Here is a 144,179-nt window from a genome sequence, read left to right on the forward strand (position 1 = left end):
CTTGTGGATAGAGTTCAACCCCTTCACGTTACACGAGAAGACCTTCAGAGCCATGAGGAGGACATAAATTTTACAGCAAATGAAATCTTAATAGTAAACAACAGCATGTCTAACCAAAGTAGATTAATCGGTAATACCTTTGTACTTTTCTCAATTGTCATATAGACAGTGAGCAAATATATATTAACAAAATAAACAGAGAATGTTAGACATATATTCAGGCCAAAAAAGGGCCTAGGTTTGAAAAGAAAAAAAGAAAAAGAAAAAATATGAACTACAAAAAGTAATCCAAAAGGTAATAAAGAAAAAACATTTTGTAAGCCTGAAGATGAAAAAATCTTCAGGGGGCCTTGGCTATCAGCCATAGACCTGTAGAGGGGCATTCCGGTCAGCAACACGGACGGAGCGGTACCTGCTCCCTCTAAAAGGAAAAGAAAATTAGGTATGGAAACTTTAAACTTTGGATTCTGGGGGAAAAAAAAGGGGAGTGGGTGAGGACCATCTCGACCGGGGAGTTGAAGTCCACAGACTGGATCAGTTGCCGTTAAACTAGGTCATCAAGAGCAGGATTGGGGAGGTCTCTCTCTGCGGACACCATGGTGCTGTCATCAACAAACCCTCGGAGTACCGAGGAAAATGGTAGGAACAAAAAAGGGAAAATATTGAGGAGCTTCTCCTCATTGAGTGGGAAGAGTTCAGGTAGGCATTCTAGCCGAAGCAGGACGTTGAGGGGTGGAAAGGTTTCTTTGACGTCTCCGACGAACTGGGGTCCAGATCTCTGTAAGTGGTTGAAGAGGGGCGGGAATCATATTTAAAGGTGGTGGAGGGAGTTCTTCTTCAGGTATAGGCGGCAGTCCCAAATTGCGGACAAAGGCCTCACATTCGTGTAGGGCTCGCATCGAGTATTGGGTACCATCTCTCGAGGCCGAGAGGCGAAAAGGGAAACCCCACCTGTAGGCAACTTGGTGATGTTGGAGATGCATGGTTACTGGCCGTAATTCACGTCTTTTGGCGAGAGTGATGGGTGATAAGTCGCTAAAAATTTGAAGTTTAGCACCTTTATATTCAATGCGATTTTTATTTCGTGTGGCCATTGTGAGGGCCTCCTTGCTTTCATAATAGTGGAAGCGAGCTATTACAGTGGCTTGCGAAAGTATTCGGCCCCCTTGAACTTTTCAACCTTTTGCCACATTTCAGGCTTCAAACATAAAGATATAAATCTTTTATTTTTTGTGAAGAATCACCAACAAGTGGGACACAATTGTGAAGTGGAACGAAATCTTTTGGATTTTTTAAACTTTTTTAACTAATAAAAAAATGAAAAGTGGGGCGTGCAAAATTATTCGGCCCCCTTGCGTTAATACTTTGTAGAGCCACCTTTTGCTGCGATTACAGCTGCAAGTCGCTTGGGCTATGTCTCTATCAGTTTTGCACATCAAGAGACTGAAATTCTTGCCCATTCTTCCTTGCAAAACAGTTCGAGCTCAGTGAGGTTGAATGGAGAGTGTTTGTGAACAGCAGTTTTCAGCTCTTTCCACAGATTCTCGATTGGATTCAGGTCTGGACTTTGACTTGGCCATTCTAACACCTGGATACGTTTATTTGTGAACCATTCCTTTGTAGATTTTGCTGTATGTTTGGGATCATTGTCTTGTTGGAAGATAAATCTCCGTCCCAGTTTCAGGTCTTTTGCAGACTCCAACAGGTTTTCATCCAGAATGGTCCTGTATTTGGCTGCATCCATCTTCCCCTCAATTTTAACCATCTTCCCTGTCCCTGTTGAAGAAAAGCAGGCCCAAACCATGATGCTGCCACCACCATGTTTGACAGTGGGGATGGTGTGTTGAGTGTGATGAGCTGTGTTGCTTTTACGTCAAACATATCGTTTTGCATTGTGGCCAAAAAGTTTGATTTTGGTTTCATCGGACCAGAGCACCTTCTTCCACATGTTTGGTGTGTCTCCCAGGTGGCTTGTGGCAAACTTTAGACAAGAATTTTTATGGATATCTTTGAGAAATGGCTTTCTTCTTGCCACTCTTCCATAAAGGCCAGATTTGTGCAGTGTACGACTGATTGTTGTCCTATGGACAGACTCTCCCACCTCAGCTGTAGTTCTCTGCAGTTCATCCAGAGTGATCATGGGCCTCTTGGCTGCATCTCTGATCAGTCTTCTCCTTGTCTGAGCTGAAAGTTTAGAGGGACAGCCAGGTCTTGGTAGATTTGCAGTGGTCTGATACTCCTTCCATTTCAAAATGATCGCTTGCACAGTGCTCCTTGGGATGTTTAAAGCTTGGGAAATCTTTTTGTATCCAAATCTGGCTTTAAACTTCTCCACAACGGTATTACGGACCTGCCTGGTGTGTTCCTTGGTCTTCATGATGCTCCCTGCGCTTTCAACAGAACCCTGAGACTATCACAGAGCATGTGCATTTATACAGAGACTTGATTACACAGAGGTGGATTCTATTTATCACCATCAGTCATTTAGGACAACATTGGATCATTCAGAGATCCTCGCTGAACTTCTGGAGTGAGTTTGCTGCACTGAAAGTAAAGGGGCCGAATAATTTTGCACGCACCACTTTTCAGTTTTTTAATTGCTAAAAAAGTTTAAAATATCCAATAGATTTCGTTCCACTTCACAATTGTGTCCCACTTGTTGGTGATCCCTCACAAAAAATTAAAATTTTATATCTTTATGTTTGAAGCCTGAAATGTGGCAAAAGGTTGAAAAGTTCAAGGGGGCCGAATACTTTCGCAAGCCACTGTACGTCTCTCGGGTTGGTACCGGGGGGTGGTTTCGGAGCTAGGGACCTGTGGGCCCTATCTAGCCTCCAGTCGATATCTGGAATATGTGGAGCTATAGTGACAAATAGTCCTAGAAGATAGGGACGTATTTCTTTGTCAGGGACTGTTTCCGGAATTCCACGAATTCTCACATTTTGACGTCTCTCTCTGTTCTCCAGGTCTTCCTGCTGTAATTGGACCTGGAAAACATTTTGTTTATGTGTCGCATTATCTTCTTCAAGCACGTGTACGTATTTCACCAGTTCGTCAAACTTGGATTCTAAAGTGTCCGTTCGATCGCCCAATTGATCGATTTCCCCTCGGAGCTCCTGAGCCAGTTTCCCTACTGCTACTGTAAAGTTGCGGGTCAGGTCTTGTAGCAGGGTCTGTAGCTTTAAGTCCAGCACCGCAACTGTAACTGTAGCTGAGCTGTCTGGGTTTTTCTCTTGGGATGGGGGAACAGAACTAGAAATACCTGTGAACAATGCAGGATGATCAGCAAGGTGGTCCGCAGCGTGTTCTGCTGTTTCTCTGTAGTTGCTGTGTGAGGTCTCCCCTCTTTGTTGTTGTGCAGAGAGGGATGTCTCTTGAGTTAGGGGACCATGAGCAGAGAGGTCCGGTGTAATGTTTGCTGCATCTGTCGTTCGTTCCGCGGCGAGCGTTGCAGCCATCTGGCTAATTGAGGCCGGGGATTGCGGCCTATACAGGAACCGCTCCATGCTTTGAGCCGGCCGGGAGGTCGGAGGCGGAACAAACCCCTGGTATCCGTGCCGCTGGGATCCTATTTTCCCCATGAGGTGCCCGGGGTGTTCCGGGAGCTTTTACAGTGGATCCTGGGTCTGATGGAGCTAGCGTTGCTGAGCAGGGTCCGGGAATGGAAGGAGCGGGTCCGGAGCTAGACTCTCAAGCGTCCGCCATCATTGCCCGCCGCGCATGCGCCCCAAAAAGGTTTAGATTTTAAGTGGTTAAACTTCCTGCATATTCACACAGAAGTTTTATTCCTCTGATCTAAGAAGGAAGAGTTACAATGTTGTTAAAAACTTGGCAGACTGCCAGAGTGAGCAGAGAACTCTCTATACTTGTTACATGAAAGAATCTGGAAAAACTGCAATACAGATCGTCAGAGGGGGTGAATCGAGATCGCGATCTTTCAACGATTAATTGTGCAGCTCTAGCGTGGAGCGGGGGATATTAATAGATCAGTTTTAGAGAGATTTAGTTTAAGGAAGTGGTGCGACGTCCATGCTGATATGTCAGTTAATAAGTTAGGAAGGATGAGTTCCGGCGTGTTCGCAAGCTGCACGTGCCGAGCCCGCCAGGAAGTCGGCGCTGCGCTAATCACAAGCAGTGAGACATTTCCCGATGTGCGGCTGCAAAGATCAGGAAATGTCTCACTGCCTGTGATTAGCGCAGCGCCGACTTCCTGGCGGGCTCGGCACGTACAGCTTGCGAACACACTGGAGCTCATCCTTATAAGTTAGTAATGTGAGAGGAGACTGAAGGAGTGAGGTGAGGAGTAGACAGATAGATTTGGGTGTCATCAGCGTATAAGTGGTATTGGAAGCCGTGGGCGGTTATCAAGTGACCAAGGGAGGAGGTGTAGATAGAGAAGAGAAGGGGTACAAGAACAGAGCCTTGGGGGACCCCCACAGAAAGGGGCAATGGAGAGGAGGAGACAGAGTTGTAGGTGACACTGAAGGAGCGCTGTGATAAATAGGCAGAGAACCAGGATAGAGCAGAATCTCGGAGACCAAGGGAATGTAGTTTATTGAGAAGGAGCGGGTGGTCAACAGTATCAAAGGCCACAGAGAGGTCAAGTAGTAGGAGTATGGAGTACTGGCTGTTGGTTTTAGCAGTTAGTAAATCGTTAGTGAGTTTTAGTAAGGCAGTTTCCGTGGAGTGCTGCAAGCAAAAGCCAGACTGTAAGGGGTCAAGAAGGATATTTTCAATGAGGTAGGAGCTAAGACGGTTGTAGACTAAACATTCTAGAAGTTTAGAGGTGAATGGGAGTAATGAGATGGGTCTTAAGTTGTTCAGGTTGGTGGGGTCCAGTGAGGGCTTTTTAAAATATGGGAGTGATCTGCGCATGTTTTAGAGGGGAGGGGAAGATGCCACTAGAGAGGGAGAGATTGAAGATGTGAGTGAGGGAGCATAGGATTGAAGAAGAGGGTGACCGTAGTAGTTGTGAGGGAACAGGATCCAAGGGACAATTGGTTAGGTCACATGACTTTATATTCGTTCATTATTTTGCTTCATATGATGGTTTTCATAATTGAATGTCAGTTATCTCATGATTTGTAAACAAACTACCTGAGTACTGTCTGATCTTTCAGATATAGAGCATAGATATATATATATAATGTTTTTTACACATAGGAGGTCATTATATTGAGCATCTTTCTATATCTTATCGTGGTTTGTTCCACAGGTATCATTTTTTTATGTATATCATTAAACTGTTATAGACCGGGCGGGAAGGTGTTAAAAGTACCATGGGACATTATAAAGAAAATGTTTAAGTCACCATTTTATACCCTAGGGTCTCTACTCATATATATATATATATATATATATATATATATTTGGGGGTTATAAGTAATTTTCTATCAACAAAAACGGATTTAAACGTATAAACCAGAAAAGGCCTGGTCTTCAAGCGGTTGAAGCAGCCCACATATACTGTGTGTATTACTATTGCAGTGCTATTATGTCGTCACCTCTCCCTGAGACGTTGAAGCTGCTAGGAAACCAGGAGGACCTACAAATATAAAACAACCTGCACCCGGAAAGTGACAATGAGGGAACCGGAAGTGAGCTACCCTGGCGCAGACCGGAAACACCCAACAACCAGCCATTCCTCAGACACGCCTCCTCACCGCGACGTACGCTGGATCACGTGTCCCACACTGGGATGACGTCGCGCGTCCACGTCGCTGGCACACGACACCTGAGAAGGCGTGCAGTACCCGGTGAATCGCCCAGTGCAGACCAACCTATCTTACACTCCGCTGTGATTGGCTCGCTGGGGACAAGCCTCTCAGTTTGTGGGCGGGGAGGCAGCGCGCCGCTTTCCGCGATTGGCCCCTATGCTCGCCCTGGGCGTGTCTCTGGGTTAGGTTGTCACTGTCGTGTTGCCGGTTGCATCAGCTGCTGCATTTGCCGGGTTGCGGAGGAGGTCGGAGTGATCGGGATGTCAGAGAACGTGGTGGCACAGATGGAGAAGATGAGTGTCAGCAAGGTGGGTGATGGGGGGGAGTCACATGGCTCAGATCCCCCCCCCATTCATAGCACAGTGGGTGGTGTGTGTCCCCAATACTCACTTCCTGCTACTTCTCCAGTACAAGTCACATCAGTGTTGTCTGATTAGAGATCTGTGCTGATCCCATGTACATGAGTGGCTGGGGGGTGGTAAAAGCAGGGGTTTGAGCCACAGTATTACCCCCCCACCACCACCACCACCACCACCACCACCACCACCACCACTATCCAAACAGAGGCATGCAGCTGCCCATGCCAGAAAATGTGAGCTGCTGAACGAAGCCCATTCAAGTGAATGGGGCTGTGCCACGAATATGTGCAGCTCACACGGCGGTGGCGGCATTTTTAAGGTTAAAACAGATGTTGAGGAGGCAATATATCAAAATGCCCCTGAAAAGTGATTTACTGTGGATCACTTTTCAGAGGGGGGAGGCAAGGGCTAGCACACATATAAAGGAGCCCTTACTGATCACAGAATTGTTGATCATTACCTCCGCTTTGAGTCTGTTCTAAGCACCCACCACTTCTGTAAAATGTAAACTTATTTTATTGTCAGAGGGTCATGTCCCTGTGATCTTCACAATAACCGCTTCCGGACCGCCCCGCGTAAATATACTGCGGCAGGGCGGCCCTTCAGCGCAAAATCACGTACCTGTGCGTCATTTTTTCTTTCAGGTCGGGAGTACGCATGCGCCGCCGGGCGACCCACTTCTGTCTGCCGGGACCTGCCGATCGTTCCCGAGGCAGACAGAACTGTCTATGTAAACAAGGCAGATCGATGTTCTGTCAGAGGGGAAGATGGAGATCTTGTGTTTCTTCCAAGCAGGAACACGGATCTCTGTCTACCCCCCAGTTAAAGCACCCCCCCTCCCCCACACAGTTACAAAGCACTCCCTAGGAACACAATTACCCCCTTCGATCTCCCCCGATGTTAACCCCTTCCCTGCCAGTGTCATTAGTAAAGTGACAGTGCATTTTTTTTTTTTAGCACTGATCACTGTATTGGTGTCACTGTTTCCCAAAAAGTGAAATTCGCTGATCACCGCTATTACTATTAAAAAAATATCAATAAATGCATCTAAAACTGCGATGCGGTTCTGCCGTGATTGTCGCACTGCAACCCGCATCGCGTGAAGCTTGTCGCGCCCCCCCCCCCCCCCCCCAAACAAAATTCAGCTGCTTTTGGGGCGGCATGCTTCACGAGATGCGGGTTGCCGCAATTTGGAGCGCGATTTATCACGCGACAATCGCGGCAGAACCACACCGCAATTTTAGGCGCCACATTCAAATGAACGGCATCTCAAATGTGCCTCCTGCGATTTTTGTCATTCACACCTCAGCGCTTTGAAACCGCCGGAAGAATCGCGGCAAATCGTCGATTTAAAACACTGAGATGTGAATGCAGCCCAAAGCTGAACTCCAGGTATGGATTTTAAGTCTCAGCTACATGAATTCAAGGTTGGACCAATGAAAATATGCATATACTATACCTGTGGGAGTAGAGAATCGCCAGAGTAGTTGCCGCTACTACAGCGATTGTCACCTGTACATCGAGCGAGGGATTTCCTGTGTTTACTATGCAGCAGGACAATGGGACCTGGAAGACCGTGGGAGTCACAGAAACATTTTATTTGTCTCAATAAATACAAAGCATTCTCTGATTGGATGAAGTAGAGAGAGGGGCAATGACATTGCAGGGGTCTCAAACTGGCGGCCCTCCAGTTGTTGCAAAACTACAAGTCCCATGAGGCATTGCAAGGCTGACAGTTACAAGCATGACTCTCATAAGCAGAGGCATGATGGGACTTGTAGTTCCATAACAGCTGGAGGGCCGCCAGTTTGAGACCCCTGCTTCACCTCATCCAATCAGAAAAGGCCTGGTATTAATTGAGAAAAATGCAAGGTGTTCTGTAAATGGCGACAGTGCTGAGTGAGAGACCCCCCTGTGTTTACTATGCCCCAGGACAACGGGACCCAGAAGATAACGGTGATCCCTGTAGTAGCGGTGACTACTATGGCGATTCTCCACTTCAACGGGGATCCCACAGGTATGGTACACACATCCAAACTGGGCCAATGTAGCTATGCAATAAAATCCATACCTGTGTTCAGCTTTATTCTGTTCATTCAATTGTGGATCGCTACCTGTGTTGGAAGTCTGTTCTATGCACCTACTACTCTTTCAGTATAATAATGTGTTCTGCTGTTCTTCTCGAGCCCAGCTTTGTAGGAAATATCCTGCCCTCCTCAACCTCAGTCACACCCTTAACCACTTGCCCTCCGGAAGATTTACCCCCCATAGTGACCAGACCATTTTTTTGCGATACGACACTGCGTTACTTTAACCACTTAAGGACCGAGCCTCTTTTTGACACTTGTTAAAAAAGTTAAAATCATTTTTTTTTTTTGCTAGAAAATTACTTATAACCGCCAAACATTATAATTTTTTTTTTCAGACACCCTAGAGCAATGTTTCTCAACTCCAGTCCTCAAGGCGCCCCAACAGGTCATGTTTTCAGGATTTCCCTCAGATAAAACAGCTGTGGTAATTACTAAGGCAGTGAAACTGATCAAATCACCAGTGCAAAATAATGGAGAGCCTGAAAACATGACCTGTTGGGGCGCCTTGAGGACTGGAGTTGAGAAACACTGCCCTAGAGAATAAAATGGTGGGCGTTGCAATACTTTCTGTCACACCGTATTTGTGCAGCGGTCTTACAATCGCACTTTTTTGGGAAAAAATACACTCTTTTGAATTAAAAATTAAGGGCACAGTAAAGTTAGCCCAATTTTTTTTTTAATGTTGTGAAAGATGACGTTAGGCTGAGTAAATTGATACCCAACATGTCACGCTTCAAAATTGCGCCCGCTCGTGGAATGGCGACAAACTTTTACCCTTAAAAACCTCCATAGAAAAAGAAGAAATATCTTATGCCACCATAATCAACATCACCCTCTCGACAGTTACTTCAGTGTGATAATGGATTAGTCTAAACCCTCTCGCCGCGCATATGTTGTAAAGCATCAACAAGAGATTTTCTGTTATAGTCAATTCATTGTTACATTTGTCTCAATCGTAAGAATTTATGTCTGTTCCCCACTTCTTGTACAACTGTATGATGATACTGTTATACTGATTTATTTTTCTTTCAATAAAAATCTATTTTGGAAAAAAAAAAAAAAATCTCCATAGGCGACGTTTAAAAATGTCTACAGGTTAACAGTTTTGAGTTTGAGGAGGTCTAGGGCTAGAATTATTGCTCTCGCTCTATATACCTCACGTGTGTGGTTTGAACACCGTTTTCATATGCGGGCGCTTCTGAGAGCGAGCTGGTCTGGACGGGGCGCTTTAAATTTTTTTCTTTCTCATTTATTTTACTTTAAATTTTTTTTTATTTTTAAACTGTCTTTAAAAAAAAAACATTTTTGGGTCACTTTTATTCCTATTACAAGGAATGTAAACATCCCTTGTAATAGAAAAAAAGCATGACAGGACCTCTTAAATATGAGATCCGGAGTCAAAAAGACCTCAGATCTCATATTTACACTAAAATGCAATAAAAAAAAAAGTTCCTTTTAAGAGCTATGGGTGGAAGTGATGTTTGATGTCGCTTCCGCCCTCCCATGCAAAGGAGCCGAGCGGGGGACATCTTCCCCCTCAGTCGGCAGCCAGGCATCCCACGGGAAAGGACACAAGGACACGATCGTCTCTGCCGCTACCGACGACTGGAGCGTGACGGGAGGGGGGTGGGCACCTCTCACCGCCGCCGATAAAAAGTGATCTCGCGGTGAATCCGGCGTGGAGACAACTTTTAACCTAAAGAGAAACACAACATTCCCAAAAATACCGGGCTTATGGAAGCTATGTGCTGCCGTAACCCCAGTATTTAGTGTCAAAGTACCGGCGTACGGGTACGTCGTTTTGCGTGAAGTGGTTAACTGACAATTGCTCAGTCATGCGACGTTGCACCCAAATAAAATGTACCGTATATACTCGAGTATAAGTCGAATTTTTCAGCACTTTTTTTGTGCTGAAAGTGCCCCCCTCGACTTATACTCGAGTCAAGCACTTTTCTGCAGCAAAAAATTTCATTTTCCGAACCGATTTTGGGGCCCCCGTATCTCAGGGCCACTTGATGCTAGGAACCCCAAATTTGGTGTGCAAACCCAGTGGAAATGGTGCCACAAGATATCCAAAGCTGAAGTTCCTAGCACTAAGTGGCTCCGAGATAAGGGGCCCCAAAATCGGTTCAGAAAATGTCGTTCTCTGCTGCAGAAAAGTGCTTGACATTTTCTGAACTGACTTTGGGGCCCTGTTTCTCGGGGCCACTTGGAAATTTTATGCTGCTAGTTCCACTGGGTTTGCACACCAAATTTGGGGTTCTTAGCACTAAGTGGTCCCGAGATACGGGGCCCCAAATTCGGTCAACTGTGTCCATCTGCAGCAATGTCATTTCGGGACCCTTTGGGTTCAGAGACCCCAAATTTTTGCTGCAGCTAGGGGGCATCTAGGAACCCTTAACTACCGAGTTTGAAGTTCAGGGGACCTATGGCTGCAAATGGGCAGAGTGAGGCTGCAAATGGGCATTGTTGACCCTCTTTTCCACTTACAGTAGCTGCACATTTCTCGCCCTCGTCTTATACTCGGGTCACTAAGTTTTTCCCATTTTTTTTTTTTGTGGTAAATTAGGGCCTCGACTTATACTCGGAACGACTTATACTCGAGTATATACAGTATGTCCTTCTTCCCCCCACAAATAGAGCTTTCTTTTGGTGGTATTTGATCACCTCGATGGTTTTTATTTAACTGAAAAAGACCGACAATTTTGAAGAAGAAAAAAAAGTTTTTTTTTTTTACTTTCTGCTATAAAACATTTCCAATAAAATTTTTAAAAATAGAATTTCTTCATAAATTTAGGCCAATGTGTATTCTGCTATATATTTTTGGTAAAGTAAAATCCCAGTAAGCGTATATTGTTTGCTTTGCGCAAAAGTTATAGCGTCTACAAACTATGGGATATTTTTATGGTTTTTTTATTTATTTATTTTTTACTAGTAATGGCGGCGGACAAATCGGACACCTAACTGACACTTTTTGTGGACCAGTGACACTAATGCAGAAATCAGTGCTAAAAAATATGCACTGTCACTGTACTAATGACACTGGCTGGGAAAGGGGTTAACATCAGGGGCGATCAAAGGGCTAAGGGCCCTTTCACACTGGGGCGGCGGCAGTAAAACGCTGCTATTGTAAGCGGCGATTTACCGTCGGTACTCAGCTGCTAGCGGGGCAGTTTTACCCCCCGCTAGCGGCCGAGAAAGGGTTAAAAACCACCGCAAAGCGCCTCTGCAGAGACGATTTGCCGGCGGTATAGCCGCGCTGTCCCATTGATTTCAATGGGCAGGAGCGGTATATACTCCGCTCCTTCACCGCTCTGAAGATGCTGCTAGCAGGACTTTTTTTCCCGTCCTGCTAGCGCACTTCTCCAGTGTGAAAGTCCCGAGGGCTTTCACACTGGACGCAGCAGCGGCGGTTTCGGTTTGCAGTCGCTATTATTAGCGCAATAGCGCCTGCAAACCGCCCCACTGTGAAAGGGCCATATCTGTGTGCCTTGCCAGTGCTTGTGTATTGTGCGGGAGGTGCTTTTACTAGGGGAAGCCATCGATCCATGTCCCTGCTTTGCAGAAGACAGGATCAATGCATTCCCTACTGACAGAACGGCGATCTGCCTTGTTTACATAGGCAAATCGCCGTTCTGGTTCTCTGCCTAATGATCGGCGGGTGCCATCGAGTCTGCGGTACCCGCAGATCAGCTCCCGCTGTGTATAACCACAGTGGAAGCGGGTCTCCGGCGGTGCGCATGCATGCTCCAGACCTGGAAGTGCAGGATCACATGCTAGGTACGTAATCCTGCACAGCAGAGCCGCCTTACCGCTGTATACAGTCAGCAAGCAGTTAAAGTGTATGTTAACCTCTAGATCAGTGTTTCTCAACTCCAGTCCTTAAGGCACCCCAACAGGTCATGTTTTCAGGATTTCCCTCAGATGAAACTGTGGTAATTACTAAGTCAGTGAAACTGATCAAATCCCCTGTACAAAATAATGATAATAATCTCTCCAACAAATGCAAAAATATAAAAAGTAAATGTTCAGCCAGAAATCTTGTAAGGTGATAACTTCCTCTACTCTCTGCCTTCCACTGTTATCAGCATTGTTTCCCGGCTATCTCCATGGACTACAAAACACCTCCCCTGTTATTAAGAAGAGAGGAAGGTGTTCTGTAGTTCTAACACACTCCCTGTGCTAGGGTGACAACACATACATCCATACTGTTGTCACCCCAGGACAGGAAGTGACTTAATGACAGGATTACCAGGTAAAAAAAAAAGGAAAAAAGTGTGAAAAGAAAACAAATGCAGCCTTCACATCTAAGGACCTGTAAGCTGCAACAATATCAATTTAGATTTGCTTTAAATCCTCTGTTGACTGACTCATTATCTCTGCTGGAAGTTTTGTGTCCAGGTTTTGTGTTACACCCTAAATATAGAATGGGTGTAACATGAAACCAAATATAAAAGGTGGAGTAAGCTTTTAACATATTTAATAGTGACACTATATGCGTACTCACCACAAATGTAATGGCCCTGTCATTTATTTTTATGAAATTGTTTCTTACTGTGTTTTTCTCCTTGTAATGTCCTTTTTTGAGCTCCCAAACCTATCTGTTTCCCCCTCACTTCCGTTTGTTTGGAACGAGCAGTGCAAGTTAGTTGTGGTCATGTACGCTACAAAGTCCATTTTCCCATAGTCCATCTCAGGACCAAGCAAGGGAGGGTGATTATGTTCCTATATACAGTGTGACCATGAAGAGTAAACGTAGCCACCACCAACAGGAAGTCAGATCACAGCAACAAAGAGAAGGAATTTGGAGATTTGGAGAAGGCTGAGAGAAATAGATGGGTAACCCAGATGACAACATGGTCCTCAGGAATGACGTGTAACCCAGATGACAGCATGGTCCCCAGGAATGACGTGTAACCCAGATGACAACATGATCCTCAGGAATGACGTGTAACCCAGATGACAACATGATCCTCAGGAATGACGTGTAACCCAGATGACAACATGATCCTCAGGAATGACGGGTAACCCAGATGACGACATGGTCCCCAGGAATGACGGGTAACCCAGATGACGACATGGTCCCCAGGAATGACGGGTAACCCAGATGACGACATGGTCCCCAGGAATGACGGGTAACCCAGATGACGACATGGTCCCCAGGAATGACGGGTAACCCAGATGACGACATGGTCCCCAGGAATGACGGGTAACCCAGATGACGACATGGTCCCCAGGAATGACGGGAAACCCAGATGACGACATGGTCCCCAGGAATGACGGGTAACCCAGATGACGCCATGGTCCCCAGGAGCGACGTGTAACCCAGATGACAATATGGTCCTCAGAAGCGACGTGTAACCCAGATGACGACATGGTCCTCAGAAGCGACGTGTAACCCAGATGACGACATGGTCCCCAGAAGCGACGTGTAACCCAGATGACGACATGGTCCTCAGGTGTGATGGGTAACCCAGATGATGACATGATCAAAACATTTGTGCATTATTGGTTCAATATACGTCAATGGAGAAGCTGCAGAAAAGCATGTAGTGTGTTTTTTGCCGCAATTTTACTGTGATTTTTCTGCAATTTGCGTTAGTTTTTAATCTGCATAAAATATGCAAAACGCATCAATAAACGCATGTGCAAAAAACGCAAAATGCACTGCAGAAATGGATCAAAAGCAAACTGCATAGGTGTGAACCAAGCCTAAGCTAGCGATAATGATCTACTGGGGACACCGCCGATCCCCGCTGAGCAGTCAGATGACAGGTCCGTCGCTGCTCACTGTGCAGCGACGGACCTGTCAGAGCGCTTCTCTCCTGTATGGGGGATCGGATGATGATGGACCGTAGAGTCCGTTGTCATCTGATCCGAAAACGGATGGAAAAGTAGGGTTTTCCTCAGTTACACTTTTTCTGATCGGAGCAGCTCGGATGTCAGCGGACATGTCACCGCTGGCATCCGACGTTCCATAGACCTCCATGGAGTGTCCGTTCAGGTCCGCCTAAAAAACTGACAGGCGGACCTGAACGGACAGTCCGTGTGAAAGAGGCCTTACACTGCAGATTAGTAGAATCTGAAAACGGCTGATCTGAGGTCATTCACTTCCTGTTGCTTCAGTGAGGTTCTTGTTAGTTTTGTGTCACTATTTACTTTTTCGTCATTGTTCTTTCTGCTGTTTAATTTTCCCATTCACTTCTAACCTTTTTGTATGAAAGAATTTCATGTCATATTTTCATTGCACACCGGTGTTTACTTCTGTGCCGGGTTCAAAATGTCATTCTCCCTATAATTTTTTTCAGTACTGGTTTGTTTGCACCTACTTTGTGACTATGGCACAACACAGACAATTGTTTTTAGACATGCTTGAACCTGCCAGTCTTTGTAAACAATTACCCGTCAAAAAACAGAGAAAAATGTGAATCCCACCTAATTCCTATGTGTAGTACTCACTAACTATCTATCTATCTATCTATCTATCTATCTATCTATCTATCTATCTATCTATCTATCTATCTATCTAATGGGTGTAATCTAAATATATTATAGCAAAACCGAGGATTCTACACACCCAACTGAGTTAACTACATAATTTATTGCATCAGAAAACTATACAGAACATTGCTTGCACAAAAACCGGAACCCCCACAATCCCCAAAACCTCCCAACAGCACTTTTTCCCCCTAATGTTATCCTTAATACATCACCCTGTATGGGACAGAAATGCAGCACCTCTTGTAAACAAGCGAGGGGTGGGGGACGCAGTCCCTACAGGGAGCTAAGCCCACCCTCTCCAATACAAGCACCCCCCCTTAAAGACTGGCTCTAAGCCAACCTACCTGACATCCCCAAAGCCCGTTCCCTAAAAGGTGCAGTGATCCACCTTATAACCTCAATGGGCGTGTTGTACACTGCCCCGTAATGGAATGGGGATACAATGGCCAATGTGAACCCACAACCTGCTAAACTCACAGGGATATCTGCACTGTCATAGGTCACTCAGTCATGTGTGGAATATGGATGATCAAAAAAAATTAAATAAACACTCCGATATTCAATCGATATCAGTTCATCCGATGTCTGGCTGGTTAGAACTGGTAACACAGGTAGAAAATTCAACCATATAGGTGATCAGTCCCAACTGCTGCTGCCTAGAACAGGCTGTCCATGTGGGAATATGGAAGGAGAGATAGCTGTGATGTGGAGATATGTGAAGCACGGAAAAACTTCTGTATGAGGTGGCGCGGTGCAGATGCCTGTGCACCGCGCCAAGGAGACTGTCACAATTTCAAATGTGATGATGCATATCAGCATAGGAAGATTCCCGCAGCACGCAGGTAATTCTAATCTGTCACAAGTGTAACTAAGCTTCAGTGTAATAATCAATGTACTCACATTGGTCTTTCCCTTGTATCCCTACTCCAACACACACACACACACACACACACGCACACACACACACAGGTCTTTCCCCTGTATCCCTCCTCCGGCACACACATACTATATTGGTCTTTCCCCTGTATCCCTCCTTCAGGGCACACATTGGTCTTTCCCCTGTATCCCTCCTCCGGCACACACCTTGGTCTTTCCCTTGTATCCCTTTGCCGGCACACACATACACATATTGGTCTTTCCCCTGTATCCCTCCTCCAGCGCACATACATTGGTCTGTCCCTTGTATCCCTCCTCCGGCACACATATACACATATTGGTCTTTCCCTTGTATCCCTCCTCCAGCGCACACACACATTGTTCTTTCCCCTGTATCCCTCCTCTGGCACTCAGAAACTATATTGGTCTTTCCCCTGTATCCCTCCTCCGGCACACACATACTATATTGGTCTTTCCCCTGTATCCCTCCTCTGGCACACACATACTATATTGGTCTTTCCACTGTATCCCTCCTCCAGCGCACACATTGGTATTTCCCCTGTATCCCTCCTCCAGCGCACATACATTGGTCTGTCCCTTGTATCCCTCCTCCGGCACACATATACACATATTGGTCTTTCCCTTGTATCTCTCCTCCGGCGCACACACATTGGTCTTTCTCTTGTATCCCTCCTCCGGCACACACATACACATATTGGTCTTTCCCCTGTATCCCTCCTCCAGCGCACACATGGTCTTTCCCTTGTATCTCTCCTTCGGCGCACACACACACGTGTATCCCTCCTCCAGCGCGCACACACATTGGTCTTTCCCCTGTATCCCTACTCCAGCAAAAACACATTTGACATTTTCCCTTGTAACCCTCCTTCCACGCACACAGACGCACACAGGTCTTTTCCTTGTATCCCTCCTCCGACACACACACAAAATGGTCTTTCCCTTGTACCTTCCCCCACCCTACCCCCCCCCACCCCCCACTCTAGGGAACCTACTTACCAAAAATGAAGTGTGTGCTGGTGGCTGTTGTTTACAGTACAAATCCTCAGTCCTCTGCCCTCAGATATCCCCAGCAGCGATCTTTTGGTGCTGCAGAGGGTTCATATCAGTGACTGTGTCTGTAACAGGCACTAATCAAAAGATCTGAGTCTGCCCACCTTTTTCACCTCATGTTTTTTTTTCATCACATCTGTACTATAGGTTCCTACTGCAAAGCCTCTGTGATTGGAGGAGATACATCTTTCATTCATAAACCCATCCTCCAATCATAGAGCGCCCATTTTAGGAGTTATCAGCTCTGTTTATGGATGCAGAGGTTCTGTCACTCTCTCTTTTTTGGACTGGATAGGTGCTTGGCTCGCCCACAGTACAGCAGGTACCACTACTCCATCCTGGTAACTCCTGGTAGACATTTTGGTTAATCTTCGTGTAGAGTTCATTTGCTGTTAAAAGTCCAGAGTTGGTAAACTTTATAAAGTAGTGTAGGTTTCTTGGAATATACATATCCAAGTCAGCTCTAGCATCAATAACTTTGTATTCGTATTTTTTTACATTTTAGCCAAATCCAGAAGGAGGGAAACAGAAAGAAGGAGGCAAGAAGAAAGGCAAGGATGATGGAAGCCGGGCAGAGGTAAGATGTGCAGTTTTAATACTTTTTCACAAATATATTCTAGGTTTCTCCAGCTCGGGTTTAACCTCCAGAGAACAATCTCTCTGGGTGAACTGTCAGGAGTTTGTTAAAGCCCCCAGTCTGGGCCGTAACTATTTGTTTCTCCCACCCCTCTCTCCTACCATGTCTAACACATTTCTAAGATACTTTTTTCCCCCCTTACCTTGTCAAGCCAGATATACTCAACTAAATACCCTCTCTAGGTCCCTTGTCACTACCAGTTTTTGATGCGGGAGACCATGAATCCATGATCATGAAGACCATGAATCCAGCGATGAAATGGAGCCCAAGATTGCTGGTTCCCTATAGTCCCCCTGGTAACAAAAAGATTTTGACCCGAAGTAGTGAACAGAGAGGGTATGCCACATCCCATAATATGGAAAAACGAACAATTTGTTCCCCTAGGGTGGGATTTTTGAAGGCATTACCAAAAAGGATACATACTAATATAAAAAATATATTTTATTACAAAATACAAAAACATAGTGCAAAAAATACAAAAAATACACCAAGTGACATGTTAGAATAATACAAGAAAAATACATAAAAACAATTGCATCAAACAAAGAATAGGGCAAAGAATGTCACAAAAGACTGACAAAAAGCATGAGATGAGGTAGGTCTCACTAAACCGACACGTTTCGGAAAGTCCTTCGTCAAGGTTTGACAAGTGAGAGATATCATCCAATGCACGTGTTACAAAGAGATTCAAAGCAAATAATCAGCCCAACTGTGGTGTCCCAGGCCATATGCAAGTCTAGAGGATCCAATTATGAGTAGGTAACGTACTAATGGAGATTCATGTAAAGGGTATAGTTCCCCTAAATGCTGAAACACGTCACGCCCAAATCTAGGCGTAACGTCTGTGCGTGGGCTGGGGTCCACGAGAATCCTCGGACCTGATCGCTGGAGCCAAAGAGGACACCTACAAGGTGTAACATAGGAAAAGGGAGGAGGGCTCATAGAACACCATGCTGGCTATCAAACTGACACCAAAGAGGAAATTTTGGCAGTCAGGAGCCCAGCGTAGGTGCATCATCCTCCTCCGATCACGGAGTCCCCTAGTCCCCCTGGTATGACGTCAGTCCTCTTCTCAATCATGAGAGGACCCTGACGTTGGACATCCAGTAGGAACCAAGGAAAACCCAAGCAGGAAGTAAACGGGAAAGGAGCTGCGCTTAAGGAAATTCAAAAGGGCATTTAGATTAGGGATTTTTTTTGTTTTTTGTTGATCCAGCAGTCAGAGTGAGAGAGGAAGAAGGGATGAGCGGGGAATGGAATTTAAGAGAAAAAGGAAGGCACCCCTTGACAACGTCTCCTTCTCCAGACCTGGAGCAAGTATGTAGGTCAGGACTTCTGAGTTTCCTGGTCTGCATGCTCGGTCTGGGGTCAGTAATGTGATCAGCATTAAAGCCAGTGGGCCACAATAAATCTTCTTTTAGGTCTTGACGCCTTGAGCAGGATGACCTTACCAGAACCTGCGGACATCAATAACAGCTCCTATATTCCTGTCCTAACAGGTTCTCCCTTATCAAGACTGATAAACAACCTGGTCTGCTTCAAAGTCTGATTAATTCTATGGTTTATGTTAACTACCAGGCTAATCTGTCGCTTGTGGGCATTTGTCTTTTATCTTACTTTAAGCAAACCATTTTTATTCATTATTCATCATTATAAATGTATTTTTGCTGCTCATGAGTCTTGAGCTTTCCTACTCCTGTTTGTTTCATTATCAGGGCTGACAATCATCTGTTTATTTTACTGCTGCTAGAACAAAGTATTTTGTACTAGTCCAGTAAATATTGGCATAGACTGATTGTTGAGCCATGTCTTGCTGATTAATCGGTTGTTAGCCGCAGACCGCAGTTATTTCTGGATCTCCATAGAAATATTACTTCCCCATACAGTTGTACCCTAGTTGTAAACATGTCCCACAGAGGAATCGATTCACTTGCACAGGGCTGATAATTAAAGCGGCAGCAAAGCATTTCCTTCTTTCGTTCCTCAAGTGGAAACTTTTTGCTGTGGACAACGCCTCTGGCTTTACTTTTGTCTTCATTACTCTTCCCCATTGATTGTTACATTTCAATGTGTGATTTGTGAGCAAGTGTGTCAGTCTCCATAAAGAAGGCCAATTTATACTGACTTGTAGTTCAGTATAGCCCAGGTTTGTTTTGTAGATGCATTAGGGTGCCATTCGAAATTAATCAGCCACTGGACTTGGCTTGGTGGAGATACCAAATGAGTCCAGTGAATGTTGTAGTATGGTAGCTCTCTCTTGCCTGCCGAAGTCTTGACAGGGTCCATGAAGTAATGAGCCGTAGGGATCCAGCTATAGGATTTGTTCACATAGGTGTACTAAAGGCCTTGTTTGCCCGCACAGGATACCCCGGTGTTCCTTGCATCTGCGTCTAGGAAGTCCCATTCGTGTCAGTCGGGACACAGCGTCTTTACAGGCACAGCTACTGCTCCAATTTGACATCCTTGAGGGTGAGTGTCCCCAAACGCAAACAGTGTAAATTCGGGGATACGGCACCCGCATATGGGGGCAATGGCTGTGTTCCTGCACCTGCTGTATCTCAGTTGACATGAATGAGGTGTTCTTTGGTTTGTAAATTTTTTTTATTTTATTTTTTGGTTGAATTTAGTCACTAAATTTGATGAGTTGGATTGACTGATAATATCAGTACATGTGTAGATTAAGAGTTCCTTGAGGGGCCACTCTATCAAACCTAAGCTCCCGTTCGCACTGGTGCAACTTGTCATGCAATTTGTCAGTTTAACACCTTCCCGGCTGGCCTATAGCAGAATGATGGCCGGGCGGGGGCTCCATTGTCCTGATGGACTTCATATAACGCCATATGGGGACACACTGCATCTCTGATCACAGTAAAGAGCCTATAATGTAAGCTCTTTACCATGTGATCAGCTGTGTCCAATCGCAGTTGATCACAGTGTAAATAGGAAGTGCCGGTTATCGGCATTCCTCTACTCGCTGGCGGCCTGAGTAGAGGAGAGCCGATAAGTGTCTCTCCTGACAGGGGGAGTCTCCGCTGATAATCAGTGCATTGATTATCAGAGCAGCCCCATCAGCAATGCCTATCAGTGCTGCATATTAGTGCCTCCTCATTAGTGCAGCCTCATCAGCGCACATCGTTTAAAGTGGGGTTCCACCCAAAAAAAAAAAAAATAAAAATACAAAAAAAATTTGGATATTTTTTTTTTTAACTCCCCTCTAAATGCCTGTTGCTAGGTGGTCCCTCGTAGTCTGCCTCTTTCAGTGCCTGGGCTGGTGACATCACTTCCGTCTCGGCACAGGAAGGGCTCAGCTCTGCTCCCTCTCTCCTGTCAATCATCTGGGACCCATTACAGGTCCCAGGTGACTGAGCGGCCAATCGCGGCACCGCTCGCGCATGCGCAGTGGGTGCCAGGCTGTGAAGCCACAGCCCGGTGCCCACAGTTGCAATGCCGGCGCCGCCGAACAGAGGAGGAGACGAGCGGGGCTTCGATCCCCCACATCGCTGGACCCTGGGACAGGTAAGTGTCCAATTAAAAGTCAGCAGCTGCAGTATTTGTAGCTGCTGACTTTTAATTTTTTTTTTTTTTTGACTGGCCCTCCTCTTTAAGTAGACAAATTACTTATTTACAAAATTTTGTAACAGAAACTAAGAAACTTTTTTTTTTTTTTTCCCGTTTGTTTAGCAAAAATAAAAAAACGCATTGGTGACTAAATACCACCAAAAGAAAGCTGTTTGTAAAAAAAAAAAAAAAAAAAAAAAAATTCTTTGTTTCTGTTATAAAATGTTGTAAATAAGTAAGTTTTCTCCTCTACTAATGGGTGCTGATGAGGCTGCACTGATGAGGTTGCACTGATGGGCACTCATAGATGGCACTGATGGACACTGAAAGGCGGCACTGATGGGTACATGTGGGTGGCACTGATGGGTACATGTGGGTGGCACTGATGGGTACATGTGGGTGGCACTGATGGGTACATGTGGGTGGCACTGATGGGTACATGTGGGTGGCACTGATGGGTACATGTGGGTGGCACTGATGGGTACATGTGGGTGGCACTGATGGGTACATGTGGGTGGCACTGATGGGTACATGTGGGTGGCACTGATAGGCATCACTGATGGGTGGCACTGATAGGCATCATGTCTGGGCACTGAGTGGCATCTCTGGTGGCCATCCATGATCAGCATCCCTGGTGGTCCTGGGCGGGCATCTGCACGGGGGGGCTGCACTGATAATCACTCAGCACAGACCCCCCCCCCACGTCAGGAGAGCCACCAATCGGGAGATGCAAGTGAGGAAAAGCCGATACACGGCTTTTCCTGTTTACACTGTGATGAGCCGTGATTGGACACTGCTGATCACGTGGTAAAATACCTCAGTCAGAGGCTCTTTACCGAGATTGGTGATGTGGTTTGTCAGACTGACACACCACCAATCGCTGCGGGTGCGTGATCGTGGCTTATTCTGCTGGACGTCATATGACATCCAGTCAGGATAACTGAACCACCGCCTGGCCGTCATTTTGCTATAGGCCGGGTGGGAAGTGGTTAAAGGAGTTGTAAAGGCAGAAGGATTTTTATCCTAATACATTCTATGCATTAGGATAAAAAAATCCTTCTGTGTGTAGCAGCCTCCCCAAGCACTCCCTAATTACTTACCTGAGCCCCATCTCTCTCCAGCGATGTCCACGAGTGTCTTAGCTGTCCGTTACTCTCCTCCTGATTGGCTGTGACACAGCAGCGGCACCTTTGGCTCCCGGGGCTGTCAATCAAAGTCAGTTAGCCAATCAGGGAAGAGAGAGGTGGTGCCATGGCTCCGCGTCTGAATGGACACACAGAGCTGTGACTCGGCTCGGGTGTCCCCATAGGATGCTGCTTGCTGTGGGGGCACTGAACAGGAGAGAGGGGCCAGGAGCAACGGAGAGGGACCCCAGAAAAGGAGGATCCGGGCTGCTCTGTGCAAAACCAACTGCACAGAGGAGGTAAGTATGACATGTTTGTTATTTAAAAAAAAAAAAAAAAAACTTTACAATCACTTTAAGATCACCTACTCCTGAGCCATAGATTTAATTTTAATTTTTTCATGTAAATTTTTTTTTTTCAAAGGTACATAAGAGATGCAGTATATGTGCCATGAATACACATTTATAATCCATGATGTATAATATATACAGTGCTCAGCATAAATGCATACATCCTAGCATATTTGTCAAAGAAAACTTTGCTTTCAGAATCAACATTTTCTATGGGACACTATACTACAAAATATTCCCACAAATGCAATTGATTGCAACCAAGATTTGTTAATTTGCACACACAAAAAAAGTATTTTTCCTAATAAAGTCATTCAAGACCATGTTGCAAAAATGAATACACCCCAATGAAAGTCTTAGGCCCCTTTCACACGATCGGCCTGCAAAGATACGCCTGTCCGTTTTTCAGGCGGATCTGAGCGGGCTACCCATTGAGTTGTATGGGCAGGCAGATGGGATCGGATGAAAACGGACAGGTTGTCCGATTTTGTCCGATCTTCCCATAGATAACAGTGGGGCTCTGACAAGTCCGTCTCTGCACAGTGAGCAGAGGTAGACCTGTCATCCGCCTGTTAAAGCGGTTGTATACCTATATTTTAAACTTTTACCTACAGGTAAGCCTATAATAAGGCTTACCTGTAGGTAAAAAAATATCTCCTAAACCTGTATGGTTTAGGAGATATTCCCCTCGCAATGAGCCGCTGACTGCAGCGGCGCATGCGCACAGGGGATTCTCGGCTATAAGCCCGGCAGATGCCGGACTTTGCCGGAAAGAAGTCTCCCGCGCACATGCACGGTAGTGACGACATCACGGCTCTGGCCACTCACAGCGCCGGAGCCACGATACCCAAAAGACACGCCGAGGGGAAATGTCAACTTCCTCGGCGTGGACCGGGTGAGATGCCAGCACCTCGTTCTAAGGTAAGTATCTCATAATTAGCTAGTATGCGGTGCATACTAGCTCATTATGCCTTTTCCCTTACAGGTGTAGGGAAGGAAAAAAAAAGTCAGCGGATTTACTACCGCTTGAAGCGGGGATCAATGGAGCGAGATCCACCGCTGAGCGAAAACACCCCGTGTGAAAGGCACCTTAGGAGCAAAGCTAAATTTTCGACGACAAAATCCTAATTAACAAGAATTCAACTATAGGTGAGTCTAATTAGATGTCCAACAGACAGTTGATTATAAAAGGACTTAAAATAAAACCCCTTCCCATTTAGACCACTTTCACACTGAGGCAATTTTCAGGCGTTTTAGCGCTAGAAATAGCGCCTGTAAGGTGCCTGAAAACTGCCTCCCACTCATTAAAATGAGTGCTTTCAAACCCAGGCGGTGCGCTTGCGGGACGTTAGAAAAAGTCCTGCAAGCAGCATCTTTGGGGCGGTTTAGGAGCGCTGTATACAGCACTCCCAAAACGCCCCTGCCCATTGCAATGAATGGGCAGCGCTGATTTATTTATTTTTTTTCTACCCTTTTTTGGGGGGTTAAAAACGCCCCGCAAGCTGCCGAAAAGCGGCACTAAAATGCCACTTAAACATAAGTAAAGCGCTACTAAAACGAGCAGTGCTTTACCACTATTGGCCGGTGCTTTCAGTGTGAAAGCAGCCATAATGCTTTCAGCAATGGCACCACATGGAAGAGAAATGTCACAAGACCTGAGAAAGAGAAAATAATTTGTTTACACAAGAAAGATGAAGGTTACAAGAAGAACAGCAAAGCTTTACTTATCAGCCAGAATACTGTAGAAAAAGTGATACAAAGCACCTTGACAGGAGCGTCTTCTGATGAGGAGGGTTGGAGAAAATCGCCATGCAAGTTCACTGCAGTTAGCTAAAGAAGTAGAAAGCCAAACTGGGGTGATTGTTTCCTGTGACACAATACGGCATACACTGCAGAGGAATGGCATGCATGGGTGTCGTCCATGAAGAAAACCTATCCTAAAGCCCATGCACAAAAAAGCCAGCCTAGAATTTGCCAGGGCCCATGCTGAAAAAGAAGACTACTGGGACTCTGCACTCTGGAGTGATGAGACCAAGATAAATGTTTTGGGAAATGATGGCTTCAAAACTGTTTGGTGTCGCAAAGATGAGGTGTAGAAAGAAAAATGCATGGTGTCTACAGTGAAACATGGTGGTGGCAGTGTCCTTCTGTGGGGCTGCATGAGTGCTGCTGGTGTCGGGGAGCTGCTTTTCATTGATGGTATCATGAATTCACAGATGTACTACTCTAAATTGAAAGAGAAGATTCCACCATCACTCTGTGCCTTTTGTCGTCGTGCACTTTTACAACATGACAATGATCCAAAACATCTAAGGTTAGTGTTTCAGTGGCCAAGTATGTTTCCTGATCTGATCCCAATTGAACACCTATGGGGAGTTCTGAAGAGACAAGTTGAGCATCGCTCTCCATCCAGGCTCTAAAGGAGGTCATTCTTGAAGAATGGAAAAATAGAGATGTTGCAATATGTCGCCAACTTGTTCATTCCACGCATAGAAGACTTGGTGCTGTCCTTACAAATCATGGAGGTCATACAAATTACTAGATGTTGTAGTTTTTGTTGTGGGGTGTATTCATTTTTGCATCAATTAACTTGAGTAAAACTGAAGATTTGGTAATCTAAGTTATATTATTAACCTTACTTTCATGTAATGAGCTAAACAAATGTTCTATAAAACTCACTTTTGTGAAAATGTTGGAAATTATTCTTGGGTTCATTAAGATATTGATTAAAATCTTACTTTTCAAAAGGAGTGTACTCATTTATGCTGAGCGCTGTATATACTGTTGTCTTGGTCACACCACTGTGTTTGTGTCCCTCCCAAAGAAAACTGGCATGAAACAGTTGCACTCCGCCAATCACATCAGCAAAGAACAAAGCAAACAGTAACAAGGAAACGTACCATATCTCCTCTCCTCGCTCCAGTCCCAACCAAAATGGGTTGATAAAGTTTATCTTTTCACTCCAGGCACTGCCTCTGCCCATGAGATTATCATCCCGGGAGGAAGTTATTGTAGTTACCTCCTTACAATCCCTACTGCGGGGGTTACATTGCCAACTATCTTTTAGAACTATGTGAGCTATCCTGCATCATCTTTAAAATGTCTCTGAGTGCCTTTGAGTTTTCCTGTGGTGTACCATGCCGTGTATGTTCAAATAGTCATGATATCTCTCAACTGATCCTTAGTAGATTCTGTTACAATAAGTAAAATCTGAATATGCCCTAAAAATGACTTTACACATTTTAAGTTCCACCCAAAAGTGGAAGTTCCACTTGAAGGATTCCTAACCCCCTCACATGCAATATTTGTCAAGTCATTTTTTTTTTTTTGGGTGGGGGGGGGGGGGGGGTGGTACCTAGTTTTGACAGGTACCCAGCTCCCACTTGCGCCGCCTAGGAGTTCTGCTCCCCCCTCCTCCCTCCCTGCAATCTTCTGGGACATGTCGCGGGTCCCAGAAGATTGCCCTGCCATTAAGGAGGCGCAAGCTGTCACAGCCGGTTGCCCACACTAGTGATGCCGACACCGTGGAGAGGCGGGGGAGAGAACCGAGGCTTCGGGCGGCCGCATCGCTGGATCATGGGAGAGGGAGTGTGTGTTTATTAAAAGTCAGCAGCTCATAAACGGCTGGAACGGCTTTAATTGCTGTATAAATTGTCTATGAACATATTGTGGTGCATTAGTAATTTTGCCAGTAAAGTCAGTGTGATTTGGAGCCCCCGTTTTAAAATGCTCTTCTCCATCTCTACAAGAAATGTGTTTCCCTTTAAGTCATAGAAGTCTATTTATAAATATTTTCACACAAAAGACCCCCCGATGTTGAGGGCATGTTGCCTAGTATGTTTCAGGAGAGGGGGATGCAGGCTCTTTCCCCCTCCATCTCTGTCCTGGTATACATATCAGGGAGACCACATTCCATTTTTGTTCTTTGGCATGGAGTCCCTCTTTAAAATCCATTCCAGACCCGAAGGCCAGTATGGATTGTCTGGGCATCTCCATGCCATTTGTAAATATTTAACGATGGACTCTTTTGTTTACCCTTTGCTGTTAGCCGAGAATCATTACTGGTTGCTAAGCTGCCGGCGGGTGCCAGCATCCTAGCAACCAACATTCGTAAGCTTAAAAACCTGCTAGTCTCCTGCCCCTTCCAAACAACACATGTAGCATGAAAAACGTGTAAAAAAAAAAGACGTGCAATGTTGTACAACAAAGTTGCACTGAAAATTTGGATCATGTCGCAGCTACACTAGTGTGAACCTAGCCTTAAAGTTGTGGGAGTCTTATGTAAAAATGGACCCTATGGTGTTGCAGAATGTAAAATGGTTGATGAAGGTTGTTTATTTTGAATGATCCTTTTCCCATTAGATGAATCCATGGCCCCAGTACATCAACCAGAGACTTGAATTATACAACAAACTAAAAGCAGAGCATGACGCCCTTATGGCAGAGAGGGCTGCAAAAGACAGCAAGCCTATCAAGGTGACCTTACCGGATGGGAAGCAAGTGGATGCTGAGTCTTGGAAGACCACCCCATACCAAGTAGCTGCTGGCATCAGGTAAGAAGCATGCACCATTTTGTTTTTTATTGACTGACAGAACTTTCTCAGTTTTTACGAACTGTTTGACATAAGACTAGACTTGTAATATCCTAATATCCATATATAGCATTTGGCTTCAACCACTTTTTTGACACCTGTTGTTTACGAGTTAAAATCTTATTTTTCTAGCAATAAAAAAAAAAAAAAAAGATTTAGAACCCCTAAACATTATATATATTTTTTTCAGACACCCTAGAGAATAAAATGGGGATCGTTGCAATACTTTGTCACACCGTATTTGCGCAACAATCTTACAAACGCAATTTTTTTTGGAAAATAGGGGTTTCCCCGGGTCAGGGTCCCCCCCATTCGCTGGGGTATCCCCGGGTCAGGGCCCTCCCTTTCACTGGGGTTTCCCTGGTCAGGGTCCCCCTTTCACTGGGGTCCTCCCTTACACGGGGGTTTCCTTGGTCGGGATTCCCCCTTACACTGGGGTTTTCCCGGTCAGGGTCCCCACCTTACATTAGGGTTTCCCCGGTCAGGGTCACCCCTTTTTCTGGGGTTTCCCCAGTCCGGGTTCCCCCTTTACACCAGGTATTGTGAAAGATGATGATACGCTGAGTAAATTGATACCTGACGTGTCATGCTTTAAAATTGCGCCCGCTCGTGGAATGGCGACACACTTTGGCACTTAATAATCTCCATAGGCGACGTTTAAAAATTTCTATAGGTTACCAGTTTAGAGTTACAGAGGAGGTCCTGTGCTAGAATTATTGCTCTCACGCTAACGATCGACCGTTTGCATATGTGGGCACGACTTACGTATGTGGTCGCTTCTGCGTGCAAGCTCGGAGGGACAGGGGGCTTGAAATAATTTTTTTTTTCCCTTATTTTACTTCTTATTTTCTACTTTTACGTTGTCCTTTAAAAAAAAAACAAAAAAAACACAAAAACTTTGGATCACATTTATTCATGTTACAAGGAATGTGAACATCTCTTGTAATAGAAAAAAAGCATGACAGGACCCCTCTAATGTGAGATCTGGGGTCAAAAAGACTTCAGATCTCACATTTACACTTAAAAGCAATTTTTAAAAAAGTCTTTTTTTTTTTTTTTTTCCTCTATAAAGCCGTTGGGCGGAAGTGACGTTTGACGTCGCTGTCGTCATCCAATGGCATAGTGTCATTCCCTCACTCGACCTAGTGCCAAGCAGGGAAAAGCATCGGATCGTCTCCGCCCTTATCGATGGCTCCGGTAAGCAGCAGAGACGACCGGGACACGGCGGAAGGGGGGTGGGCACCTCTTCCGCCGCAGAAACCACTGTTACCTTAAAGCGGACCCCCCGGCGTTGAAGAAAAGTCCGGGGTTATGGCAGCTATCTCCTGCCATAACAACGGTATTTAACGTCAAAGGTCTAACTTATATCGACAGCAGGCGATCCGGAAGTGGTTAAATAGAATACAGTGGAACCTTGGATTACAAGCATAATCCGTTCCAGGAGAATGCTTGTAATCCAAAGCACTCGCATGTCAAAGCAAGTTTCCCCATAGTTGTCAATGAAAACGAAGATAATTCGTTCCGCATTGACTTCTATTACATGCAATACCGCATGTGGCCAGAGGTGGGGGGAGGAGGGGCGCCGGAGAGCCTCGGAAATACTCGGGGACAGCTCGGCCAGAGGTGGGGGGAGAACTCCAAAAGCCTTGGAAATACTCAGTTCGAGTGTTTCCGAGGCTTTCTGAGTTATTCTGGGTAGTTCCGGACGGCTCCGAACCGTTCCGAGTGTCCCCGGCGCCCCTGCACCTCTGGCCAAATGCTGTACTGCACACCCCATTTGCTTGAATTCTGCTTGTTTTGCGAGACAACACCCATAAACAGAATTTAAAAAAAAAAAAGGTTGCTCGTCTTTCAAAACGCTCGTTAACCGCGTTACTCGTAAACCAAGATTCCACTGTAATGGTTTCTTAAAGCGGAACTAAACCCAGTGATTTACCAGTTTCCCAAAACACTTACATTCAAGTAATGCCGTGAATGACAACAGTCACAACTGCTTGTTCTATCAACCGAACTGTCAACTCAATCAAAAGATTGTTGTATAAATGTAGGAGTCCCCCCTTACATCAAAGTCCCCTGTGAGAGTCCCGTCTCCTGGTCAGGGTACCCTTTATACAGGGGTTTCTTCGGTCAGGGTCTCCCCTTACAATGGGGCTTCCCCGGTCAGGGTTTCCCCTTACAACAGGAGCTTCCCTGGTCAGGGCCTCCCCTTTCACTGGGGCTTCCCCAGGTTAGGGCCCCCCCTTTCACCGGGGCTTCCCCGGGTTAGGGCCCCCCCTTTCACCGGGGCTTCCCCGGGTTAGGGCCCCCCCTTTCACCGGGGTTCCCCCGGGTCAGGCCCCCCCTTTCACCGAGTTCCCCCGGGTCAGGCCCCCCCTTTCACCGGGGTTCCCCCGGGTCAGGCCCCCCCCCTTTCACCGGGGTTCCCCCGGGTCAGGCCCCCCCCCTTTCACCGGGGTTCCCCCGGGTCAGGCCCCCCCTTTCACCGGGGTTCCCCCGGGTCAGGCCCCCCCTTTCACCGGGGTTCCCCCGGGTCAGGCCCCCCCTTTCACCGGGGTTCCCCCGGGTCAGGCCCCCCCTTTCACCGGGGTTCCCCCGGGTCAGGCCCCCCCTTTCACCGGGGTTCCCCCGGGTCAGGCCCCCCCCTTTCACCGGGGTTTCCTAAGCCAGGGTCCCCCCTTTCACCGGGGTTTCCTAAGCCAGGGTCCCCCCTTTCACCGGGGTTTCCTAAGCCAGGGTCCCCCCTTTCACTGGGGTTTCCTAAGCCAGGGTCCCCCCTTTCACTGGGGTTTCCTAAGCCAAGGTCCCCCCTTTCACTGGGGTTTCCTAAGCCAGGGTCCCCCCTTACACTGGAGTTTCCCCAGTTATGGTTTCCCCGGGCTGGCTCTCCCCTTATACTGGGGTTTCCCTGGTCAGTGCCCCCTTTCACTGGGGTCCCATCTTACATGGGGGGTTTCCAGGTTGGGATTCAGGAGGGTTTTCCCCAATCGGGGTCCCCCTTTACACGGGGGTTTCCCCGGTCGGGGTCCTTCTTTACACAGGGTTTCCCCGGTCGGGGTCCTTCTTTACACGGGGTTTCCCCGGTCGGGGTTCTCCTTTACACTGGGGTTTCCCCGGTCGGGGTCCCCCCTTTTACACTGGGGTTTCCCCGGTCGGGGTCCCCCCTTTTACACTGGGGTTTCCCCGGTCGGGGTCCCCCCTTTTACACTGGGGTTTCCCCGGTCGGGGTCCCCCCTTTTACACTGGGGTTTCCCCGGTCGGGGTCCCCCCTTTTACACTGGGGTTTCCCCGGTCGGGGTCTCCCTCTTTTCACTGGGGTTTCTCTGGTCAGGCCCTCCCCCCCCCCCCTTACGTGGGGGTTTCTCCAGTCGAGGTCCCCCCTTACACGGGATTTTCTCTGGTCAGGGTCCCCCCTTTCACTAGGGTCCCCTCTTACACGGGGGTTTTCCCTGGTCAGTGCCCCCCCCCCCACTTATACTGGGGTTTCCCCAGTCAGGGTGCCCCCTTTTACTGGGGTCCCACCTTTCACTGGGGTTTCCCCGGTCAGGGTCCCCCCTTTCACTGGGGTTTTCCCGGTCAGGGTCCCCCCTTTCACTGGGATTTCCCCGCTTGCGGTCCCCCCTTTCACTGGGGTTTCCCCGCTTGCGGTCCCCCCTTTCACTGGGGTTTCCCCGCTTGCAGTCCCCCCCTTACACTGGGGTTTCCCTCGGTCAGTGTCCCCTCTTAAACTGGGGTTTCCCTCGGTCAGTGTCCCCTCTTAAACTGGGGTTTCCCTTGGTCAGTGTCCCCTCTTAAACTGGGGTTTCCCTGGTCAGTGTCCCCTCTTACACTGGGATTTCCCTCGGTCAGTGTCCCCCCTTTCACCGGGGCTTCCCTGGTCATGGTCCCCCTCACTACCCACTTATACTGGGGTTTCCCCGGTCAGGGTCCCCCCTTTCACTGGGATTTCCCCGCTTGCGGTCCCCCCTTTCACTGGGGTTTCCCCGGTCAGGGTCCCCCCTTTCACTGGGATTTCCCCGCTTGCGGTCCCCCCTTTCACTGGGGTTTCCCTGCTTGCGGTCCCCCCTTTCACTGGGGTTTCCCCGCTTGCAGTCACCCCCTTACACTGGGGTTTCCCCGCTTGCAGTCACCCCCTCTTAAACTGGGGTTTCCCTCGGTCAGTGTCCCCTCTTAAACTGGGGTTTCCCTCGGTCAGTGTCCCCTCTTAAACTGGGGTTTCCCTCGGTCAGTGTCCCCTCTTAAACTGGGGTTTCCCTCGGTCAGTGTCCCCTCTTAAACTGGGGTTTCCCTCGGTCAGTGTCCCCTCTTACACTGGGATTTCCCTCGGTCAGTGTCCCCCCTTTCACCGGGGCTTCCCTGGTCATGGTCCCCCTCACCACCCACTTATACTGGGGTTTCCCCGGTCAGGGTGCCCCCTTTCACTGGGGTCCCCTCTTACATGGGGGGGTTTCCCCGGTTGGGGTCCTCCTTTACAGGGGGTTTCCCTGGTCGGGGTTCTCCTTTACACTGGGGTTTCCCAGGTCGGGGTCCCCTTCTTTTCACTTGGGTTTCCCCCGGTCGGGGTCCCCCCTTTACACTGGGGCTTCTCTGGTCAGGGCCCCCCCTTACGTGGGGGTTTCTCCGGTCAGGGTCCCCCCTTTCACAGGAGTCCCCTCTTACACGGAGGTTTCCCCGATCAGGGTCCCCCCTTACAATAAAGGTTTCCCCAGTCAGGGTCCCCCCCTTTCACTGGGGTTTCCCCGGTCAGGGTCCCCCCTTTCACTGGGGTTTCCCCGGTCAGGGTCCCCCCTTTCACTGGGGTTTCCCCGGTCAGGGTCCCCCATTTCACTGGGGTTTCCTCGGTCAGGGTTCCCCCTTTTCACTGGGGTTTCCCCGGTCAGGTTTCCCCCCTTTCACTGGGGTTTCCCGGTCAGGTTTCCCCTCTTTCACTGGGGTTTCTCCGGTCAGGTTTCCCCTCTTTCACTGGGGTTTCTCCGGTCAGGTTTCCCCTCTTTCACTGGGGTTTCTCCGGTCAGGTTTCCCCCCCTTTCACTGGGGTTTCCCGGTCAGGTTTCCCCCCCTTTCACTGGGGTTTCCCGGTCAGGTTTCCCCCCCTTTCACTGGGGTTTCCCGGTCAGGTTTCCCCCCTTTCACTGGGGTTTCCACCCTTTCACTGGGGTTTCCCGGTCAGGTTTCCCCCCTTTCACTGGGGTTTCCCGGTCAGGTTTCCCCCCTTTCACTGGGGTTTCCCGGTCAGGTTTCCCCCCTTTCACTGGGGTTTCCCGGTCAGGTTTCCCCCCTTTCACTGGGGTTTCCCGGTCAGGTTTCCCCCCTTTCACTGGGGCTTCCCTGGTCAGTGTCGTCGTCGTCCCCCCCCCCCACTTCTACTGGGGTTTCCCCAGTCAGGGTGCCCCCTTTTCACTGGGGTTTCCCCGGTCATGTTTCCCCCCTTTCACTGGGGTTTCCCCCTTACACCTGGTCAGTGTCCCCCCCCCCCACTTATACTGGGGTTTCCCCAGTCAGGGTGCCCCCTGTCACTGGGGTCCCCCCTTACACCGGGGCTTCCCTGGTCATGGTTCCCCCCACCCACATATTCTGGGGTTTACCCAGTCAGGGTGCCCCCTTTCACTGGGGTCCCCTCTTACACGGGTGTTTTCCCGTCGGGATTCAGTAGCGGTTTCCCTGATCAGGGTCCCCCCCTTACAAAAGGGTTTCCCCGGTCGGGGTCCCCCCTCTTTACACGGAGGTTTCCCCGGTCGGGGTCCCCCCTCTTTACCCGGTGGTTTCCCCGGTCGGGGTCCCCCTCTTTACATTGGGGTTTCCCCCAGTCGGGGTCCCCCTTTTTGCTGGGGTTTCCCCCGTTTGGGGTCCCCCCTTTCACTGGGGTTTCCCTGGTCGGGGTCCCCCTCTTTACACGGGGGTTTCCCTGGTCGGGGTCCCCCTCTTTACATGGGGGTTTCCCTGGTCGGGGTCCCCCTCTTTACATGGGGGTTTCCCTGGTCGGGGTCCCCCTCTTTACATGGGGGTTTCCCCAGTCAGGTTTCCCCCCCCTTCACTGGGGTTTCCCCAGTCAGGTTTCCCCCCCTTCACTGGGGTTTCCCCAGTCAGGCTTCCCCCCTTTCACTGGGGTTTCCCCGGTCAGGCTTCCCCCCTTTCACTGGGGTTTCCCCGGTCAGGTTTCCCCCCTTTCACTGGGGTTTCCCGGTCAGGTTTCCCCCCTTTCACTGGGGTTCCCCGGTCAGGTTTCCCCACTTTCACTGGGGTTTCCCTGGTCAGTGTCCCCCCCCCACACACACTTTTACTGGGGTTTCCCCAGTCAGGGTGCCCCCTTTCACTGGGGTCCCCTCTTACACGGGTGTTTTCCCGTCGGGATTCAGGAGGGGTTTCCCCGGTCGGGGTCCCCCCTCTTTACACGGAGGTTTCCCCGGTCGGGGTCCCCCCTTTTTTAAAAGGGGGTTTCCCCGGTCGGGGTCCCCCCTTTTTTAAAAGGGGGTTTCCCCGGTCGGGGTCCCCCCTTTTTAAAAGGGGGTTTCCCCGGTCGGGGTCCCCCCTCTTTACACGGGGGTTTCCCCGGTCGGGGTCCCCCTCTTTACATTGGGGTTTCCCCCAGTCGGGGTCCCCCCTTTCGCTGGGGTTTCCCCCGTTTGGGGTCCCCCCTTTTTGCTGGGGTTTCTCCTCGTTTGGGGTCCCCCCTTTCACTGGGGTTTCCCTGGTCTGGGTCCCCCTCTTTACACGGGGGTTTCCCTGGTCGGGGTCCCCCTCTTTACATGGGGGTTTCCCTGGTCGGGGTCCCCCTCTTTACATGGGGGTTTCCCTGGTCGGGGTCCCCCTCTTTACATGGGGGTTTCCCCAGTCAGGTTTCCCCCCCTTCACTGGGGTTTCCCCAGTCAGGCTTCCCCCCTTTCACTGGGGTTTCCCCGGTCAGGTTTCCCCCCTTTCACTGGGGTTTCCCCGGTCAGGTTTCCCCCCTTTCACTGGGGTTTCCCGGTCAGGTTTCCCCCCTTTCACTGGGGTTCCCCGGTCAGGTTTCCCCACTTTCACTGGGGTTTCCCTGGTCAGTGTCCCCCCCTCCCACTTTTACTGGGGTTTCCCCAGTCAGGGTGCCCCCTTTCACTGGGGTTTCCCCGGTTGCAATCCCCCCCTTACATTGGGATTTCCCTCGGTCAGTGTCCCCTCTTACACTGGGGTTTCCCTGGTCAGTGTCCCCTCTTACACGGGGGCTTTCCCGATCAGGGTCCCCCCTTTCACCGGGGCTTCCCTGGTCATGGTTCCCCCCACCCACTTATACTGGGGTTTACCCTTTCACTGGGGTCCCCTCTTACACGGGTGTTTCCCCGTCGGGATTCAGGAGGGGTTTCCCTGATCAGGGTCCCCCCCTTACAAAAGGGTTTCCCCGGTCGGGGTCCCCCCTCTTTATAAGGGGGTTTCCCCGGTCGGGGTCCCCCCTCTTTACACTGGGGTTTCCCCGGTTGGGGTCCCCCCTTTCGCTGGGGTTTCCCCCGGTTGGGGTCCCCCCTTTTTGCTGGGGTTTCCCCCGGTTGGGGTCCCCCCTTTTTTGCTGGGGTTTCCCCCGTTTGGGGTCCCCCTTTCACTGGGGTTTCCCTGGTCGGGGTCCCCCTCTTTACATGGGGGTTTCCCTGGTCGGGGTCCCCCTCTTTACACGGGGGTTTCCCTGGTCGGGGTCCCCCTCTTTACATGGGGGTTTCCCTGGTCGGGGTCCCCCTCTTTACATGGGGGTTTCCCTGGTCGGGGTCCCCCTCTTTACATGGGGGTTTCCCTGGTCGGGGTCCCCCTCTTTACACGGGGGTTTCCCTGGTCGGGGTCTCCCTCTGTACACGGGGGTTTCCATGGTCGGGGTCTCCCTCTTTACATGGGGGTTTCTCCGGTCGGGGACCCCCTCTTTGCACTGGGGTTTCCTCGGTCGGGGTCGCCCCTCTTTGCACTGGGGTTTCCCCGGTCGGGGTCCCCCCTTTCGCTGGGGTTTTTCCCGGTTGGGGCCCCCCCTTTCACTGGGGTCAACCCTTTACACTGGGGCTTCCCTGGTCGGGGTCCCCCCTTACACGGGGGTTTCCCCGGTCGGGGTCCCCCCTCTTTACATGGGGGTTTCCCCGGCCGAGGTCCCCCCTCTTTACACTGGGGTTTCCCTGGCCGTGGTCCCCCCTTTCGCTGGGGTTTTTCCCAGTCGGGACCCCCTCTTTGCACTGGGGTTTCCCCAGTCGGGGTCCCCTCTTTTACTGGGGTCTCTCCTTTACACTAGGTGCTTCCCTAGTCGGGCCCCCCCTTGGGGTCCCCCCTTACACGGGGGTTTCTCTGGTCAGGTTCCCCCTTTACACTTGGGTTTCTCCGGTTGGGTTCCCCTTTACACGGGGGTTTCTCTGGTCAGGGTCCCCCCTTATATGGAGGGTTTCTCTGGTCGGGGTCCTCCCTTACACGGGAGTTTCTCTGGTCGGGGTCCTCCCTTACACGGGAGTTTCTCTGGTCGGGGTCCCCCCTTACACGGGGGTTTCTCTGGTCGGGGTCACCCCTTACACGGGGGTTTCTCTGGTCGGGGTCCCCCCTTACACGGGGGTTTCTCCAGTCTGGGTCCCCCCTTACCCGGGGGTTTATCCGGTTGGTGTTCCCCCTTACACAGGATTTTCCCCCTGGTCGGGGTCCCCCCCCCCCTATACCCCAGTTTTCCCAGGGGTCTCTGGTCGGGGTCCCCCCCTTTACACCAGGGTTTCCCTGGTTAAGGTCCCTCCTTACCTTGGAGTCCCTATCATCATGGATGAAAACACAGGAGACATGGAGAAATCTGATCTAGAGACTGTGAGGGATGCGGAGAGTATGGAAGGTTGAAGTGGAGACCCTAGGCAACCTCTGTTGACCTGAATCCACAATCTGTGCTCATCGAGGATACATCACTGAACCCTAGCTGTGGGCGGCATAAAATCTTGTAGTGGGCCGGATATGGACCACGTGTCGTAGTTTGGAGATCCCTGCTATAAAAGATTGGAGAGATTAGTTTCACGTTAAGCCTGAGGCGCTTTGGTGAGTGGACCTTTGCACTTGCGTTTCCAGGTCTGCACAGCCATTATATCTATTACAAGGGGGTCCTACTTGTTAAATATTTCATTTGTTTTATTATGTTGAAAATATTAAGATAGAGATACCCTGTAAGAGTAGGAGTTAGATGAGAACAGTGCTGGGAACCTATATGCTGGAATCCCCAATAGATAAATGAAGCCAGTTGGTAACTGGGATAAGCAGAATCCAATTTAAAACTGAAATATTACTTTTTAGTGGACAAACCTTTTTAATGGATGATAAATATGCATATTGGAAAGCTGCAACGAGAGTCTTTTGCTGATTTCATGGTGATGTTGTATTCCAGTCAAGGTCTTGCCGATAACACAGTTGTCGCAAAGGTGAATAAAGTGGTTTGGGACCTGGATCGCCCTCTGGAAGAGGACTGCACATTGGAACTGCTGAAATTTGATGATGAAGAGGCCCAGGCGGTAAATATTTAATGATTTCTGCTAATTGATTAGGCAAATTCTTTCTGGTGCATAAACATATTGCTCTCTAGCAAAAAAAAAAAAAAACTGCTTAAAAAAAAAAACGACCATGTTACGATTGTGTGGGTCAGTAAAGCTTGACAAAAATGTAATTGGCAGATAAATTGGGTAGGCTGCGGGCTTAAAGTACCGTATATGTAAATCCTCATTTTATGAAAACAACATATTCAGTTTAAAAGAGAAATAAAAGGCAAAACCTTTACAGTGCTAGAAAAAGTATTCATACCCCTTGACATTTTCCACATTTTGTCATGTTACTACCAAATATGTAAATGTATTTTATTGGGATTTTATGTGATAGACCAACACAAAGTGACACATAATTGTGAAGTGGAAGGAAAATGATAAATGGTTTTCAAAACTTTTTACAAATAAATATGTGAAAAGTGTGGTGTACATTTGTATAGCGCCCCCCTGAGTCAATACTTTGTAGAACCACCTTTTGCTGTAATTTCAGCTGCGAGTCTTTTTGGGTACAGTGGATATAAAACACACCCCTGGTAAAATGTCAGGTTTCTGTGATGTACAAAAATGAGACAAAAATAAATCATTTCTGAACTTTTTCCACCTTCAATGTGACCTATAAATTGTACAACTCAGTTGAACAAAAAACTGAAATTTTTTAGGTGGAGGGAAGAAAAATTAAAAAAATAATATGGTTACATAAGTGTGCACACCCCTTAAACTTGTTGAAGCACCTTTTTGATTTTATTACAGCGCTCAGTCTTTTGGGGTATGAGTTTATCAGCATGGCACATCTTGACTTGGCAATATTTGCCCACTTTTATTTGCAAAAACACTCTAAATCTATCAGATTGCGAGGACATCTCCTGTGCACAGCCCTCTTCAGATCATTCCACAGATTTTCAATTGGTTTCAGGTCTGGGCTCTGTCTGGGCCATTCCAAAACTTTAATCTTATTCTGGTGAAGCCATTCCTTTGTTGATTCGGATGTATGCTTTGGGTCGTTGTCATGCTGAAAGATTAAGTTCCTCTTCATGTTCAGCTTTCTAGCAGAAGCTTGAAGGTTTTGTGCCAATATTGACTGGTATTTTGAACTGTTTTTGATTCCCTCTACCTTGACTAAGGCCCCTGTTCCAGCTGAAGAAAAACAGCCCCAAAGCATGATGCTGCCACCACCATGCTTCACGGTGGGTATGGTGATGTGCAGTGTTTTTGTGGCAAACATATCTTTTGTAATTATGGCCAAAAAGTTAAATCTTGGTTTCATCAGACCATAACACATCCCCCCACATGCTTTTGGGAGACCTCAGATGCGTTTTTGCAAAATTTAGCCAGGTTTGGATGTTTTTCTTGGTAAGAAAAGGCTTCCATCTTGTCACTCTACCTCATAGCCCAGACATATTAGGAATATGGGAGATTGATGTCACATGTACCACACAGCCAGTACTTGCCAGATATTCCTGCAGCTCCTTTAATGTTGCTGTAGGCCTCTTCGCAACCTCCCTGACCAGTTTTCTTCTCGTCTTTTTATCAATTTTGGAGGGACGTCCAGTTCTTGGTAATGTCACTGTTGTGCCATATTTTCTCGGCTTGATGATGACGGTCTTCACTGTGTTCCATGGTATATCTAATGCCTTGTAAATTCTTTTGTACCCTTCTCCTGACTGATACCTTTTAACAATGAGATCCCTCTGATGCTTTGGAAACTCTCTGCAGACTATGGCTTTTGCTGTAGGATGCGACTAAGAAAATGTCAGGAAAGACCTACTAGAACAGCTGAACTTTATTTGGAGTTAATCAGAGGCACTTTAAATGATGGCAGATGTGTACTGACTCCTATTTAACATGAGTTTGAATGCGATTGCTTAATTCTGAACACGGCTACATCCCCAGTTATAAGAGAGTGTGCACACTTATGCAACCACATTATTTTAGTTCTTTATTTTCACTCCCCCTCCTCCCCCCTAAAAGATTTAAGTTTGTTTTTCAATTGAAGTGTACAGTTTATAGGTCACATTAAAGGTGGAAAAAGTTCTGAAATGATTTATCTTTGTCTCATTTTTTAACATGACAGAATACTGACATTTTAACAGGGGGGTGTAGACTTTTTATATCCACTGTATGTGTCTACCAGCTTTGCACAAGAGGGACATTTTTGCCCATTTTTGTTTGCAAAATATTTCAAGCTCTGTCAGATTGGATGGAGAGCGTCTGTGAACAGCAATTTTCAAGTCTTGCCACAAATTCTCAATTAGATTTAGGTCTGGACTTTGACTGGGCCATTCTAACACATGAATATGCTTTGTTCTAAACCATTCCATTGTAGCTCTGGCTGTATATTTGGGGTCGTTGTCCTGCTGGGCGGTGAACCTCCGCCCCAGTCTCAGATCTTTTGGAGTTTCTAACAGGTTTTCTTCTAAGATTGCCCTGTATTTGGCTCCATCCATCTTCCCATCAACTCTGAACAGCTTCCCTGTCCCTGCTGAGGAAAAGCATCTCCACAACATGATGCTGCCACCACCATGTTTCACGGTGGGGATGGTGTGTTCAGGGTGATGTGCAGTGTTAGTTTTCCACCACACATAGCGTTTTTCTTTTAGCCCAAAAAGGTCGATTTTGGTCTCATCTGACCAGAGCACCTTCTTCCACATGTTTGCTGTGTCCCCCACATGGCTTCTCACAGACTGCAAACAGGACTTATGGCTTTCTTTCAACAATGGCTTTCTTCTTGCCACTCTTCCATAAAGGTCAGATTTGTGGAGTGCACGACTAATAGTTGTCCTGTGGACAGATTCTCCCACCTGAGCTGTAGATATCTGCAGCTCCTCCAGAGTTACCATGGGCCTCTTGGCTGCTTCTCTGATTAATGCTCTCCTTGCCCGGCCTGTCAGTTTAGGTGGACAGCCATGTCTTGGTGGGTTTGTAGTTGTGTAGTTTTTTTATTACCTAACCCTGCTTTAAACTTCACCACAACTTTATCCCTGACCTGTCTGGTGTGTTCATTGGTTTATATGATGATGTTTGTTCACTAAGGTTCTCTAACAAACCTCCTGAGGGCTTCACAGAACAGCTGTGTTTATACTGAGATTAAATTACACACAAGTGGACTCCATTTACTAATTAGGTGACTTCTGAAGACAATTGGTTCCACTAGATTTTAGTTAGGGGTATCGGAGAAAAGGGGGTTAAATACAAATGCACACCACACTTTTCAGATATTTTATTTGTAAAAAAATTTGAAAACCATTTATCATTTTCCTTCCACTCCACAATTATGTGCCACTTTGTGTTGGTCTATCACATAAAATCCCAATAAAATACATTCATGTTTTTGGTTGTAACATGAAAAAAATGGGAAAATTTCAAGGGGTATGAATACTTTTACAAAGCACTGTAAGTATACATATAAAAAACATAAATACTTTCTTTTTGCCTTTTTTTTAAGTGGTCACGTTCCTTCTGTTCTCAGCTGCATAAGGAGCTTAGTGAGCTAGGGGAGAAAAAACAGCAGTACACTGAATTTCCCAGTGATAGGCAGTGCAGGAAGGGGGGGGTGTTAGGACAAGTCTGATCATTGGAGGAGAGCACACTGAGTTCCTGGTATAGCTAGAGAACTGACCATGCTGTGCTTTCATGCTTAGTGTGGTCAGTTTTTAATAGAAAAGCAGAGGGACTAGCCGGATCACCAGGAATTTCACATAAAGGAAGCAGTACAAAGGGAACAGGATACTTTCTTATACAAGTACATGGTACAGCACATAGCAGGAGTATGAAATGTTGGGTTTACGTATTTAACAAGAAAACCAACAGATTTCTCCAGCCATCCTATACAACAACTTCCCCCGCTGATAGCCAGTGGTAGCAGCTGTCAGAATATCTGAAGAGTGGGCATATTTGATTGGATGCAGCTGCTGTTCGGCTTAAATAGTTTTGTCCAGCTCCTTTAACTTTTCAATCAAAGAATGTTTAGTGGGAGGGGCCAAATAGCAAAGCTGGTTTTTTAGGCGTTTGGCTAAAATTCACATAGTGTATGGCTAGCTTTGCAATAGGAACACACCTATTTCACTCCCTCACCTGTCAGGGATTGTCTGGCTTACTCAGGCTGGCCATAGGTGGCTTGGATTTTGTCCAGTTTGTGCTGAATCAGCCAAAATTTGTGGGTTGTGGGTGATCTTGAAGCACCACCTGGCTCAACAGAACTTAATTTAAAAATCAACTGAGTTGGGTGCAAAGTTATCGGCTGAACAGTGTCTGCATCCTATGTGATGCAGTCGCTGTTTGGGTATTCAGACAGCCACAGGGGCTGCAGTTACCTGAATATAATAGCTGGTAGTGGAGATTTCTCTATCCAATGTCCTTGGCCAGCGATTTTACCCTTCTCTCATTTAAGCTGGCCATACATGGATCGAAATTTGGCCAGTTCAGCAGGGATTGGGTGAATTAGAACCATGCGTAGCCACTGGGGTTGAACAGAAGTCATCAATTTCTGTTTAGCCACCCTGTTTGGTATTTTTTTCATTTGATAAGAGCTGTAGGCTAAAGCCTGCAGAGCTGATCTGTGTATTCTGATGGCAGGGAACTCTCAGTGGGCAGGATTCCCGCATCCACATCGAGTGCTTTGGATAGGGGGATTGGCTACCTTTTTATTTATTTTTATTTTTTTTATTCAACCTGCTGGTTAAATGAAAAACGGACCGAGGTGTGACCAGCTTTAGCCTGTGGGCTTGGAGAAAATCAAGTAGTGTGTAGTGACCTTTAGTCGCAGGCCAAGTATACAGGTGGTGCTTTTTTTTTTTTTTTTTATTATTATTTTTATTATTCAAGAATGCATTCTAAATTAGGTTTGTGTGCCCCCTGTATGGAATTTTCATTTGTAAAACAGATTTTATTATAAAGCATTTACAAATTACAATAAGGGTCCTTGCACACTGGGGCGGTTTGCAGGCGCTACTGCGCTAATAATAGCGCCTGCAAACCGACCCGAAAGTGCCGCTGCTTTCATTCCAGTGTGAAAGCCCCGAGGGCTTTCACACTGGAGCGATGCGCTGGCAGGACGGTAAAAAAAAGTCCTGCCAGCAGCATCTTCGGAGCGGTGAAGGAGCGGAGTGTATACCACTCCTTCACCGCTCCTGCCCATTGAAATCAATGGGATGTCGCGGCTATACCGCCGGCAAAGCGCCTCTGCAGAGGCGCTTTGCGGTGGTATTTAACCCTTTCTCGGCCGCTAGCAGGGGAGTAAAACCGCCCCGCTAGCAGCCGCATACCGACGGTAAAGCGCCACTTACAATAGCGGCGCTTTACCGCCGACAACGCCCCCGCCTCAGTGTGAAAGGACTCTAAAAGCTGTTTTTTTTAAGCTGTTAAAAAAAAAAAGTTACAAAAACGATTATTTTTTCTCCTTTTGAAGGCCTCATTCACATAAACACATAAACACTGAGGCGTGTTTCTCAGAACTCAGCCATTTGTTTATGTGGCTCGAGCACAAACATGCTGAGATTGATCTGGATGGACTGGTGTCTTTATTCAACCTTACCAACTATGCAAATGTGTAAGTCTATGGGGATGCAGCGGCTATACACATACTGTTTGCATGCGGCCCGTTTACCAGCACACACTGTTCATTTTTAGCGTCAAATTTCGATTTTCGTTTTAGTTCTAGTCTTTTGACTAAAATACCGTTTTAGTTGCATTTTAGTCATCTGCAATTGTTTAACCACTTGAGGTCCGGGCCATAGCTGAATGACGGCTACAGCGCGGACCTCAATCTCCGGGAGGCCGTCATGGGACGTCCTCCCCTGTGCACGCGCACCGCGCACACCCTGCAGGGCGCGCGGTGTGCGCGCTGTGATCACCGAGTCACGGAGACTCGGATGATCACAGATCCAAGTAAGGGGCCGGTCCCGGCCCCTTACCATGTGATTAGCTGTCAGCCAATGACAGCTGATCACATGATGTAAACAAAAGCTCGGTGATCGGTTTCGTTTTCTCCTCACGCTGACAGCGTGAGGAGGAAAAAAAAGCCGATCACCGGCTTATGTCAAAGGGACATCGGTCCCGAAGAGGAAGGAGGCACAGATGCCTCATCTGTGCCATCAGTCATTGCCACCTGGCAGTGCCCACAAGTGCCACCTATCAATGCCCACAAGTGCCACCTATCAATGCCCACCAGTGGTGCCAATCAGTGCCACCTAGCAGTGCTGCCCTCAATCAGTGCCCAACACTGCCACCCATCAGTGCCCATCACCGCCACCTATCGGTGCCCATCAGTGCCGCCTTATCAGCGTACATCAACGAAGGAGAAAAATTACCTGTTTGCAAAATTTTATAACAAAATATAAAAAAAATTTTTTTTTTTTTTTTTTATTTTTTTAACAAAAACTAAAAACTGCAGAGGTGATCAAATACCATCAAAAGAAAGCTCTATTTGTGGGAAAAAAATGATAACAATTTCATTTGGGTACAGTGCTGTATGACCGCGCAATTGTCATTCTAAGTGCGACAGCGCTGAAAGCTGAAAATTGGTCTGGACAGGAAGGGGGTTTAAGTGCCCAGTAAGCAAGTGGTTAAAGTGGTTGTACACCCTGTACAACCACTTTTATCCACAGGTAAGCCTATATTAAGGCTTACCTGTAGGTGCTTGATATATCTCCTAAACCTCCACGGTTTAGGAGATATTTACGGAAAAGCTGAGCGTCGATGACTACGGGGCAAGCGCCGATGTTATCGGCGCATGCGCACTTTAGAAAGGGATCATCGTGCCCTTTCTGATAGGGGTCAGGCCGTGACTTGCGGAATTGGTATGAGTGTCTATACAGCCGCTGTGTCCCCACAGACTTTCAGTGCGTGTTGTCTGCACACGGCACCCCGCGGCTCCAGCCGGATAATGAAACGACCGAGTTATGGTGTACAGGCCTCAGCGCCTGAGTAAATGAGGCCTAAATAACCCCTCTGGTTACATTGTGGCATCATTCTTTTTCATCTAATAATCATCTTTCTTTGGGCAGGTATACTGGCATTCCAGCGCACACATTATGGGAGAAGCTATGGAACGGGTGTATGGTGGATGCTTATGCTATGGCCCTCCTATTGAAAGTGGATTTTATTATGACATGTTTCTGGAGGAAGGGTAAGATCTCTCTCATTTTTTTTTTTTTTTTTCTTTCTACCTCAGGAAAGAACCTGTTTACTCCATGAATTAGCCATCTAAGGCCAGCATGTGTCTGTATAACAGATTACACCCTCCTTTGCCTGCCTATAGGATTTAGCATTGTTTTCAGCATTTGCATTATCCATTGGCCTACCAGGCCAATTCTGACATTTCTGTCATACATATAAAAATCTGCAGGGTTTTTTTTATTATTTTTTTTTTTGCTAGAAAATTACTTGGAACCCCCAAACATTATGTATTATTATTTTTTTTTTTTTTAAGCAGAGGCCCTAAAGAATTAAATGGTGGGTGTTGCAATTTTTTTATGTCACAGTAATTAAAACGCACATTTTTTTGAAAACTATACACTTTAACCACTTCAGCCCCGGAAGATTTGGCTGCTGAATGACCAGGCCTTTTTTTGCGATTCGGCACTGCGTCGATTTAACCGACAATTGCACGGTCGTGCAACGTTGCACCCAAACAAAATTGACGGCCTTTTTTTTTTTTTTCCCACAAATAGATCTTTCTTTTGGTGGTTTTTGATCGCCTCTGCGGTTTTTATTTTTTGCGCTATAAACAAAAAAAAGAGCGACAATTTTGAGAAAAAAACACAATATTTTGTACTTTTTGCTAAAATAAATATCCCCATTTTTTTTTAAAAAAAAAAGCTAATTTTTTCTCAGTTTAGGCCGATATGTATTCTTTTACATATTTTTGGTAAAAAAAAAAATTGCAATAAGCGTATATTGATTGGTTTGCGCAAAAGTTATAGTGTCTACAATATAGGGGATAGATTTATAGCATTTTTATTATTATTTATTTTTTTTTTTTACTAGTAATGGCGGCAATCTGCGATTTGTTTTTGTTTTTTTTTAAGAGGACTGCGACATTATTATGGCGGACACATCAGACACTTTTGACACATTTTTGGGACCCTTGGCATTTATACAGCGATCAGTGCTATAAAAATGCACGGATTACTGTAAAAATGTCACTGGCAGGGAAGGGGTTAACACTAGGGGGCGATCAAGAGGTTAACTGTGTTCCCTGTGTGTGTTTCTAACTGTAGGGTGAGGGGACTGACTTAGAGGAAATGACAGATCGTGGTTCCAAGCTATTAGGAACTCACAATCTGTCACTCCGAACAGAATAGGGATTTGTGTGTTTACACACACGTCCTGTTCCGCCTCTTGTGCCCACGATCGCTCATGGCCAGCTGTCATTGCGACTGTCGGCCACAAGCATCGGCACCCCCGCAGTGCAGCGGGCATGTGCCTGCTATCCCGATCCCACGAGCCAACGTACAGTTACGGCAATTCACAGGATCGTGGCGACCTGCCGCAGTATAATGACGGCGGCTGGTCGGCAAGCGGCTAATGAATTTTAGTGAACGCAAACCCAACATATCACTGTTTTTTTTTTTTTATTTTGTAAAAGATGATGTTACAGCGAGTAAATAGATACCAAACATGTTGCGCTTAAAAATGTGTGTTCGCCCAACAACGGTGTGTATTACGCTACATTAAATTATCCATAGGCGGCACTTTAAAAGCCTTTACAGGTTACCAGTTTAGATATACACAGGCGATCTGGTGCTAGAACTATTGCTCTCGCTCTGACGTTCTGGGTGATGCCACACACGTGTGGTGCGATCGCTGTTTACATATGAGTGTGGGATCGATACGTGCATTAGCTTTTGCACTTGAGCATGGAGGGACAGGGGAGCTTTAGAAATAATTTTGCAGATATGATAGAACCGCGCCTGGAGATTTATCTAAAGATTTTGCACTGCTGCTGCACTATTGAGATTAACCCAACCCAAATGAATGCTTGTAAAGTGACGGCGCTGTGAACAATTAGTGCAAATGTCAGAAGTCTAATTAGTGCATAAACCTAAACCCATAGGGAAGAATAGGGTACAGGCCCCCCAAGACCCAAAGAAGCACTTAAAGGAGAAGTACAGCCAAAGCGTGTTTGGCTGTTCCTCTGTGGATCACAGGAGTGCAGTTCATTCTGCACTCCAGTGACCCGTTTTCGCTGTCGGCTGACGTCATAGAGCCGGTCCAGGCTGGGGAAAGATTGTGACCATATGGTCAGGATCCACCCAGGAGCCTGGATTGCCACCTGGCTCAGCCTCTCAGCTGCACCACTGGGAGACTGAGCCAGCCGCTCCCCCCACCCCCCACCCCCCCCAGCCTGGCGCTCCAGTGAGCTCTGGAGGGACAGAGCAGACAGCGGTGACTGACAGTCACTGCTTTCCTCAGAAAGGCAGGGAGAACTGAGCAATCAGCAGTGTTTGATCACTCAGTTCTCAGCCTTAGAGTCAGCAGGGGATGGATGCAGCATCGGATCAATGCGGCATCCACCTAGCTAAGTATGATACTTTTTTTTTTTTTTTTCTAAATCCCATACTTGTCTTTTAACTCTTGAGGTGGGGTGTAGCCCACTGCAAAGGAGGAGTTTCCTGGAGTTTCCTTGGAGGTTCAGCTTTAAAGTGACAGAGGGGTTGATTTACTAAAGGCAAATAGACTGTGCACTTTGCAAAGTGCAGTTGCTCCAGAGCCAGAAGCTCTGCTGACTTCCATCATCCAATCATGTGCAAGCAAAAATGCTTTTTTTTTTTTTTTTTTTTTTTTTTTTTCCTTGCACGTGATTGGGTATTCTTTGCAGGGTGAAGTTTTACCTCATTTACTAAGCTTTGGAGCAACTGCAAAGTGCACCGTCTATTTGCCTTTAGTAAATCAACCCCAGAGTCTCTCTTAAAACGTTTGTGGATGCACTTTGTTTAGGGCTGAGGGTGCTTACTCACTCTTCCCTACTGCTTTTGGGAAACCGGCTTGCTATGGTGGGCACTCAGATGGGGAGGAGCCAGGAGCGCCGGCGGGGGACCCGAGAAGAGGAGGATCCGGGCTGGTCTGTGCAAAACCATCACACAGAGCAGGTAAGTATAACATGTTTTGTTTTTTGTTTTTTAAATCGCGGCTTCCAATCACTTTAAGGATGCAAAATCCTCTTCCTGATGTGCAATCTCAAATATCTTCCTATCTATATGTAGTCATATGCACCACCTGCTTCTGTTTTAACAACTTGCCCTGTGTTTCTATCAGAGGGGTGTCCAGCAACGACTTCACCAGCTTGGAAAATCTGTGTAAAAAGATTATGAAGGAGAAGCAGCAGTTTGAGAGGTTGGAGATCTCCAAAGAAACTCTTCTAGAAATGTTTAAGGTAATACAGGGGTTCTGAGGGAAATCATGTATCAATAAAGTGTTTCTAAAGGAAAGATTAAGAAAAAAAGAACAAACATGTTCTACTTACCTGCTCTGTGTAATCGTTTTGCACAGAGCAGCCCCATTCCTCTTATTTTTGGGTCCCCCGCCAGCAGTCCTGGTTCCTCCTCCCCCTCCGAGCCTTTCTTTGAAGGGGGCGTGGCTCGGCCCTGGCCCCCTTCTCTCCCCCCCCCCTCCCCGCTCTCTCCTCATTGGCTCACCGGCTGTGATTGACAGCAGCAGGAGCCAATGGTGCAACTGCGTCAGCCAATGAGGGGAGAGAGAGGGAGATCCGCTGCTCTCCTGCACATCTCTGGATCAGGATGGGGCTTAAGCATGTATGGGGGGGGGGGGGGTGATTTAGCTGCACCCAGGAGATAAAAAAACCTTGAGCATATAGAACCACTTTAATGATTTATTATTGGTTCCAGGAGAAGAGCACCGGTCAGTCTTGGGGATGACATATGTAGCTCAACCTACTGTGCTGTATACACAAAAGGAAGTGAGAATTCTCCAAAGGGAGGAAAAGCTCCTGCCAGAGTCTTCAGAACAAGTCCCCCCGCCCCCCATTGGAATATTACTGTTCTGGTGACAACGTTTTGGATTTTCCAATTATTTTTTCTCCTGGTAATATTGGTTACCCCAAAACAAACAGAGAGGGTGAATCTCCCCAACCCCTCACCATTCTTTAAAAAGAAAAAAGCTTAGACACACTTTCCGTTCACACTAGCAGTTGGGGAAGGCAGTAAAACCTTGCTGTTGAGCCGTGTGTTTACCTCCCCCCAACCGCTCCCCTTTAGCTGCAGAGACATCGCCCAGCTTACACAAGTCACTACTGAGAAGCCTAGCTTTGCGCTCTCAGCAATTCTATCCCTGGTCGCTTCGGCTTCAAATAAATGGGGCGGTTTTGGAGCACTAGCGCGGGGTTGAAGGGGTTAAAGCAGGTGGGAAGGAGGCAGTATTTTTCCTCCTTCATGCCTTTCAAATGTTCTCTGAAGAGCAGCCCAAATGCGGATCACTCTTCAGAGAGCAACACTAAAACCTGGTACACATGTACCAAAAGTCAACCGGTTCAGAAGGAAACTCACAACTTTTGGTACATGTGTGCTGCTGTCTGTTCAACAGAAGCCGGTCTAACGGTCACGCTGGAAGAAAACCAGCATTCGTTCAGTGCTGGCAGCCAATGGCTGCCAGCGCTGATCAGTGTATTTTGGTGAGGGGGCGAGTCCCCCTGTCAGAATACAGTAGCACAGCGAGAGAGATCCCCACATCACACGTCACATGTGTTGATGTGGGAATCTGTCAGGTTTTTCTTTTTCGTTGTGTACGATGTGTAATGCTGGGATCATCACAAAAAACTTGTGCATGCGCAGCTTTATTTTGGGAAGGTAGAAGAATGTGATTTTCTCTGCAGGCCCTCATTCAATAATAGGGAACCAGTTTAAGGGATCTGTGCTAGACAGTAACTGCATCCTGTTCAGGATTTAGATGACAAAGATAGACGGCTTAGTATGGATTACACAAGGCAGTTATTATAAAGGGTGCGGTAACATTGTCAATAGACATCTGATACTTAAATTCCTGGTATTGAACAGAAATTACATTTATAATGAGTGGAGAAAGAAGGAAAAAAATCCCAGAGAGATACCTTCTGATAAGAAGAGAGACGGAGGACTGTCTGTATAGGCAGATGTATAATCCAGCAGAGGGGGATGCAGAGTGGACCATTGAGGACAGGGAAATAATTAGCATGACCCCTCCACATCCTACAATGGGAAATAAAGCCTCTATTCTACTTATTTTATCATAGGCAATTTAGGATTTATACATTCTTTTCATTATAGGAAGGCAGCAATGAACTTGTATTGTATCCCTTAAAGAGGAACTACATTGCATCTCAGCACCACAATCCAAAAACGCTATTTAATTCACTTTTAATGTTTAGAGCAAACTCCCCCCCCATCCATCCATGTCTCCTTGCTGTAAATCACTATGAAAAACACACCCCTAGAATTTCTAGCCGTGGCCATCTTGAGTAAGGGCAGATGATTCATGTAGCATTTACTTCTTGGAATACATCTGCTCTTAGCTTAGGCATGCATGTGTTCCGTCAGAATCGGCGACCCATCACATTAGGTAAACGGAAATTATATTCCGTCAGCTGCACATGCGTCCACCCAGTGGCGGCCTTTCCTTAAGGGGCTCAGGGGCGCGGCCCCCCTAATCCATGCGCCCGGCCTTTAATCTACATGCAGGGCGCCGGACGCATGGATTTTAATGGTTTAATGGAGCCTGAGGCTCTAATTGGCTTAAAAAAAGTGTGGGCTTGGGGCGCAGAGCACTGGAGCGACTGGGGGGTGGGGGTTACAATGTCTCAGGTTTTTTTGCCACCCCCCCCCCGACTGATAAGCACCAGCCACCACTGCGTCTAACGCTGCCAGGTTTGTTAATCTGAGCACCTGTAGTCAGAAGGAGGCAGCGGACATCTTACTACACCCAGCTACATCTTGAATTTCAGAGTAATTTTAGCAATAAAGTGAGCGCATATAAATAAATATAGTGTATTGATATGTATGATGCTGTTTGGATGTTACATTTTGAAAGAAGCTGGACGCCAGCAATAGGAAGGTGGCGGAGGCCATGTTGGTACACCCCAGCTAAACCTTTAGGCTTTCAAAATGAAACATCCAAACAGCATCACAGATGTCACTATACTATATCTATTTATATCCGCTCACTTTATTGCTAAAATTACTCTGAAATTCTAGACGTAGCTGGGTGAACCAAGATGTCTGCTGCCTTCTTCTGCAGGTGTTCTATCAGATGAGCAAACCTGGTAGCGGTGGACACATACGGGTCGCCGATTCTGACGGAACACCTGCAGGAGGGTGTGCTTAGCTGGGAAAACCCCTCCTCCTCTTCTGAAGACTCCTGGGATGTAGGACATTGTTTCCCTAGGCATTGAAAGCACGCAGGAAGTGAAAAAAAAGGGTTTAAACAAGTAAAAACAATATACTTTCCTATGTATTTACTAAGGCTAGCAGCAGGAGGATTAAAAATAGCCAATGTTGATTGAGAGAGTAAAGTTCCACTTTAAGGGAACCATACATGGATCGAAATTCGGTCGGTCCCTGCTGAACCGGCAAAATTTCGATCCATGTATGGGCAGGTTGGTTGTACGGAAGTTGATATACTGATCGATTTGGGTCCAACCAGCCTGTTGGGTTTTTCCTAAATGATCAGTGCTACAAGATATAGCCAGCAACACTTATCACTTATCTGATGACGGGGAAGGCTCTCTGGGCTCCCCCTAGCTCACCAGGGAGGATTCCCCCATCCATATTGATTTGTCAACTTTCATATTGACATCCATTTTTTAAAATCTTTTTTTTACTTTTGCTCTTTTAGTACAACAAGTTCAAGTGCAGAATCTTAAATGAGAAAGTGGACACTCCAACCACCACAGTATACAGGTACACCGTTTTTGATTTTATGTTGTTCTTGTTGGTTGATACCTCATTAAGATAACAAAAAATTGCTACACTAGAAAATCCATCTTCTTAAAGCGGCAATAAACCCAAAAACTATTTATTGCAGCTTACCAATCTCGAAATGTGATGTCTACATTCGTTTTATTTTTTTTTTTATGCTTCTCTTTCTTTTGTTTTCACCTTGTGATCCAGCCAGTAACATACTTCCTGTGTAAGCTACAATTATTACATTTTGGGTTTTGGGTTTAAAGGGGTTGTAAAGGTAAAAATGTTTTCACCTTAATGCATTCTATGCATTAAGGTGAAAAAACTTCTGACAATACCGCCGCCCCCAGCCCCCCCGTTTTACTTACCTGACGCCTCGAAAGTCAGCTGCTCGTTCCCGACATCTATTCCTCCGCTCACCCTGGCCGCTGATTGGCTACAGTGGATGGATTGGAAGCAGCGCAGCCATTGGCTCACGCTGCTGTCAATCACATCCAATGACGCGGCACGCTGGGGGGCGGGGCCGAGTGATACAGTGAGCGGCTATAGCCGCCGGCTGTATCACGGGAGCGCGCCCGCAAGCACTAACCACCATGCGAGGGAGCTCGCATTAAGGTGGTTAATGCTTGCGGGGAGGAGCTGAAACAGCCGCCGAGGGACCCCAGAAGACCAGGTTCGGGGCCACTCTGTGCAGAACGAGCTGCACAGTGAAGGTAAGTATAACATGTTTGGTATTTTAAAAAAAAAAAAATTTTACCTTTACAACCCCTTTAATGCATCCTATGCATTAAGGTGAAAAAACACCTGCCATTGACCGGCCCCCCAGCCCCCCTCGTTTCACTTGCCTGAACCCTCGAACTTGTCCCACGGGGACGCGCCATCTCTCTGCCCGGGGTTCTCAGCTGTTGATTGGATAGATTGATAGCAGCGCAGCCATTGGCTCCTGCTGCTGTCAATCAAATCTAATGACACAGGGGGCGGGGCTGAGTCCTGCATTCGGCGTTTATGGACAACGAATGCTGGACTCGGCAGCGCGCCTGCAAGGTAACCGCCTCGGGAGAGCGCTTCTCCTAGGGGGTTATCTGATCCAGGGAGGAGCCGCAAGAGCGCTGAGGGACCTCAGAAGAGCAGGTTCGGGGCCACTCTGTGCAAAACTAGCTGCACAGTGGTGTAAGTATGATATGTATGTTATTTTTTTATTTATTTTTTTTTAAATAACCTTTAGTGTCACTTTAACACTGCTTTAACCCAACACAAAGAGCAACAGTTTTATTCTTTTACAATCATTGTATAATCATTGTAAATCTTGTTGTAAAAAAAAAAAATAATAATAATAATCCTTTTTAATTGATTTTTGTTCTCAGATGTGGCCCCTTAATCGATCTTTGCAGAGGACCCCATGTGAGACATACTGGAAAGATTAAAGCTTTCAAGATACACAAGGTACCAGATATTTTATAATCAGTGGTGGAAGTACAACAGATTTAGTTCTATATCCCTATTATAAAGAACAACTTCAGTAGGGCATGCTGCTTAGCATAGAAGCTAGCAGTGATCACTGCAATAGTGGTGCCTACTACTCTGATTTCCAGCTTCCACAGGGATCGGACAGGTATGGCACATACTGTATATATTACTTTGGTTCAAGTTTTTTTTTTTTTTGCTATCTGTGTCTTATTGGAGAGATTTCCCTTATCTTCCTGTCCCATTTCCAAAACAGTAAGTGGAGAAAAAAGTAAGGCCTTAGTTGCAGACTGGTAAGAAGCTCATACACGTACCATCATCCCGAAATTAGATAATGAAAGGGATATAGGGGTGGAGGCGTGAAGGCAGTTGCTGCAACTGTCTATTCATGTGTGCACCCCCAGAGTTGGAGATTGGGACTATCTCGGTACTAGATAATAACTTACAGTTGAGAAAAACATAAATTATATAAATTTTAATAATTGAAATACAAAATTACAAAAATAATATATACATACAATCATAAAATCAAGAATATATACCACACTGAATACAGTAAATAACGAGTGAAGCCCGCAAATTTTCTGTAGGGGGGGTATACGGGACTTTTATCTCGACCGGTTTCGCGGTCGGAACCGTTTCTTCAGGAGGAACAGGTCCACTCAGGCAGGTTCAGTGGGACAGCAGGACCCAACACAAATCCCCCCACGGCGGACACGGGGGATTATGAACAGACTCAGGTATTCAGTGAGCCAAAAATAAGCGCATGAGCTGTGTATGATAAGAAGTGCTGTAGGCAAGCAGCATCAATAAATAACGTAGGAGAAATCCGGAATTCGGTAATTGAACCCTAGGATTTTTGGATTATAGTAATGTTGGGCACACTAAGGTATGGCCACTTCAGCTTTGAGAACGGTGATCCATCCATGCATCTCAGCGCAGGAGTCCGTCAGCTCAAAACGGACTCCTGCGCTGGATGGAATCCCTGGTCCCCAAAACTAGTGTCCTCATTGGAAGATTTCCTCTTTATTACTGTTCTGGCGACAACCCAAAACACTTTCACTCTCAATAAAATGGTAAACAGGGTAATTCTTCCCGCCCCCCCCCCCCCGGATAGTCACCCCCTTCCTGACCAGACCATTTTTTGCTTTTTGGCACTGTGTCACTTTAACTGACAACTGTGCGGTCATGCAATGCTGTACCCCAATGAAGTTGATATAATTTTTTTCCCACAAATAGAGCTTTCTTTTGGTGGTATTTGATCACCACTGTGTTGTTTATTTTTTTTATGCTATAAACTAAATAAGACCGGTTTTCATTTTGAAAAAATCTGCAAGGAGGAATGGCAGAGGATCCCCAGGATCCAGTGACATTTATACAGTAATCAGTGCATTTTTATAGCACCGATTGCTGTATAAATGTGAATGGTCCCAAAATACTGTCAAAAGTGTCCGATGTGTCCGCCATAATGTCATCGCCGCCATTACTAGTAAAAAAAATAAAATAATAAAAATGCCAAATAATCTATCCCCTATTTTGTAGAGGGTATAACTTTTGCGCAAACCAATCAATGTACGCTTATTGCGAAAATATATATATATATATATATATATATATATATATATATATATATATATATATATATATATATATATATATATATATATATATATATGTGTATATATTAAAATGTGTGTATATATATATATATATATATATATATATATATATATATATATATATATATATATATATATATATTAAAATATATATATATATATATAATATTTTTTTTTTTTTTTTTTTTTTTTACCAAAAATATGTAGAAGAAAATATATCAGCCTAAACTGAGGAAAAAATTTGTTTTTTTTTTTTTAATTGGGATATTTATTATAGCAACAAGATTGTTTGTTTGCTTTTTTTTTTTTTTTTTTTTTTTTTTGTTTTTCAAACTTGTCACTCTTCTTTTGTTTATAGCGCAAAAAATAAAAACTGTAGATGTGATCAAATACCACCAAAAGAAAGCTCTATTTGAGGGGGAACAAAAATTATAAAAATTTCATTTGAGTACAGTGTTGCATGACTGCGCAATTGTCATTCAAAATGCAACAGCGCTGAAAATTGGCCTGGGCAGGAAGGGGGTGAAAATGTCCTGTATTGAAGTGGTTAAAGTAGCATTTCTCGAAAAAAGATCAGTAGAAACAATAACAAAAAAACAGAAGAGATAGAGGTGGCCAAGCCTCAAAACTATGAAGAGAGACACTGATTTATTACCCGCTCTCGGCCGTTGTCAGTCAGTTGTGGTGTAGAGAGAAATGTAGTGTGAGGAGGATCTCTTTGGCTAAAGAGGAGAAAGGTGAGAATACAGGAAAAAAAGGAAAGTAAGAAAGAAAATATCGCAGTATCTGTAAAGTTTGGACAAAGCGTGAAGGGTGAGCGTAGGATATCCAGGGTTGCCAGGCTCACAGAAACTGGTCGTGGGAATCGGGGAGTATAGCTGTTAATTTCTCATTGACCATAATGTTGGCCATGCGATGTTTCACCACTTCAAAGCTGAGTGTAGAAGTTTTCCAGGCTTTCGCTAAAGTTTGGTTGCGACAAAGGTGCATTGCCAGCTTGCGTTCTGCTCATAATAAGGATTCTATAGGTTTGAAAAGAAGGGCTTCGCAGGGGTTTCTCTTTACATCTGAATGAAGTAATGTTCATAAAAGTGCATAAACTCGGATCCACAGTCTAGTCGCCATAGGGCAATACCACCAGATATGGAACATCGTCCCCGGATGGCAATATCCACGAAAGCAGGTTGGTGAATATTGGGGAATTATTCGGGCCAGGCATGCAGGGAACTGCTTGTTTTTTCAAATGCATGAACCTGCTGGGAGTGCTTTATAAACTGTTTGTAGGAACAACTACATACAGTATATGGCATTGCCTTCTGTGTTCTAGCAGCAGTAACGGGACTTCCTGTTCCACTCCCGGGACTAAATTGTGTGGGGCTGAGCGCTGTTCAGTCATTCACAGGAAGCTTGTGTTTTTATGAGTGAATACAAGGTTTCCTCAGATTGGAGGTGGGCAGATAACATCATAAGCTACACCTCTGCCAATCAGAGGAAGCCTTGTATTCATTCATAAAAATAAAAAGGTTTCCAGTGATTGGTTAAGCCCAACTCCATTTCGGAATGGGATAGGAAGTCCCTGTAGGAATGCTGGAACACAATGCTGTATGTGTTTGTAGATGATGCTACATACAGTTTATACAATTACAATACAATTAGGGAAGGAAATGGTTAGATTGGACCAGCATGGTCAAAATGAACTATATAGGCCTCATGTACACTGTAGCTGATAAACGGACATTTAGTAGCAGTTGGGCATTTTTTTCAGCTGCCCCTGGACTCTCCTCTGTTATCTTATCAGTACATGTACACAGGGTCGTTTTATAGTCGTTTCTAGGCAGTTGAGTTTAGAGGCTTTTTTGGAACGCAAAAAATGGGTTCAGACGCTGAGTTTAGAGGCATTTCAAGTGCTAAACGTGGTAACTCGCTTTTAGCTGCATTTCGTTTTCAGCCATTTTTTCATTTTTTTTATGCAAACGCGACAAAAGGCAGCTAAACGCGACATGTAAACGTGGCAAAACTGACGTTTTTAACGTGGGTTACTATCTGTCAAGTTAAATCGTTCAAGAGAGCTTGTAATACTTGTTAACTTGAAACTGAAAAAACTTATCAAAAAAGAAAGTGTTGCTATTGCTGACCCTCCTTTTTCTTAAATGTTAGAAGCGCTGTCACTTTTCCCATGCCTCTGTATGCTTATCCAGCCAAGCTCTCCCCCACCTCTCCACTGCAGCCTCCCTGCCTGTCTAAGCTCCGGTATGGACTGTTGTTAGAGCTTAGACAGGGCTATGATGTCATACCAACCCTCCACATGACACATTTCAGGCCTAGACACTGACTGTTCACCGTCACATAGGGGAGGTCATGCCCCCATCAGAAGCTCCACTTCACTAGCAAGGGCTCTGGCAGTGTGGGGAGCCAGTGAGAGCATAGCTGGGTAGGTGTAACACCTGGATGGGGGAGCTGTGTGCACACATTGTCACTTTGCCCTGCATGTACAGAATTGAAAACCTTCACACAAATTGGCGCATAGGTTATATAATCTTGAGTAGGATCGTTAAATGCATTTTTTTAGTTATATCACGTTGTATTTATTGTCCTTGTATTTGTTTGTAGAACTCTTCCACTTACTGGGAAGGGAAGGCTGATATGGAAACACTGCAGAGAATTTATGGAATTTCATTCCCTGACCCAAAAATGCTAAAAGAATGGGAGAAGTTCCAGGAGGAGGCCAAGAACAGAGACCACCGGAAGATTGGCAGGGTAGGTTCTGAAAGGGAAAGTCCGGCGTAGTATACGAGAAGACATAGCTGGGGCAATGGTGTTTCTAGTGTTCCTTTCCCCGCACTGTGATAAGGGAAGGGGAGGGTAAGGTCCAGGGTCTTGGCATAGGATACGAGAAGACATAGCTGGGGAAATGGTGCTTCTAGCGTTCCTTTCCCCGCACTGTGATAAGGGAAGGGAAGGTCCGACGTAGGATACGAGAAGACTTAGCTGGGGAAATGGTGCTTCTAGCGTTCCTTTCCCCGCACTGTGATAAAAGCTGAGTGTTCAAACTGAGGAAGGAACACGTGAAGCTGTACAATTTGATCGGGGTGCTGAAGACGACTTTTATAAAAGCTGGTTCAGGTAAGGTAAGGCCCCGTACACATGAGCGGAATGTCGACCAAAGTCAGCCGTTGCAGTGGAACCCGGCCGACTTTCGGCCCGTGTGTACAGCTGCTTGTCTGACAGAAGCCAATCTCAAGACCAGCTTCTCTTGAATGAGCATGCTAGAAAACCAGCAGGCGATCGGCATCCGATCAGTGCTAGCAGCCAATGGCTGCGGGCACTGACTGATGTGTTCTGGCTGGCAGGGGGGCAGTCCCCCTGTCAGAACATAATAACACAGCTGGAGAGATCGCTATACTAACAGGTGAGACGGGCATTCAGATTCTCTGGGGTACAATGGAAATGCATTCTCAATTACAGACACTCCCGAATTGCTGACCGGCTCAGAACTTACACTTGTGTTTCCTTGAATACAGGACCAGGAGCTGTTTTTCTTTCATGAGCTGAGTCCCGGAAGTTGTTTCTTCCTCCCCAAGGGAGCGTTCATCTATAACCAGCTGATTAACTTCATCAGGGTAAGTAGGGCATTTATTCCCAACAGCCATTGTATATTCTGTGTTTACAGAAACATATTACTTATAATTAGTCGGGAGGCAGTGAGGAGGCCAAACCTGAATCCAGGAATATATTGCTCCTTATTTTATTGCCGGTATCCTTGGGACACTCCATGGAGGGCCAATACACCAATGTTTGTGAATATTTTATAAGTATTTCCAATCAATAGATATTTTTATACATTTCCTGATCTGCGCATTCTGCTTAATCCACAAAGCACATCCATTTGGTCAGTTCTCATTTGTTCTGCCCCCCCCCCCCCTTTTTTTTTTCCTCAAATTTGCACATGGTCACATTGAAATTGTTCATATCATTTTAGAGTGTATAGCTCAGCATACGAGTACCATAAAGAACACCCATGAGCAGGCATTTAGAATCTTAATGTGCAGTCTTAACTTATTCACCACCAGTGACAACACTGGGATGGATGAGCTCTCATGCCTAGTGTGATCAGTTTGAGATAGGAAAGCAGAGGGACTGGCAGGATCACCAGGTATTTAAAACAAAGGAAGCAATACAAAGAGAATAGGAGAATTTGTAACACAAGTACATGGTACAGCAGGTGCATATCAGGAATATGCGATGTCCAGGTAACATTTTCTTTAAAGTGGAAGTTAAAGCGGAGTTCCGCCCAAAAATGCTCCTCCTCTGGTGTCAGATACATTTGGAACCTTTCAAAGGGGAGCAGATACCTGTCTAATACAGGTATTTTGCTCCCACTTACAGGCATAGATACCTGAGCCACCTGCGTGTATCTACAAAACACCCCCCACCCCCGCTGTCTTTTGGTAGACACATGGGTCCCAGAAAACAGCAGGGACCAGTGGGATAGTGCAGCGCAAGTCGCACATGCGCAGTAGGGCAGCACCTGGCAGCCGAGGGATAGATCGGCTTCGGGTGATGACATCGCAGGCGCCCTGGACAGGTAAGTGTCCTTATTTTAAAAGTCAGCAGTTGCAGTATTTGTAGCTGCTGACTTTAACAAAAAAAAAAAATTAGGTGTAACTCCGCTTTAACTTCCATCTCTGAATTTTACCTATGTTAAGGCTTACCTATAGGTAGTGTAAATATCTCCTAAACTTGTGCCGTTTAGGAGATATTTACTGTACATGTAGCCATTGATATCACTGGCGCATACGTTCTGATGGAACGGTCACCCGCGCTGATCCTTCAAAGCCCTGTGCCGTAAACGGTGGCTCCCACCTAAATGCGCGGGAGTGATGTCATTGAGGCTCCGGCCGGTCACAGAGCCAGAGTCCACGAACCTGGAAGCAAGACAGGTGAAGATGGCAGCGCCTTCCATTGATGACATCTCAGCGCTGGAAGGCTTCATTTTAAGGTAAGTTTAACGGACTTGCAGGGTAAAGAAAAAAAAATGTCCATCGGTTTACAACCGCTTTAATATTCTTGCATAGGTCCAAGTATGACTCAACTTTTGTAAGGTACTGTCTGGAACTCTGCAGTACAACTGTCCAATACTTTGTTAGAAAATACAATAAAATCTGATGTGTGAAATGAGTTTGTATGGTTTGTCCAAGGACACCTTGGCTCACAAAATGTGACCAGCTCAGAGTTGTATCTCAGGGCCTAATTTTACAGCAAACGTACAAACGTACTTGTTCCTTTGAAGCTAAGAGGGGATATTTCTCACATTGGAAACATATCCTTTCACTTCCTGTTGAGTCTACAGGACAGGAAGTAAAGGGAAATGTTGGTAAGGAGACAGATGGCAAAAACAAAACTGACTGAGGTTTTACCTCTCCCCTACTCTTATCTAACCACTTTTGAAAATTTTACAATAGCTGTACGTCGGCTCCTTTAACCACATTTGGTATTTTACAATGTACAAAGGGCGATAAGCAGAAATTCTATTGCAGCTAAGACTGTAACTGATTTATTAAAGTGTATCTAAAGTAAAATTTTCAAAAGTGGTTAGATAAGAGTAGGGGAGAGGTAAAACCTCAGTCAGTTTTGTTTTTGCCATCTGTCTCCTTACCAACATTTCCCTTTACTTCCTGTCCTGTAGACTCAACAGGAAGTGAAAGGATATGTTTCCAATGTGAGAAATATCCCCTCTTAGCTTCAAAGGAACAAGTGCCCTCATTAGAAGCTTTCCCCTCTATTCCTTCTCCGATGGCAACTCACCGTCATATGACTATGCGCGTTAGGGAAGTGGTTAAAGGAGCCGACGTACAGCTATTGTTGGAATTGCCCTCACATTCATTCCCAGTGATATTGGTGACCAGGAAACTTAAAGAGACTGTATCATCCTAACGGGGGGTTACAGACATCGACAAACCTGACAGAGGGTCTAACCCATGGGTTTCAAACTGGCCGCCCTCCAGCTGTTGCGAAACTACAAGTCCCATGAGGCATTGTAAGGCTGACGGTTACAAGCACGACTCCCACAGGCACAGACATGATGGGACTTGTAGTTCTGCAACAGCTGGAGGGCCACCAGTTTGAGACCCCTGATCTAACCCCTCACCACTCTATCCAAATGAAAAAAAAAAAAACATTGCCTTTAGTTATACTGTAAATGTAAATTATAAAACACAACTGGGGGTGCTCATACCAACCAATCAGATTCTTGCTGTCACTTTCCTCGCAAACAGCAGAAAAATAAGAGCAGGAATCCTAGGAAGACACAGGTCCATCTTTACAACTCAACCTCGTATCTATAGGTGGTCACTTCTTTGGGTTAGCAGGTTTCACTGTGCTGGGGTCTGGTCTTCCCACCAGGAATGCTATCTAAGTGGGGTTTCTGCCTTGTATGTGTAGATAAGGGGTATATTCCACAATGCAAAATATACTGGTAGGGTGATCGTCTTCTGATCAATAATCGTCTTTGTTTTGATCATCTACTTTTTCTTGTATTATCAGGAAGAGTATAGGAAGAGGGGCTTCCAAGAGGTGGTCACCCCCAACGTGTATAACAGCAAGCTATGGCAGACATCTGGACACTGGCAACATTACAGTGAAAACATGTTCTCATTTGAAGTGGAGAAGGAAATCTTTGCACTGAAGCCCATGAACTGCCCAGGACACTGGTACGACATGCATAGTTTCCAAGTGTGACATATATTCTTGGTTATCCTGTACGTCTGTATGTAATGCAGAACTCCAGATAAAAAAAAAAAAAGAAAAAAACTAAAGATAATGGTTTTTTAATAGAAAAATGTTAATAAAGGCAGCCTTGGCTGATATATTTACGTTACTTTCAGTCCAGAGCTGTCTGCAGTAATTCAATTCATCCACTAGATGTCACCAGTCTTCCAGGTTGCATAAAGACCAGCGTCAATTAACCACTTCAATACAGGGCACTTTTTAAATGACAATTGCACAGTCATACAACACTGTACCCAAACTAAATTTTTATCACTTTGTTCCCACAAATAGAGCTTTCGTTTGGTGGTATTTGATCACCTCTGTGGTTTTTATTTTTTGCTAAACGAATAAAAAAAGACCGAAAATTTGGAAAAAAAAAAAACAATTTTTTTCTTTGTTTTAGTTATAAAATTTTGTAAATAAGTACGTTTTTCCTGCACTGATAAGCTGCACTGATAGGCACTGATAAGCTGCGCTGATAAGGTGGCACTGATGGGCACAGACGATGGGCATTGATAGGCGACACTGGGCACTCATAGGTGGCACTGATGGCTGGCACTGATAGATTTCACTGATGGGCATCACTGGTGGCACTTGCAGGCATTTTTCTTTGGCACTGATTGGCAGCTGTCAGGGCACTGATTGGCATTTCCCTGGTGGTCTAGGGTGGCATACCTGGTGGTCCAGTGTGGTGGCCATCCCTGGTGGTCCTGGCGGCATCCTGGTGGTCCTGGGCGGGCATCTGAGGGGTGACTGCGCTGATAAACAATCAGCACAGACCCCTCCTGTCAGGAGAGCAGCCGATCGGCTCTCCTCTACTCGCGTCTGTCAGAGTAAAAAGCTGATCAACGGCTCTTCCTGTTTACATCGTGATCAGCCATGATTGGACACGGCTGATCATGTGGTAAAGAGTCTCTGTCAGAGACTATTTGCCTAGATTGGAGTTGCAGTGTGTCAGATTGACACGCCGCAACAATGATCGCCGCAATGCGCGCCCCCCGGGGCTTGATATCCTGACAATGTCATATGACGTCCGGTCAGGATATCACAACCATTTTACCGACATCATTTTGCTATATGGCGGGCGGCAAACGGTTAAAGTGGTAGTAAAGTCTTCATAAGTGTAAGTACAGTGAATATCTCCTAAACGTGCACTGTTCAGGAGATCTTCATACTGCTATGCAGTGGTGACGTCACCAGCTCATGCACTCTGAAGGGACGGCATACCCGAGATCTGTGACTCCCGCACACATGTGCGGGAGTGACATTGTCAATCAGACGGCTGGAGCACACGAGCTCAGAAGGAAGACCTTGTGAAGATTGAAGCGGTGACAGTGCATCGCTAGAGGGCTTCGTTCTAAGGTAATTTTTTTTTTTCATAATGTGCTATTATGTTTTTTTTTTTTTAAAGGTGCGGTTTCCTACCGCTTCATCCCACTTACTCTGTGTCCATGCCTGGACTGCACTACTGTATGAAAGTGATTGTAAAACTTTGTTTTTATTAAACACTTCCCTACTGTATTCAACACTAACAAATGGAACTGGAGTTACACTACAATGCCTCCTTAGCATATTCATTTTAAGGCTCGGAGATTTTCCAAACTATGTTAATAATGATTTTTGAGCAGCTATAACCTTTTTCTTTCCATTGGTGATTAGTAGCCATTGGGTCATGATTACAAGAAAAAAACTCTATTCTCTGTTTCAGTTTGATGTTTGACCACCGGCCTCGTTCGTGGAGGGAGCTACCACTGAGGATGGCAGACTTTGGAGTTCTTCACCGCAATGAACTGTCTGGTGCTCTCACAGGACTGACTCGAGTCAGGCGCTTCCAGCAAGACGATGCCCACATTTTCTGTGCCATGGAGCAGGTATGGCTTGGTTTTTACACAATTGTTTTCTGCGCCCAATTTTATAGGTACACTTCCCCAGTACCCATATAGGGATGCACAAGGTCAGCAATGGTGGCAATCCGATAATTCTCAGGTTGGTATTAAGGGAATAAATTTAAGGCGGCCATACATGGCTCAAATGGTGGACTATTTTTGCAGAATTGCATAAAAAATCAAACCATGGATTTCATCACCTGGTTGACTTAAGAATTGACTGAGCCAGGTACAAAATTATCAGTCGAACGGTGACTGCACCCTGTCAAATGTTTAGGTGTTTATGCAGCCGTGGGTTCTGCTACTGGCTGAATAGTGGCAGTGGAGATTCCTCCATCCATACTGTTAAAGTGATTCTAAAGCCCCGCCCCCTTGTCACAGGAATTTTTGGGGACCGGTGACACCGATACAGTGATCAGTGCTATAAAAATAAATGGCACTGTCAGGGACACCAGGGGCGATCAAAGGGTTAAATGTTCCCTAGAGATGTGCCTACTGTGTGGGGCAGTGTCGCATTGAAGGAAAAGAGAAATCCGTGATTCAGTTTAGCTGAATCACAAGTCTCTCTTTACTTCCTGACACGGCGGTCGCCGGACGAGCTGATTGGCCCCCACTGTGTCCAATCACAGCAGGATAATAGCCTAATGCCACGTACAAACCATCGGAAATTCGGCCAGCAAAAGACCGATGAGAGCCTTTGGTCGGAAAATGCGATCCTGTGTATGCTCCACTGGACTTTTGCTGGCCGAATTCCCACCAGCAAAAGATTGAGAGCAGGTTCTCAATTTTTCGGTCGGAAAAAGTTTCGATCGGAAATTCCGATCGTCTGTAGCAATTCCGATGCACAAAATTCCTATGCATGTTTGGAAACAATTCGACCCGTGCTCGGAGGCATTGAACTTCATTTTCTCGGCTCGTCGTAGTGTTGTACGTCACCGCGTTCTTGACGGTTGAAAGTTCAGAGAACTTTTGTGGGACCGTGTGTATGCAAGCCAAGCTTGAGTGGAATTCCGTCGGGGAAAACCATCCAAGATTTTTCTGACGGAAAATCCGCTCGTGTGTATGTGGCATAACTCTGTGTCCCGTGATGTGTGTTAAAGAAAATAGGATTTTTTTCGTCTTACTTACCTGTAAAATCCTTTTCTTTGAATACATCGTGGGACGCAGAGGTCCCTCCCTGCTTTTGAGGATTCAGTGCTTGCTACAAAACTGAAGTACTTCCTGTATGAGATTAGATAGGGGATTACTTCCCTTTGTCTACCAGTGTCCATTCACCTAGTGATGGCGTATAACCCAGTAGGTAATGAATATTAGCCTAAATTTGTGTCCCATGATGTACTCAAAGAAAAGGATTTTTACAGGTAAGTATGACGAAAAAAATCCTATTTTCCTGACCTGCCATTGTAGACGAGTGTTTCAACTTTGGTGTCACAACTCAAAGCAGAAATATAATTATTCCATCCCATAACGGTGCCACCCAGGCAGGAACACGCTGGCTTTTATCAGTCTGGGAAGTAAATGTAGTCGGTCTTTTAGCTTAATGATGACAAGATAACATCGGCAGATTGTATTCTGTTGAATTCATTGACTTGTTATCTGATCACAAGGGGAGGGAAAACCTATGATTAATGGTGGTGATTAATATTCAGGGATTTGACAAAGATCAATGCTTCGATTTACAGATTGAAGAAGAGATAAAGAGCTGTCTGGATTTCCTGCGGTCCGTCTACAACGTCTTTGGTTTCACCTTCAAATTAAATCTTTCCACCCGCCCAGAGAAGTTCCTCGGTGACGTTGAAGTTTGGAATCAGGCTGAGAAGGTATGATGATGGGGTAGCTGAATATGCTTTATAAACTGTGAAGCAAGCAAATTGCAGAAAGGCACTGCTATTGGCTAGGTAATAACGTGTATACTTTGTACATGCTCAGTGGCATTCTTTGTGCCTTGCTTGCCTAGTACACTTTTTCTCATATTATTTGTTTATTATTATATTTTCTATGATTTTTCTTTGAGTTTAGTCTAGGTTTTAAAGAGCTGGATAAAAATTTGGAATACATATACTGTATGAAAATTGTGCCAAAAGGTTCTGGTCTTGTGATTCAGCACCCCTGCTAGACAGCACGTCCAGGCCCTGACCTCCCTGCAGATTGCACATCAGACAATGGAGCCTCAGACTGCAGTAAAACCTGACAGACCTGCTAGTCCTTCCCCACTTTAAAAAAAAATGAAACACTTGGCTGTAGATGCGCTTTAATCATTCATTTAATTTAAAGTGATTCTAATTTTCTTGTTATTAAATAACAGACGGGCTTATACTCACCCGCTCTGTGCAATGCTATTGCTCAGAGCTGCCTGAACCTCCTCTTCTGGAGTTCCCTGCTGATGCTCTAGGCTCCTTCTCTTTTGTGTGTGCCACTTGGTATGGGGGCACATGTGCAGGCTCTCTTCCCAGCCGGGCTGTGTACGTCTATAGACCCATGCAGCCTGGCTTGACCCCACCCCCCTCTCTCTGCTCACTGGATTTGACTGACAGCAGTAGGAGCCAATGACTCCCACTGTGTCAACAAAGCCTGCGAGACTAGAAGGAGAGAAGAACTGGCTAAGGGTTCATTTTAAGTGTTGGGTTCAGATTGAAGGTTTATTTATTTAGGGTTTATATTTTGGTGAAGGTTAGGTTGGATAAGGAGGATTAAAACCAGCTGATATGCCATGCAACAAATGCAAAAACTCCTTCATTAACCCCTTCACGCCGACAGTACACAAATATGCGACCCCATTGGACTGGGCTTTTTCCTGTGGGGCCGCAAATTTGCGTATCGCCTTTTGTGCTTGGAGCGCCCAGCACAGAGACCGAGGTCACACCGAGAGCCCCGGGCCCCGTTCTAATGATCGGGACCAGGAACGGCTGGTTCCTGGTCACCCGATTGCTGTGATAGCATCTGATTGGCTACTGTGAAGCCCGCCCCTGTGTTTTCTGTCTCTGTGAATGGATGAGAGAGATAAAATGTATCATTCTCTGTCCTTGCATAGATAGGAAAAAAAATCATATTAAAAAAAATAATAATCATTAATAAAAAAGAAAAATACTTAGATTGAGGTTTGATCTAGGTCAGTGCCAGGGTCAGTATTTTTTGGACAAGATTTTTTTTTTATGATAAGTATCGGTGTCAGTATCAGTGTCAGATAGTATCAGTGTCAGTTAGGCTACTTTCACACTGAAGGCAGTTTTCAGACGTTTTAGCGCTAAAAATAGCACTTGTAAAGTGCCTGAAAACTGCCTCCCATGCAACCCTAGTGAATGAATGAATGAATGATTTGTAAAGGGCTGCAAATACGAACTGAATCGCCTCAAGGCGCTAAATGCGTTAGTGTTGACCAGCTTCTTAGAAGAGGAAAGTTTTGAGTTTTTTCCTGAAGGCCAGATGGTTTTCTTCCATGCGGATGTGAGTTGGAAGAGCATTCCATAGCCGAGGTCCCTGGACTGCGAATCTGCGTTCTCCCCTTGCTTTGTAGCGATATTTGGGAACGAGGAGGAGGTTTTGGTTGGATGATCGCAGATTGCGATTCGGTGTGTAATGTTTTATTTTCTCTCTGAGGTATTGAGGGGCGTTACCTTGTATGCATTTGTGGGTGAGGCAGATCGTCTTGAATGTGATCCGATTCTTTACCACTAGCCAATGTAGGCTCCTCAGGGATGGGGAGATGGACTCCCAGGGTTTTTTTTCCTGTTATCAGTCTTGCCGCCGCGTTTTGAATGGCCTGTAGGCGCGCAAGCTGATATTGGGGTAAGCCCATGTAGAGTGAGTTTGCGTAGTCAAGACGGAAATTGATGATTGTTCCAACTACTGCTGCTTTGTCCTTTTCTGGGATAAAGAGAATGAGTCTGCGTAGCTGGCGGAGGAGATGGTGAGAACCGCTAACTACGGAACCTATTTGTGCATCCATTGTCATTTCTGAGTCAAAGATAACTCTGAGACTCTTGGCTTTGGTGCTCGGAGAGATGGTCTGTCCAAAGATGGTGTCTAGTCTGAAAGCCTGAGTGCTATCACACTGGGGTGGTGCGCTTGCAGGATGGGGAAAAAAAGTCCTGCAGGCAGCATCTTTGGGATGGTTTGGGAGGGCTGCATATTCATTGGAATGAATGGGCAGCGCTTCTGAAGCGCCTGAAAAGCGTTTCAGAAGCGCCGCAACACGGGCCCTTTTGACCCCTTCTTCGGCCAATAGCGGGGGGGGGTTAAAAGCGGCCCGCTAGCCGCCGAAAAACGCAGCTAGAACGACGGTAAAGCACCGCTAAAACGAGTGGCGCTTTACCATGGCCGCAGTGTGAAAGTAGCTTTAAGGATCAGTGTCAGTTGGTGTCCGTGTGTTTTAGGTGGGATTTAAAAAAAGCAAAATGTGCAGTATTCATTCTGGGCTGTACAAACAACAACTAACATACACATATGAGGTATCACTGCGATCATCAGGAGCAGGAGAATTTATTTTGGGTTATTTGGTGGAAGGTTATGGTAGTAGCAAGAAATATACAGTTACATTTATAGAAATGTATTGTTTTTACTATTTTGGGCCAGTTTTTTTTAAAAAAAAAAAAAACAGAAGATATCCATTACCATTTGCCACCAAATGAAGGCCCAATTTGTCCTAAAAAAACCGAGGTATAATCCACCTGGATGCACAAAGTAGTTGCGATGATATGTACGGTTTTACTAACACATGTCAAAATTACAAAGTTGGGCTTAGGCATTTAGATTTGTTTTACCCTTAGGCTTGAAGGGGTTAAAATAGCCCCTCGAGGTAGTTAAAAAGCAATTTGTAACACCATAATTACATTCATAGCTGCATGTATAATGAATCTTTGTTCAGCCCCACAATGGTGTCTCTAATCTCATAATCGTTAAGCTCTGATTAGTGTTTTTTGACAATGTGATTGCTGCTTATTGATTTGGGCTCATGATGAGTGATCTGTAAGACAAGAGTATACACAAGGAATTAGAAGGCCTTACATAATTGCTAGGCATTAAACAGTCTGAGTTGTAGACAGGCAGTTGAGCTCTAAAGTATATGTGATTTCTGCAAAGCAGAGTATTGACGCTGTACCTATGGCAGCTATAGATAAGCAAGTGGAAGGGTCTTACCACTGAAAGCTGATGCACTATATAACCAAAGGTCTGTAGAATTGGCCGTCACACCTATATGCGCTCGTTTGACATCCCATTCCAAAACCACGGGCATTGATCTGGAGTTGGCTATCCTTTTGTAGCTATAACAGCTTCCTCTCTTCTGGGAAGGCTGTCCCATATTTTGGAGTATGTCTCGGGTAATGTTTTTTGCCCATTCGGCCAGAGGAGCATTTGTGGGGTGAAGTACTGATGTTTGATGAGAAGTTCTTTCTTCCAATTACAATTCCTACGATACAGCGCTGCAATATTTATACATCTACACTTAGAATAACAACCATCAATGTTTGTTAATATTCTTTAGTAATTTATAATAGTCCCATTTGTTTCCAATCTTGTGCTCCACACCAATCTTCTACTGTGAATTACCTCTTGTTCCACACACCTTCACCACAATATGCTCACTTGGTGTTTTGACCTATACAGATTTACAAATAGATCCTTATACATGCTTCATAAGCCCATGCAACTCCCCTGCTCATTATGATGTTATATATATATATATATAGAGAGAGAGAGAGAGAGAGACTCTTAAAAAAAAAAATTATACCATCATAGTGCTTTCTGTAATTGCATATGTATTTATTAAATCAATAAAAAAACACTCACATGATGGTGGGCACTAGTCTGTGGCACTACAGGAATAAGGTTTGCACTCTCCTCTTAAAGTGGTTGTAAAACTTTACATATACCCAGTGAAGTGACTGACCCCGGGTAATATACAGAGATGAAACAAATCCCCTTACATAATTGTATCTGTCTATCTGAAGCCCTCTCTTCACTACATCCGTTCAAAGTGCTAAATTGTAAAGCTTGTCTGAGAGTTCAGAAAAAGGGGGCGGAGAGCTTAATTCACACTTTGCACAGCTCAGCTCTGAGAGCACCCCCTCCACACATCACACAAGAACAGAGCTGAGGCTGTCAATCAGCTGGAGGTCCCTCCCCTGTCACCATTTTTCTCTTGGTGTCAGGGAAAACTTGTCAGACGTGACTCATGCTGAGATCAGAGGACTGAAGCAACAGACAATGCTTTGTTCATATTTCATGTCTGAGGTTTGCAACCACTGTAAGGTGTGGATGGATGCCGCTCACTATATTTGCTCTAGCCTGCAAGGTCCGCACTGTCCCCTTAAGATGTGGATGGGCTCTGCTTACTGTATTTGCCAAGCAAGCTCCCTTCCTCCAGGCTTCATATTGCTGCATGTTTACGTCACCAGCTTCACCCCCTTACGCATTATGCCCAAATCACGTGGCTTTCTCAGAGGGTAGTTGGTGTTCTTATTCATTATAATAGTGTTCAGTAGGGTTGTGGCCAGGGCTCTGTGCAGGCCATCTGAGTTCCTCCACACCAAACCCTTATACTACAGCTTTATGTAGCTGGCTTTGTGCACAGTATTTATCCTAGACCAGAGAGGAGCCTTACACAAATCCTTACCTGAAGGTTGTAAGAGTGCACATTTCTAAAATGTCTTTTTTATGCATTAACAATACCCTTCATTGGAAGCAACTGAATTTCATAATTTGGAAGAGAGTTCAGAAGGCTTGTTTTAGTGGCGGAACTTTCAGGGACGCATCAGTCACATTTGTGACTGGGCCCTGCCGTTCTGATGCTGGGGGGGGGGGCGGGCAAGACCCGGCATCTCCCCCTGCATCTCCCCGTGCACCTCTGGCTGTCCATTTTTAGTATGCAGTGGGCGGCGATCGGCAACTGTTCTGGGGACCCTGATGTAAGGAGGGAGCTTTCTGGGGACCCTGATGTAAGGGGGGGCTCTCTGGGGAGCCTGACATAAGGGGGGGCTCTCTGGGGAGCCTGACGTAAGGGGGGGCTTTCTGGGGACCCTGACGTAAGGGGGGGCTCTCTGGGGACCCTGACGTAAGGGGGGGGCTCTCTGGGGACCCTGACGTAAGGGGGGGCTCTCTGGGGACCCTGATGTAAAGGGGAGGCTCTCTGGGCACCCTGATGTAAGAAAGTAGCCCCTGTAAGGGGGGATCCACACTCAGATATGTTGAGATATTATGTATATGTGTGTGTGTAGATAGATATAGATATATATATCTGATATATAGATATATATGTCTATAGATATATATATATCTATAGATATAATGTATATTTTAAATACACACATACACATGTATATTATATACATGTGTGTGCCCGCCCAAGCGTATGACTTTCTTTACTTCGCTGCTATGGGCTCTAGCCCGAGATCTTTTGGTGGGGGCCCTTCATGGTTTCTTGCCCCGGGGCCCTGAAGATTCTAGTTACGCCCTTATGGCTTGTTTTATATATAGTATATTTAATCGTTTATTGATACCAGTATTGAAAAGACCCAATTTCTTTAGTTTGTTAGAAATTTAAGGAAAATAATACTAATAAACTCTTTTTTTTCAGCAACTTGAAAATAGTTTGAATGAATTTGGAGAGAAGTGGGTGTTGAATCCTGGTGATGGAGCTTTCTATGGACCAAAGGTTGGTTCTTTACAAAGACACAAAACAGCAACAGAGTATTGTAATATGTTAACCATCAGCAAAAATAGCAGTTTGGCTGTAGGGTGATGCCATTTATTAGCTATATAAATTGTAGTGCAAATTTTCAAGGCAAGATGGACTTGAAAGCTTGCACTGCATTCTAATTATTTAGCCAATAAATAAGCCAAACTACAGCCAAACTTCTACAAAAGATACAGAAGAAATTAAGGGGTAGAGTAAGTAGGTAAACAATTTGATTTGCAAGTATGGTACATTTATATTGCTGTCACCAAATGATTCATTACAGGGATTTGCAAAGGAGGGCTAACACTTCTGCAAGCGGATCCTATGGAGCCATAGTTTTGCATTACAGGATCAGGTTTTACATGTAACGGTTGGTAAATGTAGACACAAAACAGATTTAAATAGGATAAAAAAGGAACCGGTCATTATTGAGCATCTGTAGTGATATGAACCCAATTTCTTGAATTCATCTGGAAGTGCAGCTTTACTTATCAGATATTACTTAATGTGGAACCTCAACCAAAAGTGGAACTTCCATTTTTTTGGGGGAGCAGGTACCTAGTCTTTATGTGTGCTGACTCCCACATCGAGCCCCCCAAATCAACTCCCACTCCACCCCAGGGCATCTGTCCATAGCCTCTTGGGACGCATCATAAGTCCTAGAAGGCTGCAGGACCATTCACCAAGCGCAGTGCGGCGGGAAGATGGAGTCACAGCTGGCTTCCCACACTAAAGATGACGGTGACTTGAAGACCAGTGAAGAACCGGATTGTGTGAGGACAGCTCTGGATCCCTGAACAGGTAAGTGTCCTTTCAATAAAAGTCAGCAGCTACAGTATTTGTAGTTGCTGGTTTTTAATTTTTTAGTCCTGGGGTGCAGAACCTCTTTAATTTTTTACTTTTATTTGTATTCACTCCGTCAGGCTGTAGTACCAACTATCTCCTGTCTGAATTCAGTGCTGATCAGGGACATTTAAAAAATGTCATATAACAAATTTTTTGTCAGGATTACACGACCCTTCTCTAGCAGTCTAGAGAGTATGTCAAGTTTCAGCCTTGAGATCAGGCTGTAGACCGGTTTAAGTGATTGTAAAGTCTTGTTTCTTTTCCTATAACAATACCAAACATGTTACACTTACCTGCTCTGTTGCAGTGGATTTGCACAGAGCAGCCCAGATCTTCCTTTTCTCGGGTCCCTCTTCTGTGATCCTGGCCCATCCCATCTGTCCAGTGCCCCAACAGCAAGCAGCTTGCTATGGGGGCACTCGAGCCGAGTCACAGCTCCTCGTGTCCATTCAGACAGGGAGCCCTGGCCCCGCCCCTCTCTCCCCTGATTGGCTAGCTGGCTTTAATTGACAGCAGTGGGAGCCAATGGCAACCAATCAGGAAGGAAAATCTCGGACGGCTGAGACACTCGAGGACATCGCTGGACAGAGAGGGACCTCAGGTAAGCGTTAGGGGGGCTGCTGCACACAGAAGGCTTTTTATCTTAAAGCGGTTGTATACCTGCACAGAAAAAAACAAAACCTGTAAGGCAAAGGTATAATGAGCTAGTAATGCAGCGCATACTAGCTCATTATGAAATACTCACCTTAGAACGAGACGTAGGCATCTAATCCCGGTCCACGCCAAGGAAGCTGACATTTTGCCCTCTGCGTTTCTTCCGGGTTGCCTCAGTCCTGCACAAATGCGCGGGAGTCTTATTCCTGGCAAGGTCCGTCAGCGCCTGCTGGACCTTCAGCTGGGCCTTCACAGCGCATGCACCGCTGACGTCAGCGGCTGCATGCAAAGTGAATATCTCCTAAACTGTACAGATTTAGGAGCTATTCATTTTACCTACAGGTAAGCCTTATTATAGGCTTACCTGTAGGTAAAAATTAAAACAAAGGGTGTACAACCACTTTAATGCCTAGAACGCATTGAGACCTTTATGTGAGCCTTGCAGTCTGACTGCTATGAAGGGGAGTATACAAGTGCCTAACGGCATGAGCCCAGAGAGGTACAGCTGCAATATTATAAAAACAAAAATTTCAGATACCCATATCCATAGGTTAGAAAAAAAAAACTATAGGCCGCCTTTAAATGTGATATTCATCTTTTCTATGTTGCTTACTAGATCGATATCCAGATAAAAGATGCCATCGGTCGTTACCATCAATGTGCCACAATTCAGTTGGATTTCCAGCTCCCCATTAGGTTCAATCTGACCTATGTCAGGTGGGTAGAGTGTTCATGAATGAGACAGTGTCTGTGTATAGTTCAAAGGTTTTCCTGTCTTCTCATATCTTCACCTCTTTCATCTCCTTAGCCCTGATGGCGATGATAAGAAGAGGCCGGTTATCATTCACCGTGCTATTCTTGGATCTGTGGAACGCATGATTGCTATTCTTACAGAGAACTACGGAGGAAAATGGTAATTGTTTTAACATATAGATGTAGATTTAATTTGTGCATTTCAAATGACCAGTAAAGATAGATCACACGTTTGAAAATCTGGACACTTCTTAAGCTGCCAATAGAAGGATAGAATCTCAACCGGTTCAGCAGGGAGCAGCCAGGATTCAATCCATCTATGGGCAGGCTGTTTGTACTGAAGTCGATCAATCCATAGACTTCAGTACAACCAGACTGTCGGATTTTTGTTCAAGCGATCACTGCTGGTGGTTGTAGCCGCCAGCAGTGACCATTATGTTCTACTGTTGGGGAGGAAGGCTCCCATGTCGACAGAATACAATAGTGCTGCGGTAAGGTATTCCCCATCATTACTGACTGTGTTGATGGGAGACTCAAGCTATTTTCTTTCCTTCCGCCTGTGGTGGATGGAAAGAAAATTGCATAATCTATGGGCTGCTTTAGTTTTGTCTAGAATAGATAAGGCAAAGCCTGTGTAATGGGCACACAGACAGCACAAGCAACCCAACAGAGGTTTTAACCCTTCCACACTCTATACAAAACTATGGCCCCTTTCACCCGGGGCGGATCTGTTTTGACAGACCCCGCTTGCTCAGCAGGGATCGCTCCGCTGATCCCCACTGAGCAAGTAGATGACAGGTCTGTCTCCGCTCACAACCAAGAAAAGAATAGGCCTGGGAACCTTGCTCAGTAATCCATATGAATGGAGTACGCACCTCAAAATAAGAAGGGGGGGGGTGATCATCTAACAATAGGTTTTAAAAAAAAAAAAAAAGGAACACGATACACACACCCTATTTAGTGAAATCCCAGAATGATTTATTGAAAAATTCTATAAAACCAGCATCAAGTCAAAAAAATCCTCCCTGACCCCCATCATCCCAGTACCAAACCCCATTCCTACCTATACCACCAACCAGATCCCCTCCCAATCCAATACCGTAACTGGTCTAAAACACACCCCAAATGGGAGCTGGTGGATCCTCCCAGAATGGGGTCCCCCCCTCCCTGTGATTGAAACCTTCACCACAAGAACTGCTAATGAAAGCACCTCAAGGGGCCAGAACTCCTTCTTAAAATCACAAAGGGTGAAAGGAGTGCTGGAAACCTTGGGGACACCAACACTCCGATCTGGAGAAAGTCCTATAATGCTACAATCAAAGGATAATAAGCAGTCCAGGGGCCATGATGCCACTGAAAATGTTGGCAAGGTCACATAAAAAACACCCTGCTGAAATAATAAAGAGATGGCAACATAAATCCTCAGCTTTGAGGTAAAGTGGATGGCAAAAATATTGGCACATATGCACAATAAAGTGTCCATGAATTCCTACATGAACATGTAGGTAGTAAGATTACTGCTGGACTATTGTGGTCAACCTTGTTCAAGCAAATAAGGAGATTGCTCAGGCAGTCCATGCATCAACGTGAGACAGTAGGAGACTCTCCACATATAAAGTCATACAAGATCCAGCCTGCGGGGTGGGGATGATCTCATGTATGTGGGTAACTGATCCCAAAATCAACTGCAGCTGATATGATCCTTATATGTACATGTGGGTTCTGTATGATGTATGTTATTCACTATCCTGTAGCAAAATCAATCCTGTAATCCAGCAGCCATCATGGGTGGTATTGCTCAAAGCTTGATCTTTTAGGCAGGGCACACTCCTGAGCTTCAATCCCTGCTGAGGATACAATCAATGGTGACACTGAGTCCAAAAATTCCAGATAGCCCTCATGCTGGTAAATAATCCACAGGTGAAGGATAGCCAAAGACGGAGCTGGTGATTTGCAATCAAAGATGTGTGGTGACACAGGGAGGTGGTGACCCGTCTGCTCACTGTACTGAGACGGACCTGTCAGAGTCCCACTCTCCTCTATAGGGAGATTGCATGAAATTGGACAACCTGTCTGTTTTCATCCGATCCCATCCAATCTGACCTGCTGGATTTCCAGATGGTGAACATACCGCCATGCGTCTGTTTTCAGGGGATTTTGTTGGATCAGATGTCAGCGGACACGTGTCCGCTGACATGCACCTCCTCATAGAGGACAATGGCTGGCCTGATCCGGTCCACCTGAAAAACGGACAGGTCCGATCGTGTAAAAAGGGGCCTAAATCTCTTGTCCTAGCGTTCCAAAGTTTGAGTACTTAAATATAGACACAATTTTAGGATAAGTAGTATTGATTCGTTGATTGATCAATTGAACAAATTGATTAATTGTCATTGCTTCTCAATGTCAATGCTTCTGAGAGTTCTAGCAACCAACTAGCCATTGCACCCTTGCAATTACAACCCTCAGCGACCCTTCCCCATGTCCTTAGGAACCTGGAACTTCCAATGCAGGTACTGCAATACCAGAACCGAATTCCAGCTGAACACTGGTGATGTTTGTATTATCAGTTTAGGTCCGTGGTTCTAAATCTTTATAATCTGAAGACCCAAATAAGACAATCGTTACCATACCATAAGAAAAGAAATTGATCAAAATGATATTGGAGCTGGGAGACTCTAATAAATGCACCACCTCCTTTAAATATGAAATATGACAAAACAGTATATATACCCAGAGAGCACAGAACTGGAGTTTTAAGGTACATAAAAATCAATCAAAAATACTATTTGCAAAAAAATATATAGAAAATTTTATTACATAGATATTATAAAACAATTTATAAAATTAAGGCCATATCAACCCAATGATCAAGGTACAAAAGTGTGATTGCCTCCACGTTTCACCACAAAGTGGCTTCTTCTGGAGCTTTTGTAGAACCTTGTTATTTAATATTTACCACTAAAACAGAAAAAAAATAAAATCAGTTTGGTATCTTTAATAATTAACAATACATCCATATAGGGACCCAATATTGGTACCTAATGATACATTTACATTATGAACATCACATTTAGAATATCTGATGGATACACTCTCACCCTTTTAGATTAATCTTAGTTCCAAATGATCCCCTAGACCCATCAAGAGGTTATATGGGTAACGTCTGTGCCAAAAAAGAGGCTAGAGGGGCATTGCCCTGTAATGACACCTGTAGAATTACACATATAAATACATCATTATCCATATCATTTAACTTCCATTTTTAATCTAGCTGAGTCAATTTATGCATAAGAATAGAATTCTTACTGAAATGTCAGCAAAGCTATACAAAGACTTTTATAAAACAATGGCCGTGTAATTATAAGCAAACACGTCAAACAGTAAATGCCTATGTTTTCAAGTATAGAACAATACCTTGTTTCATGTATATTTCTAATCTATTGTTACACAATAATTATAATTAAAAAAAGAGAATAGATTCATGAGTGTCATTCCAATATAAGTGCCTATACATTTAGGCAGCCCATACATTAGTAACATTTTTTTCGTTCAATCAGCGTTTTACATTTAAAGAGTTCCCCCATCTACGCATTTGAGGTGGATGGGGGAATCACTCCCACAGAGCTGTTGGGTTCTGACAGCAGGGAGACTTCCCCACCGTTGGAATACACTGATCAGCACTGCTGGCTATAGCTAGGGGCGATGATCATGCGTACGTTTTCCAACAGGCTATTTGTACAGATGTACAGAAGCTGATCGGTAGATCCAACTTCTGTACAACCAGCCTGCCCATACAAGGATTGAAATTCAGCAGGTACTTGCTAAACCGGACGAATTTCGATCCATGTATGGCCGGCTTTACAAAGCTATTTAAAGGTGAACTTCGGGCAGATCTAAAAGACATAAATAAATGCAGCTTTGTATTTATAACACATCAGGAAATTGCTTCTTTTTTGTAAGTATTCTGAATTGCCCATACACATCTGCACTGTCAGTCATAGTCAGTATGGTATATCACGTATCGCCAATCCACTCTGCTACAAAGTCAAACATAACAAACACATCAGACACCAAATTTTGGTCCAGGCCCATAGTTTAAGAAACACTGACTGACATTAAACCTGAACTACAGGAATTGCACCAAAAACACCCTTCCAGTATTGTCCCTCCACACTGCAATGGTTAAAGCAGAACTAAAGTTAAAAACAAAAAAAAAAAATATTTGAAAAGCCCTCTTCTACATTATAGTACACTTACCTGCCTATTCAAAATCCATTCGCAGAATGTAATCTGAGCTGTGCATGTGCAGTTCAGTTTTATATTCCAGCACACTTCCAGTGTGCCAGGATGATTGCATTCCCTCGTATGCCCAGGAGTGACGTCATCGGCCTGTCGTGCCAGCCAATCAATATGGTAGAAGACTGTCACCCGAAAAAACACAGGGAGAAGATGCTGGCAAGAGACCTTACAGGCATTAGACTGTTGGAACTAATACGTGTGCCTTTCATTTTGCTTTAAATGCCAATGGCCCTTTGCTTGGCTTTATCTGGCCCTTGGGCACCATTTCATCCACTGATTCCCAACAACAGGGCATTATTCTATCCACTGACACCAATGATGGGGCACTATTCCTCCCAATGATACCAGTGATGGGGCACTATTCCTTCCACTGACACCAACAGTGGGTCACTTTTCCTCCCAATGACACCAACAGTGGGGCACCATTCCTTCCACTCACACCAATGAGGGGGCACCATTCCTTCCACTCACACCAATGAAGGGGCACCATTCCTTCCACTCACACCAATGAGGGGGCACCATTCCTTCCACTCACACCAATGATGGGGCACTTTTCTTTCCACTCAAACCAATGATGGGGCACTATTCCTTCCACTCACACCAATGATGGGGCACCATTCCTTCCACTCACACCAATGAAGGGGCACCATTCCTTCCACTCACACCAATGATGGGGCACTTTTCTTTCCACTCAAACCAATGATGGGGCACTATTCCTTCCACTCACACCAATGATAGGGCACCATTCCTTCCACTCACACCAATGATGGGGCACTTTTCTTTCCACTCACACCAATGATAGGGCACCATTCCTTTCCACTCACACCAATGATGGGGCACTATTCCTTCCACTCACACCAATGATGGGGCACCATTCCTTTCCACTCACACCAATGATGGGGCACTATTCCTTCCACTCACACCAATGATGGGGCACTATTCCTTCCACTCAGACCAATGATGGGGCACTATTCCTTCCACTCACACCAATGATGGGGCACTTTTCTTTCCACTCACACCAATGATAGGGCACCATTCCTTCCACTCACACCAATGATGGGGCACTATTCCTTCCACTCACACCAATGATGGGGCACTATTCCTTCCACTCACACCAATGATGGGGCACTTTTCTTTCCACTCACACCAATGATAGGGCACCATTCCTTCCACTCACACCAATGATGGGGCACCATTCCTTCCACTCACACCAATGATGGGGCACCATTCCTTCCACTCACACCAATGATGGGGCACCATTCCTTCCACTCACACCAATGATGGGGCACCATTCCTTCCACTCACACCAATGATGGGGCACCATTCCTTCCACTCACACCAATGATGGGGCACCATTCCTTCCACTCACACCAATGATGGGGCACCATTCCTTCCACTCACACCAATGATGGGGCACCATTCCTTCCACTCACACCAATGATGGGGCACCATTCCTTCCGCTCACACCAATGATGGGGCACCATTCCTTCCGCTCACACCAATGATGGGGCACTTTTCTTTCCGCTCACACCAATGATAGGGCACCATTCCTTCCGCTCACACCAATGATGGGGCACCATTCCTTCACTCACACCAATGATGGGGCACCATTCCTTCACTCACACCAATGATGGGGCACCATTCTTTCCACTCACACCAATGATGGGGCACCATTCTTTCCACTCACACCAATGATGGGGCACCATTCTTTCCACTCACACCAATGATGGGGCACTATTCTTCCCAACTATACCAATATTGCGGCACTATTCCTTCCATTGATGAACAATGATGGGGCACTTTTCCTTCCACTAACACCGATAAATGAGCACTATTCTTCCCACTGATACCAATGATGGGGCACTATTCCTTCCATTGATAACCAATGATAGGGCACTATACCTCCCACTGACACCAACAATGCCACGTTATTCCTCCAATAATACCAAAGATGAGGCATTTTCCACTCCCACTAGCCACATTCTAGCTTGCCTGATGTCAGAAGGACAGTAAACTGGCCCTTTGTTTAGTAAGTTTGGAAGCTCCTGGTCTAGGGTGGTTGAGGAAAAGGCTTGTAATATTATTCCTTGCTTGGGTATGCTTCCTCCACTCTGTGCAAACAGTTCCCCAAAGCCTCATTTCTATGTTACTTTGACCAGTGGTTTCACTGACATCATCACATACAATGCAGGACCAATAGCCATGCGTTGTATGCATGCAAAGAAGGCCCACAACCTGGAGAGTTGGGGAGGAGAGGGGCAGCAACTGGGGGAGCAAGAAATAAGGTAAGTTTTAAGGCTAGCCTTACATTATATAATGCTCCTATTCAATTTCCTTTAGATTTACTTTCAACCATGTAGTGCTGGGGCCTGCCTGATTGCATACACATTGAAAGTGTTTAGGTATGACCTCATATTATATGGTTTTGGTAAATCTAAAGGAAAACTGTGCAAGAAAATTGTAAAGTGTATGGCCAGCCTACCTCTAGACTACATATTTAACCCTTGCAGGGGGAGAGAGTTGGGTTCAGCCTAAATCCACACTGGAATTCACTATTAAATACATTTCAGATCTATTTAAATATACTTCCATTCAGATTTTCCTGACTACAGAGTCAATGTGTTTTTGCGCTTCGCCACTTCAGGGAGATAAGCCTGTTGGTATTCTGATGATCACTTCTGCACAGTCCCACTAATCTGTTGTGATCTCTTCCCACAGGCCTCTGTGGCTTTCTCCGCAGCAAGTGATGGTGGTGCCCGTGGGGCCGACATGTGACGAGTACGCACAAAAGGTCATTTCAAGCTATTTTTTGCTTTTTTAAAATGAATAGACTGCTTATATTTTATTTCTTTTTATTGCAAAATCAGAATGCTCTGTGTATATTACTTTCTGTGGTTCTACATATATGTTATCGGAGATACAAAGTTCCACCGGTCTCCAGGCAGCTATCTGGTTTTTTTTAAGCATGAGGGAGTTTAATAGGCAGGAAACCTAAGGTGACCTATCAGCGTTTTTATTGTCCGACATTAACCTGCCGTAATGACAACAGCTGTTGTACGGTGTTATCTGCCTTTACCAGCCACTGGAATGTAAATTGCCAGTGAATATGTCAATACATTTCCAAAGGAACAGCCTTATAGTAAAAATGTGAAATGTCCAGGCATGGCCCAAATTTATCCCCAGATCTCCCCCTGTAAAGCACGTCCAGCATTATGTTCTTTTTTTATTTTTTTTTACCTTGCTCCTCCAGCCAGAAACCTTTTATTACTCTTTGTGATATCATCTCCAGGCTTATATAGTTCTTGCTGGGAGCTCAATTCTATTACCCTACTAATTGGGGTTGATTTACTAAAGGCAAATAGACTGTGTACTTTGCAAATTGCAGTTGCTCCAAAGCTTAGTAAATGAGGTAAAGCTTCACTTTACAAAGAATACCCAATCACATGCAAGGAAAATAAAAAAAAAAACAGCATTTTTACTTGCACATGATTGAACGATAAAAGTCATCAGAGCTTCTGCTCACTTACTAAGCTCAGGAGAAACTGCTCTTGCAGAGGGCAACTGCACTTTGCAAAGTGCACAGTCTATTTGCCTTTAGTAAATCAACCCCAATGTGTCTGCAGGCTTTTGGGAATCAAAGCAGCAGTATGGCCCTTGTGGACAAGGACAGAGAGAGATTGATAACAATGGTTAAGATTTCAGTGCAGCAAAGGCACTGCGTTGTCAGCTCAAACAGGAAGCTAGGAGTACACTGGATTTCTGGCAGGACTGCAGTAATTTATCACTGGCATTTATATAGTGCTGACAATTTACGCAGTGCTTTACATATTGTACATTTGATCACATGCCTGATGAAGGGGTCCTGCATGGCTGCGAAACATCACCTTTTTTTGTAACTATGTGATCATTGATTAAAGTTTTGGACCGATTTTGGAGATCCTGGTGTGCTGGTGACATTTCTCTCTATGACTGTTCACGGTTCCAGCCGATGGTCGCTTCAGCACCCAATTGAAAATACAGCCATTTCTCTTTCGTTCGTTGACAGACACAGCGCTCCATTATTCAGAACCATAGGGTTATACCGCCCCCTACAGGAGTAGGACACTAGGCAGAAAAAAATCTTGACTACGCCTATGGGCAGTCCTAGGTGGAATACACCCCCCCCTCTCGGCTATAGGCCTTCAGTTATTTTCTGCCTGGTCAGGAGTAAGGATCTAGTTCCCTTCTGAGATCTCTAGTCCTGGGAATTTTTTTGTTTGTTATTTTCTTTTTTCCTGGATTTTTCTCCGGTGAGATCTACAATCAACTGCCGGGCTAGGCGACAGCCTGGGCACTAAGATCCAGTGGTCTCCCCAGTCTGGCCAGCGAGCGCGTGCAGACCGCTACACGCTAGGTCAGCCGCGACATAGCCCCACTAAACGTGGGCTGGCCCTGCGAAGTAAATGTCTCGCCAGGTCGCATACGACGGGTCTCGGCCTTAGTCACAGTGTTCCTCATGGCCGACAACCCCCCCCCCCCCCAACTTCGGTGGTGCGGGGATCTGTCTGGGAGCGTTACCCGCACACTTCGCTGGATCGGTAAGTACAGGACCCCCTCCTCCTTCCCTGGATGTGGTGTGGGGCGCGGGTACTCCCTGGGGTCCCTGTCAGAAGAAAATTTAGGCCGTGGCTTTGCATCCTACCGACCGGGTGCTGGGTGGGTGGCCCCAGTCTACTAGGCCTCATGACCGCCTCCTACCAGAGGGGCAGCGCTGTGGGGGCTCTGAGGGCAATCTCCTTTTGGGGGTCCGTTAGGTGGGCCTGGCCTGGGTGCTCCTGGGGCTTCCTGTGCGGGGCCTTGGCCTGGGTCCCCTGTGAGGGGTCTCAGTGGTACCTCGTGTGGGCAGCATCATCCTCACTCCCTGACCAGACAGGGAGCGTGGCCACCAACCCCGCAAGGTGGGCCACGTTCGTGGTGGCAGAGCCAGATATAGGATCGTTCCAGACAGAGGAGGGCGGGGGGTGCCAATTACAAGGCTTTATGCCTAAGTGCCACCACAAAAAACTCAGGAGGGGGTCCCCAACTGAGACCCGAGGGGCTACATAGGGGACACTGACCGAGGCCCCTCACAGGGCTCCCGACCTCCCTTCATGGGAGGTTGAGCAGGGATGGGCCTCGAGTACCATCAAAGGCCAGGTGTCAGCCTGGGTGGTCTTCTTCAGTGTCCCCTGGTCTTGCACTCCCTGGTGCATACCTTTTTATCCAAGGGGTTCGTCGTCTGGTTCCACCGATGCGGTCTCTTCTACCGCCGTGGGATCTGAACTTGGTGATTTCGGTTCTACAGAAGCCTCTCTTAATATATTCGGGAGATTCCACTGCTTACTCTGTCTCGGAAGGTGGCCTCTTGGTGGCTATCACCTCTGCCCACAGGGTGTCAGAAATGGTGGCGTTATCTTGTCGTACACCTTACCCAGTGTTACACAAGGTTAAGGGGGTTCTTCGCCCTTTTCCATTGTTCCTTCCTTGGATTTCCCTTTGAATAAGGACATTGTGTTGCCTTCCTTGTATCCCTGGTCAACACATCCTAAGGAATTTGCCTTATCTGCTCTGGATGTGGTTTGGGGGATTCGGGTGTATTTGGCAGCCACTGAATCTTTTTGGTTGAGGTCAAACTCACTGTGATCACGGACGGGCCAAGAAAGGGGCTGTCTGCTTCTTCTGCGCCCATTTCTGGATGGATCAGACAGATGATGACTTTGACCTATTCTGTCAGGGATTGCGTTCCTCCTTTCCCTGTTACGGCACATTCTTCTCGGGTGCTTAGTGCTCTTAGTGCTTTGGGCCTTCTGCCATCAGGTGTCCATTGCACAATTTTGCAAGGCGGCCACTTGGTCGTCGGTGTGCACTTTCACAGCGTTCTACGAAGTGGATGTGTTGGCATCTGCGGATGCCTTTTTTGGCCACAAGGTTTTGCAGGCTGCTGTTTAGAGGGTCTATTCCCTCTTGAAGGGGTATTGTTCAGGTTGGGCTCCAGCTTGTTCTGTGTTGATCTCCTGTTACCTAGGTGGCACTTGTGTTAGCCTTGGGATTTTTTGTTGTCCCACCCCTCATGTTTGGCACTGCTTTGGGACGTCCCCATGGTTCTGAATAATGGAGCGCTGTGTCTGTCAATGAATGAAAGAGAAAGTGGGATTTTTGATTTACTGTAAAATCCATTTTACGTTCGTTGACAGACACCTCACCCACCCCTCTAAGGAGTTTTAATACATCGGACACTGCTTGTTACTAAACTGAAGGCCTATAGCAGAGAGGGGGTTGTATACCACCTAGGACTGCCCATAGGCGTAGCCAAGTTTTTTTTTTTTTTTTGCCTAGTGTCCTACTCCTGTAGGGGGCAGTATAACCCTATGGTTCTGAATAATGGAGCGCTGTGTCTGCCAACAAACTCAGAGAAATGGATTTTACGGTACTTAAAAAATCCAATTTTTTGCAGGAACGTGTGCGTTGGGAATAGTACATTACATATTGTACATTCACATCAGTCCCTGCCCTTAACCCAAGGTCCCTGTCTCACATGCATACATACTTATCCTAGGGCCAATTTAGACAGGAGCCAATTATCCTGTCAGCATGTCATTGGAGTGTGGAAGGAAACCAGGAGAAACCCCATGCAAGCACAGGGAGCACATGCAAGCTCCACGCAAATAGTGTCCTGGTTGGGACTTAAATTGAGGATGAAGCTAACCACTAATGCTAAGCTCACACGTGGAGTTTTCCTTTTGAACTAAAAAAAAAAACTGGACACAGTACTAGCTAAGCTATGTTAGTGTCTCCCCCACTGAGCTATTGTGTTCTGCTAGGTGGACTGCCCCCTCCCCTCGCAAGAATACACTGATCAGCACTCACAGCCATTGGCTGCAAGCGCTGATCAGATGCTGATTTATCAGCATACCCGTTCAATAAAAGCAGGTCATTGGACCGGCTATTGTCAGTCAGACTGCTGTACACAAGGGCCAAATTTTAACAGAAACCAGCCAATATTCTGTTTGTGTGTACCAGCCGAACCACGAACCACTGTGCTGCCCCATAGTAGAGTGACTTAGAACCCTTTTACACTAGGGCCGCTCTGCGTTAGCGGTAAAGCACTGCTAGTTTTAGTGGTGCTTTACCGTCGTTTTAGCGGCGCTTTTCGGGGGCTGGGGGGGGGGGGCTCTTTTAACCCCCGCTAGCGGCCAAAGAAAGGGTTAAAAGCGCTGCTGCCGAAGCGCTTTGCAGGCCATTCGGCAGCGCTGCCCATTCATTTCAATGGGCAAAGCTCCTCCACCGCCCCAAAGACGCTGCTTGCAGGAATTTTTCTAACGCCCTGCAAGTGCACCGCCCCAGTGTGAAAGCACTCAGACTTTCACATTGGGGAGGCATGAGAGGCATTTTACAGGCGCTATTTATAGTGCTAAAACGCCTGAAAAAACGCCTCCTGTGTGAAAGGGGTTGTAAACCCTCGTGTTTTTTCACCTTAATGCATCCTATGCCCCCCCCCCCCCCCTTTTTACTTACCTGAGGCCCTTCATCTCCTTGGTGGGGACGTGCTGTCCCTCTCTCCACGGGGTCCTGGCTCCTGATTGGATAGATTGATAGCAGCCATTGGCTCTCGCTGCTGTCAATCAAATCCAATCACGCGGGTGCCAGGGGGGGCGGGGCGGGGCCGAGTCTGGCATTCGAGTCTGTGGATGCAAATGCTGGACTCATTAATGCACCCGCAAGGTAACCCCCTCGGGAGAGCACTTCTCCTAGGGGGTTATACGATGTGGGGAGGTTCCGCAAGAGCCCCGGGGGGGACCCCAGAAGAGGATGTTGGGGGCCACTCTGTGCACAACGAGCTGCACAGTGGAGGTAAGTATAACATGTTTGTTATTTAAAATAAAAAAAAAATTATCCTTTTACAATCACTTTAAGCATAAGCTACTTGAAGCATAAACCGTATGCAAATGTGTATTGCTCCTGGTTTATGCAACACTGTAATCCTCCCCACCCCCACCTGCGTCTTCTCTTTAAATAGGCAAATGGTTATGCAGATTCAATGTGTTTCTCACTGCCTTGCTTTAACTATTACATAAAAAATGTCACTCTCTAGATGTGCAAAGCTGGTAGAGACATCCCAAAAAGACTTGCAGCTGTAATTGCAGTAAAAGGTGGTTCTACAAAGTATTGACTCAGGGGGGCGCTATACAAATGTACTCCACACTTTTCATATATTTATTGGTAAAAAAAATGTTGAAAATCATTTATCATTTTCCTTCCACTTCACAATTATGTGCCACTTTGTGTTGGTCTATCACATAAAATCCCAATAAAAAATAAATTTACAGGGATCTATCATGCCCTGTAAATAAATCATTATAAATCAGGGTTTCAAAAAATGACGTTCAGTCTATAAAAGTAAAATTTTATACTAAAGATATGCAAAGTTTAAAGACTATTTTTAGTCTAATTAGAACATATAATTGTTTCATTGGGAACCTATGATGATGAAATATGTACTGTCAGTGCTGACCTGTTTTTTTTTTTTTTTTGGAGGTGCAAGCTGTTGAGCTGTCGGCCTCATCCTCACTTTACTATCTAGTGCAGGGATATGCAATTAGTGGACCTCCAACTGTTGCAAAACTACAAGTCCCATCATGCCTCTGGGTGTCATGCTTGTGGCTGTCAGTCTTGCTATGCCTCATGGGACTTGTAGTTCAGCAACAGCTGGAGGTCCACTAATTGCATATCCCTGATAGTGAATCACACCCAGAACAAAGCAGTGCAGCTGAAGATCCGAGGCCGGCATACGTTCTTTGGGTCAGTGACTCCACAACGGGTTCCCTTTTAATAATAGGATTTGTACAACTGATTATCTCTTTACAAGGGGAAAGGTTGGAAGTTTTCATCCAGTAACTGAAAAACACGACAACTCCTCCTTCTGTCACTCGCTAAAGAATGTTCCTCCACACAAAGGGTTGTCGATTCTCCAGAACTCAGAAGGGCCATTGGTGGCTATTTTAGAAGTAGCGATTTGCGGAATTCCTTTTTAACCCCTTCCCTCCCATAATATGTGGTTCTACATTCCCTGGCAGGATTTTTTTTATTTTTTTTGGTCACATTGCAGGTGTCAGTCTATGATAAAAACAGAAGTTTAATTTCTGTACAACATTTCAGATCTACCAAAATGATCTAATTTCACTGCGTCGCTTTAACTGATAATTGTGCGGTCGTGCGATGTTGTACCCAAACAAAATTTTCGTCCTTTTCTTCCCACAAATAGAGCTTTCTTTTGGTGGTATTTGATCACCTCTGCGATTTTTATTTTTTGCGCTATAAACAAAAAAAAAGCGACAGTTTTGAAAAAAAAAAAAAAACGCAATATTTTTTGCTATAATAAATATCCCCCCAAAAATGTATACATTTTTTTTTTTTTCTCAGTTTAGGCCGATATGTATTCTTCCACATATTTTTGGTAAAAAAAAAATAAGCGTATATGATTGGTTTGCGCAAAAGTTTTAGCGTCTACAAAATAGGGGATAGTTTTATGGCATTTTTATTATTATTTTTTTTTTTTTTATAAGTAATGCGGGCAATCTGTGATTTTTATAGTGACTGCGACATTATGGCGGACACATTGGACACTTTTGACACTATTTTGGGACCATTGCCATTTATACAGCGATCAGTGCTATAAAAATGCATTGATTACTGTGTAAATGACACTGGCAGGGAAGGGGTTAACCACTAGGGGGCGATGAAGGGGTTAAGTGTGTCCTAGGGAGTGATTCTAACTGTGGGGGGGGATGGGCTACCTAGGACATTACAGAGATCACTGCTCCCGATGACAAGGAGCAGTGATCTCTTTCATGTCACAAGCCAGAACGGGAAATGCCTTGTTTACATAGGCATCTTCCCGTTCCGCGGCTCCGGGACACGATTGGCGGAGGACATCGAGTCCGCGGGTCCCATGGGCACGATCTTGACGCTCACCAGCCCCGCCAATTAAAGGGGACGTACAGGTATGCCCATTTGCCCACCGCTGCCATTGTGCCAACGTATATCGGCGTGCAGCGGTCGGCAAGTGATTAAAGAAGATTGTACAATCAGATTATAATGTGTGTGGTGAACTTAAAGTGGAACTATTCTGCATCTGAGCACCACAAACCAAAAAATGCTATTTAATTTACTTTTAATATTCAAAGCAACCCCCCCACCTATACATCCATGTCGCCATGCTTTATTCTGCTGAGAAAACACACTATAATTTCTGGCCATCTTGAGTAAGGGCAGATGATTCGTGTTGCATTTACTTCCTGAAATCCATCTACCTTTAGCTTAGGCATGCAGGCAGGAGAATAGTCAATGTTGATAGATAGAGTAAAGCTCGGCTTTAATTACACAATTGAGTGCTGTAAAGCCACTTTATTAGGTACACCTTGCTAATACCGGGTTGGACCCCCTTTTGCCTTCAGAACTGCCTTAATCTTTGTGGAATAGATTTAACAAGGTGTTGGAAACATTCCTCAGAGATTTTGGTCCATAGTGACATGATAGCATCACACAGTTGCTGCAGATTTGTCAGTTGCACATCTACGATGCGAATCTCCTGTTCCACCGCATCCCAAAGGTGCTCTATTGGATGAGATGTGGTGACTGTGGAGGCCATTGGAGTACAGGGACCTCATTGTCCAGTGGTGAGATGATTGGAGCTTTGTGACATGGTGCATTATCCTGCTGGAAGGAGCCATCAGAAGATGAGTACACTGTAGTCATAAAGGGATGGACATGGTCAGCAACAATACTCAGGTAGGCCGTGGTGTTTAAACAATGCCTAATTGGTACTAAGGGGCCCAAAGTGTGCCAAGAAAATATCCCCCCACCATTACACCACCACCAGCCTGAACCATTGATACAAGGCAGGATGGATCCATGCTTTCATGTTGCTTATGCCAAATTCTGACCCGAACATCTGAATGTCACAGATGAAATCAAGACTCATCAGACCAGGCAATGTTTTTCCAATCTTCTATTGTCCTATTTTGGTGAGCCTGTGCAAATTGTAGCCTCAGATTCCTGTTCTTAGCTGACAGGAGTGGCAACCAGTGTGGTCTTCTGCTACTGTAGCCCATCCGCTTCAAGGTTTGATGTGCTCTGCATTCAGAGATGGTATTCTGCATACCTTGGTTGTAACGAGTGGTTATTTGAGCTACTGTTATCATCTCCAACCAGTCTGCCCATTCTCTTCTGACCTCAACAAGGCATTTTCCGCCACACGGCGCTCACTGGATATTTTCTCTTTTTCGGACCATTCTCTGTAAACTCGAGAGATGGTTGTGAAAATCCCAGGAGATCAGCAGTTTTTGAAATACTCAGACCAGCCCATCTGGCACCAACAACCATTCCACATTCAAAGTCACTTACTGTATTTATTGGCGTATAACACTCACTCTTTCACCATGAAAATCAGGTGCAAATAGCGTGTGCGTGTTATACGCCGATACTTCAATTTTAGCTGCCTCAGAGGGGACAGGGATGGGGGCGGGACAAGTGCCGTCAGATTACATACAGTGAGGATCTCCTGTTTACTTGACGGCCTCTGTAATAGGAAGTCCTGTCTCCTGGGCCGCCATTGGACCACTGTTCTGTCTATCATAGGAGATTCTCACTGTATGTAATCTGTCGACGCTCGTCTCGCCCCCCTCCCTGTCCCCTATAGGCTGCAGATGGGCATCAATCAGCCTGCAATGATGGCAATAGTGAGGCTGCTGCATTGATGGCACTTGTGAGGCGGCAGATGGGCATTGGTCAGGCTGCATTGATTGCAATGGTGAGGCTGCTGCATTGATGGCAATGGTGAGGCTGCTGCACTGATGGCAATGGTGAGGCTGCACTGATGGCAATGGTGAGGCTGCATTGATGGCAATGGTGAGGCTGCAGATGGGCACTGACCCTTATTTTGCTTCAAAGTTCCTTATTTAAAATTGTATTTTTTTCCTGAAACTTCCCTCTTAAAATGAATATACGTGTTATATGCCGATAAATACGGTAATTGATGGACATTTTCGTGTTCTATAAATGTATTGCACTTTGAGACATTGATCAATTGCACATTAGTATCTTTTAGATGTATTTGTTTATTGCATAGTATATACATATTAGACATGCAAATCTGCTATCCATTTTAAAGTGCTGCCTTATTTGATTTTCTTTTTTTCAAAGTGTTTTCATATTAACACTGGTATAGACAAGCAGCTTTGAAGGTTTTTTTTTTTTTTTTTTTTACCCAAGTGCAGTTGTGTTATATTTACATTTCCCAAATCTTCACTGCAGGCGTATGTTCCCATTGCATTACAGCAAGGGTTAAATTACAGCGATGAACTGACTGGAAGTGAATGTCCTATCCACTGCATTATAAATATGCTCAATTATATCAAGCAACATTTTTTTTACTTTATTTTTTTTATAGTGCAACTAGGTGGCACTGCAGTCATTTCATTTTTTTCTTCTTTTTTTTTTTTTTTTTTTTTGCCTTGAACTAGCTATTAGTGGAGTTATATAGAGTAACATAACAGATCATTTTCCCTTTTTCACATAATTGGAAAAGTAGCATGAAATGATAATGATGGAGCTGTTGAGGCTGTGTATACCTGTAGATCATATTGCATAATGAAAGCTTTCACCTCCCAGTTGTTGTTTTTGTTTTTTGTTTTTTTGTTATTTTTTTTGTTTTTTGTGCTCTTCCGGTGACCCCATGTTTATTAATTTAGAGTAATTTCACCCTGTAAGCAAAAAATGTAATACAAAAACTGTAGCTGCTGACTATTAAAAAACGCACATTTACCTGTCCCAGGATCCAGCGATGTTCTCACCCGACCCGGCTCTTTGCCGGTCTTCGGGGCTGCGGGGGAAGGAGGAGGGGGCCGAACATCTGCTCGGATCACCACACAATCTGACCGGAAGTGGGAGCGGGTACCTGTCAAAATCAGGTACCCGCTACCCCGAAACCCCCCCCCCCCACATGTTTGAACATAAATTATAACTAGTACCATTTTAACCTACAGGGTCTCTGCTTTCAAAAAAATATGTCATTGTTTGGGGGTTTTAAGTTATTAGCTAGCAAAAACAAGATTTTAAAGCAGAACTAAACTCTGTCAGCCAACGTTAAATTTTTTTAATCCTTTACAGTTGGCATTAATAAATAAATCGGAAGGTATATGATATTTCAAATTTTGGTGGCTTTGCAGGTAGGTGGCAGTGTTGCATCGTGCACCTCATCCCTTTTTAATTGTGTAAATAGCACAGAGGGTATCAAGTGGGATTATAGCGGTGCAGGAAAAAAACAAAACTAACTTACATTTAAACATATGAAATGTATTCAATGCATGATTAAAAATATATTAAAAAAATTGTTTTACACATATCCAATGCCAGGTCACATTAATTGATCACTGAAGTATATTGAGCAGATTGTTGTAGTGTCATATCTGATCCCAACATGTTTCGTCAATATTGGCTTTCTCAGGGGATTTTGAAGACCACTATTATTCAACCAGCTATAACAAGGATACATACACATAAAATAATCAGTAAATAACAAAACAACTTAATACAATATACACTAATTCTTTTATGCACATGTGTATTTCATATAGAAAATGCTACATCACACTTGCGCTGTTTACACCAATCCAAGCTACTCACTTATGTACCAATGGGGAGTAACCAAACCATCCACACCACCGTCAAAGGAGGACACCATGTGACCGCAGGAGGCACCATTGGTCTTCAAAATCCCCTGAGAAAGCCATTATTGGCAAAACATGTTGGGATCAGATATGACACTACAACCATCTGCTTCAGTGATACTTCAGTGATCAGTTAATGTGACCTGACATTGGACATGTGTAAACCGATGGTTTAAATATTTTTAATCATGTATTAAATATATTTTATGTTTGCTTGTTTTTGGGGGTTTTTCGGCACCGCTATAATCCCACTTGATACCCTCCTTGCTCTTTGTATTTAAAACACATTTCAGTTACTTCCTAGTTTCTGGCCTAGGCCAAAATCTTGTCATACCTCCCAGGAGTCTTCATGGGCATTTTTTACCTTCAATTAGAGGAAGGGTAGATGTGTCTCTCTCAGCTAAGCACACCCACCCGCCTCCGTGCCTGAGCTAAGGCCAGATGGATTCAAGGAAGCAAATGCTACATGAATCAATTTTATTTCTCCACAAAAGAAAGCATGAAGACATGAATGGATGGGTGAGTTTGCTTTGAATAATAAAAAATGAATTAAATAGTGTTTTCAGTTTGTGGTGCTCAGATACAGTTTAGTTCCACTTCAAAGAGGAGCACGGTTTTCCACCAGACACAGAAGTAAGTAGGACAGAAGTAGGTGAGGCTGGAGTTTCTCTTTATAGTGACCCCATTGCTTTTTCTTTGTTGTTGTTTGTCATGCGTCGCCCTTCCATGTGCCCCTCGCTGCAAAAGCCAGTTATAGGTGAGGGTGGTGGCCATTTGTTTGTACTGTTGGAATACTGATGAAGGGACGCACTGGACACCTTTGCTAACATGGGGCTATACGCTGGGTTTCCAGTGCGCCCTGGCCTTTAACCACGTGCCGACCGCCTAACTGGGAATTTATGTCATTACCTTGACGTTAAATACCAGGGTAATGGCTGCATCTAAATGCCATAACTCATGTATTTTATTTTTCCCTTAGGCCCCTTTAACACTTGTACAACACGACAGTCGTACGACTGTGGACCCGACTTTGCCCTGCATCTTGAAGTCCGACATGCTTTCGACTTCAATAAACAGGGATCCGACTTTGATCCCCGACAATACCAGGCACTGTCGTGTATGAATCTTTAGGGGGAACTCCATGCCAAATAAAAAAAAAAAAACTGCATGGGGTCCCCCTCCAAGAGCATACCAGAACCCCCACCACGAAAAAACTGCGTGGGGGTCCCCCCAAAATACATACCAGACCCTTATCCGAGTACACAGCCCTGCAGGTCAGAAAAGGGGGTGGGGACAAGCGAGCCCCCCTCCTGAACCGTACCAGCCCGCATGCCATCAACATGGGGGGGGTGGATGCTTTAAAGGCGGGGGGGCCCTTCGCCCCCTCCCCCCACACACACACACACACCAAAGCACCTTGTCCCCATGTTGATGAGGACAAGGGCCTCTTCCCGCTGTCTTCTCCCTCTGTTCTTCTTCCGATGTTGACTCAATGCTCTCTCCTGTTCTAATGCTGGGTGCGCGCTGTGCCACTACTTTATATTGACATGGAGCGGGGTCGCCAGAGGCCCGCCCTTTGTGACATCACCGGCCGAGGCAATTATGGGCGGTGACATCACAAGGGGTGGGCCACCCTGGCGACCCCGCCCCATGCCAATATAAGTAGTGGCACACCGCGCACCCAGCATTAGAGTAGGAGAGAGCATTGAGTCAACATCGGAAGAACAGAGGGAGAAGACAGCAGAGAAGACCGGGCAAAAGAGGGAGAAGACCCGGCAGAAGACAGAGGGAGAAGAACTGGAGCGGGCTAGAAGACATTAGCGGAGAAGAACCGTCAGAGGCAGAAGATGTCGCCAGAAGAGGGAGAGGAGCCGGAGAGGGGAGAAGAAGTCGGAAGAGACGCCGGAGCTGCCTTAATAAATTATTTTAACACCCTGTGTGCTGTGTTTTTATTTTTGACACTTTTTTCAAAAGAGCATTCGGCCTGGTATGGTTTGGGAGGGGGTGGGGGTGACCAGGCTGTGTGCTCGGATAAGGGTCTGGTATGTATTTTGAGCACCGCTCATCTCTATACCCTTGGGAGGACTGGAGTGATGCCACAATGTCATTTCCGGTTCTCAGGCAATGTAAACATTTATTTATTTTTTTTTTTTCTTAAAACAAAAGATTTTAAAAAAAAATGTTTTTTTGATCTTCTGCTTTTAAGGGTGAAGACCTTTTAGACCCCAGATCTCTATATAAAGAGAACCTGTCATGCTGTATTATCACAAGGGATGTTTACATTCCTCACAATAGCAATAAAAGTGACCACATTTTTTTTTTAAATGGACAGTGTAAAAACTAAAAGTAAAAAAATAAACAATTTTTTTTTTTTTTTCAACGCGATCCCATCTCCACACGCTCATGCTCAGTAGTGAACGCATAAGTAGGTCACACTCGCATATGTAAACAGTGTTTGCACCACACATGTGAGGTATCACCACGAACGTCTGCGCAAGTGCAATAATTCTAGCACTAGACCTCCTCTGTAACTCTAAACTGGTAACCTGTAGAAATTTTTATAGCATCGCCTATGGAGATTTTTAAGTACCCTAGTTTGGCGCCATTCCACGAGCATGCACAATTTTAAAGCATGACATGTTTGGTATCTATTTACTTGGTGTAACATCATTCAAAAAATTTCTTTTCGAAGAATTGATGCGCAAAAACAGCGCGACATGAAAAATTCCAACGACTGACATTTTATTCTCTAGGGTCTCTGCTAAAAAAAAAAAAGGTAATGTTTGGAAGTTCTAAATAATTTTCTAGCAAAAAAATACTTGTAAATAGGAATGGGCTCAGACCTGTTTGGGATTTCACATGCACGATCCCGCCAGGAAGCCGACACTGCACACGGCTAATCACAGGCAGTGACACAGCTGCACAGATCGGGAAATGTCTCACTGCCTGTGATTAGCGGTGTGCAGTGTCAGCTTCCTGGTGGGATCCCGAATAAGCCCGAGCCCATCTCTACTTGTAAACAACAAATGTCAGAAAAAGGCTGGGTCCTGAAGTGGTTACGTAGGGGTGGGCTACCTCCAGGCTCACCTGCCCTCTGTCTATCCATTATTATGCTTGTGCTTCCACTATGGAGGCTCTTATAAATGTATAGCGTTAGGACTGCAGATAATACTGGGGTGCCGTGATGAGGCTCTGCAGCTTACGCATGTATGTGCAAACTGAAACCCTGTTTTTAACGCAAACTGTTAGACAGGGGAATTTTTTATTTTTTTTTCCAGGCTGGTTGGTTAGTTAAGCTGGGAATTTTCTTTGGTTTTGTTTGACCCTGTTGATTTACCCTGCATGGGCATAGCTCCAGGTTGCTTTTATATGTAATGAGAATGGTAGCGCAGTGAGTGACCCATATAAGTTTGTTGACATGTTGGACATGACGGAATACCATATGGTGCTGATTAGACCATTATGTTAAAATGTGACTTGGCCTCAGGCCTGATGTACTTGCAGCCATTAGCAGAGCAGTCTGATTCTCCCACTAAGTGACATAATGTGAACTTCTGGTGGTGAATTGCAGGAGGTCAGACTGTGGATCACAGCTTCTAATGACAATCTTGTGCTCTGTAGGAGTCTTTATAATTATAAACCCATCTCTTGACTATACCATCATCTTCCTTCTCACTGTGGCTTTCATCTGTCCACTTTATATCTCATTGTGAGTCTTTTTCTGTTCCTCTCTCTGCAGGTCAAGGAGCAGTTCCACCATGCTGGGTTGATGGCAGACGTAGACCTCGATCCAGGCTCCACTCTCAATAAGAAGATCCGAAACGCACAGCTTGCGCAGTATAATTTCATTCTCGGTGAGAGAATATATTTTGTTCTTTTACCAGGATTGCATTGGTCGGTATGCATATTCAGAAACCGAATCAAATATGTTTCATGTGTCTAACTGGTTATTACATATGATCAAAAGGTAGGCAACATAAAGTGAACCTGTCATAAGTTCATAATATATGGCCTTACCTTCTATGGTTATATGCACTATCACAGTTCCTGTAGGCTAACTTAATTAAAGCACATTTGTGATGCGGTAACGAAAGGTAAAGCAGGTGCATGCTGAGATGTCTTTCATTTTAAATAGCAACGCTGTGCACCAGCACTGCATACATTGTGGTGAACTATGGGGCAAAAAAAATTAAGATGCAGCCCTGCACTTTATTTCATGTGTTGAGCTTTGCAGCTAATTCATTTTGCAATGGCAAAGCTCTTAGGGCTTCATAGATGTATTGCTTCTGTTGTGAACAGTAAGTGCAGCGCTCAGAATAGATCTCAGAAAAACTGAAAAATATTATATATATATATATATATATATATATATATATATATATATATATATATATATATATATATATATACACATTTATTTACAGTGGGGACGGAAAGTATTCAGACCCCCTTAGATTTTTCTATTGCAGCCATTTGCTAAAATCATTTAAGTTAATTTTTTTCCTCATTAATGTACACACAGCACCCCATATTGACAGAAAAACACAAAATTGTTGACATTTTTGCAGATTTATTAAAAAAGAAAAACTGAAATATCACATGGTCCTAAGTATTCAGACCCTTTGCTCAGTATTTAGTAGAAGCACCCTTTTGATCTAATACAGCCATGAGTCTTTTTGGGAAAGATGCAACAAGTTTTTCACACCTGGATTTGGGGATCCTCTGCCATTCCTCCTTGCAGATCCTCTCCAGTTCTGTCAGGTTGGATGGTAAACGTTGGTGGACAGCCATTTTTAGGTCTCTCCAGAGATGCTCAATTGGGTTTAAGTCAGGGCTCTGGCTGGGCCATTCAAGAACAGTCACTGAGTTGTTGTGAAGCCACTTCTTTGTTATTTTAGCTGTGTGCTTAGGGTCATTGTATTGTTGGAAGGTAAACCTTTGGCCCAGTCTGAGGTCCTGAGCACTCTGGAGAAGGTTTTCGTCCAGGATATCCCTGTACTTGGCCGCATTCATCTTTCCCTCGATTGCAACCAGTCGCCTGTCCCTGCAGCTGAAAAACACCCCCACAGCATGATGCTGCCACCACCATGCTTCACTGTTGGGACTGTATTGGACAGGTGATGAGCAGTGCCTGGTTTTCTCCACACATACCACTTAGAATTAAGGCCAAAAAGTTCTATCTTGGTCTCATCAGACCAGAGAATCTTATTTCTCAACATCTCGGAGTCCTTCAGGTGTTTTTTAGCAAACTCCATGCGGGCTTTCATGTGTCTTGCACTGAGGAGAGGCTTCCGTCGGGCCACTCTGCCATAGAGCCCCGACTGGTGGAGGGCTGCAGTGATGGTTGACTTTCTACAACTTTCTCCCATCTCCCGACTGCATCTCTGGAGCTCAGCCACAGTGATCTTTGGGTTCTTCTTTACCTCTCTCACCAAGGCTCTTCTCCCCCAATAGCTCAGTTAGGCCGGACGGCCAGCTCTAGGAAGGGTTCTAGTCGTCCCAAACGTCTTCTATTTAAGGATTATGGAGGCCACTGTTTTCTTAGGAACCTTAAGTGCAGCAGAAATTTTTTTGTAACCTTGGCCAGATCTGTGCCCGAAAAATCGGCGTGGGGGTCCCCCCAAAATCCACACCAGACCCTTATCTGAGCACGCAGCCCGGCCGGTCAGGAAAGGAGGTGGGGACAAGCGAGCGCCCCCCCCCCCCTCCTGAACCGTACCAGGCCACATGCCCTCAACATGGGGGGTATGTTTTTTGGCTGAGGGGGGCAACCCTGGCCGTTGGTTATCGGGGTCTGCGGGCGGAGGGCTTATTGGAATCTGGGATCCCGCCCCCCACCCTATGTGAATGAGTATGGGGTACATGGTAGCCCTACCCATTCACCTAGGGAAAAAAAGTATCAATAAAAAAAAAAAAACACTACACAGGTTTTAAAATTTAATTTATTAGGCAGCTCTGGGGGTCTTCTTCCGACTTCGGGGTCTTCTTCCGTCTTCTCCCGGTGTTCGGCTTCTTCTCCCGGTCCCCTCCGCTATCTTCTTCCAGCTCTCTTGCTAGCGGGGGCCCGGTCTGCTGCCGGTGTTTTGTCGCCGATGTCACGCCGCTGTCTTGACGCTTCTTCTCGTCTTCCGATGTTGACACGACGCTCTCTCCTGCTGGAATGCTGTGTGCGAGCTGCGCAGCCATTTATATAGGCGGTGACCCCGCCCCATTGTGACGTCACAGTCCCAGCATGCGCAGGGACTCTGGGGTCATGCCCCCTTATGATGCCAGAGTCCCTGCGCATGCTGGGACTGTGACGTCACAAGGGGGCGGGGTCACCGCCTATATAAATGGCTGCACAGCTCGCACACAGCATTCCAGCAGGAGGGAGTGTTGTGTCAACATGAGAAGAAGCAACAAGACAGCGGCGTCAAGACAGCGGCAGCAGACCGGGCCCCCACTAGCAAGAGAGCTGGAAGAAGATAGCGGAGGGTCCCGGGAGAAGAAGCCGGAGGAAGACCCCCGAAGTCAGAAGAAGACCCCCGGAGCCGCCTAATAAATTACTTTTAAAACCTGTGTAGTGTGTGTTTTTTTTTTTTTTATTGATACTTTTTTCCCTAGGTGAATGGGCAGGGGTACCATGTACCCCATACTCATTCACATAGGGTGGGGATCTGGGGGCACCCTTATTAAAGGGGGCGCCCGGATTCCGATAAGCCCATTGCCCGCAAACCCCGACAACCAACGGCCAGGTTTGTCGGGAAGAGGCCCTTGTCCTCATCAACATGGGGACAAGGTGTTTTGGGGAGGGGGGGGGCCGCAGGGCGCCCCCTCCCTCAAAGCACTTACCCCCCAGTTGAGGGCATGCGGCCTGGTACGGTTCAGGAGGGGGGGGGGGCGCTCACTCGTCCCCACCACCTTTCCTGACTGGCCTGGCTGCGTGCTCGGATAAGGGTCTGGTATGGATTTCGGGGGGACCCCCAGGCCAATTTTTCGGAGTAGGGAGTTCCCCTTACAATCCATACCAGACCTAAGGGCCAGGTATGCTCCTGGGAGGGAACCCACGCCGTTTTTTTCATTTAAAATTTGGCATGGCATTCCCCCTCATTATTCATACCAGACAGCTGTCAACACTGCCTGTCGGTCATCGTGAAAGGAAAAAAAAGTTTTCCTTTCCCGATCAGCGAGCTATCTCGGCACTGGCTCCCGCGACGGGGCTCGCAGGTGTCAAATCTCGCTGATAAAAGCGTTGAGATTGACACAATATCACGGTCACCTACTGTATGAGTGTCACAGCAAAGGGTCTGAATACTTAGGACCATGTGATATTTCAGTTTTTCTTTTTTATTAAATCTGCAAATATGTCAACAATTCTGTATTTTTCTGTCAATATGGGGTGCTGTGTGTACATTAATGAGGAAAAAATGAACTGAAATGATTTTAGCAAATGGCTGCAATATAACAAAGAGTGAAAAATTTAAGGGGGTTTGAATACTTTCCTTCCCCACTGTATATAATATACAAATACATAAAATGCACATAAATGATCTAAGAAGAAACTCAAACAACATATATATGCGGACAATGTTTATAAACACTAAAATGTACGTGTGTAATAGACCAAAAAAATGAATGTACTGTGACAATCAAAATATGAGTGAATGATGTCCAATAATGTGAAGGAAAAAATTATTTTAAAAATAAATTTATAGTCCTTAGTGTTTGGACAGGTGAACCAAACAATAAATTGTAGATATCCAAAACGTGGTTCAAAATAACTGACACTTGAACTGGATAACGATGTGACAAAGGAAAACATGCCCAAACTTGATGATAAGTGATCCACCACCAGAGAGTCAAAAGGCTTACCGGAGCAATTGAACCCAAATGAGTGTACACCCAATGGGTCAGTCAGGCTTGTAGGGCCACACACCCAGGGGAAACTGTCTCAGAGGACATGACTTCTAACCAGAAGACCAACTACAACAATGGACCTCAATGGGATAGGTAATAGACAGAGAGCCACATAGATATTTGCTCCAATAGGACAAATTTATGAAAAGGAAGAAGTAGGCACATAGTGTAGTCCCATTTAAATCGGAAGTAATTTATTCAATAAAAAAAGGAGGAAATACACTCACATTTTAGTAGATAAAAAAGCGCTTAGGAACAAAACTCTGACTTCAGCAGAGCGTTCCAGCGCGTTTCGTCTTAAGACATCATCTGGGATGGTATTGCTTCTGGTGGTCTGTTTACGTCAAAAAGTGTAAAGGTTGAGGTCACCAATTTTGAAAAAAAACGCATTATTTTTTACTTTTTGCTATAATAAATATCCCCAAAAAATATTTAAAAAAACATTTTTTTTCCCCTCAGTTTAGGCCGATACGTATTCTTCTACATATTTTTGGTAAAAAAAAAAAAAAAAACGCAATAAGCGTTTATTGATTGGTTTGCGCAAAAGTTATAGCGTCTACAAAATAGGGGATAGTTTATGGCATTTTTATTGATCTTTTTTTTTTTTCTAGTAATGGTGGCGATCGGCGATTTTTATCGTGACTGTGACATTATGGCAGACACATCGGACAATTTTGACACATTTTTGGGACCGTTGGCATTAATACAGCGACCAATGCTAAAAAAATTGCATCGATTTACTGTAAAAATGTCACTGGCAGCGAAGGGGTTAACCACTAGGTGGCGCTGTAGGGGGTTAAGTGTGTCCTAGGGAGTGTTTCTAACGGGGGGGGGGGGGGGGGGCTGTGTGTTACACTACACTGATCGCCGCTCCCGATCACAGGGAGCAGAGATCAGTGACAGTGTCACTAGGCAGAACGGGGAGATGCTTGTTTACATTAGCATCTCCCCGTTCTTCCTCACCGTCAGAGGATCGCGGGTATCCCCGCGGACATCGGGTCCGCGGGACCCGCAATCGCAGTCCCCGAGCTCGAGGCAGCGCGCGCCTGCGAGCCGCTTCTTAAAGGGCAACGTACAGGTACGTTAATCTACCTGTACGTGCCCTTCTGCCGCAGTATATCTGCGTGAGGTGGTCGGGAAGCGGTTAACGTGTGCAAACATAACTGCTGTGCAAAACATATACCTTCTGCCATCTAACTGTCTTTGCCCTCTGGAAGCCCCTAGACGTCTGGTCCGACTTTCTAGGAATTTCAGATAATCATAAAGAAATGGTTTTCCTGCACTGACAGTCAGGACACGCTAGGGGTCGCTCCTCCTACACCACTACAGCTGTTTTCTTCTGTATTTCAGTGATCGGAGAGAAAGAGAAAACCAGCGGGACCGTAAACATCCGCACACGAGATAACAAGGTGCACGGCGAGCGCACAGTCGCAGAATCCATCCAGAGGCTCCTCCAGCTGAAAGAATCCAGATGTAAAAACGCAGAAGAGGAATTTTAACCTTCCTTCCACAGCTCTCCGCAAGGAGGATGACCGCTTTCATATGAAGTACCGGAAACTGAGCCAAACAAAACAAAGGCCTCCATTTAATTTATGTCTCGTGCTCATTAGGGATTTATCTCTCAGGGGACAGTTCTATTTTTATGCTCCGGATTTATGTAACTTTTTCACCTTCTAGATCTTAAATTTTCTTTTTTTTTATATGGAATAATGTAAGATTTGTCATCCGTTTCTTTTGTCTTCTTGATCTGGATACCTGGCCTTTGTGGGTTCTTTCTGAGTGATTGTCCAGGCAAATGCTTCCCAGTAGGATTGATCTTAATGAAGAGATTCAGAAGCTCGGCGAACAATGATTTTGATAATGTTACACCGGTTAGAACAAATTCTCACTGGGAGATGTGTCTAGGCTCTAAATGTACTGCACACATTTAATAAACAGGAGAAATGTCTAAGGATTGTGTCCGTCTTGTACTTTCCCTGGCTGCTTTGTTAATTGCTCCTTCCTTCCTGAGAACCATCTCATGTGAAAAATTTGTGTAAGGATGGTATGTGTTGCATTTGTTTTAAAGCGGTATTAAACCCAAAACCAACAATGTGTTCTATTTTAGCTTACCAATCATTAGATGTGGTGGCTGCATTACTTTTCTTTTGTCACCTTTTCCCTCTGTTTTCACCTGGTGATCTGGCCAGTAACACACCTCCTGTATTAGGCTCGGTACACATCTATGCAGGTTGCTTTTGAGCGTTTCTGCAGCGTTTTTTTTTTTACGTTTTTACAGCGATTTGCAAATTGTGTTTTTTAATGCTTTTTGGGGGGGGGGGGGGGGGGATTTGTTTCTGGGCAGCTTTAACCACTTATTTCGGCCAGCGATTCCCTGCACCATAAGAACAATGCTAAGTGGAAATGAGGGGATGGAAGGTGTAATGACACCCCAAGTATGAAAGGGTTTAAGTCGTTTAGGACATTCCATACCCAAACACAAAGGCAGCTACCGAACACTTCAATCAGCCGAACAAGAAACCCATACAAATAATTCTCCCCCAAATACGAGACAAGATGCTCTATCTTGAGGTTCAAGCAGGAATCAACTCATTTATTTTCACACGTGGACACAACAGATAGAATAACTCAGAGACTCTCTCCCCCCACCCTTGGAAAAGAGGGCGGGTTAAACCGTCCAATGATAATAGACACACAGGTCAGGTGTGTTCAAACTTCTCATCAGTACACAGTCTTATCAGCAGGGGGCTGTTGGGGGAATCCCCCCTCCCTCCATAGAGATACACATCCTGTGATCCAAGGCAGACAGAGACAATAGAACATTGGAATACAGCCCCACCCCAAACTAGCACAGCAAGTAGTACACAACAGCATGAGACAACACACAACATTGTGAAGCAGTCACTATCTGTAATATGGCACATACGGGGTTCCCAGAGTTCTGTGTTTTGGGGGGACATGGGCTTGAATCCTAAGTAACATTACTTCCAGGGTCCCCAGGCATACAGCTCACAAAGAGCACCGTTCCCCCAAATGCCAGGGCCCATAATCGGTCGGCAAGAGGCTGGCATTCAGTCGCCTCCAAAAGCCTTTGTCCTGGCTAGGTCTGTCACAGAAGGCGCGTGAAAAATTAGTTATGCCCATACAAGGGCAAGTGATCAAAGTAGGCTAACGTGTTTCAAGGTGTTTCCTCTTCATCAGAGCCTTGGAAAGTAAAAGAAAGTCTGTAGGATGTGGTAGATATACATGGAGAGGGGTGGCTGATTAGGAGATGTATCCCATAGTGGGTGATGTATTCTCCTTTACTCCAGAGGTATCCACATCACATCACTCTATATAAGTCACTCACTATGGAGTATATCTCCTAATCAGCTACCCCTGTCCCATGTATATCTGCCACATCCTACAGACTTTCTTTTACTTTCCAAGGCTCTGATGAAGAGGGAATACCTCGAAACGCATTAGCCTACCTTGCTCATTTGCCCTTGTATGGGCATAACTAATTTTTAATGAATATCTTGTAACCTAGTTTGTATGAATTCTTAGTAATTTCTTTGTACTCATCTATTTTGTTTATGAATAAACTATATCACTTTGATTCATGCGTTAGATCACGCGCCTTCCATCCCCTCATTTCCACTCAGCCTCTTTTGGACCACCCCTTGTCAGTTTAGGCAGCGGGACACGCATGATCATCCTATACTACTTACCATTCGAAATGACTACTATTTTACATTAATACCGCCTGCACGAGCGCAGGAGAAACACTTTTTCTGTTTATTCCGTAAGAACAATCTCAGCGCCAGTTCAGCCACTTGATCGTTCTTACATTCCCTCCCGCTGTCCTCAGGTGCTTCTTCCGGCTCGCCCATGCGATTGGCGAGCCGGAGAATGAATCGGTCACCGCGGGAAGTTGTGCATAGAGATTTCTGGTGACCAGATCCCCAGTCATCTCTATGACCCTCGGAGGCCTGGGCGCGACGTTATGATGTCACGTCCGGACCGACAAAAGTAAACATTGCTGGGGACGTGGCTGGAAAGGCTGAGACTGTTTTTTTTTTTTTTTTTTTTTTTTGATCTTGGTCTTTCCAGCCTGAAGGAGAGATGTGGGGTCTTATAGACCCCACATCTCTCCATAAAGAGGACCTGTCATGCACTATTCCCATTACAAGGGATGTTTACATTCCTTGCAATAGGAATAAAAGTGATAAAAATAAAAGCAAAATAGACGACCAAAAAAAAAAATGTAAAGCTCCCCCCGTGCTCGCGCACAGAAGCGAACGCATACGTAAGTCATGCACACATATGTAAACGGCGTTCAAATGACACATGTTAGGTATCGCCACATGCGTTAGAGCGAGAGCAACAATTCGAGCCCAAGACCTCCTCTGTAAACTCTAAACTGGTAACCTGTAAAAAAAATTAAATTGTCTCCTATGGAGATTTTTAAGTGCCAAAGTTTGGTGCCATTCCACAAGTGTGCGCAATTTTAAAGCATGACATGTTGGGTATCTATTTACTCGGCGTAACATCATCTTTCACATTATATAAAAAAAATTGGGCTAACTTTACTGTTTACTTTACCATGTGACGTTAAAAGGCAACAACAACTTCCCTAGAGTCTCTGCTAAAAAAAAAAAAACAAAAAAAAAAACAGCGGTTTAGACATTAATGGCTGTGTGTTGAGTTATTTTGAGGGGACAACAAATTTACACTGTTATACAAGCTGTATGTCATTTCTTCAGTGTTGACATATGAAAAGGTATAATAAAATATTTACAAAAATGTGAGGGGTGTACTCACTTTTGTGAGATACTGTACTGTATATTAATTAAAGTCAAACATAATACAATTATATATAAAAATATAAAAATTTTTTAAAACCTATCATTTTCGATGCATCCTGAATTTTCGCTTTCAGTTTCAGCACCAAAATTTCCATTCGGTGCACCTTTAGTTTTGAATGCATTTGTTCATTAAAAAAAGTAATTTCATCCTATTTGTTATGTTGAACCGATTTAGTTTTCGGAACTCATTTCGGATTTTCGACATTCGTTTCATATATTCGTTGGTCTGAGTGGTTTCAAAAAGGTTTTCAGTTTTCCTGGAAGATTGCTATATGTTCTATACATTATTGAATCGTACAGGTTTGAATCGAAAGGATTCAATATTTTTGGGCGCTAGTCTATCCCACCAAGAGAAATGGCATGAGCGGATTGGACAATATCGGCTGCCATCATGTGCATCTGAAATAACGAATGGAACAAAATTTGGATCCATTCGTCATCTGAATCATCAAACGAATTACTATGTCCATTTGGGGATACATATATATATATATATATATACATACATCTCCGAAAAAAATACACACACACACACACAAAATATATATATATATATATATATATATATATACTGAGCAAAATTATAAACGCAACACTTTTGTGTTTGCCCCTATTTATCATGAGCTGAACTCAAAGATCTACAACTTTTTCTATGTACACAAAAGGCCTATTTCTCTCAAATATTGTTCACAAATCTGTCTAAATCTGTAAAAAAATTAATTAGGAAGGTCTGCGCTTAGGACCTGTGTGAAGGTTGCAGCCTCCCCAAAAAAACCCCTGTAAGAGGGCTCTAGAATATAAAAAGAAAGAAGATGTGAAGGGGCGAGTGGCCCTACCTACCCTGTTTCCCCGAAAATAAGACCTAGCGTGATTGTCGGTGATGGCTGCAATATAAGCCCTACCCTGTTTCCCCGAAAATAAGCCCTACCCTGAAAATAAGACCTACAAGGACCTTAACTAGGGCTTATATTGCAGCCATCACTGACAATCACGCTAGGTCTTATTTTCGGGGAAACGGTATATGTCAGATAGCGCTCTACCAAATCACTCTATAGTGGCTAAGTATTAAAAGACACAGTGTTATTGTGGAATAAATTATAACAAAACAGTTTCCATAAAGGTGATAGTGTAATGCCCCGTACACACGGTCGGATTTTCTGATGGAAAATGTCCGATCAGAGCGTGTTGTCGGAAATTCCGACCGTGTGTGGGCTCCATCGGACATTTTCCATCGGATTTTCCGACACACAAAGTTTGAGAGCAGGATATAAAATTTTCCGACAACAAAATCCGTTGTCGGAAATTCCGATCGTGTGTACACAAATCCGACGGACAAAGTGCCACGCATGCTCAGAATAAATAAAGAGATGAAAGCTATTGGCCACTGCCCCGTTTATAGTCCCGACGTACATGTTTTACGTCACCGCGTTTAAAACGATCGGATTTTCCGACAACTTTGTGTGACCGTGTGTATGCAAGACAAGTTTGAGCCAACATCCGTCTGAAAAAATCCTAGGATTTTGTTGTCGGAATGTCCGATCAATGTCCGACCGTGTGTACGGGGCATAATAGTTATCACACTTCACCTACCCCAATAGGTGAGTACTAAAACCCTCTAGGTGTGGACACCAGTCCTACACAGGAGAAGTTATCACCAAAAATGTAATGGCTTACAAATTAGTGTATAAAACATCCAGATATGAATATCATGATAGTATAGTGATCCTCTGCTTGTAACAGTGCGTATAGTGTCCAAGCCCAAAATACAGGATGTGAGTGAACCAAATCCAAATAAAAATGCAAAAAACCACACCAAAAAACAAAAAAAGTTTTATAAAAAAAAAAAAAATTGCACCAAAATGTAATTATCGCACCATATACAAAAACATATAAGTGTTTACATATAGTGTCCCAATCATAAAATCAAGGTGTATATAAACCCAAGATGCAAAAGAAAAACCAAAAAAAATTTAAAAAAAAAAAAAAAATCGCACCAAAAAAAACAGAAAAAAAAATGCAAAAATCGCACCAAAATTACAAATTACACCAAGATGCAGTTTATCGCACCCTGTACAAAAGACACATAGGTGCGTTCATCCCAATGAAGGTGACTATTCCTGTTTAGAGGAATTGTATAACTTGTTTTTTGGTGCGATTCTTTGCATTTTTATTTGGATTTGGTTCACTCACATCCTGTATTTTGGGCTTGGACACTATACGCACTGTTGCAAGCAGAGGATCACTATACTATCATGATATTCATGTCTGGATGTTTTATACACTAATTTGTAAGCCATTACATTTTTGGTGATAACTTCTCCTGTGTAGGACTGGTGTCCACACCTAGAGGGTTTTAGTACTCACCTACTGGGGTAGGTGAAGTGTGATAACTATTACACTATCTCCTTTATGGAAACTGTTTTGTTATAATTTATTCCACAATAACACTGTGTCTTTTAATACTTAGCCACTATAGAGTGATTTGGTAGAGCACTATCTGACATATAGGTAGTGCCACTGGCCCTTTACATCTTCTTTCTGTCTAAATCTGTGTTAGTGAGTTTGTGCAGAAATTCTGTGGTTATGCAAACCACAGCAACTGTCCAATTGTTGCAGCAGCTGTCCTGGTGGCTGGTCTCAGACGATCTTGGAGGTGAAGATGCTGGATGTGGAGGTCCTGGGCTGGTGTGGTTACACGCGGTCTGCGGTTGTAAGGCCGGTCGGATGCACTGCCAAAATCTCTGAAACTTTTTTGGAGACAGCTTATGGTAGAGAAATAAACATTCAATTCAAGGGCAACAGCTCTGGTGGACATTCCTGCAGTCAGCATGCCAATTGCATGCTCCCTCAAAACTAGGGATGAGCTTCGTGTTCGAGTCGAACCCATGTTCGACTCGAACATCGGCTGTTCGATCGTTCGCCGAATTGCGAACGTTATGGGCCGTTCGCGCTAAATTCGTGTGGCGCGTCACGGCCCATAATTCACTGCGGCATCGCAGTGCATTGCTGGCTGATGATTGGCCAAGCATGCACTATGACCCGCGTGCTTGGCCAATCACAGCGCCGTCAGTAGAGAGAGCTGTAATTGGCCAAAGCCAGGGTGGCTTTGGCCAATTATGGCTCAGGGGATTTAGTACACACCCCACACTATATAAGGCCGCCTGCACGGCGGCCCTGTGTAGTGTGTGTTCCGGTGTGCTGAGAGATAGAGAGAGAGAGAGACAGTGTCATTTGATTTGAGTTAGATAGATTAGGCAGAACAGTCAGTCAGTTAGCTGCACTTACAGTGTATTGTGTATATATATGCATCCCAGGTGTTGCATATATATATATACACTGTATTCAGTTTAGCTAGATCCGTTCCTGTTATCTTCTATCTAGACTATTTACATTTAATGCAGTGCGTCCTGCTCACAGTGTTCAGCTAGATCCGTTCCTGCTATTTACATTTAGTGCAGTGCGTCCTGCTCACAGTGTTCAGCTAGATCCGTTCCTGCTATTTACATTTAGTGCAGTGCGTCCTGCTCACAGTGTTCAGCTAGATCCGTTCCTGTTATCTTCTAGACTATTTACATTTAGTGCAGTGCGTCCTGCTCACAGTGTTCAGCTAGATCCGTTCCTGTTATCTTCTAGACTATTTACATTTAGTGCAGTGCGTCCTGCTCACAGTGTTCAGCTAGATCCGTTCCTGTTATCTTCTAGACTATTTACATTTAGTGCAGTGCGTCCTGCTCACAGTGTTCAGCTAGATCCGTTCCTGTTATCTTCTAGACTATTTACATTTAGTGCAGTGCGTCCTGCTCACAGTGTTCAGCTAGATCCGTTCCTGTTAAATTCCTACTGACAGGCAGGCTTGTCTGGTTACAGTATATAAAGCTACCTGAAGAAAATTACAGGTGTTCTATTTGATCCTATTAGTACCACGGTCAGGCAGCTAGACTATTTACATTTAGTACAGTGCGTCCTGCTCACAGTGTTCAGCTAGATCCGTTACTGTTATCTTCCTACTGACAGGCAGGCTTGTCTGGTTACAGTATATAAAGCTACCTGAAGAAAATTACAGGTGTTCTATTTGATCCTATTAGTACCACGGTCAGGCAGCTAGACTATTTACATTTAGTACAGTGCGTCCTGCTCACAGTGTACAGCTAGATCCGTTCCTGTTATCTTCCTACTGACAGGCAGGCTTGTCTGGTTACAGTATATAAAGCTACCTGAAGAAAATTACAGGTGTTCTATTTGATCCTATTAGTACCACGGTCAGGCAGCTAGACTATTTACATTTAGTACAGTGCGTCCTGCTCACAGTGTACAGCTAGATCCGTTCCTGTTATCTTCCTACTGACAGGCAGGCTTGTCTGGTTACAGTATATAAAGCTACCTGAAGAAAATTACAGGTGTTCTATTTGATCCTATTAGTACCACGGTCAGGCAGCTAGACTATTTACATTTAGTACAGTGCGTCCTGCTCACAGTGTTCAGCTAGATCCGTTCCTGTTATCTTCCTACTGACAGGCAGGCTTGTCTGGTTACAGTATATAAAGCTACCTGAAGAAAATTACAGGTGTTCTATTTGATCCTATTAGTACCACGGTCAGGCAGCTAGACTATTTACATTTAGTACAGTGCGTCCTGCTCACAGTGTTCAGCTAGATCCGTTCCTGTTATCTTCCTACTGACAGGCAGGCTTGTCTGGTTACAGTATATAAAGCTACTTGAAGAAAATTACAGGTGTTCTATCCCAGCTTAGTGCAGCTACAGGCCATTAGTATGTCTGGAAGGCCAAGAAGGAGAGGCAGACAGTCACAAGCCAATAAGAGAGGGCAAGCAGGCTCTGTGTCTAGTGCTGGTCGTGGAGACGGTGCATCCTCATCAGCACGTGGCCATGGGACACGCTTGGCCTTTTTTTCGGCAGCTGGCCGCGTTGAGCCGCAACATGCGGAAGACTTGGTCGAGTGGATGACCAAGCCGTCCTCATCCTCCTCATCCTCTCTCACCCATGCCCAGGGTGCTTTGTCTGGCAAAGCAGCGGCCTCTTCCCTCAGCTCAATGTCATCAGTGACTCCTTCCCTAGCTCCACCATGTCCTCATGAGGATTCCCTCGAACTGTTTGACCACAGTGTTGGGTACATGCTCCAGGAGGATGCCCAGCGTTTGGAAGGCTCTGATGACGATACTGAGCTCGATGAAGGCAGTAACATGAGCGCGGACAGAGGGGGTGCCCAAGAAGGACAGCAATCTGGCAGTCATGCTCCCCCTGCTGCAGCATACTGCCAGGTTTGCTCCAGTGATGAGGAGGGAGGGGATGATGAGGTCACTGACTCAACGTGGGTGCCTGATAGGAGAGAGGAGGAGGAGGAGGAGGAGGAGGCGGCAGCACATCACCAACGAGGCAGGATGCCCTCCAGGGGCCAGCCTAAGGGCAGCACATTGACTGCATCACACCCCAAAGCTCCACATGTGCAGGGCGCTGCAGTCTCTGCGCGTTATTCAAAAAGTTCTTTGGTGTGGGCCTTTTTTGAGACGAGTGCATCAGATCGCACCGCTGCTATTTGCAACATATGTCTCAAGCGTATCTCGCGTGGCCAAAACATCTCCCGCTTGGGTACCACATGCTTGACCAGACATATGTTGACCTGCCATGCAGTTCGTTGGCAAGCGTATCTAAAAGACCCACACCAAAGAACAAAGAGGATCTCTCCTTGCTCCTCATCAGCTGAGATTTCCAACCCCACTAGACCTTCAGTCCTCTCTGAGACCTGCAGTGAGAGGAATGAAGGTGTAGAATTAGGTGTGTCACAGCCAAGTACTTGTGGGCAATCTGCTTTTGGTACACCGACGTCAGATTGTACCAGGCAAATTTCCCTGCCCCAGCTGCTGCACCGCCGAAAGAAGTTTGCTCCCAGCCATCCACATGCCCAGCGGTTGAATGCTAGCTTGGCAAAATTGCTAGCACTTCAACTGCTGCCTTTTCAGTTGGTAGACTCTGCCCCCTTCCGTGAGTTTGTGGAATGTGCGGTTCCTCAGTGGCAGGTACCCAAACGCCACTTTTTCTCACGGAAGGCGATTCCGGCTCTCTACCGGCATGTGGAAGGCAATGTCCATGCCTCGCTGGACAGGGCGGTCAGCGGTAAGGTGCATATTACCGCTGACTCATGGTCCAGCAGGCATGGACAGGGACGTTACCTAAGTTTCACGGCGCATTGGGTGACTCTGCTGGCAGCTGGGAAGGATGCAGGACAAGGTGCAGTAGTGTTGGAGGTTGTTCCGCCACCACGCCTCCAAAATGCTGATTGTGACACACCTCTCTCCTCCACCCCCTCCTCTTCTTCTTCCTCCATGGCCTCTTCCTCGGAACCAGCGGTGCTCCGTAGGCGTTCAAGGGGCTACGCAAGTACGCAGGCCAAAAGATGCCATGCGGTGCTTGAGCTGGTGTGCTTGGGGGACAGGAGCCACACTGGGGCAGAGGTTCTGTCAGCTCTGCAGGGGCAGGTTCAGAGGTGGTTGACGCCACGCCAACTTAAGGCAGGAATGGTGGTTTGCGACAATGGCACCAACCTCCTCTCTGCCCTCCGACAGGGACAAATGACCCATGTGCCCTGTTTGGCTCACGTCCTTAACTTGGTGGTGCAGCGGTTCTTGGGCAGGTACCCGGGCTTACAGGATGTCCTGAGGCAGGCCAGGAAAGTCTGTGTGCATTTCCGCCGGTCATATAATGCCAGTGCTCGGCTGACGGACCTCCAAAAGGAGTTTAACCTGCCCAAGAACCGCCTAATCTGTGACATGCCCACCAGGTGGAACTCAACGTTGGCCATGCTGCAGCGGCTGCACACGCAGCAGAGGGCCATCAATGAGTACCTGTGCGACTATGGCACCAGGACAGGGTCAGGGGAGCTTGGTTTTTTTTCCCCACGCCAGTGGGCCATGATCAGGGATGCATGCACTGTCCTGTCACCATTCGAGGAGGCCACAAGGATGGTGAGCAGTGACAGTGCATGCATCAGTGACACTGTCCCCCTTGTCCACCTGTTGGAGCACACGCTGCGTGGAATAATGGACAGGGCACTTGAGGCAGAACAGAGGCAGGAAGAGGAGGACTTCCTTAGCTCTCAAGGCCCCCTTTATCCAGACAGTGTTCCTGCGTGCCCGCCGATCACACAGGAAGAGGACGAGGAGGAAGAGGAGGAGGAGGAAGATTGTGTCAGTATGGAGGTGGAGCCTGGCACTCAGCATCAGCAGCAGTCTTTAAGGGATCAGTCCCAAGAAACACATGGACTTGTACGTGGCTGGGAGGAGGTGGCTGCGGACCATGTCGTTCTTAGTGACCCAGAGGACTCCGGACCAAATGCCTCAGCAAACCTACGCTGCATGGCCTCCCTGATCCTGCAAAGCCTGCGTAAGGATCCTCGTATTCGTGGTATCAAGGAGAAGGACCAATACTGGCTGGCAACCCTCCTTGATCCACGTTACAAGGGTAAGGTTGCGGACCTTATCTTGCCATCGCAGAGGGAGCAGAGGATGAAACATCTTCGGGAGGCCTTGCAGAAAGGTCTGTGCAACGCGTTCCCAGAGACTGGGAGGTTACAAACTCCTGTTTCTGGACAACGTGTTGCTGAGGCTTCGGTCAGTCAAAGAAGGAGCGGTGGAGAAGGTGGCCGTCTGACCGATGCGTTCAGACAATTTTTTGGTCCGCAGCCCCAAGGTATGATCGGTTCCAGCAACCATCGCCAGCGTCTGTTTTACATGGTGCAGGAATACCTAGGGGCAAGATCAGACTTGGACACCTTTCCCACCGAAAATCCTCTGGGTTACTGGGTCTTGAGGATGGATCACTGGCCAGAGCTTGCACAGTATGCAATTGAGCTACTGGCCTGTCCTGCATCCAGCGTTCTTTCGGAACGCACATTCAGTGCTGCTGGAGGCGTGGTAACCGATCACAGGGTGCGTCTGTCCACCGACTCGGTCGATCGGCTGACCTTCATAAAAATGAATGAGTCTTGGATCACCACCAGCTACCAAGCACCTGATGCTGATGTAACCGAATAATTTTTTTTGAAATCTCAGATCCCTTCAAAGACTGCCTATGCTGATGCTGAGTGACTATCCCTGAGTAATTATCCTCTTCCTCCTCAATCATCACGCTGATAGCTTGTAAGAACATTTTTGGTTCTGGGCGCCACCACCAGTGCCTAAGGCACAATTTTTCAGCCCCTGTTTAACAGGGGCGTGTAATTACAATTTTTGATGTAATACTTTGCAGCAGGGCTCGTTCCTGCATTCCAACTAGAGTGTCTGTGAGGGGTTGCAGTGTTGTGGCACCAGCACCAGTGCCTAGGGCCCAATTTTTCTGCCCCTGTCTAACAGGGGCGTGTAATTACAATTTTTGATGCAATACTTTGCAGCAGGGCTCGTTCCTGCGTTCCAACTAGAGTGTCTGTGAGGGGTTGCAGTGTTGTGGCACCAGCACCAGTGCCTAAGGCCCAATTTTTCTGCCCCTGTCTAACAGGGGCGTGTAATTACAATTTTTGATGCAATACTTTGCAGCAGGGCTCGTTCCTGCGTTCCAACTAGAGTGTCTGTGAGGGGTTGCAGTGTTGTGGCACCAGCACCAGTGCCTAAGGCCCAATTTTTCTGCCCCTGTCTAACAGGGGCGTGTAATTACAATTTTTGAAGCAATAATTTGCAGCAGGGCTCGTTCCTGCGTTCCAACTAGAGTGTCTGTGAGGGGTTGCAGTGTTGTGGCACCAGCACCAGTGCCTAAGGCCTAATTTTTCAGCTCCTGTTCAACAGGGGCATGTAATTACAATTCTTGATCTAATATTTCACAGCAGGGCCCTGTGAGGGCTTACAGTGTTGTGGCCACAGCAACACCTAAGGCCCAAATTTCTGCTGAGTATATAGGGCAGGACCCTACTTTCAAACATCTAACTTACAAACGACTCCTACTTGCAAACGGAAGGAGACAACAGGAAGTGAGATGAAATCTACCCCTAGGAAGGGAAATTCTCTCCTGTAAGAGTTAATATGGGAAAACAATTTCTCCTTTCCACTGATGCTTTCCAATCCTTGTTCCACAAAAAAACCCAAATTTTCAAAAAACATTTTTCATTGGGACAAAAAAGTGAGGTGAAATCTTCTGAAGAGGAGGAAAGACAGCAAAACAAATGTCACAGGGGTGATAACCCTTCCCTATGTTTTCCAAAAAGCTTAGAAAAGATTTTTTGGCTGGAGCTAAACACGTTAAAAATGTTCAAAATTACAAACAGATTCTACTTAACAACAAACCTACAGTCCCTGTCTTGTTTGCACCGCCTGTATACTGCTGTTCAGAGTATATAGGGCCTGGTGGCCCCACACCTTTCCTTATTTTAATTTGGGTGCGGGGTTCCCCTTAATATCCATACAAGACCCAAAGGGCCTGGTAATGGACTGGGGGGTACCCATGCCGTTTGTCTCACTGATTTTCATCCATATTGCCATGACCCGACATGACATTAAACCCGCAAGCAGTTTTAAATGAGATTTTTTCCTTTAAAAATGACATTTGGTGCAGGGACTGTTCTAAACATGGGAAACATGCGTCACTTTACAGGCATACTATAGACACCCCCCAGGTACGATATTTAAAGGAATATTTCACTTTTTTTTTTTTACTTTAAGCATCATTAAAATCACTGCTCCCGAAAAAACGGCCGTTTTTAAAAGTTTTTTTTGCATTGATACATGTCCCCTGGGGTAGGACCCGGGTCCCCAAACCCTTTTTAGGACAATACCATGCAAATTAGCCTTTAAAATGAGCACTTTTGATTTCGAACGTTCGAGTCCCATAGACGTCAATGGGGTTCTAACGTTCGTGCGAACTTTCGGTCCGTTCGCGGGTTCTGGTGCGAACCGAACCGGGGGGTGTTCGGCTCATCCCTACTCAAAACTTACAACATCGGTGGCATTGTGCTGTGTGATAAAACTGCACATTTTAGAGTGGCCTTTTATTGTGGCCAGTCCAAGGCACACCTGTGCAATAATCATGCTGTCTAATCAGCATCTGGATATGCCACACCTGTGAGGTGGATGGATTATCTCGGCAAAGGAGAAGTGCTCACTAACACAGATTTAGACAGATTTGTCAACAATATTTGAGAGAAATAGACCTTTTGTGTACATAGAAAAAGTCGTAGATCTTTGAGTTCAGCTCATGATAAATAGGGGCAAACACAAAAGTGTTGCATTTTATCATTTTGCTCAGTGTATGTGTGTGTAATATATATATATATATATATATATATATATATATATATATATATATATATATATATGAGTGTGTGTGTGTGTGTGTGTGTATATATATATATATATATATATATATATATATATATATATATATATATACACACACACAGTAAAACCTTGGTTTGAGAGCGTTTTGCAAGACAAGCAAAATTTCTTTAGAGAAGAGAGGCGCCTCCGGGTGTAGCAATACAGCTACATTTAATGAAGGTACAACATTTAGCAACTCATATGGTTGATGTTTAAAACAGGCATATCTACTGTAAGTATGCAGGCATCTGGGCTAAAGCTGTCCACATAGACCATCCTCCACACCACCATCGATGTCATTCCCTTCCACACTGCACTCCACATGCGGTTCAAGCCTCACTTTCAAATCGCTCTACTGCAGGGTAGTCTTCCCGGTCATGATTGGAGACTGACAGCGGTGAGAGCTGGCAGTGCGGAGGATGGTCTATGTGAACAGCTTTACCCCGGATTCTGCATACTTAGATGTGTCTCTTTTAATCATCAACCATGTGAGTTGCTAAATGTTGTACCTTCATTAAATGTAACCATATTGCTACACTTAGAGGCGCCTCTCTTCTCTTTTATACCCTGTAGCTAATACCATTACCATTAATTTTAATGGTAGGTTCATTTTAACAGTGAGAGACAGAATAACAACAAAAATATCCAGAAAAACGCAATTCAAAAAAGTTATAAATTGATTTGCATTTCAATGAGTGAAATAAGTATTTGATCCCTTATCACTCAGAAAGATTTCTGGCTCCCTGGTGTCTTCTATACAGGTAATGAGCTGAGATTAGGAGCACTCTCTTAAAGGGAGTGCTCCTAATCTCAGCTTGTTACCTGTATAAAAGACACCTGTCCACAGAAGAAATCAATCAATCAGATTCCAATCTCTCCACCATGGCCAAGAACAAAGAGCTGTCCAAGGAAGGCGGGCCAAGATTGTAGACCTACACAAGGCTGGAATGGGCTACAAGACCATCACAACAGTTGGTGCGATTATTTGCAAATGGAAGAAACACAAAATAACTCAATCTCCCTCGGGGCTCCATGCAAGATCTCACCTCGTGGAGTTTCAACGATCATGAGAACGGTGAGGAATCAGCCCAGAACTACACGGCAGAATCTTGTCAATGATCTCAAGGCAGCTGGGACCATAGCCACCAAGAAAACAATTGGTAACACACTACTCTGTGAAGCACTGAAATCCTGCAGCGCCGGCAAGGTCCCCCTGCTCAAGAAAGCACATGTACAGGCCTGTCTAAAGTTTGCTAATGAACATCTGAATGATTCAGAGGAGAACTGGGTGAAAGTGTTGTGGTCAGATGACACCAAAATCAAAACTCTTTGGCATCAACTGCCTATAACCCCAAGAACACCATCCCCACCGTAAAACATGGAGGTGGAAACATTATGCTTTGGGGGGTGTTTTTCTGCTGAGGGGACTGGACAACTTCACTGCATAAAAGGGACGATGGACAGGGCCATGTACCGTCAAATCTTGGGTGTGAACCTCCTTCCCTCAACCAGAACATTGAAAATGGGTCTTGGATGGGTATTTCAGCAAGACATTGACCCAAAACACACGGCCAAGGCAACAAATGAGTGGCTCAAGAAGAAGCACATTAAGGTCCTGGAGTGGCCTAGCCAGTTTCCAGACCTTAATCCAATGGAAAATATGTGGAGGGAGCTGAAGGTTCGAGTTACTAAAGTCAGCCTCGAAACCTTAAATACTTGGAGAGGATCTGCAAAGAGGAGTGGGACAAAATCCCTCCTGAGATGTGTGCAAACCTGGAGGCCAACTACAAGAAATGTCTGACCTCTGTGATTGCCAACAAGGGTTTTGTCACCAAGTACTATAGAAGGCACCTGGGAGCCAGAAATCTTGCTGAGTGATGGGGGTCAAATACTTATTTCACTCATTTAAAATACAAATTAATTTATAACTTTTTTGAAATGCTTTTTTCTGGATTTGTTTGATGTTCTGTCTCTCACTGTTAAAATAAACGTACCATTAAAATTATAGACTGATCATTTCTTGTCCATGGGCAAACGTACAAAATAATCAGGGGATCACATACTTTTTTCCCCTCACTGTGTGTATATATACACACATATAAACACACACACGCACGCACATACACAGATAGCCTTTAAAAAAAATGACAGTACTGTACCTTAAAGCGGAGTTCAATCCAAAAGTGGAAGTTCCGCCGATCTGTTTCCTCCCCCCCTCCGGTGCTTCATTTGGCACCTTTCAGGGGGGAGGGGGGAACAGGTACCTGTTTTTGACAGGTACTCATCCCCACTTCCAGGAGACGGTGCCATGGCGCCGTCCTCGGAAGTTCGGCTCCCCTCCTCCTTTCTCTGCCACTGGGCCAGTAAGAAAGCGCAGCATGCTTCGCGCATGCGCAATACGGAACTGGCTGTGAAGCCGAAAGGCTTCACTGCCGGTTTCCCTTACCACGAATGGCGGCGGCAGCACCCGAGAGCCGACCCGAAAATCGGCTGGGGTGCTGACGTCGCGGGCTCCCTGGACAGGTAAGTGTCCTTGTATTAAAAGTCAGCAGCTACAGTATTTGTAGCTGCTGACTTTTATTTTTTTTTTCCCCTTGCTGGAACACCACTTTAACTCTTCCTGCCGGGTACTGCACTGTAGGGGGAGGCAGAAAGCACAGCGCACACTGTGCTTTCACTTTAGGTGTAAACCGTGTTACCAGTTACCGCAGCACCAATTTAACGTTCGGCTCAGGATCGGGGAGCTCGGTCTCAGCCGCCCTTGCTGCTCTTCCTATCCAGCCATACAGGGGGCCCGCAGGAGCCCTCTGCAGCATGGGGCCTGGACACAATGGCGACTCCTGCGACCTTTGTAGGTCTGCCTCTGGCGGGGGGGAAAATGGAGAGATCGATTCCTTTATATGTAGTCACCCCCACAGCTCCTCCTATGCAGCTTCTTTCTGCTGCCCCCCCGTGTGCTCAACAGCCCCCCCCCCCCCCGTGCTTTTTCCTGTCCCCTTCGCCCCCCACAGCTCTCCCCTCTCCCGATGGCTGCTGCGGGGAATCTGTCAGGGTGAAGCCTTTTCTGAATGGAGAGTCAGTGGGCTGTACCGATCACTGACTCTGTCTATTCATAACTGAAACATAGTAAACTACGTTTACTATGCTTCAGTTTGTGACTGAGTAGGAAGCTCTGTACAGATCGATTCCTGTCTATTCATTCTGCACAGCTGAGGCTGCGGAGAGGAGATGGAGGGCTGTGTCCTCCATCTCCTTTCTCTGTCTCAAAGGTGAAACATCAGAGGTCTGTTTAGACTCCTGATATCTCACCAAAGCCCACCCAATGGGGCTCCTAAAAAATTGTAACAAATATTTAAAAAAATATTGTGAATAAAATGAATAGAACAAATGGTAGAAAAATAAAAATAAAAAACTACTGACACCCGTGGCATTACTACCACACAAACGTCACACTTGCGACCAGGCCCTGGCCTTCCACCACCGGGCTCAAAGGGAAGGGCCCCATCCGGGGGTCAGGGGAGCCCTTCATGGTTTCTTGCATCGGGGCCCTGAAGGTTCTAGTTACGCCACTGACAGCTGGTATATAATATTGTTCATGATCGTGCTCCTTTATGTTAGCATTTCAATATAAAATAATGCTAAATGTATCAAGTGATGATAATTTATTGAATTACCTGGCCTTTGTGTGTGGGGGAGTCTCACTGAGGCGTATAGGTGGAACATTGAATGAAGTGTCCATGAATTTTCCAGATTTACATATTGGCGGCCCAGCGGGTTGAGACTTCCAGTACTAGATAATTTGCTCTGGTGCCCTTGGGTGATTTCAGTTCGATGTTGAAAGAAAACACGTCTACGTGCTTCACAGCAATCTGATTCTTTTCTCAGCATGTGGCTATTGTGTTCTGTATCAGCCAAGAAGTTCTGCATCACTGCTGTAAATCTTCACATTTAGACTGGGTGACTCCTCTAAATTCTCTGCACTTCCTTTTTCTTTTTTTTTCTTTTTTCTTGGTTATTCCCTTTCAATCCAGTGACAGTGGAATTTTTTGGTAAAAGGTTAAATAAACAGTTCAAATGCATATAATGTTTACTGTTTTACCTGCCAAGAAATTTGACAACAAGCCAATGCTTTTTGTGGTCTGTCGTATTCCCCCTTCTTTAGGGCTTAGATTGTTTAGTTGATCAATGAGAAGTCATATCCACTCTTGAACATATTTGCTCCTTAAACTGAAAGCCTTCTTCAGCAGTTGGTTTTCAAAATGTCTGTGATGAAATAAATATACTTGGACTCCTATATATTTGGTGTGCCACCCTTATTCTCCTGTCACTTTCCATTGTTCACCCAAAGCAGGTTTGAGGTCTCTTCTCTTCAAGAGCTGCCTAGTCATTGTACTTCATAGGATGTGCTACATCGAAGAACCAAATAAAATTTGCATCTAGCCTCTGTCACCATGTACCTGCATGAGGAACCCAAAATGACGAGGGTGGCCTTTTGCACCATTCCCATCCATGCAGCCCGGAGTTGGAGACAGAGACTGCTAGGGCAATAGAAGGGCATAGGCGCCAGGAAGCTTGAACCACGTACTCAACTGCTTCCCACCCACCGTATAGTAAAATGATGGACAGGAGACAGGAGGGAGCACTCTTGTTCTGGAAGGACATCATATGACATTCTTCTATCCTCGCCACGCATGCGGGCCCGCAGGGGTACGCGGCAATCTGTGGTGCGTTGTGTCCCTCAGACACCGTGCATCACCGATCACAGTAAAGCACCTATGATATGTCATGTCCAATCACAGCTGATCACAGAGTAAACAGGAAATTCTGGTTATCGGCATTCCTTGCCTCACGCTGACAGCACGTGAGGAGAGCCAGTAAGCGGCATTCCTCAGCGGGGACATCTGCACTGACAATCAGGGCACCTGTCAGTGTCCATCAGTGCCACCTATCAGTGCCCATTAGTGCTGCCTATCTGTGCCACCTGTTAGTGCCTCTTCATCGTGCCACTCCATTAGTGCCCATCAGTGCAGCCTATCAATGCCCGTCAATGCAGCCTCATCAGCACACATCAGTGAAGGAGAAAAATTACTTATTTACAAAATTTAATGACAGAAACCAAGAAAAACTTTTTTTTTCCAAATTTTTGGTCTTTTTTCGTTTGTTTAGCAAAAAATAAAAAACCCAGTTGTGATTAAATACCACCAAATGAAAGCTCTATCAGACTCAAAAAAATTATAAAAATGTAGTTTGGGTACAGTGTTGCATGACCGCGCAATTGTCATTCAAAGTGCAACAGCGCTGAAACCTGAAAATTCCCCTGGGCAGGAAGGAGGGTATAAGTTCCACGGATACAAGTGGTTAAACTTGAGAGCACCAGTGTTCGGTAAGCAGAAGCGCAGCAATGAGGGCACTTCAAGTTACCATTAGAGAGCAGACCCGGCTCACAAGCCGCGTTCAGAAACGGTCGGGCAGGAAGTTACCAAATCACAAGCAGGATCAAGGTTAGAGTCAAGCAGAGGCTGGAAACATGCAGGGAGGAAGGTAGAGAATCAATAGGCAGAATCTTGGCCAAGAGTCCAGGCCGAGGTAACAGCGGCCAAACAGGCAGGGGCAGTCCAAAGGCAGGTCAGATGCATAGCAGAGATACAAGCTGAATGACCATCCAGTCCAGACCACATGCAGTCCTTAGGTTTAAATAGTCCACTAGGCGCCAAAATCTGGTGGATGTGACCATGCATTCCATTGCATGTGCAGTCCATGCATCCTTGCATGCTTTTTTAGGCTTCCATGCCCAAAAACATGTGCATGTTTTAGCACACATGCAAGTGAAAATGAGCATGATCTCTTTGATGGCTGACAAGAGCTTCCTGAGACTTTCCTTCCTACATTTTCCATGTAAGTCTGTAGGGCCGCTCTTGTGTATCACACTCCTGTGCTGCAATGCACATCCACAAAATCAATTTGTTGCTTACTGATTCAGCTGTACAGCATCTTGAATCATCTCTCTGCTAGGGGGATAGTTCATTATCCAGTAAGCAGGTTGGAAGCAGAAAGGTAGCATGGGAAACTACAATGCTGAATCAGGAAATAGGTATGTCCCCTGCCTGAATGTGGAGTGTGGTAGTGGTTTGTGAATCACAAAATTGTAACCAGTTGAACAAAATTAGAAATCATTTAGCTGTTAAATTAGTAAACACGGATGCATAGCTCCAAACTGTCCCTGATTTTTAGGGACTGTCCCTGATTTGGAACAAAGTCTCTCTGTCCCTCATTCCTCCTCATTTGTCCCTCATTTTGGTCTGATCTATATAGTTTTATATAAAATGCACTTTTTATCTTTCATAACAGTGTTTCCCAGTGCTAAAAAGTGCTTTAATTCTTCTTTAAGGGGGTGTGGTAGGGGGTTTGCCGTATGCCTACATACTTTTGATAGTGGGTATTAGGGATGAGCTTTATGTTCGGGTCGAACATGAGTTCAACACGAACATCGGCTGTTCATTCGTTCGCTGAAAACCCAACATTATGGGGCGTTCGTACCAAATTTGAACGCCACGTAACGCCCCATAATGCTCTGTGGGAGCGCAGTGCATTGCTGTATGATGATTGGCCAAAGCATGCACCATGACCTGCATGCTTTGGTCAATCCCAGCGCCCTCAGCTAAGAGAGCCATAATTGGCCAAAGGCAGGGTCCCTTTGGCCAATCATGGCTCAGGGGGACTAAGTCCACGCCCCACACTATATAAGACTGCCTGCACGTCGGCCCCGTGTAGTGTGTTGTTGGCATGGACGTAGCGAGAGTGTCATTTAGATTGAGCAGGCAGGCAGGTTATTCAGTTAGCTGCAGTGTATATATATATATATATATATATATATATATATATATATATATATATATATATGTATATATACAGACAGTCATATATATATATATATATATATATCCACTGCATCCAGTTTAGCTATATCTGACTGCAGGCCATTCCTGGTGTACGTTTTCTAATATACTTCAGGCAGGCAGGTTATTCAGTTAGCTGCAGTGTATTTAATATATATATATACAGCCAGTCTCGTGTGTGTGTATATATATATATATATATATATAGATATATATATAGATATATCTATATATATATCTATATATATATATATATATATATATATATATATACACACAATACATCCAGTGTAGCCAAGCCTATATCTGACTGCAGGCCATTCCTGGTGTACTTTTTCTAATATACTATATGCGGTGTACACAGTACACAGTACCGTGCACCCATAGTGCAGTTGCTACTACTTTTCTAGTGGTGTACACAATACATACAGTGCACCCATAGTTGCTATTAGACTTCTGGTGGTGTACACAATACCGTTCACCCCTAGTGCAGTTGCTACTACTTTTTTGGCGGTGTACACAATACATACAGTGCACCATAGTTATTACACTTCTGTTGGTGTACACAGTACCGTGCACCCCTAGTACAGTTGCTATTACTTTTCTGGTGGTGTACACAATACATACAGTGCACCCATAGTTGTTATTACACTTCTGTTGGTGTACACAGTACCATGCACCTATATTGCAGTTGCTACTACTTTTCTGGTGGTGTACACAATACAGTGTAGTGTGGTCTTGCTAAACAAAATTTACAGCATGTCTGGAAGGCCACCAAGGAGAGGTAGAAGCTCACAGGCCACTAGAAAGGAAAGAGGTCAAGCAGGCTCTGTGTCTACAGTCGACAGTGCTGGTCATGGACACGGTGCACCCTCAGCACGTGGCCGTGGGGCACAATTGTCCTTTTTTTCTGCAGCTGGCCGTGTTATTGAGCCACAACATGCAGATGAGTTGGTGGAATGAATAACAAAGCCGTCCTCATCCTCCTCATCCTCTGTCACCCAGGCTCAGAGTAGTTTGCCTGCCAATGCAGCTGCCAAAGTGGCCTATTCCATCGGCTCCATGTCAACAGTCTCTCCTTCCCTAGCCCCACCATCATGCACGGAGGAGTCCCCCAATCTATTCGACCACAGTGTCGGGTACATGCTGCAGGAGGATGCGCAGCGATTTAAAGGCTCCGATAATGGTACCCAGGTTGAGGAAGGGAGTAACGTGAGCCTAGAGAGAGGGAGTGCCCAAGAAGGTCAGGAAACTGGCAGTCATGTTCCCCCAGTTGCAGCATGCTGCCAAGTTTGCTCTAGTGACGAGGAGGGAGGGGATGATGAGGTCACTGACTCTACTTGGGTGCCTGATAGAAGAGAGGAGGAGGCACATCTCCAACGAGGCAGGATGCCCTCCAGGGGGCAGCTTGAGGGCAGCCCACCCTTTGCATTACACCGCAGAGCTAAGCAGGTGCAGAGTGCTGCTGACTCCCCGCATATTTTGAAAAGTTCTTTGGTGTGGGCCTTTTTTGACACATGTGCAGCAGATCGCACTGTTGCTGTTTGCAACATATGTCTGAAGCATATCAAGCTTGGCCAAAACAGCAGCCGCTTGGGCACCACATGCTTGACCAGACATATGACGACCGCCCATGCAGTCCGTTGGCAACAGTACTTAAAAGACCCACATCAAAGAACAAGGTGGACCTTTCCTTGCTCATCATCAGCTAGGATCTCCAACCCCACTATACCTCCAGTCCTCTCAGAAACCTGCACTGAGAGGAATGAAGGTATACAAATAGGTGTCCCAAGTACTTGCAGCCAATCTGCTAGGGTACACCAACATCCGATTTTAGCAGGCAAATTTCCCTACCCCAGTTGGTAAACCGTCAAAAGAAATTCTGTCCCAGCCATCCACATGCTCAGCGTCTGAATGCTAGCTTGGCCAAATTGCTAGCACTGCATCTGCTGCCTTTTCAGCTGTAGACTCTGCCCCCTTTCATGAATTTGTGGAATGTGCGGTACCTCAGTGGCAGGTTCCCAAACGCCATTTCTTTTCACGGAAGGCCATGCCGGCTTTCTACCAGCATGTGGAAGGCAATGTCTTGGCCTCGTTGGACAGGGCGGTCAGCATTAAGGTGCATATTACCGCTGACTCCTGGTCCAGCAGGCATGGACTGGGACATTACCTTTCTTTCACGGCGCACTGGGTAACTCTGCTGGCAGCTGGGAAGGATGCAGGACAAGGTTCAGTATTGGGTAAGTGAAAAGATAAAAAGAGGCCGGATGGCCAAACGCTGCGCTAAAAATATAAGCTTTAAATATAAATTGAAACAAAGAAAGAAAGGCTGCCAGCATGAAGAGTCTACAATACAAAACCCAAAAAACATGTAATAAAAATTAGTGCAGCGCTAAAATCACTGAGTTAATATTTCCGAAAGAGATTTCATCTAAAGTAAATATTGACATAATGAAATGGTGAAAACAAACTGAAAAAAGAAAACTAAAGTGGAGTACTAACTCTAAAAATATTTTTATATTTTTATGTTCTAGTGTATCTGTCTCCGTGTGTCCCCCCCCATCCCCCCTCCCCCCCCCCCCCCCCCCGCCCACCCCCCCCCCCCGTGTGTCATAAAAAGTATTCACATAAACAAGTGAAAAATATTTCTCAACCGTGGGAAAAAGCACTCCAGATATTAATATCTCTAGATCAAAATAATAATGCATATCTTATAGTCATAAGTGAAAACAACAGAAATTTAAAAACTTTGGTGATGAAAGTTTAAATGAGTCCACCCGAGGTGAGTATGTATTCTCCTTACCGACTGAAAAGACCAATACGTTGGTCTCACCGAGCCCAGGGAATTAAGTCTCCCAAAAACCTATAGGACATCCGAGACTGCTGGATCTGTATCAATTGGTGTCACTCAAAACATAAAAGCAGAGAGGGCTCCCATAGTGTAGCATTTGAGTAAATTTTATTGAGCTCAAAAGAATTGCACCTACAGATAGGTTGCTGAATGAGCGCGATCAAACACAAATATCACAATGGATCCGAACAGCGGCGTCTCCCAAGGCTTCCTTCGCTCGCTGTCCACTAACAAAACTTTGCCGAGCGAATGTTGGAAATTCCTGTTGTCTGCCTGTGCATGTGAGGGAGGACCCAAAAATCCAGTGGCCCTTATGGGGGTAGCACTATATATGGCTTCAACCAATGCCTGTAATTCTCAGTTTCGCTGTATAGCTTGGTCTGCACTCTTCCTCCTCGTTCCTTGGATCACCAGCTACCAAGCACCTGATGTAACCGATTGATTTTTCTATGGATGTAGGATCCCTTGAAGACCGCATATGCTGAGTGACTATCCTATTATGCTGAGAGACTATCCTATTCCTCCTCAATCTTCATGATGATAGCGTTCTAAGAATATTTTTGGTTCAGGGCACCGGCACCACCACCGCCTAAGCCCAATTTTTCTGCCCCTGTTTAACAGGGGCATGTAATTACAATTTTTGTTCTAATATTTCACAGCAGGGCCCGTTCCTGCGCTCAGCAAAAGTATCTGTGAGGCTTTACAGTGTTGTGCCACCACCACCGCCTAAGGCCCAATTTTTCTGCCCCTGTTTAACAGGGGCATGTAATTACAATTCTTGATATAATATTTCACAGCAGAGCCCGTTCCAGCGCCCACCAAGAGTAACTGTGAGGACTTGCAGTGTTCTGGTACCACCAACACCTAAGGCCCAATTTTCCACAGAGTGTATAGGGCAGGCCGTATAGTATATACAGGCGGTCCCCTATTTTCAAACATCCGAATTACAAACGACTCCTACTTACAAGCAGAGGGAGACAACAGGAAGTGAGAGGAAATCTACCCCTATGAAGGGAAATTTTTCTCCTGTAATGCCGTGTACACATGAGTGGAATGTCCGACAGAAAAAGTCAGGCAGGAGTCAGCTGCATCTGACTTTTTACATCAAAAATTCTGATGGACCTAGAAAGAGAACATGTTCTAAATTTTTCCGACTGAACGGATTCCTATTGGGAAAACCGCTCGTCTGTATGCTATTCCGACGTACCAAAAAGGAAGCATACTCTGAAGCAAGTACGAGACGGAAGCTACTGGCTATTGAACTTCCGTTTTCTAGTCCCGTCCTATGTGTTGTACGTCAACGCGTTCTGGACGGTCAGAATTTGGTGTGATCGTGTGTATGCAAGACAGCTTGAGTGGAATTCCGTCGGAACTCCGTTGGAAAAACCTTCAGGGTTTATTCCGACGGAAAAAACGGTCGTGTGTACAGGGCATGAGTTAACATGGGAAAAAGGTGTCTCGACTGATGATTTATCACCAATCTTAGTTTCCCTAATAGCCCAAAATTTTCAAAATCCAATTCTCATTGGGACAGAAAGTGAGGTGAAATCTTCTGAACAGGGGCACAGACAGCAAAACAAATGTTATCCAAAAAGCTTAAAAATAGATTTTTAGGCTGGTGCTACACTTTAAAAATGTACCTGTTCCAAATTACAAACAGATTCAACTTAAGAACAAACCTACAGTCCCTGCCTTGTTGTTACCCGGGGACCGCCTGTATACTGCTGTTCAGAGTATATAGGGCCTGGGGGCCCCATGCCTTTTTTTGTAATTTGGGTGTGGGGTTCCTCTTAATATCCATACCAGACCCAAATGGCCTGGTAATGGGCTGGGGGGGGGGTCGGTACCCATGCCGTTTTTCTCAATAATTTTCATCTATATTGCCGGGACCCGACAATACATTACAGCCACAAGCAGTTTTAAATGACTTTTATCTCTTTAGAAATGTCATTTTGTGTAGGGACTGTTTTAAACAGGGGAAAAATGCGCCACTTTACAGGCATACTATAGTCACCCCCAGGTACGATATTTAAAGGAATATTTCACTTTCATTGTTTCAAGCATTATTAAAATCACTGCTCCTGAAAAAACTGACGTTTTTAAAACTTTTTTTTGCATTGATACATGTCCCCTGGGGCAGGACCCAGGTCCCCAAACACTTTTTATGACAATAACTATCATATTAGCCTTTAAAATTGGCACTTTTGATTTTTAACATTCGAGTCCCATAGACTTTAATGGTGTTCGCATGTCCGCACAAATTTTTTGCCTGGGGGGGGGGGGTGTTTGGCTCATCCCTAGTAGGTATCCATCATTCTCATCTCAAAAAGTTGGGCAGTATGCGGATGTATTTCAACTGTGTATTAAAGCGGAGTTCCGCCGAAATTTTTTTTTTTAAAGTCAGCAGCTACAAATACTGCAGCTGCTGACTTTTAAAATATGGACACTTACCTGTCCAGGGTGCCCGCGATGTCCTCACCCAAAGCCGATCTGTCCCTCAGCTCTTGGGTGGAGGCACCGCCATCTTTGGTAAGGGAATCAGTAGGGTTCCCTACTGCACATCCGCGAGTCATGCTGCGCATCCTTCCTGGTCCCTGCTCTTTTCTGGGACCTGTGTGTCTCCCAGAAGACAGCGGGGTGGACGGAGGAGGGGCCAGACATGGCATAGATCACCGTGGAGTCTGCGTGATCTATGCCCGGAAGTGGGAGCAAATGCCTGCCCCAGTATATCCGATCAGCCCCTACCCTGTCCACCTTTGGGAGATCCCTGAAAACTCATTTATTCAGGGAAGTCTATCCCACACCCACCTAACAACTGTCTCCGAGCCACCCCCATCAAATCATTCTCTGCAGCTATTACCTTTTGTACCACCACCCCCTCCCTTTAGAATGTAAGCTCTACGAGCCGGGCCCTCCTGTACCTTTTGTATTGAACTGTACTGTAATTGTGTTGTCCCCCCTATACATTGTAAAGCTCTGCGTAAACTGTTGGCGCTATATAAATCGTGAATAATAATAATAAATACCTGGATTATACAGGTATCTGCTCTCCCCTCCCCCCTGAAAGGTGCCAAATGTTACACCGGAGGGGGGTAGGAATACGTTCAGCAGAAGTTCAATTTTTGGGTGGAACTCCGCTTTAAAGTGAATCTATAATTGTTGAGATAATGAGATCTGGGGACCTCAAACTGAGTGGGAAAGGATAGTCATAATCAAAATTCATATTCAGCAATCAAGTCCTAAGACTGAACAGCTTAGATTTAGAAGCAAGCAGGTTATAATAAATTCATTAAACTTTCTCAGCGGAAGATCCTAAAATCCTAGGCGAGACAACTAAGTGGGGCAAAGGTTACCTGAATGTGATTTGGCAGGTCTGACCAACCAGGTAACACATAAAACGTGTTAAAACATTCCAGTTTACTGTGTCTCTGACACGGTCCTGACCCAAGTAATTAAAATCATTGAGAAAACATTTCAAAAGCCAACAGCCTATTAAAGTGGCTGTAAGCCCTTACAGACCACTTTTGACTACAGGTAAGCCTATAATCAGGCTTACCTGTAGCTACCCAGGATATCTCCTAAACCTGCACTGTTTAGGAGATATCCCCTGTACCAGCATGTGCCGACGTCATCGGCACATGCGTACTGAAGAAAGGACCAAGCGTGCCGTTTCTTTAGCTGATGTGCCGTTAACGGCGGCTCCCGCCCCATTCTGTAAATGGCCTCCTCAAGGACTAGAAAAGATGGCTGCTTTTGCAGGTCAACAGTTCTCAATTCTCCATCGAAACTACACATCCATGCTGAGGGTTACTCTGAGGGACAGTGACTCTGTCAGAACTGGATTTGTTACACTGACTTGGACTCTGCAGAAACCCAGACCAGTCAACACCTTGTTAGGTCCTTTGACTTTTTTCCCAAATATTTTGCTGTTACTTGTCTTTTTTTCTTTTGTAATATGCTGTGAACGGTGTTTGTTCCCATTGAAACGCATGGTGGCAGCTATTATTTTTGCATGTTAAATGTGAGGTTGACTGACCCCAGTTGTGATCATTTTCAGTCTTCTGCCGCAGAGATGTTTGTCCTGTAGGCATATACAGTGTATATATAATATATGCATTAGAGCACTATTGGGTAGCCATAGACCAAACAGAGGTGGCTCCCTTTTGCCTGGCTTTGTCTAACCAACATTATCATAATGAGTCTCTTGATGGGTCATCCACTTATTATATAGGCCTGACCTATAAAACACCCCAAAATGGAATTATACTTACACCTGCCCTTTATGGGGCAGGATTACATTTAGAGTTTACATCTCATGTTCAGGGTTATGTTTAGCTTTCAGGGTTAGGAAGAGGTGAAAGGTTGTATTTAACGTGGACTTTTCAGTAATCTTTCAACCCTGCATGAATACATTCCTGAAATATGCCTAAAACAACTTTGCCTTTTTTTCATTAAAAAGTCATCCTTGAGCCCCACTCAAATGTATTTGCTTTGGCTGAGATGGTGTCATCAGTCTGCTGCAGGCGCAAGGAAAAAATTCCTCAGTCTCGTCTGCCCCCCCACCTTAATCAGACTACAATGGTGAGAAGTTGCAGCAAGGAGAGAACAGCAGATAAGGGCATTATCAGGTGGACCAGGGCTGTCTTAATAGGATCATGGGCCCTTGGGCAAAGTAATACATTGTGGCCCCCTATCAGCCTGCCCCAATTTACACACATACTCTCAAGAATTGAAGTATAAATAGTTGATAGAATTAAACATATATTTATTAGTACTTTCAATAAAATATATTTTAAACTATAAAAAAATGGCATAAATCAAAGACTAATCAAAACAAGGAGCACAGTATGGGGGAAGGCAGAATGGTACAGTACAGGAAGAGTCAGGAGGGCACAGTACAGGTTCCGGGACGCTGCCTGGGACAGTTTAGTAAAGCGTGACTGTCCTGTCAAATCCGGGACAGTCGGCAAGTATGATTTAATGCAAGATTATCATGGGGCCCCCATGCACCTGGGGAACTGCCCAGGGGTGCCCATCCTTTAAGACAGCCCTGAGGTGCACTACTCTGATATCTGTTAGAGGTAATTAATACCTGTATGTTATATTTTCACATCACGTAATGTGCATACATTTGACATAGAAAATGAATCTGATCCTTGCTCCACTTTGAAGTACTAAAGGCTTTCCGATCTGACTACTCCATCAATCTCAGCCATTCTCAACCAAGGTTCTGTAGAACACTAGGGTTCCTCCAGATGTTGCTAGGGGTTCCTTGAACCATGGATGATTGACCTCTCACGGTGCCTGCAAGGATCCAGGACCAATAAAACTTGGCAAAGCCAACAGCACTCTACCCACCTGAAGTTTGCCTTCTTTCCACCAACCATCAATGTAAAGTGCATTTTTTGCCCTTGGCCCAATGTAAATCGGGGAGACCTGAAAATCATTTTGGGGTTCCTCAGGGGTAAAAATGTAAAGAAAGCCTGATCTATATCAGGTCTATGAACTATATGTGATTGTACTTTACCTGTAATGTGCTTTTGTCTAGACTGTTCTCTTGCATAGTAATATGACATTTCATACTATTTATGAGCTGCTAATTTATTCATTTCCACCTGGTGACAGACAAGAGATTGCTTTTGTGCTCACAAGGCATCTCATGACATTATGGAGCACATCTTGTGCAATTTTATACTTGTACTTTTTTACAATATTTTTAATGAGTTTTTTAATAAATACTGTAAGTAGAAGTCACCAGTGACAAGTGACACTGCATCTGATTATAATGTTAATTTCATATCAAGAAAATGTATTCTGTGGGTTTATTCAAGTATTTTTTTTATCAGTTTAACACAAGTCATAATACAATAATGAGGATGATTGCTATCAATTATTACAAGAACGCATAGCAGTTGTGATTAATTATTGATGGTAACTTGAAGAAAATGATACGTTTGTGTTATGGATGTTCAGTTGGGTGGATTTGACTTGGAAGCAGTGTTAATTTTGTCGACTAAAACAACTAAAACATTTTAGTCGACTAAATGAATACTATTTTAGTCGACTAAAATACGACTAAAACTAAAACAATTGAGATGACTAAAAAACTACTAAAACTAAAATGGCATTTTAGTCAAAAGATTAAAATGGGACTAAAACTAAAATGCAATTTTAGCCAAAAGAATAAGACTAAAACTAAATTGAAATTTGACTTATGGAACACACACTCAGTCGGACTTTTTGACCGGACTGGTCTGACGGACACCGACGGACCAAATCCGGCGGACAATCCGAATCGTGTGTGGGCTTCACCGGACTTTTCCAGTCGCAAATCTGACAGACTTTAGATTTGGAACAGGCTTCAAATCTTTACGTCGTAACTCCGCTGGACCCAGAAATCCGCTTGTCTGTATGCTAGTCCGACAGATAAAAACCGACGCTAGGGCAGCTATTGGCTACTGGCTATCAACTTCCTTATTTTAGTCCGGTGTACGTCATCACGTACGAATCTGTCGGACTTTGGTATGATCGTGTGTAGGCAAGTCCATTGTAAGTCCGTCAAAAGTCCATCGAAAGTCCGCTGGAAAGTCTGTCGGACCAGTCCGATCGAAAAGTCCGCCCGTGTGTACGCGGCATTAGAAATTAACACTGGTCTGTAGTGCATGTCCATACCTCAATGCCATAAATAATAGCATATTAGATTTTTCACTCCAGCAGTATATAATGAGTTTGGAAATTGTAGAGAAATGTTCACTAATGCATTACAATTTAGATACACCCATTTGATTTTAGACGACTAAAATTAGTGTTAGTAGACTAAAATGTACTGGAGATTTTAGTTGACTAAAACGTAGGACATTTTAGTCGACTAAAATCTCCTGGAGAGTTAGTCGACTAAATACGACTAAAACTAAAACAATTGCAGAAGACTAAAATGGGACTAAAACTAAAATGCCATCTTAGTCCTAAGTCTAAAACTAAATCGAAATTTGCTGCCAAAATTAACACTGCTTGGAAGACAGTATAAAGAATGAGTTAAACACATAAGCTTTGTTGATCACACTAAAAACAAATCACAGTGCAGAAGAAAATTTAAAGGGTATGTCAAGGCAAAACCATATTGTATGCAGTGCATCTCTACAATACATGCGCGTTTCCCTGTGCTTTATACCATTGAAGTCCCTGCAAGTACAGAAAAATACCTGTTGATCTGCCAGAAATGCCCTGTTGTGGACTGGCAACACACCTCCCTTGTTCAATTCTACAACTAGGAGTTCTCAGTCTTCTGGGCTGAACGCCACCCAGTGTTCCGTCCTTCTTATATGTATTTTTTATGTGTTGTACTGAACTGCATCAGGTTATTATTGTTCAGTAGTATGTTGACATCTAGTGGAGGTTTTGGGCCACTACAATGTGTTCACTATGTGATTTTGTTTTTTCCTTTTGTCTTCACCTCTTGTTTAGTACTAGTTAGTTCAGTCCTTGCTAGACTCTCTCCACTTCTTCTATGTTTCAGCGTTAGTACTTTTGCAGAGGCAGGACTTAGGAAAGCCATTATCTTTATACACTTCAAAAGACTGGAAAAACATCCTCTAACTGCAGTTAGTATTGGAATCAACTTCTTTGTAGTACTGAAGAGTTAAGCTGCCTGTGGATTACATCAAGTCAGCAGGGAACCACACTATCCAGACAGACTGTGTATAAGGAGGTATATTAATGCATAAAGTGGCATTTGAAAAAGAACACGTACCATCATTCAACCCAGCAGACTGAGGACATGCTGTGGGCATTGTAAACTTACCTTTTGAGGGAAGCTGATGCCATTGCTGCTCTCTTATTCATTGTGAATCACCCACCACTGAGAAAATATCTGAAGAGGATAAATACCTTGTGCATCATGTGACTGGTCTGAAGACTTTAGAAAAGGGAAAGTTAAAAAAAGCAAAAAAAATACAGAGCATAGGGAGTACTGGGGCGCGGGAGAGGTAAGACTGGAGCTGGGCTGCATTTATTGGCGTTTTCATGTCTTGCTGGATTTCAGCCTTAAATATGGTTCAAGAAAAAGGAGGTCTCTGACAGGGAGTAGTACTAAGCAGAGGGTGTGCCACATCCCAAAAATCCAAAAAGACCAAAACATTCCCCTAGAGCGGGACTTTTGAGGCACTACCATCAATGATGTAATGTAAGTAAAAAATATATAATTTTATTACAAAATTCAAAAGTACAACAAAAAATATATACAAAAATACAAATCGAACACAAATAATATATACAATGGGATACATCAAAAAGCAAGGGCATGTAATTTGGACACAACTGCATCACATTGAGAGGAAAACCAAAAGTGGAAATGTAATACGTTGGTTCAGTGAGACTTGCATCATTGATGGTAGTGCCTCAAAAGTCCCGCTCTAGGGGAATGTTTTGGTCTTTTTAAATATGGTTCATGGCTTAGTGATATGGGGCACAAGATCATCACCAGCCTCTTGTAAAAGTGACCTTCTTTATTATGTAACACCCTCCTAGATAGGTGCTAGAAGAGAGTATAGTTTTTGGGTCTTTATAAATTTAGATGCTCTCTGCCTATCAGGGTCTGCTCATGGTGCTCAGATATTGCTCCTGTTGTCTGAATGTTTCATACTGGTCTAATAGGGGGCATATTGAATAGTGGGAGGAAACCTGACAAATGAGAGCATATGCATAGTTGCAGACCTGGTGATTAGCCAAGGAAAGTGCCTCAGTGCATGCTGGGTGACTGTATATATTATGAAGGGCACATGTGCTCAGTGTTTTCGGCTGGAGAGCAGGGTCCCGGAGGGAGGGAGTGGCTGCCCCTCTTCTGTAGAAGCTGCCGTGCAGCCTTAGGTGGCTGACCTGAGGGCCTGAGCCTGAGAATATCTACAACCCAGATGTCCTGCAGAGCTGACTGGAAGGTAAAGACGCCAAGAAGGATCTGTTTCGGCCTACAGTGAGTACAGATCTGTGTCATGGGGCCTGCCCTGTGAGGGCCAAACCTTCAGCTAGTAGAGTCAGCGCATGGGTGTCAGTCAACGGGGGATGCTAGTGAGTGTCCTGAAGATTAAAAGCTTCACCAAGTCTGTTGCCAGAACAAGCAAATGACTTACTCTTCCCATACAAGTGCTGTATGGTATAACAGAAAGTCTGTTATCACAATTAACCTGGTGAGGCTGAGGGAGAGTTGTCCTCATCTGTATTTAGTTCCAGTTGAAGTATCCCACTATTCCCTTCTCCTATCCAATTTCCAACAATAAATATCAAAAAAACAAACCCTTGAACTGATTATTGGAAACAAGCAAATGAGAGCGTGGGCGGTTGTGTGAAAACCCCTAGTAACTGGCTGCAAGATAAGAAGGGGTAAAGCCCAGGGAAGTCTACACACAGCAATGCCTACGGGGGCAGTGCTACAAATAAATTGGCAGAGTCCAGAAAATCAAAACAGCTTTTTATATCAAATGAATACGAAACAGTCTGTTACTCCAGTACTGATAGAAAATAAGAGAATGACTCGCCACCATTATTCCAGTCCCACACTGGGGTTTGGGTTTCACATCCGCCTTAGGGGTCCTAAAGAGGTTTTCACCGTTCAGCATCTGTGGCTCAATCCCAAGCTTAGTCCACTCTGCTCTCTTAGGTATGTCCTGTTCTCTCTCTCTCACAGCCAGGTGCCAACCCAGAGAGTACTGGTCCCTAATAAGGATTTAGCAATCCTGAGAGCACTGAAAATCAGTCAACCAGTAGACCCGGGACCCCTCATTTTGCATGAGTGAGAACCCCTAAGTACTCAACAATGATTTCAAACCTGCCCCCATAAAGTGACCACAACCCAAATAATGGGTAAATATACCTGCTATCCATAAACCATCCCTGACATCCTTAACAGTTTATTATTCACTTATTATTTCACTTCACTAGAAAGATGTACTCCTCGAATATGTAAAGCCCCCTGCGGGAAACCTCCCGCTAGATAAAAAAAAAATAGCTATGATCCCTTTCTGTCTCTGATACAGCTATATGATGTGTATCTTCTACATCACTGCTTGCAGAATAAAAACTAGGCTTACTATGGCCTTTTATACCGCAGACACAGACTTAAATGTAATCATAAAACAAAGATGTTTTTCTGCCATAGATACCGCAGCTGAGTGCTAAATAAGCTACAATAAATACCTTGCAAGGTGCCCCAGTTGTTTTTTCTATTCTGTTTTATTTCTATCATAGAGTAGGGATCATGTCATTGTTTATGTAATTTTCCAAGTTATTTGTTGTGCTGGAGTGCTGAGTGGGATAAAAGTGGATGGGAATAAGCAGAATAATCAAAATGCTTCTCTCTACAAAGCTCTTCTTGTCTTTTATCCACATTATAGATGGCCATATTTTGTCAGTACCAAGATTCGCCCTTCATTCTAAACAATAGTCAGTATACAGTAATGGCATTACCTATTGTGACGCCACCAAGTACAGCAGCCGCCGGCCAGAAAGTCTGTGTTGCAGAGAATTTGCTAAGCTGATACAACATTGAATGCGTTTTTTAAATTATTGATATGTGAGTGCAATATTGTTTGATGTTATAATAAATCTCTACCGGTAGATATTACACTATGAGTTTTTTTAAAGTGATACTAAAGTCATCTTTTTTTTCTTTAAAAATAACAAACATGCCTGAAAACGTTTGCTCTCGTGCAGGAGAAGGCTCAGCTTCCTTCTCGGGAATCCTTCTGTTACTTCCATTTTGTTCAGACGATCATACATTCACACTCATCTCTCACAACTCTTTCTCTTTACGAAGGTATATGCAACTCTGACCCGCATGCCCCTGGTATTATATATTTCTATAATAATCTCACGTCCCCTTCGGCCATCATGGCCTCCTATACTGCACGATGGTCTAGAGACATGGAGACTGACCTGGAGGCGGAGGATTGGGAAGATATCTGGGTGACTACCAAATCTTCCTCTCAAAACATTGTGGCACTTGAGACCAGTTATCAAGTTATGATGCGATGGTATTTGGTTCCGGTAAGGATCTCTAAATTTCAACCAGGATGCCCTCCGTTATGTTTTCATGACTGCAGCTAAGAAGTCACTCATGCCCATATCTGGTGGACCTGTCCTGTTGTACAACAATTTTGGGCTAAAATTTTCAGAATGGTCTTCACCCTGATTAACACTACTCTTGACCCAGACCCGTCTCTTGCATTGCTGAGCCATAATACTTTGGACTGTACCAGAGCCCAGTTCCGTCTTATCTTGCAGAGTCATGACAGCAGCCAAACAAACGATAACACGAGCCTGGAAGACCCCTGCACTATGCACTACTGAAACCAAACATAGAATAACCCAGGCCATGATCCATAGTAAAATTGAAGCTACTATCCAAGACAAAATACCTAAGCATCTCAAAATCTGGCAACCCTGGGTTGACCATTTTCTACCTCCTGGTTTTGATAAATCTCTCCTCGAACCCTGAACTATCACCTTTTGTTAAAGCTCAGTCCTGCACTGGCTGAGAGCTGTCATCCTTCCTTTTCTGTTTTCCACTTCCTTTCTTTTTTCTTCCTTCTCACCCCAGCTCAGCCCCGCCCCCAGCTCCTACCTTACTGGCTGTGATTGACAACAATGGGAGCCAAGAGCTCCTGCTGCTGCATCTCAGCCAATCAGAAGGGAGAGGCTCAGGAGAACCTCGGGTTTTGTGCACATCGCTGGATCAGGATCGGGCTTAGATAAGTAATGGGGGGGGGGGGGGGGCGCTGTACACTGAAGGTTTTTTAAACCTATTAAGGGTAAAAAGACCTTCAACCTTTACAACTACTTTAAGAACAAACCTACAGAACCTTGTTTGTAACCCGGGGACTGCCTGTATTTTGCTATAGTTATTTTATATATGGAATATATACGTTTTGGTGTATTTAGAGATGGGCTTTATCTGCTTACACTCTCTCTTAGGCATCAAATGTTTTTTGTTGGGTGTATATCAATGTATATTTATGTGTGTCTCTCTCTCATTATTTATTTGTTTTTGTTGTCTTGTTTTGATTGGATCTTTGTTTCTATTTTTGTTTTCTTTTTTTTTTTTCATGAAAAATTTTATTGTAAGTAAAATAGTTACAACATAGTAGAGTATGTTACAGAAGCAACTAGTATCACATAGGAGTGCACGTGACAGTTAACCTAAGCAGAGCACAGTTCATAAAAGCAAGGTATAGGTTTGGTGTTATAAACGGGAGGGGGTTTGAGTTAGGTCGATTTAAGAGTGATCACAGTAATTATAGTTGGATGAGTGTGTAACGGTTGGTAGGCGAATTGGGGTTTATTTGGTGTCTCTTTATCAAATAAGTGATAAAGATGGATGATGAAGTAAAGACGGTCTTGTCTTCTTACCCATCTGAAGCTTCGAAAATAGGGCGAAATTGTTGTGATAGGAATGTGTCTGAGTAGGGTATCATGCTTCTGGATTTCCAAGATAAGAGTAGGGTTCAGGGGTGGTTTGAAGGAAAGTTGGGGTAGGTGGAGTGGTGGGGAGGGCTATTGAGAGTGAAGAGGGGGGATAGGGGATGGGGGGGTGGGTAGAGGGAGCAGAGGGGGTGGATTGGGTACCATCTCTCTCTCCCTCTGTGGGAGTGGGTATACAGATGTTTGGAATGAGGGGTACGAGTTTTAGAGATTCTGTTTTATAGTTGTGCATTGTGGTGGATGTTGGGTAGGGGGTTGGTGTCCGGGCTTTTTAGGATGGGCTGTCTCCTGAGGTGTATGCTTGCATTGTGTTGGGGATTATAAGGTTGTGGTATTCTGTCGTTGTTAGAAAGTGAGTCCAACAGGCCCATTTGGAAGAAAATTTTGTAGCTGTGTCGTTAGCTATGCAGATTAGTCGTTCCATTTCTGCGGTTTTGGCTATCCTAGAGAGCAATTTTTTGGTAGTGGGGATGTGTGAAGTACCCCAATGGACTGGTATGCATTGTTTGGCTGCGTTTACCATGTGCATGGCAAGGGACTTGAAGTATTGTTTGTTTGTCGAGGGGGAGTAGTGTAGGAGGAATTGGGCTGGTATGAACTCAAGTGAGTATGTTGTAACCTTGGCAATGATGTGATGAATCTCGGACCAGAACGATTGGATTTTAGAGCAGCTCCAGAAAATGTGTTGGATAGACCCTTTATCACTTCTACATCTCCTGCAGGTATCTGGGAGATCTGGTTGGTATTTGTGAATCAGTGTGGGAGTGCGGTACCAATGTGTTTGGATTTTATATCCATTTTCTTGTGTAGAGATGTTACCCGATCCTTTGTGTATACTCCTACACTATGACCAATTACCCTCTGACTGTGACAGCCCCTCCATCTCCCCATGGAACTACACTCTACTAGCACACTATCTAAGCGAATGTGATAGGGGTCTAGAGACCTTGAATTTCCTGTCCAATTCGCTTAGATAGTGTGCTAGTAGAGTGTAGTTCCATGGGGAGATGGAGGGGCTGTCACAGTCAGAGGGTAATTGGTCATAGTGTAGGAGTTTACCTTGTGTAAAGAAATGGTATGCTAAAGCATTTTTGTGGGGCCATGAATCATCTAAGAAGTGGCTATGTAACACGGGAGGGGAGTTCAGGTTCAGATGTACTGGAGTGAGAGGGCCAGGTGTTGATGATAATGAGGTCAATTTACAAGTTTCTTGGAAACTTCTGAGTGTTGGACCAATGAGGGGATGAAGGTAGATGTCAACTGGTATGTGCTTGTGGGGTGTCCATGGTAGTAAGTATAGCGTAAGTTCAGTAAAGGAAGCTTCGAGGTGGACCCATTCTTTGATTTCATTGTGGATGTTCCAGTCAAATATTCTGGTGAGCTGGCATGCTCGATAATAGTTTCTGATGTCAGGAAGGCCTATCCCACTGATATGACTGATTTCTGATTGGGACTTAATACTGCAGCTGCAGGAACAGATTCACAGGACTCGATCACTGTGTTTAAAATGTCCGTTCAGTAAAAAATGTATTACTACATGTTATTTTATACATAGATAAGAAAGGGGTGGTGTGAGATGTTATTAAAAACTAACAAATAGAAATATGTTATTAAAAGCTAACAAATAGAAATATATTATTAAAAACTAGCGAATAGAACAATTGCAAAAGTAAAACCTTGAGAAGGGAGGGGGGAGTAGAGAGCGTTTAGTAGGAGAAGTGTCTGTGTGTTAGGTGAAGGTTACAGAACACATTTCAACAGTGAGAACAAAATGGATTCTCTTGTGCTGTCATTTCCCCTCTTTTGTTTATTTGACACCATTCTTCTCCGCGTTACATTCAGCCGATTGCTGGTAACTCCTGTTACATTGGCGCAGAGAGACGGCGTCCTGTTCAGCTCTCTCCTAGCTTTCTCACAATAATGGGTTCATCAGGGCTGGTGGTACATTTGTTGGTACAGTGGGTAGTCACACAGAGACATAGCCTGAGGAAGTAAATAACAAATATGAGAAATAGGAACATCAGAATGTAAGCGCCTAGTTTCTGTAACCATGTTGCTATGCCATATAAAAAATCACCAAAACCTCCTAAACCCTGAAAGGGGTTCCATCCATCTTTAGCAATATCTCTGGCCTTATTCTGTAGTTCTCTTATCTTAGCAAGATGCCCTTTAATACTGTCCTCATTATCAGAAATGTATATACAACAGTCAGTGCGAAATACCTTACACACCCCACCTTGAGCTGCAGTAAGATAATTTAGCGTTAATCTGTGCTCTAATACTACTTTTTTTTTCTTCATTTAATAAATCTATATCAGTGGTAGTAAGGTTAATAATCTCATCTACAATTCTAGTGTAATTATTTAGTCTTTTCATTGCTTCAATTCCCCATCCTGTCCAGGAAGGGAACCATGACCATGCCATGTCACCTTCAGTGAACAGCTCTCTTTTGAACACTAAAGGGTATTCTGGACTTTGATCTGGTCGCCCTGTATCTTTGAGAACAGCCAAAGCAGGTACTAACTTCCCAATATAACATGTACCTGTAACATTAGTAGGAAGCCAGGCGTAAGCTTTATTTCCACATATATAATATAACCCTCTACGTATGGACGGTCCTAAAAAACATGGAATCTCAGGAAACCGATATTTTCACATATTTTGAACTGTGAGCAATTTGTACTATAAAGGGTTCTATTTAGTTCTGGGATATAATAATATTGACCATAGTTTCCTCCATAAACTGTAATTTTTGCTCCGGTGCAATCTGAATTGCCCAACCGTGTACATTTAGTGTTAAACGGGCATGTAATGTTTAAACAAATCTGTGGAGTGTTTATCTGTTTTGAAACCATCAAAGTTACTGATCTGTGCTCATTATCTGTGGAGACGAGGCTGATCTGCCCATCGGATTTGCTGCCGGCGCCGCCATCCTAACTAAGGGAAACAGGCAGTGGGTAAGTGTACCTATAGTTGAGTAGGTACACTTACTATTGCAGGTGGTACTGTCTCATTTCACTCTAATGGGATGTAATACGGATAAGGGTAAGAGTAGGGACAGGGTGGAGGGAGGGGATGAGGGTAAGGCGAACAAGGGAAGGTGGTGGGAAGGTGAGTGATTTACCCATGAGGACGAGTATGTGGCCCAGTACAGTGTTCTCTTTAGCATTTCAAGATTTGGGAGGGGTATCGAGTAGTAAAGTTAGGGAATCTTGATTCCTTGTCTTGCCATTTCTCGTGGATTGTCAGGGATAGGGTTTTTGGCGGTTGGTGTCGCTTTGTTCCTAGTGCTTCTTTCAGTATTCCCTGGAAAGGGGTTGCATTTGCTACAAGTTCCATGGTTGTGGGGAATTTGAAGGATTGTTGTGGGGGGGGGGGGGGGGGGTAGTGGATTTAGAGAAGTCAGGTCTCGCAGGATGATTTAGGGCTGTAGTAGATTGTTGGCCCCATTGGGTGAGGTGGGTTGCTGTAGCTGTTGGGTTGGATACCCTAGTGGGGGTTGGAAGAAGAATCACGGGGAGAGCTGAGTGAGGCTGTGTCTTAAGTCATTGCGTACCATTAGGAGCATGTGGGGTAATAAGTGTCTCAGGGTAATCAGGGTAGCACTAGCCTTGATCCATAGAGAACATTCTGAATTTATTAGATGTCTTCTTTAGGCAGAAATCCGTGTACGCCGATGCGCCGGGGATGCAGTTGGGCTATTTTGTCTCGGAGATCCTTGAGTTGTCAGGGGAGGGTATTGTGGAGCCAGGGAATGGCGGCAACTTGGATCCCTTTGTCCAGCTTCATGGACACCTTCCATGGAGGTTGCATTTCTTGCTGATGGAAATCTCCAGAACATTACAGAGGTGGTCAATGTCTTCAGGGACTCTTAAAGCTGCGGTGCGACCTTGGTTCGATGCCGAAAGGCAAAAGGGAAACTTCCACCTGTATGCAATGGATCTGGCTCGTAGAAGATCCAGGAGGGGTCTCAGCTCTTTCCTTCTTTGTAGGGTGATATTAGAGAGATCTTGGTATATTTTCACTTCTGCTCCGTGTTATATTTTACGCCCTGTGTTACGGGCCTTACGTAGGATCTCTTCCTTCAAAGGGGAAATTCACCAGGCAGTAAACTACGTCTCGAGGTGGGTCATTGTCCCTCCCGCGAGGTCTGAGGGCCCTGTGTAAACGTTCGATCTCAATTAGGGTATCCTGGGGTCTTTCCAATATGTAATTTAAGAGGGCTAAAGTAGTCTGGGTAAGTCTATTGGGTTCAATATTTTCAGGTAATCCCCCCACTCTCAGATTGTGGCATCTGCCACGGTTGTCTAAATCCTCTAATTGTTGGTTTAGTTCTCTGAGGTGTATAGCATGTGACTCAGTGACCTGCTGTACCTGGCATAGGGAAGCATCATGGCGGGCAGCTGTTTGTCCTACCTCCTCCACTCTGAGGTTAGTTGCCTGTATGTCTCTCCTCAGGTCTGAGATCGCCGCTGACAGGGTGTTCTTAATGTCAGCGGCGATCTCCAGCATATCTTGTAGGTTAATGGAGCGGCTCCTACCTGTAGTCAGAGGAGCGGAGCCGTTCTTTGTCAAGCGCAGGCTTCTGCTTGGTGAGTGGGATCTCCTGGACGGAGCCTACATGGTGTCTCTCTACTGATGTGAGCGGAATAGCTCAGGAATGGTGCCGCAGAGCTGCATTCCCAGTCCCCCTGGTGACTGGGATCTTGAGGCAGAAGAGCTGTGGTGTGAGCTGCTTAAAAAAAGGAAAAAGAAGAATGGGTGTGGTTTATGTGAAATAGTGGGCGTGGCTCAAAGGGGGTGTGGTTAGAGTCTGAGATGAATGAGGGATGGAGAGGGAAAGGGGGAGAGAGGAATGAAGGGACAGCAGCCCCAGATCCTACACAACAATAGAAATATGTGTATTCTAGAAAGTTTAACAATCAGCAGATAAAGATACTCCAAACACCTAGTGTGCTTCAATCATCCCGGCACCATGATTGTTATGGTGTCAGGATAATTGAAGTGCATTATTTCTATTATTACATTGTAATATAAAATGAAATCATTCAACTCACCATAATGCCGAATCAGTGGGATCCCTGAGCGTGTCACTAGCCACGTCGCCTGCCACCAGCAGAGTCCTTCCTTGCATCAGGTGCCCCCCAGCAGAGTCTGTCCTTGCATCAGGTGCCCCCAGCAGAGTCCGTCCTTGCATCAGGTGTCCCCAGCAGAGTCCGTCTTTGCATCAGGTTCCATCAGCAGAGCCCATCCTTGCATCAGGTGCCACCAGCAGAGTCCGTCCTTGCATCAGGTGCCCCCAGCAGAGTCCGTCCTTGCATCAGGTGCCCCCAGCAGAGTCCCTCCTTGCATCAGGTGCCCCCAGCAGAGTCCCTCCTTGCATCAGGTGCCCCCAGCAGAGTCTCTCCTTGCATCAGGTGCCCCCAGCAGAGTCAGTCCTTACAGCAATGTTCCCAGCCCCAGCCTCAGTGTCCCAGGCAGAGCCATAGTTACCCCCCCCTGTACATAGTTACTCCCTCCCCCTGTACATAGTTTCCCCTCTCCCCCAAGTTACCCCCTGTACATAGTTACCCCCCTGTGCATAGTTACCCCCCTGTGCATAGTTACCCCCCCTGTACATAGTTACCCCCCCTGTACACAGTATCCCCCCGTACATAGTAACCCCTCCTGTACATAGTTAACACCCCTCCTGTAAATAGTTACCCCTCTCCTGTAAATAGTTAACCCCCCTCCTGTAAATAGTTAACCCCCCTCATGTATATAGTTAATTCCCCCTCCTGTACATAGTTAACCCTCCCCCTCCTGTATATAGTTAACCACCTCCTGTATATAGTTAACCCCCCCTCCTGTACATAGTTAACCCTCTCCCTCCTGTATATAGTTAACCCCCCTCCTCCTGTATACAGCTAACCCCCCTCCTCCTGTATATAGCTAACCCCCTCCTCCTGTATATAGTTAACCACCCCTCCTCCTGTATATAGCTAACCCCCCCTCCTCCTATATATAGTTAACCCCCCTCCTCCTGTATATAGCTAACCCCCCTCCTCCTGTATATAGCTAACTCCCCCTCCTGTATATAGTTAACCCCCCCTCCTCCTGTATATAGTTAGCCCCCTCCTCCTGTATATAGCTAACCCCCCTCCTCCTGTATATAGTTAACCCCCCTCCTCCTGTATATAGCTAACCCCCCTCCTCCTGTATATAGTTAACCCCTCTCCTCCTGTATATAGCTAACCCCCTCCTCCTGTATATAGCTACCCCCCCCTCCTGTATATACTTAACCCCCCCTCCTCCTGTATATACTTAACCCCCCTCCTGTACATTAAAGGTAAATTGCTGCAGAGACAAAGTTAACTTGCTGCAGAGACAAGAGCAGAAGGAACATGGCATGAGCGGCCGGCGCCGTGTGTTCAGTGGAGAGGGGAGGGGCCGATCCGTGCAGCTAACCCCCTGCTTCAGTATTGTGAGAGGAGAAGCCGATTCATTGGCTGCAGGGATCGAGCCCCCTTCCTCTCTCCACTGAACACAAGGGGTAACGATCTAGCGGCGGCGCCGGCGGCCATTTTGCTGAAGCCAGATGCTCCAAAAATGAAAAAGCAAACATTCCCGATTTCCCTGGGCAAAAACCTGAATCGGGACAGCCTCCGATGGGGACGAGGGCCCCAAAATCGGGATTGTCCCGGGAAAACTGGGACTGTTGGCAACTATGTTATAGCTGAGTGCTGACCTCGGATAGATGGAGCTCAGAGATTAAGCAGCCATCTCGGAGCCTTTCCAGACCACGCCCCCTTGTTTTCTATATTTGTTACTATATAAATTGTTTTCATTGAAGGTTCTACTAGCACTTGTTCAGTGACCTGTCAATGATCTTCAGCTGTATGTTATCAAGAGTGTTTTGGTGGTGCTGACAAGCAGGGAATTCATATTTTGATAGGTGTGTGCACAGGGTGTGTTGGGTGTGCCTGAGCATATCCGAATGACCCCAATAGCATTATCGCTCTGTGTGCCAACAGGAAGATGAGAAGGATCTCTCTCCTAAACGCTCTGCCATAAGAGAAGTGTTTACATACTTCTCTTTCACTGTGCCGGTAGGGAGATCATTGTGCCAGGGTGATATATAAAGTTGTGCTTATAAGTTTACATACCCTGGCAGGATTTCTGATTTCTTGCCCATTTTTCAGAGATTAGGAATAACAACACAAAAACATTTCTTTCACTCATGGTTAGTGTTCGGCTGAAGCTATTTATTATCCATCTGAATAAAAATAATAATAATAATAATAATTGTTGAGCATCAATGTTAAACATTGATAAATGAATCACTCAATTAATAATTAACATTGTCTATAACATGAAAAACCTTACCCCTAAGGGTATAGATTAATTAAAAAATTAAATAAGGTATTAAATAAAGAATAATCAAAGAAATATTCAAAAATGTGCAAAAGTATAAAGTTCAAATATGATGGAAATAATTCCGTGACAAATTCACCACCGCATCCAAGAAGGGACCACCATGAGAAATGAAGGCTTACCAAACAGCAAGCAAAGGAAGCTTGTGACCTTAAACTCAGTCAGGGCCTTTATCCCAAGGCAGGCAGGTAACTCTGAGTGCCAAGCTGGTCTTAGGGACAGAGCGGATGTCTCAGGGAAATTCAGCGTTCATCAGATGATATGAATGATCAGCTAACTCTCTCGGGCCGGAGACCTCCGACATACCGTCACATAAAACCCAAAAAGGAAAGGCTCGCCATAGCGTTATACCATCAGGATAATTTATTAAGGATAAAAATAAATATTGCACTTACAGAAGCTTAAAAACAATCAGCAAGGAAAGCCGGCCGGCTAAACAAAAAACACCCGTCCAATAGAGACTCTGGTACGCGGTGACATCAGCACGTCAACTCCTCCGGACGTACGTTTCGTCAACAAATGACATCGTCTGGGGAACGATCCCGCCTCTACCTGACATCACACTCTCTTTTTGACAGGTGAAGTCTCTCAATGGGGCTGCACAGTGCACATCCAGCTGAGAAAAAAATTAGCTTGTCAACAGCATTATGCGGGACAAATCACCTGTATGGCGGGATAGCGGGACAAAGGTGTCAAAGCAGGAAAGTTCCGCCCAATCCGGGACAGTTGGGAGGTATGGGTAAAATCTCCCCGGTGCCTTGCTCGGACTTCGGGCTGAAGCCCTGGTCTTTTTGCCACCTAGCTACGTCCCTGGGGCTCTTTTTTTTCAAATATAAATGTTTTTTATTAACGCCCAACGTGGGCAAAGACAATGCAATACAAGCACACAGCATCACCGTAATAAACAACTATATGGACAGAAGGAGCAGCAGGTTTCATATATACATGTGATCATACAGTTTCATTACCGATATTGCATCTCTGTTAGGTTGATATAAGATGATGAAGTATACATTGACATAAACCATAAACATTACATATGTATATTTATTTATCCAAGGGATAAGGTAAAGAGCCCTAGTGTCCTTTATTCTACTTACACATTACACATTTTGCTAACCTATTCCCTCCTCCTTTTTCCATCTCCATCCTCCAGCTGGTGTACTATTTGTGTGCTTGCATTAACAACCAAAGGAAGGGAAAGTAAGAAAGGGGGGGACGCAAGGGAAAAAGGGAGGGGGGGGGGGGGGTAGAATGAATAGAGGAAAGCAGAGGGTAGATTATGAGAGTGGGACAGGCTAGGGCCCTGGTTGATTCAAGATAGCCCTGAGGTTTGGATGCACTAAGGTGTCTGTTCTATTAGGAAGCTCTGAGGGCAATGCCCTCTGGGGAGAGAATGAATTGTTTCCATATTGCCCATGTTTTGTTATATTTTTCCTGTTGGTGTCTTGCAGAGAGCACCAGGTCTTCCAGCCTACTGATATCTTCTACCCTCTGAATCCAGTTTACTACTGTTGG

General features: G+C 45.2%; 1 protein-coding gene across 1 annotated transcript; it reads left to right on the forward strand.

Annotated features, from left to right (window-relative positions):
* Positions 1 to 5,685: 5,685 nt before the first annotated feature.
* Positions 5,686 to 99,820, forward strand: TARS1 (threonyl-tRNA synthetase 1). Its single transcript, XM_073620822.1, has 19 exons — positions 5,686 to 6,025; positions 17,120 to 17,191; positions 26,646 to 26,836; positions 36,225 to 36,348; positions 43,377 to 43,498; positions 46,630 to 46,747; positions 50,197 to 50,261; positions 51,629 to 51,707; positions 55,958 to 56,104; positions 56,869 to 56,967; positions 59,891 to 60,057; positions 61,824 to 61,986; positions 63,684 to 63,821; positions 69,575 to 69,652; positions 71,793 to 71,893; positions 71,985 to 72,089; positions 78,947 to 79,019; positions 93,713 to 93,827; positions 99,220 to 99,820. Exons 1-19 carry the CDS (start codon positions 5,699 to 5,701, stop codon positions 99,366 to 99,368), a joined length of 2,433 nt encoding a protein of 810 aa, XP_073476923.1. The 5' UTR covers positions 5,686 to 5,698; the 3' UTR covers positions 99,369 to 99,820.
* The last annotated feature ends 44,359 nt before the right edge of the window (positions 99,821 to 144,179 follow it).

Source organism: Aquarana catesbeiana, linkage group LG01, assembly GCF_042186555.1.
Source record: "Aquarana catesbeiana isolate 2022-GZ linkage group LG01, ASM4218655v1, whole genome shotgun sequence".
NCBI classification, from domain to species: Eukaryota; Metazoa; Chordata; class Amphibia; order Anura; family Ranidae; genus Aquarana; species Aquarana catesbeiana.

What these genes read in the sequence shown, in the direction of transcription:
- TARS1 (XM_073620822.1), top strand. Translation starts at nt 5,699, where the DNA reads ATGACGTCGCGCGTCCACGTCGCTGGCACACGACACCTGAGAAGGCGT. An exon ending in AGAAGATGAGTGTCAGCAAG is followed by an intron (nt 6,026 to 17,119) that starts GTGGGTGATGGG and finishes TTTACATTTTAG; the next exon opens with CCAAATCCAGAAGGAGGGAA. An exon ending in CAAGTAGCTGCTGGCATCAG is followed by an intron (nt 26,837 to 36,224) that starts GTAAGAAGCATG and finishes GTTGTATTCCAG; the next exon opens with TCAAGGTCTTGCCGATAACA.